Genomic DNA, 104,543 nt, shown 5'->3' with positions numbered 1-104,543 from the left:
CGGGTAAAATACAACATAAAAAAATAGAACAATAAAAGATTAGTGTCAATTTAAAGGATGTGCTGAATTAACACATGACGTTCATGTTTTGTTTTCTTTGTTTGTTATCTGTTTTTGTTTTGGTTTGTTTTGGTTTGGTTTGGTTTGTTTTATTCTACTTTGCTTTAAATGCTCTGCTTTGGTTTAGTATAGGTTTTGTTGTTGTTGTTTTTTCGGGGGTTGTATTTGTGCGTGTTTATGTGTGTGTTTTCCCTTCTATGATTTTCCTTTGATTTCCTGCTTATATGTTTTGTTTTGTTTTCTTCTTTTTGGGGTTTTGTTTGTTTGGGATTTTTCATTTTTTGGCTGTTGTTCTAGCCCCTTTTTTTATTTAGACCTATAAATATTCAAAAAATAGGTGGATATATGGATTCTGGCAGTTTTTGGTTGTGATGGACCGATATATCCCTGGGGGGGATACTCAGATTTGGTTTGGACAGGGGTGTGCCACTCAAAACTTCAAACCCCTACCCATAAATAGGGATCATTTTGGGGCATGTTTCTCGAAAAAAGACCCATTTTTCACAATTGTTGATGTTTTTCGGGTATTAGCATGTTCTTAATGGTACATGTATTTTTGTTAAAGACCATCAATACTACTGGGCCAGAAGGGATTAGACTACACAGCGAGGTCACTGACAGGTGGCTCAGCTCTCAACTAACATAAGAAAAAGAGGATCATCATGGGGACCAACAGGCACCGATTGGGGAAGTTTTCTATATAGAGGGAGCAAGTAGCTACAAGTAGGACAGTGGGGCTTTAAAAGTAGGACCATGTTAAGGGATTTTTTGCGAAAAAGGGATCCATTAAAGGGGCACACCGCCGTATATGCATTACATAATTCAAGTAAGCTGACCTTAATTTAATGTAGTATAGATCTGCCATTCGACACATATCCAGTAGTACGTAATAATGAAAAAACACTTATGTTATTGTGAATTGGAAAACATGTGTTTACCTTCTTCTTGATTGTTTATTTTTCAAGTTTGTACAGAATACTGATTTCACTTGAATATTCAAAACAAAACCAATAAAATAGGCCTATCGAGGACAGCAGAGATCTGTTGTATGCAAAGACTTTAAGCATAAACAGGTCCTGCCCCTGAATGTAATTTGAATATTTATATTATATCAAGTAACAGGTATGAGCCCTAGCCCTCCGGACAATAAATCCTGTAAATTCGGCTACTAGTACTTATATATTTTCGAAAGGGAGGTGTTTTAGGAATTTCCTCTTTTTCTTTTTCTCTGCGAGCCACCATAAGTTCGAGGCACCAAACATCTTCTGACAGCTCAAAAATAAACGTAAAATTACGTGTTAAAAGGGAGACGAACTTACGGCTGAACATGTACATTGGCAAGACACACTTTAGAAACATATAGACTACTGTAAATCGGGTAAGTTTGATATTCCAGCCTATTTAAAGAGAATGTTATTGCATTTTATTTGCCATGCAGACGGCGCAATTTTCATCAGACATCACGCATCATCGGCCCGGAAGCTACGGCCTCGCCCTTATCGCAATATCGGTGCCAATCAAATTGGCACCCATACCCCTGAGCTCAGCTGAGCTGAGCTGCGTGAGGAGTGATGTAAACAAAACCTAAATTGCGTTCCTAATCCCCAAACAGCCTTGGAAACTAGGCTTCAGACTCAGAGTTCGCAGAGGACTCTTCTTTGAATCTTTCTAGACATCTAGATCTAGACCCTATGGCTAGAATCTATGCATACAAATTAGATCTAGATCTAGGGTCTACAATAGACTTCTAGAAAATCTAGATCTAGACTCTACAAAGCATTTTGAAATCGGTCAATAAATCAAGCAAAAATGTCAGTGAAATTTGATTCTTGAGTGATAGCGCTTTGCCTTTGCTTGCCTTCAAAGGGTTCCTGATTAGAATGAGCTAACCTGCGATTTACATTACGAAAATGCTGACCTCTCACGAGACTGAATTGAAGAGAGTTCACGATGTACAGTTGGATCTGCCGGAAACGCAAATACACACGATGTACACAAAAAAGCTGTTGCCACTTTGCAAAAATGATAAGGTTGGCTGTGCCCCTTGTAAATGGCATACCATTTCTTAATATTTCACGTTCATTTTTCTGATGCATTTGTAAACGTCACTCTCCATGTGTTTTTTGTCCTTTACAGCCACTCTCCATTGGCCAAACCCAGTTCACACTTGGTTGGCCAAACTCAGCTGAATGGGTCAGACGGGAAGCCGTGCCAAGTCTCTTGCCAAGACGAAGAAACCAAAGGAAGACAAGAAAGCAGATGAAAATGATTCCTCAAGTTCTGCGAGACGTGTTGTGAAACTTATTGAGAGTGTAGAAGAAGAAGAAGGCCTTGGAGCCAAGGTGCAGAGGACCATTGGATGTGAAGAGGTATATTTGATAAGTGTGTACTTTTGGATTAAATATTTAATCTGCAATACCGTATTTGCCGGCGATAAGGCCGCAGCACCATATAGGCCACACCCCCGATTTTGACATTTAAAAAAAAAAAAAAAAAAAAACTTTTGTCGAAGACGGGATTTGATCTCTTGCGTTCAAATGTTGATGTGACTAAAATCACCGCCTTAGACCACTCGGCCATCTCGCACTGATACTAGCCCATGCAGTTTTCTGTGATCTATACATTGTGCCTCTCTCTTGTGTATTGAAATGGATTCAAAATAGCGACTTCGCGTGCTGGATGCTTCGCGGCAGCTCCGTTAAACGGGCCCTTCTTTTACTTTTGCAATGTATTGGCACAAAGTTAGATCAAGATCTATCGGCACATGTTGTTTTTGGAGGTTTATTTTCATCTTCATGTCAACAATGCAAGATAAAATTGTTGGTAAGATGTGTGGAAATGTCCTGTACCATAGTGGTATAGTTATTGTACTGTTAGTAGTCCCATTCGTGCAAATTCGTGCTGGTTTTGACTTACTTTTTTTTTTTTCTTTTACTCTTTCGCCGCATAGGCCGCACCCCAACTTTTTGATATTTTCTCTTCCAAAAATACTGCGGCCTTTACGCCGGCAAATACGGTAATCACAGAATATTGAAAAATATCACATTATTTCATCAAGGATTTGGGGCAAGCTAGATGTAATACCATGAAATTTAATATTATGTAGAAGCTTAGCATCCTACAATTTACGTGCCTCTTTAAGTTTAGCAAGCAAATTAATAAAGAACTTGATGTTTCTGTAGCTGAATTCTGCACACACACAACAACAAATTTAGCAAAATATAAACAATGACTCTATTTTAAAATCTATAAATGTTCGATTAGTAAATATCCTTTTGGTTTGTTTGAAGGAATTCAGGACAAAGTGGGGTTTTAGGGGTGTTTTTTTTTTAAGCCGTAAAATAGTAAAAGAACACTTAAAGGCTACAGCTCATAGGTCTGTTGTTGCCTAATTCAATGGTCTGCTATGTTTTGTTTTATTATTGTTGTTGCTGTTGTCATTGTTATCATTCTTCTTCTTCTTCTTCTTCTTCTTCTTCTTCCACAACATCACCATCCATAGTTTGATTACTTGGACCCATTCCTGCGTCTGGATGAGTTTGATGTCTTGAAACCAGCTGGCTTCCCAGACCACCCGCATAGAGGATATGAGACGGTAAGAATAATTTTAGAGGAATTTACGCTGCGTGCAAATCGTCTGGCTTTTTGTCACACTTTGATGTTTCATCAGAAGTTTTTAGGCAACTACCCATTATAAAGAGTAAATACCTGAATCAAAATCGCCTTGAGTTAAGATGAAATTAAATGCTAACCCAAACACTGCCAGTTTTTGCATTTTAATGCACACTCTCTTAACAATGGTGAAATCCTCTGGTTTTTGCTTACATGGCTATTGCAAGCACAGCAGCGATAAGATTTATATATGCACTACTCACCCAAATAAGAAAACACATACAGAATATTTTTTGGGGGTGAGGGGGGGGGGGGGGGGGGTTCCAGAAGTGTAAACGAATGTTTTTTAAATTTAATGTTTTTTCAAATGGGTCTCTTCTGCTGTGTAGATAGGCCTCAAGATACCGAGGAAATACACAAAGAAGGATGAAAGAGAGGGAGTAGAAGAGAAGAGGAGGAAGAGTAGAAAGGAGGATGAGAAGAGGAAAGTAAGAGGAAGGAAGGGGAAGGACAAGGAAGACACTTTCTGGAAATGGTACACATAATTGTGATAATTATGAATTCAGAACAGTATGCATACTAGTTTTAATATCCTTCTTTCTGTTTTCATCATATTTCAGGTGACATATATCCTAAAGGGCTGTCTAGATTATGAGGACTTTCAGGGTAACAAGGGATCTTTACAAGATGGTGATTTGCAGGTAATGTACGTTTTATATTAACAAATTATAGAATAATTTTTTGTTTATCAAACTGAAGCTTACAATGAATCATGAATGCTAAGACCAACCAGGGCAATAGTAGCTGTATAAGGCTCTTCAAAATACTTGACTGTATTTGCCTTTTAAAATGAAAATCTATGGTGACTTTATCAAGAGGCGATGGCTGTGATAGGCTTGACAACCCTAACCCTAACCCTACACAGAACCTGTGAATTAGCATGTCAAAATGTCAAAACTCCTTGCGAGATCACTCCTTCTAAAACTTATGTCAGAAATATTTCAGAATTGAGCGCCCCCCCCCCCCCCCATTTTATCTTTCAAAACAGAATGTTGAATTTGAAAGTAAAGTCCTTGGGCTTAGGGCATGTAATCTATCATGTTACAAAGGACGATTTGTGTGCTTAACATTCTATAATTTTGTTTATGGGTTTGCTCTGTTCACACCTTGGCATTAAGCAGGTAGTTGGCTTTAGTCATATACATAGCTGCCAACCATTCCTATTTTTGGTCTTCGAGCTACTGTTTTGAACCTTTAAAATCCTTTCTTTTTCTGAAGTATTCTGTGTGAAAAGTATACAAAATAGAGTGTATTCCTAATTTTGCCTTGAGAGTTTCCTAAGTTTGTCTGTGAAAATTTGGCAGGTGTGCGTATATCAAAATTGTGCTTCATTAATGTAAAGAAATAAAATATATAGAAAATCATATGCATCATGGTCGTGTCATACCAAAAGACATTAAAAGATGGGAGTTGTTGCTACCTTGTTTGGCGTTCAACAATAAGGGATAGAGCAACGTCGATCTGGCACTGCTCAGTGGCTGCCGGGCTCACGATCAATTGGGCAAAAAGAATTTCTGTTTCGGTTTAATAAAATTTGGAGTGGACTATTAGGCTATTATTATTATTATTATTATTATTATCATTATTTTTGGTTCATATCTGTGGTGTTGCAGTGGTTGACTGCAGGCAGGGGTTTTGTCCATACTGAAATGCCATCGGGTGAGGAGAGTTGCTACGGCCTTCAGCTCTGGATAAATCTTACCTCAGGAGATAAGATGGTAGAGCCCAGTTACCAGGACATAAAGAAAGAGGACATTCCATTTGAAAGTGAAGGGGGTGCCAGGGTCAGAGTGATTGCAGGGGAAGCCTTGGGTAAAAAGGTAAGGAAAATTATCTTATCTTTTTGTTGTAGAAATCTGTACTTGTATTTAGAAGGACAATGCAGAACAGGTTAACAGGAGACACATTAAATTGGGTGTAGCATGGCAAATACTGGTTAACGCCATCTACGACTTCTTTTGGACAACTGCACGTAAACGAATGGACTTGATTAACGGTCAGCGTGGGCTAGCCTTCGCGAAACAGACCAAAGTTCTCCTCACGAATCGGTTTTGCGTATGTTGCACGCACATGAATTCTGCGGTCACGTCTTCCGTAGTTGTATTATACCCGATTGGCACTGAGTCAGGCCATGGAAAGACACGTAGTCTCGTCATGCTACACCTCCTTTAAGGTGCCATAATAATCAACTCACTTGTTGATTAACAATTGGGCATCAACAGAAAGACAAGACAAAAACAAAAAGTTAAAGTTCATTGTAAGGGAAAAGGGAAAAGCTGCATGCAACAAAGGTCACTATAAGTAATAGGCCCATTTACACATCCCAAACTACATTTCGAAAAATCATAGAGTGTTTGGACTACCATTTACACTGCTGAAAAAAACCCATTATAACCGTCAATATTTGTTCGTACGGTGGGTATTGTGCATACGCAACTTGTCGCTACTCTGCACGAGATCGCACAGAGCCGAAGAGAGTCACATGATGAAAAACCTGCATCGTACCGAAGTGTTGATTTACACTGTAAAAATCGGTGACATTTTTGCTGAATTTATTTTAAAAAACACACTCCAAGAGGTGGATTTTTTGTTGTGTTTGTTGGTAGTGAAAGTGGTATATCTTTTCGCTGCAAAATTTTGTGCATAATGTACAGTGTACCTTGAGCATTTTTGTAAAGAATATAAATTCTTCATTAAATTGTGTGTTTTCATTTGATGCTTAAGTAGATGCAAATTCATTGCATATAGTTTCATTTCTGTTGTAGAAGTCTGAGATTTTCCAAGTGAACTTTTGTCCTTACTAATATGTATTTAAAAGAGGAGTGCTGAAAGGGATTTCATGTTTTCTTTGGAATTTTTGTAATTTATTGTTACAGATATCAGTATCTCATGTATTCTGTTGTTCTTCATCTTAATCTGTGAATTGTTTTCTGAGTTTTACGGTTTATTAGCATTTTATCAGAATGAATACAGAGAATTTTTTTAATGATTTACGGAGAAAACTCTAGCTTGTTATTGAAATTTAGGATCACAATAATTTCTTACTATGAATCAACTGAAAGCTCAATAAAGGTCAGGGATTTAAGTCCAGCAGGAAAAATTGTTGTTATCCTTTTAAATACAATGTTCATTGTTCATGTTCCCATTATTTATCATTTAGTGTACATATGATTATAAATCTTGAACCTTATCTGTGATAGTAATAGTTTCATCAGTGAAACGTTGTTCACTGTGTAATAATTTAATGTAATAATTCAATGTGTAATAATTCACTGTGGTTAACTGTGTAATAATTCAATGTGTCATATTCTTTATTTTTCTTATACAACCAGATTTCTTTGATTTATTTTAAATAATAATAATAATATTTAATTTTTATAATATTTAATTTTTATATAGCGCTTAATACAAATGTCTCTAAGCGCTTTACAAATATATACTATTACCCGGTCATTGGATTCAGTGCTTGCCCGCACACACTGTGTGCACAATCTCCACTCCCTGGGGAGCATTCCAGCCGGGCGTTACTTGACGCTCACAAGCTGTTTGACCAACAATGACGGTCGCATCCTACCGGGTACCCATTTAACACCTGGGTGGAGAGTAGCAAGTGCAGGTTAATATCTTGCCAAAGGATATTAGTGCCGTGTCGGGATTCGAACCCTCGACCTTCGCATCTCCAGTCAAGTGCCTTAAACCACTCGATCTGCCTTGGGCCCTATTTCACAATACTTGTCATCAGTGACAAATTACAGTTTTTGTTATAAGCTTGAGAAATCCTTACTTCTGATTGGTTATCAGCAGATTTATCACTGAATTTTGTCATTTGTCATTGAAAAAAGGCTTTGTGACAGTTTTTGTATGGATGCTAGTGAAATCTTTGCTTTTGATTGGTTGTCAGCAGATTTGTCACTGATTTTTGCCATTTGTCATTGAAAAAAGGCTTTGTGAAACGGGTCCCTGGTCTACATTATCACACATTCTATATTGCATAGCGCCATCTACTGACCTAAATTTTATCTTTGATTGAGAAAAGGGCAAGTGATTGAGCAGGGAGCCCTCACTGTCTCTCTCCCTCATTCTCTCCCTCCCTCTTTATCTCTCTCTCCCTCTCCCTCCCTCTCCCTCCCTCTCCCTCCCTCTTTATCTCTCTCTCCCTCTCCCCTTTTTTTTTTCTCTCTCTCTCTCTCCCTCTCCATCCTTCCCTCCTCATCTCTCCCTCATCTTCTCTGTATTCCTCTGGGCTTGCTTCTTCCCTTGTTTCCAGCCTTTCCTGCTAATTTCACCTATATATATGTAATCTGTCACTTTTCATCTTGTCTATATCCTGTCCCTTATATTCTATTTTCCTTCAATTCAATTCAATTCAAATAAACATATATTTTCTTCCAAACAATACAATTTATAAGTAGGAACATTGAAGTCTCATTGTCTTTATTTCTCTGACCCGCTTTAATATTGAAAAAATTTGATAGCCTGGCCCTGTAACATAAGAATCAACTTACAGGTGTACAGTCAATTGTAAGATTATATAGGATCCCCAATTTTACATTATAAATTATAATAAATAAATAAGTTGTAAAATCTCACCATGCATTATATGAACCCTCTGTAACATATAAATGATTAGTTAGGTTAATATTCATAGTAAAGTGAAAATTGATTGAAGGAAATAAAAATAATGTGGGGGAATCATCACTCTGTCATTTTTATATTCATTTTTTATCAATTGGTGATTTAAAAAAAATGTTGTTTTTATAACAGCTGTATATTAAGTTACCATGGGGATTTACAAATTGACGTTGTTTGAAGTCAGTTGACACATGTTTTTTTCCTCATATATCTTCATATTACATTCAAATGAAAGAATTGTAGAGTTCTAAGAGGCCTTGAATTACTTATTGGACATATTCAGGTCTTCCCCAATTTCTTGTTGTGAATCATACAAGTTCAGCATACACATTTTAGAGATGAAGTTATTCTAGAGGTAGAGGTGTCATGATCGATTGGATATGTCACCGGACTGTGGATCACAAGGTCCGCGGTTCAAGTCCTGCGGTTCAAGTCCCGCCACGGCACTAATGTCCTTTGGCAAGACATTGATCTACATTTGCCACTCTCCACCCAGGTGTTAAAATGCGTACTCGGTAGGATGCGAAAGTTAATGTGGTTGGATTAGCAAGTGGTGCTTGTAAAATGGCGACTAGCTGGAATGCTCCGCAGGGAGTGGAAAATGTGCATACATTGTGTTGCGGGTAAGCCTGAATCCGATGACTGGGGTAATAATATGTTCCGCGCCTAGAAACAAAGTATTAGGCGCATTATAAATGTGAGCTATTATTATTATTATTATTCTGTAAAGCTTAAAGGTCTTAAATTTGGAGGGAAAAATGAAAATTATCCACCTCTGCTTAATGCTGTCAATTTATGAATTTAAGCTCTGAATCTTGAATCCATTTATATATATAAAGTAGACCTCTGGAATACCTTAACAACCATCATCAGGTACACCTGAGCATCATTCCCAAGAGCCTCTTCCTTTTAACAAAGAGGACAGTTCCTCTTTCTAATCCCTCCTCCTAACATGTCTCGCAATCCAAGCCTATAATTGAGTCAGTACCACCCAAGGATTGGATACCTTGAAATCAACTCCACCACCGCCAAATAATAAAAGAGATATTGAGAGAAATAAATTTCATCTTGGGTAATCCACCAATTTAGCATCGCCCTCTCGGGACTTCTTAATTCCATGTCGCCAGCCCTCCAGGATCTATAGGGTACTTGTGTCAAAATATTGATGTCGGACGGACGGACGGGAGGGTTAGAGAACGATTGGGAGCTCAACAAGTAACACCTGGTCAGTCGCATCAGTTCAGTCTGTCAAAAGAGGGCGGTGTTGGGTGGATGGTGACCGCCTGTGACCCTTTTGTAGATCAGAAACTTATGCAGCACTGCCAGCTCTGTCTCTTGTCAACCTTGTAATCTCATTTCTATTTCCTTGACAATATGCATTACCTGTTTGTGGTTTATGTTCCTGTCATTTGATAGTTTAATGTAAAATAAAATGAAATTGTTATTCACATGCAAAATTGTGCTGGAAGATTCATCTTCTCAATTCTGGTAATTGTTGGCAATGTATGGTAAACACTTCAGTAACAATCAGTTTTACATTCTACATTGAGATTGGAATGGTAAACTTATAATTTTGCAAGACCATTAACACAGCTAATTTGCCAATTACAAATTTTATTAAAGTTTACAGTAAATTTGCAATTAAATTTTGATTACATAAAACATACTTTTGAATGAATATTTTGCTTTTTTCTGTTTTTATATTTTTTTGTTTCTTTTCTATTTTGAAACCTCAAGCATTAATTAAGAATTTCTTTCTGCCCTCAGTTAGTAGAGAATTAAACAGGTAACACATCAATATCATAAACAGGAATTGTAGTTCATTAATGTTGTTGAATATTATTCTAGAAGAAAAAAGTTGTGAATAGAAAAAAGGAAGTACCTCAAACAGGCTGAACATCTAAAAGAATCAAATACCCTTTCATTAATAGTCTTTAGAGATAACTCAATGCCCAGGGTATCAGATATCTTTTTTGTAACAGGATTTACGGTTAATTTGAATGGCCAGAACTCTCGGTTTATAGAGACCTTTTCTGGAATCGATCAAACTAAGCAATGGCACACACACACAGAACGGAAACAGGTTTAATAAGCTTTCTCACTTTCTGGGATAACAAATTAAAATAACTACAACCATCGTACACTCTGCTAATTTGTAGCATATGATGGCTTGCGGGTATAATTTGAAACAATGAATTACGGTAATCATCAATAGAGCGCCGAATCCATCTTTTATTTGTTTTAGTAGCGCCCTCGTCACCTCGTGGATGTGTTGATTACCGCAGAAAGTTGTTTTTAACATCTTGCATTTATTTTCCTCCCGAGGTCGTGGTGTAATCTAATAAATCATTTCCATATTTTCTATTAAATAAGAAGCTACCTGGAAAAGAAATGTGACTGATGTTCGAATCAAAGACTGAAATTTGAAGCTTGCAAGATTTTGAATATTTCGGTTATGTATGTGTTTGTTTCAGAAAGGGCATGTTTCTATTTAGTCAAATCGATAGTGATGCCAAGTTAATGTGAATGCTTTGCTTCAAAGGACATAATTCCCCCTCTCCATGACACAAACTGGAAGTGCCAGTGGGAAAGGTCGTGACACGGGGGTGAAGGGTCGGAGGGGTGGGGAGTGCGGTCAGGTTTCAAACACCCTTTCCGAAGCCAGTGCTGTCGGCCTGTACTTGTGTGTTCTAAGCCCATCCTGAGGACATGTCATGACAAAAACTCCAGGAAATCACTTATTTCCAGTGGATTATGAGTTGTTTGATAATGCTGACTTCTTTTTCATCATTTTGATTTAATATCAGTTTTGAAAGGGGACATTCCGAACTATTCACATAAAAAATGGTTATACAACTGTAGTCCCTTTCTCTGATTAACAAAAATATTGGCAATTTTGTCATTAAGTACAGTATCTTTATCACTATGTTGTTGAATAAACAGCTGAGGTAAAGATATTTCATTCAAGATATCAGTCAGTATGATTAACTGAAGAAGCTACATATGTAACCATGTGCAATTGTCTTAGCATTTGTCTTCTGCTTCTGTACTGCAACTCCTTTGAAAATGTTATTCATAAATAACACATTTTCAAAAGAAACTACTGAATGGTTTGATCCGACATATAAATTCTTGAGCTTCTTGTACAGTAATTGACAGTTGGGAAACCAGAAGGATGTCCCTAAACATTGGTGTAATGCCCTTCTGGCACTGAACAGCCGAAATGATTGATGGATTTCTAAATTAAGAAGTAGACAATCTGGATGGTAATATGTGAATTGAAATCCATATCACATCAGGGGGTGTTTCACAAAGACTAAGATCGACTTTAAGTTGGACTTAACTATGGCAGGCAGTTCATGCCACTGTTTGCTCTAACCGGGTACTGGCATTGGTCCCTCAAGGGAAAAACAAATCATGGTCACAAATCTACAGAATTTATATTTTTTGATAATTCATTATTGAAGGAAAAAATATTATCTAAAGATCATAATTGAGAGACCAATGAGTGGCATGAATGGCCTGCCATAGTCAAGTCCAACTTAAAGTCGATCTTAGTCTTTGTGAAACACCCCCCAGGTCATGAAGTGACATGTGATCCTATATAAAGCTTTAAACTGTTGATGTGTTTGTTTGATAAACTAGACGAAACAGTTGAAACGGTTAACAAAACGAGTAATGAAAATAAAAGAAAGCCGTTCTTTTGTAGAATTTGCCAGAGTAATCCCTTTCTCCTATGTTTCATCATATTCATCGGATCATCCCATTCCTTCTCTCTGTTTGAAGTACTGACTCCAAAGAACATGCAGATGAATAGTAATAGCTGCTATTAAATACCAATATTGCTACAAGCATTATTACAGTGAGTAGATTAAGACCTTGATAATGACACAGGTTCAAATATAGAATTAATTCAACTAATCCTGCCCCGAGGACTGGTGGGATTTGATTGTGTTCAGTCATACAAAATAAACATAAAAATTGTAGAAACCTGTTACGAAAGTAGAATTCTTGATAATCTGATTTTGAAGAAAAAAGTGGCAGCATAATGATTCAATTGTGCAGTTCATGAAATGTGTATCAAAAAGTTGCCTTATTATATGCAAACTTATATTCGTCTGCAAGAACATACTTTGATTTGACACTTTTAATAGATATATATGCTTTAAAGTGCATAGAGATTAGAGAATGAAGTCTACATAGGCTCAGTAGGGGGGCAGCTACAGTACAGGGTTGTCTTTGTTTTCCCTCCATGTGAGTGTTTTAATCCAACCAGTACTTAGCTTTCTTTTTAAAGTTAATCAAGTTCTTCCTTGTTTCATTGTTCATTTCTTTCAATAAGTTTCACTCTACATGATCACTAGAAGACACTACCTATTAAACCTTTCCATATAGAAATTTATGTTTTCCAGGTTTACTGGTGGCTCAAGTAAGAGAGTGTGACAAAAATATTCTCTTATGTCATCTATCGTTTGCCTCTTTTTGTTTCCTTTAGTTTTAGTTCATAGAGTTGTCTGTGGCCTTTACCATATATACATGTCATATAATTATTGATATCACTATCATCTGTATCATCTTTCATTTACCATCTCGTCTCCTTTCTCTTTTAATGATGCAGTCCAGTGTCACCACCCGTACTCCAACGCTCTTCCTGGATGTTGAGTTGGAAGAGAAGGCATCCATTAGTCAGGTGATACCCCAAGGCTGGAATGCATTCATCTATATACTCTCAGGGAAAGCTAACGTTGGTCAGTATTTGGGCTTCTAATCCCTGTAAAATTCATGACTATTAACTGTTATAGAGTGCTAATCATCCACAAATGTGTGTGACTTTCTTTCTTCTTAGGTGCAGGGTTTTTATTTAGTTTAATCACCTGTTGGTTTTGGGGCGCGTTCATGCTTGATTTTGACGGCCAGAATCAGGCATCTGTTACGCGTTTAGTTTAAAACACAATTGCGTTCATGCTCACTTTTGTAGAATCACCGAAAAACGGCGATCACGATCGCCGATCGTAAACACACAAAAAGATGCGTTTACAATTTGTAAACGCGTTTAAATGGGGTCAACGCACAGACCTCTAGTGGGTCTACGTAGCATGCGCACACAGGTTTGCGAATCCAGCTGAAGGCCACCCAAGGAGAATTGCCTGGAGAAGTGAGCATGAACAGTGCACCGTGGAACTGCGATTACGATGAGCGTTTACGATGAGCGTTACAAATCGCTCATTCTGCCTTCAAAATCAAGCATGAACGCGCCCTTAGTTGTACTTATAACATTTCGCGTCAGGTTCAGACCCATCCCCTTATATCCTCTTAAAGACCATTTTATGATCACATCATCTATTAAAGGGGGTGTAGCATGGCAAATACTGGTTAACGCCATCTACGACTTCTTTTGGACCACTGCACGTAAACGAATGGACTTGATTAATGGTCAGCGCCCACTAGTGTTCGCGAAACAGACCAAAGTTCTCCTCACACTTTGGTTATGCGTATGTTGCACGGATTAACCAAAAACCAAAACCAAATCCAAATCTTCATCCCCATCAATCCAAAAATAGAAATGATTGCTTGTCAGTCATTAGCCTGATTAAAACGAATTATTACCAGAACAGTACCATCACTTCTGTGAAAAACTGGGCAGTGCAGCAGACTGCAGACCCACTTAGGCCCGTCATCTTTAAAATGATCACATCGGTGCATCACATCATGGTTTAATGATCATTTTTCATCTTCCCAAAATATCAAATCATCTTTCATCCTCATCAACAATCCTAAAATAGACGTCTTTGCTTGGCTGTAGACCTGATCAGAACCACGTAAAGCTAGAACAGTGATATCCTTCTTTGAAAAAACGAGGCTATAGAGCTCAACGTCAAACCCACACTCAAACATCATCGTAAAGATGATCACATAAACATATCACAACATCCTTTCATGATCACTTCAACTTCTATGATTATGAAATAGACATTTTTGCTTGGCTGTAAACCTGATCAGGACCAGGTATAACTAGAACAGTGATATCCTCCTTTGAGAAAAACTAGGCAATACAGCAAAACTTCAAACCCACACTCAAACATCTTCATAAAGACATGGACACATCACAACATCCTTTCATCATCACGTCAACTTCTATGATTATTAAACCATCTGTCATCCTTATCAATCCCAAAGTAGAAGTGATTGCTTGTCTTCAATCTGATCAAAACCATTTATTACCAGAACAGCAGTTGACTTCCTTGAAAAACTAGCCAATGCAGCTGTACTCTACATCTGCACTCCTAGAGAGCAACACGTTCGTACACCACAGCAAATTAGGATTGTATCATCTTACAAAAATATCTAACCATCTTTGACCCTCATCATTCCTAAAATCCTCCTGAAAGTGAGTGTTTGATATAAGGCAATCAAAACCAGTTATTACTGGAACAGTTGCTTGCTTCTCTGAAAAACTAGGCAATACAGCAGAACTCTAGACCCATCATTATGAAGAGCATCACGTCAAAAACATCATGTAAGCACTTCACAACACCTTTTGAGGATCGCATCATCTTCCAAAAATACCACACCATCTTTGTTCCGCATCAGTTCTGAAGAGAAGTGAATCTTTGGTACTAACCCAATCAAAACCAGTTACAGTAGCTTGCTACTCTGAAAAACAAAGCCATAATAACAAAACCCAAGACCCACACCCATACCTCAATTTAAGGGGTATCAACATAATTTTATAACAGCATATCCTCCAAAAAGATATCAAACCATCTCTCATGCTCATCAACAATCCTGAAATAGAAATGTTTGCTTGGCTTTAAACCTGATCAGGACCAGTTATGTCTAAAACCAGAGGTTTACTTCTTTGCAAAAAAAAAGGGAATTACAGCAGAATTTCTTACCCACTCTCGTGCATGTATAAAATCTTAAAGTGACTCGGTAACATTGTTGAAGGTTGATGAAAAAAAATGCTTAATTTTTGTATAAAATGTTACTTACTATATTCCTTCTACTATACTAACCCTCTGACATGCAAAAAATCCTGAACAAATTCTCAAACCACAAAGATATCTATGGTTTTCTTTGAAGGCGTCGATGTGAGGCACCCTCTAACAGTGATTAACAGTAAATTCTCCCAACCATTTTTGAATTTTCCCAACCGTTTTTCCATGAGAAAAATACATAAAACAGGCTATAAAAATCTGTCAACACTCAACTGTCTGGAATGGAATGTAGAGCCATTTTATTGCTTTGTGACGATTTACATTCACCTAAAATGTAATTAAATTGTCCTTGTCTTGATGCTGAACAGGCTTTGACAAGTAGCAGAATAGAAGTAGAATAATATAGTTGGGAGAATTAAGAAATCGATCAGATCAGTTTTTACCAATTTGTACCATGAATAATGATCCGTTTTCACTCAAATTTTCAGATTATCTTTAATTGTACATCTAGCATTGAAGTCACTACCTTAGCACCACTATCTCTCATCTGAACAATGTTACAAAGTCCCTTTAAACAGAAATCTTACGTCATTGGGGCTTCACAACATCCTTTCATCATCACTTCAACTTCTAAGATTATTAAACCATCCTTTGATCCACGTCAATCCTCAAAAGGCCTGTCCTCATCAGACCGAAGTTGCAAAATAACCTGCTATTTTTATACTCAGGACATTATCCCGAAGCTTCAAATTGCATCTTCATCAGACCGATACGCTCATCACAAAGTAGATGAAAATGGGCGCGATTAGCCCACTATTTCCCAAATAGCGGGTTATTTTAGAAACAAGACCAACATTTCTCAGGATATTTTTCTTTACCAAATAGCCCGCTACTTGCAACTGCAGGCTGATGAAGACGCAAATTAGCTGGATAATTTAAGATTGGGCTAGTTAAAATAGCAGGTTATTTTACAACTTTTGTCTGATGAAAACAGGCCTAAATAGAAGTGACTGCTCGGTGTGATTCCGATCAAACCCAGTCCATATCAGAACAGTACGTCATCATTCTTGCACGTCATCTTAAAACTTTCCACAGTGTCACATCACTTCACTTAACAATCATTTTTTCTTCTTCCATAAATATCAAGCCGTCTTTCATCCTCATCAGTCTTTAAATAGAAGTGATTGACGTTAGATGATACCTTACAAAGACGAACACAACGTAACGGTATTCCAGGAAACGAGCATCATTGCACTTCATCAGCTATTTTCATCTTATAAATTAATCAGTTCATTTTGGGCCTGTACTGGTAAAACGAGATGTGGGCCATATTTATCCCTAATATCAATTCCATGTGGGGGATGTTTGCTTCACAATTAGTGGCCCTGTTCAGACTAGAGAAAATGTATATGAAACTTATATGGGGAACTTTGTTGAATATTGTATTGTGAAAGGGGTGTGCACACAGGATAATAACAGCATTTAAAGAAATGTATAAAGAATCATACAGCCAAAGGGGCGCACACACTTGTTAATAACATCGTATAAAGAAACATAGAAAGAATCATATATCCAAAGGAGTGTACACACTGGTTAATAACATTGTATAAAGAAACGTTCTATAAAGAATCATCATATAGCGAAAGGGGCGTACACACTGGATAATAACATCGTATAAAGAAACGTTGCATAAGTTAAGAAATTTGAAAAGATCAGTTGACATTACAGCTGGCCAATCATCGGTGCGCATATCAACGACAAGCTCTGCCCAGTAATATGGTTTTCGTACGATACAACTTTCAGTGAGAACAGAACCCTGATTATGATTTATCTAATATTTTGTGTGTGTGAGATGATGCTCAAAAATGCTTTTTGCTTTATAACATTCTTCATACAAAGTTTTTTATACAACATTCAGACGAGAAAATAAAACCTGATAATTACTTCTCGTGTAGCTACAGTATATGGTTTTCATTTAGCTATGCGATGAATTTCGCTCGACTGAACAGGGGGTAGGTGACGCTGATCTCTCAAGAATCATTAGACATGGTTTATGATTTCATAATTTGACGGATAATGTTGGGTGTTTTTGTTGACAGGCTAGGGTAAAACGAGCTGTTGATTTACGAAGTCTACCCAATGAAATATTTTATGTATCATAACCACAATTTAGCTAGTGATGTATTTTATATGTCAGATTTAATGTACCGGTAGTTGAAAGTGAAAAGTCATGCTGGTTAATGAATTTTTCAGAACTCATTATCCTTTTCAATGTACATGAATGTGGATAAGCACAGAAATGCTAAAATTTATTTGTACAACACATTGTTTAAAAAAAAAAGAGTAAATAATACATGTAATTCAAACAAAAATATATAAAACCGGAGAGAAAAGTGACATTCCTTTCATAAAGATTTTTTTAGTCTTAATTTTTATCAAAACTTGATATCAGGGTGGATTTTCTTATTAATTATATATGTTTAATATTCTGATTCTTTCTAATTGTTACATTTTATTTTTGTTCATTTCATTTCATTTATTCAACCAGTATAAAAACAGTATAAAAACAATTTACAATGAAAATACAATATACAATATACAATATAATGGTTAGGACCCCTAAGAAGAAGAAATCTGCATGTAGTCGGGGCCCTGCAAACAAACAATAACAAAATAATACACATAAATTAACAATAACAAGTAAAAGACTTGAATAATACAAGTACGCGCCCGTACATCAACACCCACACACATCCATAAAGAAGGTTACAGAGAAAGAGTAGAAAGGAGCGAAACATAGGACAGAAAGATATAAAAGTAGAAAGAAGATGGGAAAGAGAAGTACTTACTCAACCATGGATTGAAAAGTACTTTTTTATACATTGATTTAAATCTGGTAATTGTAGAACTGGATCTTAGGTCATGATTCAAGGAATTCCATTTCCATTTTCCATTTATTATCTAGTTTACTTTATTTATGTATTGGTTTTCACCTTAAATGTGTAGGAAAGGCTGTGCATCTAAGTATTAATATGTTTCATCTGAAAATCTTTCCAATTCCCACTTTAATTTGATGTCATTAATGTTCATTACAGGTCCAGAAAAGAATGTGAAGGAGGGTACCAAACATCAGATTCTTGTCTTGGGCGACGGAATATCAGTTGAAGCAAGCAACAAGGTATGTTGAATAAAGTTTTGTTTATTTTTTGAACTTTTTAATCTTTTTCTTTCTTGTTTACTCTTTTATTTATTTGTTTTTTATATATTTTATTGGTCTGTGTTCCTTTTTTTTTTTTCCCATTTTTTTTTCTTCTTTTTTTGAGAATCATAGACCGATTGCATCAATGATGTCATCTACAAAGGGCCGAATAATAAGAATAATAATGGTGGCTTCTTATAAAGCGCAATATTAGGCCCCCTAAAATAATGTTGTATTGCCCTTTCCGACCGACCCAAATCTTGAAATTACGGATGGCTTAAAAAAAAATTATTAAAGCATTCAAAATTGAGAAGAAAAAACGTTTTAAAAAAGAAAAAGAATTCTGACCAACCGACCCATGTTTTGGCACCTAAAGGGCAATACAACATTTTTCTTTTTTTAGGTCATAGCTGGCAGCCAATTGTGTAGCGCTTTGGCATATCAGGTACCCATATACACCTGGGTGGAGAGTGGCAAAAGTGGATTAATATCTTGCCATAGGACGTCAGTGTCAGGGTGGGATTTGAACCTTGACCCTTGAATTGAGAGTCAAGTGAATGAACCACTATACCACGACACCTCCACAGGATGTGAACCCCTTGACCACTGAATTGTCATATTCCCAATAGGTTTAATACAGAAACTACACGGTTCCAGTAGGTAAAGGGTTCATTAATTTACATACTTAAAAACAAAGCTAACACCCTTCACGCTCTCAGCTCATGATCCAAGGATACGTTTTTATACACAGTTATCATTACAGAATGGGTGGTAGTGGTATTACCATCTTCCTTACTTCAAAAACTGGCTGATTGTCTATGATATATGTAGTCATGCACTTACTCAGTTCCTTGACTAATTGAAAGAGTCCCTTATATATACAGGACCAAGCAATTTAACATGTTCATTGAGATACCACAGAGCCCTTACTAACAAACATAGTCAAACCTGTCTATAAAGGCCACCTGTCTATAGTGTTCACCGATATTGGATCCCTCTAGAAGGAACTTTGTGTTGAAGAACCCGTCTGTAATGGCCACCAGTCTACATTGACCACTTACTGTATTTCCCTTGGGCTTAATTTATATGGGTATTACTGTATTAGGCTCTTTGAGCACTACATGTAGGCTTGTCAATTTATATAATCAGAGTGGATAATGTATTCTTCAAGGATAAATGAAGCCACATCATGTACTAAAAAGGGAAAAAGAAGGCTTCAAAATGTTTACCATTAAATAATCATTCAGAAGTTGGATTGTGTATACTTCACAAGACTGACACCTAGCTCAATCCCTTCTTGATTTATTACTGTAATTGAGTAAATAATGACTTGTTTCCAAGATATTCACCCTTATTAAAAAAAAGTGAAGACTTATTCGGAGAACGCTTAATCCAGTGGATTTGGGAAAAGAATGAAAATCAGACTCATCTCGATCATTTAGATGAAATCAAATCGATCCAAGACCACTCTTGCCTGGGAGAGAGTTAGAAATCACCTTGGGGATTGTCGATTCAAAACATGATCACTAGACAAGAAGCCTTGCAAATCTTCTAAAGGCATCATTAAATGTACTATGTCCCTTTTGCAGCCTACCTCAAATGCTGTAGAACTTTGCATGAATTATGAATATGTCATGTATGTCCTATCTGTGAAATTTAAACGTTAGCAGTGTCCTCATATTCAAATTATGCAAGGAAACCCAGTTACTTGCTAGACTTCACTGTCAGACACTATTGAGTGACTGACTGGCTTTTTTTCTTCTTTGGTAATAACATACATGAAAAGAGTTGTAAAGGGTACATGAGCATTTGTCTATATCAATAACTCCCTTTTTGTGATGGCAAAGATTAAACTGATTGAATCTTTGCGCAGCATAAAACGTATGACCATTCGGTACAATTGTCTGAAAATCAAGACTATTACTTTTGGGCTCTATAGCCCTAAAGTCGATTTGACAACTAATAGTCGTTATTTTCCCACTTGAAGACATTTTCAAGCCCCACCTTTTTTAGGGAAGTTCTAAATTAGTATTATCTTTCAAATGCAGTTGGAATTTACCTTTTTCATTTTTTTGGCCTGCAAATGGGACATACTACCTTTAAGATAAGCTGCTATAATCCTCATAATCTCTCACATTTTATGAAAGCTATATCCATTTCATCTTGTGTCATTGATACCCTTAGCATTCCGGGAATTTGTGTTATCTTCATCTAATTGTTAGTTCTTTTCTGTATCTTGTAAATAGCCAATTTTTAGACAAAAGGTCAGTCTTGCAGGCCTTCGGAATAGTAACCCGGAGTTTTACGAGACCCACGGGCCGTGAAGCTGACAGCCCATAAGACAGACATGTCAGTCTTGTGTGCCTGATGAAAAGTAGCCCGACGTTTCACGAGACCCATCGCCTGTGAGGCTGACATCCCATAAGACAGACATGTCAGTGTTAGGGGCCTACTGAAAAGTACTGAAAAGTAAACCGACATTTCTCAAGACCCAACGGCCCGTGAGGCTGACAACCCACATGATGGACATGTCAGTCTTGTGGGCCTTCTGAAAAGTAACGCGACGTTTCGCAAGACGTACGGCCTGTGAGGCTGACATCCCATAAGACAGACATGTCAGTCTTGTGGGTCTACTGAAAAGTAACCCAACAATTCTAAAGACCTACGGCCTGTGAGGCTGACAGCCCACATGATGGACCTGTCGGTCTTGTGGGCCTACTGAAAGGTAACCTGACGTTTCACGAGGCTGACGGCAAAAGAAGACATGATATTTCAGCCTTGTGGGCCTTTTAACAACTTTCTGAAGATTCGCTATACAGCGTACATATTCAGTGTGTTATGTCAAGGCTGTTGGTCTCTTCCCCCATGAGTTTCATGAGCCAGTGGTCTCTTGGTCTGCCCTGGTCTGAATGTAACAGACCACTGAACTGACCATCTAACTTAGAAGACCGCTCAAACTTTATATCACATATCTTTCAATAGACTAGTTTAGTAACATATTCAAATTTGATGCAAACCTTTTAAACAAAGGTTGCTGTAGACTATCTGGAAGCTTGCCCAACATAGCAACAAGTTATGTATGCAGATTGGATTCCAAGTGTTGTAGTTCATTCATTATAAATAGGTTAATGGCATACCTTATCACTAGGTCCCCAGGAAAGAAATATCCATAAAGTCTTTTGAAAGAAATGTGATATGAAGTATGAGTGGTCTTCTAAGCTTGATAGTCAATTTAGTTTGACCTCCCATGGCACATGAGAGTATGGGATATTTATGAAAAAATTGTTTTTATACCGAGTTTGCTTGTGTAACTACTTGAACTGTTAGTTTAACTTAAACCAAATATGTGTGATGCATAACAAATTTAACAGTCTCCAAGTACAACCTCAGAGAGTTTTTACTATAGTAAACAGTGCAGTATACACTTTGATATATTTTAGGAAAATAAATCTATGCTCTATTTTTCTTGATTTATGAAGTTTATGGCCGAAAACAGTGCATCTAGTTTTAGATTGACAAAGGAAAAGGAACGATACTTGTCGAATAGAATTACTATTGGGACACCAAAATTTTAATCTTGTAAATTTGTAGAAGTGGCTACTAATATTTTCATAGACAGAAAAAACAGATTCTGTTTAAACGGTTGTCCACAATTTTTTTTGTTCTCTTTTTTTGTGGGGGGGGGCCAAGGAAATGTTTCACTCTGCTTTTTAGGGAATTTTGATGCTCGTCGTACCTTTCAAATATTTGCATTCTGTATCATCCTTCGCATAAAATTTTAAATGAGGGCACCTAATTGATATAGCCTTTGAAACATGGGAGGTAATCTATTTAAAGCTGGATTTCTTTTTTACACCCCCTCTCCCCATCTTCCAATCATTTTCTCCTTTTTTTTCAAATCTTTTCACCTTGTGTTGTCAAGCATCCTTTGGTCTGAAATCGCTTTTAGCCTTGGTCCCTCGATAAAAGCACATTTCAGAGAAATATACATGTAATTGAAGGAACACCATCTTTTCAAAGAGTGCTTTCCATGATTTTAAAAATCCCCCCCCCCCCTTGTCGTTATTATGAGATCAGGCGCGGATCTACGGGGGGGGGGGTTTAGGGGGTTTAAACCCCCCCCCCCCCCTTGGGCGGCCCAACAAAAAAAAACAAAAAAAAAAAAAAAAAAGAAAGAAAAAAAGAAAGAAAAAAGAACGCACGCTGGAGAGAAACCCTTTCAAGTGCAAATATTGTGAGAAGATATTCAACTCATCTGGTAACTTAACCAAACACATGATAACTCTGGATATAACTGTGTATTTACTGTTACTTGATTTAAAAAGACGTTATCATGCACTGCTTTTTATGGTCTCCATTGTGTTAATAGATGCCAGGAAAACATCACTTACGGAGTTCAAATAAACACCCAAAAAAAAATCGGTTCGCCGCTTCGCGGCTCGTGGACGATGCTCCGCATCGTCATTATTTTGGTCAAACCCCCCCCCTTAGCAAAAAGCTAGATCCGCCCCTGGAGATGCGTGCAGAGCCATTAATTTGTGGTTTATGAAGGTCAGATTTAATAAAGCAACGATATCTGAGAAAGATAAAATGAGAGACATAACATGATCGTAAATCATCAACCGTTTCAGAAAGATTGGATTCGTAGGGACTATTCGGTACTCATAATTAGCAAAGATGACAGCTGTGTAATGATAACCTTTAAAGCTTGTTTGTGACAGGATAATATAAAGCATCATTATTGTAATTTGTAAATATTTAAAAGATGCCCTTCCCTTTGTCCTGTTTCTTTAGGAAGTAGATACAATGTAGTGTGCCCCTTTCAAAACAAAAAGGTTGCCATCAAGCTTCCAACTATTTCCTTATTACTGGTAGTGGTACTAGAAATCCCACGCACCATACATTGGCAAGAATATGGACAGCACTGTTTGTATACCATATTTTTATTCTTCACAAGGTATTTCTGACCCTATACATCGAGTGCAACTAGGAATTGATTATCTCACACTGCAACATGTAAATATTTATTGAAATAAGAATTTGATTTATAGGGCCAGGTTCTTTTCTCCCGTACTTTAAACATTTTAATAATTTATAATGATGATAACAACAACCAATACCACCAATAATAATCTTCCAATAAGATAATGAAAAGTAGAGATTGAAGCAAAGAGAGGGAAAAGGAATAGTGAAAATGAATACCGTAAATCTCCGTGTATAAGGCGCACCTGTGTATAAGGCGCACCCCTATTTTTGTTGCCGAAAACCCACGCGGGGAAGGACCTTCATTTTACATCGAGGTGCAGTAGAAGTTGTGAACTTGTCACAAATAATAGTAACAACAGTCTAAGGCTTCATGATACCAAGTGTCCCACACCAGCCTCTTCACATCACCTAGCAGAAGCTCTGTGTTCTATGCCAAACATCAATAGTCATGCATGATATGAATAGCATCCTCTATCTTTCTAATAATGGAGTACCTAGGATAGAACCTTGTGGTACACCATTTGTTATAGAAAACATAGAAAACATATGCGAAATTGCCAGGCATAGCGCCATAAATCGAAACTAAAAAAAAAAAAAAAAAAACTTTTTTTTTTCTGTACCTGTGTATAAGACGCACCCCCGACTTTCAAATTTTTTCGGCGGCAAAAAAGTGCGCCTTATACACGGAGATTTACGGTAGTGAAAATAAGATATACATGACATGTCCATACCTTGCAGGTTGGTTTGTGACTCCCTCTGCCTACATTTTGTCTGGCTCATATGACCTTCCCACCTCCCCGCCTCCCCCCCCCCCTCTCCCCCCTCCCCTCCCCTCCCCTCCCCTCCCCTCCCCTCCCCTCCCCTCCCCTCCCCTATTAGTTGTGCTACTGTATACCGCTATTTTCTAAGTCAATAATTAAAGCTAGGAATCTTTACCTTCTACATAGCACTAACGTAAAAGTACCTCTCTTTTTTTTTAGGAGGGGGGGGGGTCATACAGGTACATGTATATTTGCTGTAACCTCAATTTGCATCTATTCTTCCGTTTGTTTCTCTTGAAGAGCTTTAAAGGCATCGTTTAACAATGTAAAATCTGAGATGCATGGTCCTACTTGTTATCAGTGTCTGTGATATGGTATAATATTGAAGCCCTAAAAAAGTTGCGCTTCATAATGATCATAAAGTGCCTCAAGAAGTAAAAATCTTTGAGTGAACCGTTTTTCCATACCGGTACTCATTTTCCCCAATAGACTGTAGTGTTATAAATAGTGTTACAATTTCCATTCATAAATATCTTGATAATCAGACAGACTATCATCTTGTAAAAGTCGCAGAATTCCTGATTGACCTAAAGGTTTATAATTATGATTGCAGCATGAGCTAAATCCAGGATTTTGTTTCAGAATCTGAGGCAAAGTTACCCAGTCACTTTAATGTAGCAACTTTCTTTAGATATTGAAGAAAAAAAGAAGTTCTTGCTTGCAGGGGAGAGTCAAGCCTCCATATATATTTACATGTGAAAGTGAAACTTGGCCTAGCAGTCGAAACTTGATTGAATGTTCCTTTCATGGAAATTGGTTTCTATATCTGTGCACCATGTATGGATCTATCTTTACACTACTGATGCTCCCGTTTGGGAGGAAAGAGGGGGGCGGGCAACCCACGTCAGGTTAAACTGGGTCGCAGAAGATGGTTGGTTGGTTGTTCAACACATGCTCCTGCTTGACAATTGCTCAGCCATCAATTTTATACAATAATTAAATCCCTGACTCCAACCCTAGACCCAACAAAATACCTGGTACTTACCCTAACCCTATTACTAACCTAAAACTCTATTTTAACCAGAATCCTATGTTTTGATGAAATTAAAGCCTGCAGCAATCGTTACCAGAGCATAGTGTCAGACCGCCACAGAAGATACACTATTTTTCTTCTTCCTTGTGATAGACCTTTGTCTTGTATTTGTAGGTGATCATGATTATGATAAGATTGAAACACAAAAATGTACAAATATCACCTGTTAAAAGCGGAAGGGATTAAACTCTCTGCAAAATGATATGAGTAAACGCCCTTCTGTCTCTCAGACAATACCACTTAAATTAAAGTCACATGAACATGATTTGTGCCTAATATTCTTTATCTCAGGGGTTTATCTCTACCCTTCCTGTCCAAAGAAGGAGACAAAAATCCACTGTTTCATACAAAGTTGAACTAATTTAATATTTAAAGGTCCAATACAGGATTACCGTTTTATTTTTTAGTGTTCTTTAAAGAAAAATCTGAGGTGATCTATTTAAAAATGAAAAATATCACCATGGTCATTTATCATCAATCACGTTATTATTCATTTGACTATTGTTTTCCCTTTTTATAAGTGAACTTGAAAACTTTGCTCCAAAAATATTCCAAAAGAATCTGCAAATTATTTGTTTTCATTTGGAGAGAAATATGTCATTAGTTGTTTACTGTTCATTGTTGCTGTTGTGTTTTTTTTTTATATGTGTGTGTGTGTGTGTGTGTGTGTTTTCTATAACAATTGTGGATGATTTTTATTCCATCCCTTTAAAGTGTTAGAGTGTACCTTTAACGCAGGTCAGTACTCTAACGTGTGGAGGAGGAAAGAGAGAAGTGTTGCTCCTGTCTATCTACTTAGCCAGGCCGGGTGGTTTGACGTCAGCAGATGTAGTATTTTTAGGGGATTGTTTTCCTCTTGCCCCCTTATTGCGTTGGATACCCCACATTTCCTGCCATCCTTATGTTGAGGGCAGATCAGTACATCAATCCATGATGTCTGGAATGTATTCAGATTCCCAACCCTCTCTTATTTTTCTTTTCTTTTTATTAAAAAGACTCTTTTTCTTTATTTTGTCCTTTTAACCCCTGCTCTTCACTATTGAAAAGTGAACCTGTAGTGAACAACTTCTGCTCAAATAATTATGTGGCATGGAAGGTCATCTTTAGAATTAAAAATGATGTGCAAAATCAGGCCACTGGTGGATTCAAAGGGGCATATTCAGTCAGACCGCAGCGCGCGCGTTAATGAGGCTGAAAGCTGATTTTTATTCAGCGATATCTGGCGATCACATAACATTTACGTCTGCTGAATTTCCATGCGCCTTTCAGTGAGATTTGTAGGGGTGTACATGTAGCTGCGTTTTTGGTCGTTAACTTCATTCAACATGGCAGCATGCAACGGAAAGTCACTCTCGAGATTTTCAGCATCAGTTTGATATGTAATTTGCCATATTTCGCAATTTGTAAACAATAATTTTCACAACTTTTATTGACGCTATTTTTGTAACATTTCAACTGCTGTTTTGACCCGGGAATTTCACTTTTGGTTCCTGACTTTGGGACAAAATAAATTTGTCCACTTTGAGATTCGTTCGAAAGATGAAAAGTCACTGATCAAAAATATGTCAAAACCTAATTGACGCAAAATCATGTTCTTTTTATAATCATAGTAATTAAGACCCTAAAAACCCGGAAATTACCAATTTGTTCTTTTTATGATAGCGCGAAATTGTGTGATTTCATACTCGTGCACGCTCGCCGTCTGAGCAATGGCAATGCATAACTGATTATTAAACTCCAGGGAGCTCCGCCGCGCCATCGACTAGCCGAAAAAAATTTAGAAAAATGATTAAAAAAGAAATAAAGTAGAAAAGAAACATCAACATGGCACATGAGGTATTTGATCTCGGGTCCTTAGATTGATGTCAAGACGGCTTGCGCGCACGTGCATTACAGGCGCACGCCACAACGCATGGTTACCAAGATGTGGTATTCAGAATGTTAATAAACCAAAGCGAAACATATGTGACGTAGTTGACGTAGTTGACCAATCAGAACTCTCTATTATCACATCGGCAAAATTTACTACTTTTTTTAATTATTCATGAACATGAGCGTGATCTTTTTTGGTTCCTGACTTTGGGACAGCGTAAAATATAATAATTTTGATATCATTGTAAAGAAAAATATTTATGCTTTATGCTGATTATAACATCTTCTTGACGCAAGAATGATTTCTATGTGAAAATTAGCCCTACTCTTTAGATAGATTTATCGTCGAAAAACCCCATTTTCAAGGCGAAATATCTGTTTCCAAAATATATCTAACATGATTGTCATATAAGTATATAGAGAGTGCAACTTCTTATCTTTAAAATAAGACCCATTTCATGAGAAATGAACAATTATAAAGGCAAAAACTGCCGATCGGGAAGACCGTCTGCACTACTCATTACGTATGCGAGACACGTAAATTCTTGCATACGTGCTGAATAAAATAGAGGGTTTTCGCACCGGCTGCGGTCTGACTGTATTCGCATGTACCGCCCCCCCCCCTTCCCCCTTGAAGTGATAAACTTTTTCTTTGTTCTTTTATGTTTTGTTTTACTTGTCACAAAGGTCTAAGAAAATTGTGCCCCTTCATATTTTTCATTCTGAATCTGCCCCTGATTCAGGTAACAAGATTATATATAATGTCTGTTTGTTTGTTTGTTAAAATTAATATGGACATTAATTTTATTAATATACCTTTGGCAAATGTGCATGTGCATATACACATACTTTTTCTATATCTATATGTAACCTGAATTAGTGTAGGCATATGATACCAATTTTTAAATGAACTTAGCCAATTTGCTAGATGAGCAATAATAAATAATTAATAACTTCAAAAACTGTCGAAACATGTCATTTATAGAAGGAATGCATGATAATGTTAACTAAATTGTCATCATGCTTAAAAGTTTTGCAGTTTCCACGTCATGCCATGAAGGAATGCAATCATAGCACACGTTTGAAAAGTATGAAGTTATGATATCTTTACCGACAGCAAATGTATGAATGTATCTTTAATAGCCTTTTGTCACTCTAGATTGTTCTGCATTCCATTCTGTTCTAAACTGTATCAACATAAACTCTTCAGAGCAAAAAGGGCATCAAGTCTGTGTCATCGTATATGAGTTAACCCCCTTCTGCCTCTTACCAGACAATATATTCTGACTTCTGACCGCTACAGGGGGTATATTTGAGAGATAGTTGTAGCCAGGTTTAACCAGAACCATATGTTACGGGACGGTGTAGCCTGGGTAAGTGTGACAACCTCATGCCCTTTGGCCACTGCTGCCTGTACCAGACACAAAAGAGAGACCAAGGTGTAGCCTTGGATCCTCTGCATGTACCACAACATCACCATAACCTAGACCTAATAACTCCTTGCCTAGACTTTGAAAAGTATGTCACAAACATGTCCAAAAAGGGAGAACGAATCCATTTGTTGGAGAGGGCGCGGTGCGAGGGGAAAGAAGAAAAATGTTCATGCTTCAATCATGTTTTCTTGATTGAATTTGATTCATGGCAATGTGCAAATAATGTACGGGGAAAGAAGGAAAATTGTGGACGCCTCAATCATGTTTTCTTGATTGAGTTTGAGTCGTGGCAATGTGCAAATAATGTACGGGGATAGGAGAAAAAAGCCTCAATCATGTTTTCTTGATTGAATTTGATACGAGGCAATGCGCGATGATTAGAAACGTGAACGGAACCTGAAAGTGTATCAATTTGGTTTCCATGTTGATGTTGATCCTCTCAATTCGGCTAGGGTCAAAGAGGCAGGGGAAGAAGTGCAGAAACATGGCGAGTTTATTTGAAAGTTTCTCTTCGATTGCTGCCATTTCCCTTGCGTTTCCAAGAGGTTCTCGATCCGACTGTCATTACGGAGTAAGCCGGCGTTCAATTTGAGGCAATTACAGGGCAATTCTGCCAAAGCCTCTCCCCCACTCTTGGCGGGCTGGAGGAAGGCGATTCGATTGCTGGAAGAGGTGTGTGGCCGCCGAGAGATGCTTGGATGCGGTAAAAAAAAAATGATGGGATTATGGGAGGTGGATTTGGATGGGGTTAATCCCTGCCAAATATGTACAATTTCCACATCGTTCTCTTGCTCTCTCGCGTAGGAAAGAGAACGCGAAAGAGGGTGGTAGCCTATTTAGACTAGAGGAAATTGGTACAAAATTTGTATTAAGAAATATCATAGATCAAAAGGGGAAAACACAAGAATAGAGCATCATGAAGAAACAAGATTTGGGGGAAGTCAGCTGACACCCTATGTTTAATGTCAGCTTTGGTCACACTTCTTTTGCTAGATGTTCACACTAACTGCGCTAGACATTCACACAACTGTCGTTAGAAGTGGACCGTGATTATCTGTGGAATTTTCATTCAAAATAATGCTTAAAACTCGTCATGACTCTTTCTTTATACAATTGTTCATAATACAATGTTCAAATAAGACATTAAAAACACAAGCTATGTGATAGATATGGCTTACTGGTAGAGCAGTGGTCTTGTAACCAGGAGGTCCTAGGTTCTAATCCAAGTCAGTTGCGCTCATGCCCTGCCCTTTGGTAAGGTTTTAATACTCATGATCAAGTGTCTCAGAGAGGACTTAAAGCTGCCAGTCCGCTGGTTGCTTACTTATATCCATGTTTTCTTGTCAGCCAGGTAAAGCAAACTCAAACTATAGTTATACCTTGAATTCTGTTAGTGTGAATGAGGGGGGTGGGGTGAGAGCGAGATGGTGAAGGAGTAGAAGTTGGTGATTTATGTGACACCAGGTACTCCTCATTACAAAGTCTCTCGGAGAGGACTTAAAGCTGTCAGTCCCCTTGGTTGTGCTTTATTATCTGTTAGGCACAGCAATCCTCAAACTATAGTTATACCTGTGATTCTGCCAGTGTGAATGAGGGGGGTGGGGTGAGAGTGAGACGGTGAAGGAGTATAGAAGTTGGTGAGCTTATGTGACACCAGGTACTCCGGAGGGAGCCGGAGAATCGCAGGAAATGACAGAAGAATTGATGGGGATTGGAGTGATTGAGCAAGAGAGGTAACCGTAGATGGAGCGAGGAATGCACAAGGACGTGAGGAATTTATCTAAAAAGGTGGATAAAAATCACAGTAGGCCCGTTCTCATCAGCTCGAGATTGCCAAATAACTATCCCGATCGCAAATTATCCAGCTAATTTGCGTCTTCATCAGCCCGGAGGTGCAATTAGCGGGATGTTTAGTCGAGATAATCATCCAAAGATATCTTGGGCTAGTTTGCAAAATATCCCGCTATTTGTCCGGTGCGTCTTCGTCAGCCCGAAGACTCGCACTATGCGCGAACGCTGAGCAAAACATCTCGAGCTAATTTCTCAAGCTTGAGTTTCGAGTTTCAAGGTCGAGTCTCGAGCTGATGAGTCAAGTCTAGAGCTGATGAAGACGCAATATGTAACTTCGGGCTTATTTCCCAAATCAGAAATAGCGAGCTATTTGGCAATCTCGAGCTGATGAAGACGCAATATGTAACTTCGGGCTTATTTCCCAAATCAGAAATAGCGGGCTATTTGGCAATCTCGAGCTGATGAGGACAGGCCTAGTGTATCTTCTCTTTAAAGAGCTCCGCCAGGCAAACTTGACCTAGGTATCTTGCGGTCTCCTTTCATGGTATCTGTCCTGTGGTCTATCGGCTTAGGTTGTTTAAGTGACGGGTTATTATTAGGGATTGTCATCTTTTATACAAGTCTTTTAGACGATACATCTGTAGACCGGTTTACACTTCTTAGATCCTGCTAATTTTAGATTTCTGACCTGAATTTTTCGATCAACTTCCATATTGTTTGAAATAACTGTGCACCACAAAAGATTCATTATTGTGCAGTTATAATAATGTTCATTGTAAAAGATGATGCATGTTAGAAACTCCTCTCAAGTTTCAAAGGATTAGGTTTATGAATCCATCTACACGGTATATATTTTTGGGGTGATTTTGTAAGAAATGTCCGTTTGTACATAAATGTTTGATGACTTTAAATTTTGGACAAATTTTTAAATATCAAATTCAAACATGATTTCTCTATCGGCAATGTACAATTTACAATTTACAAATGGGTTTGCAATTTACTTTAAGTTGATTTTTGAAAGTCGTTGTGATTGTGTTCTCTGCATGATACATGTAGTTGCGAGACAGTACATCGTACTTCCACTGAACTATCCTTATCAAACTCTGAGGAGGTAGTAGTTGCCTACTTCTTGAATTCTTCTATTTATCCATTTATATTATATTCACTTTATTGTAACCTTTCATTTCTGTCAATACAGGAAAGTTAAAAACAAATATAATCTACAAAAGTAAATTTGAAAAGAATTGCATCCGGTTCTTAGGGGGTTTGACTGGTTGGCTCTGGATGTGACCCCCATAACTATACAATTAGATGGAATAATATCAGCAAGAGAGGGAAGGGAAGGGAACGGAGGACTGGATGTGGTTGGTGCATTCTCTGCCAATGACCCAGAATGCCAAGGTGAGTGTATGGAGGATAGGAGGGATGGAGGGATGGAGGGATGTAGAGAAGAGAGGAGTGGAGAAGTGAAGGTGGGAAGGAGAGAGAGAAGATCAGATAGGAATGAAAAGAAGTGTTAAAAAAAGGTTGAAAGAGAGGAGGAGATAGAGCAGATATGAAAGAAAGGAAAATCATCAAAGGATATATAAGGGAATGACAGGAATAAAGAAAGAAGAGTAGAAGGAAGAGGAAAGCGAAGAAATTAGAAATGTTTTAAAGGTACTATGTCCCATTTGCTGGCCAAAAAAAATGAAAAAGTTAAATTCCAACTGCATTTGAAAGATAATACTAATTTAGAACTTCCCTAAAAAAAGGTGGGGCTTGAAAATGTCTTCAAGTGAGAAAATAACGACTATTAGTTGTCAAATCGACTTTAGGGCTATAGAGCCCAAAAGTAATAGTCTTGATTTTCAGACAATTGTACCGAATGGTCATACGTTTTATGCTGCGCAAAGATTCAATCAGTTTAAATCTTGGCCATCACAAGAAGTGGGTTATATTTGATGTAGACAAATGCTCACGTACCCTTTACAACTCTTTTCATGTATGTTATTACCAAAGAAAAAAAAAAGCCAGTCAGTCACTCAATAGTGTCTGACAGTGAAGTCTAGCAAGTAAACGGGTTTCCTTGCATAATTTGAATATGAGGACACTGCTAACGTCTAAATTTCACAGATAGGACATACATGACATATTCATAATTCCTGCAAAGTTCTACAGAATTTGAGGTTGGCTGCAAAAGGGACAGAGTATCTTTAAGAGAGAGAATATGAAAGGAAGGAAAATCATCAAAGGATGGAGGAATGAAAGAAATAAAGAAAGAAGAGGAGAAGGGATGAGGGAGCTGAGAATAAAAAGGAATGGAAGAATAGCAGAGTAGATCTAAGGAAAAGGAGTGAAGCGAAGAAATTAGAAATGTTTTAAGAGAGAGAATTAAGAGTTAGGAGAGAGAAGAGTCAGCAAATAATGAAAGGAATAACTGTATGTCATGTAATTTAGAAAAGAATATGAAAGAAAGAGTGAACAAACATGTGGTGGATAGAGTTGATAAGTTATAACATTTGTAGAAAAGACAAGATGTCAAGAAATAAGAATTAAGAGCATAAATGGACAGTTGCAGTAGAGAAAAACAGGGAGATATAGAGTGAGAGGAATGAAAATGATCAGATAGAAGATGAACTTAAATGTACATGTGTACATGTGTGTGTAAAGACACAGGCTAATATATTAGAGGAGATAAAATACAGTGTCTTGTTCAAAGAAATCGCTCAGAGAAAAAGCAGATATCAGAATAATCAAGTGGAATAAAGAAAAAGGAGAGAAATGAACAAAGATCGCAGGAGATGGAAAGGGTTGGACTCCTTTTCTCCTGAGAACAGCCAAGCAGGAAAGAAGCGATTCCCCCATAACCTATTGATAACCATCAGATCTCCATATTCGTCTAACTCAAACAGCAAAGTATAAGGAATAAAGTATGTGTCTACAAGTGAAAATATATTGGATTCTGTCCAAAAACAGAACTGTCCTACATTTTCGAAATTTTCATGATTTTAGGTAGATGCAAAGGCTTGTTGTACCTTCTCGGCTAGCAATATTTGCAGACTTCTTTTTGGTATCTCTTTGAAAGTTGGTTGGTGTAAATGTAAGGTTAATTGTTTTCTAATCAGGGGCTGTACTGTGAAATGATGATTTAAGGGAACATGATGTTAATTGTCACAACAAACTCAAATTGCGTAGAACAAACACTTACCATTCGTTGGTGCTTGCCCAGATTTTTTTTAAACTTTATGTGAGCACAGCCAGTTTTGCGCAATCATTAACCAATGACTTGACCTAATTATAATTTGTTATGACGATTAACATCGTTTTACCAACAATAAAAGATAACATCATTTTAAGAATACTACCCCTGGCTTTAATTTAAGAAGGTGAATTGCTGTTTGGTCTATACAACCAGTTCCTCTGCTATCCACATGGTCTAATAATCATTTTTTCTACTTATCATTTGGTCTAATGACCATTAAGTTTAGTCTCCAATTAGTCTACTACCTATTCGGTCTATTGTTCATTAAGTCTAATAACCAGTTAGTCTAATTCCCAGTTTGTCTAATGCCCATTTCATCTACCATTCTTAAGGTTTGATAATCATTTTATCATAATTATTTAGGATTAAATTATTATCAGACCGTATGGATAGTAGACAAAATTGATATTCAACAAAATGGAAATTAGACTGAATGAGCAACAGACCAATTGGGTAGTAGACAAACTGGTTGTAGGCCAAATGGCAATACACCTTTGAGAATGATTGCAAAACTATTGAGCTTGTCTGTCTGATACATGACAGCCAAATTCCTATTCAGCATTTTATAAGGAGTATAGAAAACAAACGCGTGTATGTGCTTTGCGCCAAAAACGTTTTAAGATGGTGTAGACACACAGTAGGACTACAGTTAAAGAAAAACATCTAACAAGCCGACAATATTTGGTTAACAAACATGATTCCTGCCTGACATAAAAGACCTTAATAGCCAGGTAATCAACTGTACCAGAAGTCATAATGCCGTCTCTATATACCTCATTGTGTGTGACTCCATGAAACACACAATAGCAAGCAATACCCCGGTCACACAAACCAGAACTACACCAGGGGGGTGTTTCACAAAGATTTTAAGTTGAACTTATTCTTAAGTTGGACTTAAAAATTATGGAAAGCCATTAGCATCATTGAAAACATTTTTTTGAAGGTATTTTAAAAGGCATAACATTTTTATTCAAATCATTCATATCTTCTATTATCATGGGAGATTTCATGTTCTTGATGTGGAATTTATGAAAAGTCAAAAATACTTGAATTTTTGCTTTCGAATATTTTTCATTTTAAGTCTACAAATGGCTCTCCATAATATTTAAGTCCAACTTAGAGTTAAGTTCAACTCAGAATCTTTGTGAAACACCCCCCAGGACCCGGTTTCATAAAACATGTTATCAATAACAAGTTATGATAATTGCTACAAGCTACTGAAATCCTTGCATTTTGATTGGCTGTGAGCAGATTTATCAGAGATCTGTGGTAATTGTTTTTGATAGCAAGTTTCATGAAACAGGACCAAGAACTACATGAGACCTAGACAAGACCAAACAAACAACTACATTACCCCCGCAATGGCCAGAAATAAGTCACATTAGGCCTGTCCTCATCAGCTCGAGTTTGCCAAATAACCTATTATTTTTAAACTCAGGATATTATCCTGGGGCTCGAAATTGGGGCTCGAAATTGCATGTTCACCCGACCGATAGGCTCATCACTAACTACTGGCGCAAATTAGGATATTTTGGACACAAGACCAAGATTTCTCAGGATATTTGCTCGACCAAATATCCCACTTAGTGCAACTGCAGGCTAATGAAGGAGCAAATTAACTGGCAGGATAGTTGAAATAGCGGATTATTTGGCAAACTCAAGCTGATGAAAACGAGCCATTTGAGCCAGTCTCAAGTCAGTCTGGCGGTGTGTGACTGAGGGTAAAAGTCATTCAAATTAGCATCTGATAGTGCCACTTCTCTTTCTTCGCTCTGTTTTTCTAAACTTCAATCCCGCCACCACCTTCTTGCCGACAACAATGGCGGTGGTGAGAAGGAATGAACTCTGCCGGCCAAGATCAAAGTTGGCGAACTCTAAGGAAAGGTGGGAAGTTTGTTTTCCTGCCCTTGGATCACAGCGAAACAGGACCATGGCCGAAGGACTCTCTTTGAGCCCTGTCTTTCTTTCAGAGAGCGATGGTGCGTTGGATGCAGAAAAACAAACTCTGACATTCATGGGAAAATTTCATATTTCTCATTTTGTTTACCGGTAACCTACCTGTAACTACAAGGATGCTCATTGCTCAACAAAACACTGTTCGATTGGATTTTGGTGCAGATATCACTGTAACTCCACAAAAAATAGTTTCAATCAAAAGATATACAGTTAATGACTGAATTATTCATACCCCTTGTAAATTGGATGTGTTTTGTGTTTTTCCTAACTCAAGAATGGAAGTTGAACTGGTTGAATTTTTAATAGGGCCTTTGTTGAATACATTTAGATATAAGCTTTAAAGGTACTATGTCCCATTTGCAGGCCAAAAAATGAAAAAGTTAAATTCCAACTGCATTTGAAAGATAATACTGCTTTAGAACTTCCCTAAAAAAGGTGGGGCTTGAAAATGTCTTCAAGTGGGAAAATAACGACTATTAGTTGTCAAATCGACTTTAGGGCTATAGAGCCCAAAAGTAATATTCTTGATTTTCAGACTATTGTACTGAAGGGTCATACGTTTTATGCTGCGCAAAGATTCAATCAGTTTAATCTTGGCCATCACAAGAAGTGGGTTATTGATGTAGACAAATGCTCATTTACCCTTGACAACTCTTTTCATGTATGTTATTACCAAAGAAGAAAAAAAAGCCAGTCAGTCACTCAATAGTGTCTGACAGTGAAGTCTAGCGAGTAAACGGGTTTCCTTGCATAATTTGAATATGAGGACACTGCTAACGTTTAAATTTCACAGATAGGACATACATGACATATTCATAATTCCTGCAAAGTTCTACAGAATTTGAGGTTGGCTGCAAAAGGGACATAGTATCTTTAATATGTCACATTCTCAAGAAACTTGAATTATGACAAATCAATTTTTCACATAGTTAAACAAATTAAAAAATGGTAAGGGTATGAATGATTTAGTTTTTAACTGTATATGAAAACATGAATAGATCACATGCAGATTTAAAGGCGCTGCTCTAACTATTTTAACAAGTCAACATTTTAGAAAGTCTGCCTTGCTGTGGAAGTTGCTTTCCAAATATTTATTGCATGCAAAATAAAAAGAACATAGTAAGGAATCTCACAAATTATGTTTCCACTTTACCAGAACTCAATCTTCTCTTTAAGCCTTCAAAGTAGAATACTGAAGATTGGAGAAATTATATTTATTTTCTTAGTTATACAGGAGCTTTGAATGCATTTCGTGATTGTACTTTTCATTGCTTTAAAGTTAAATTTGGCATGAGGATAAATTACATATTTTATGAGAATATGGGATTTATCCAATTGGCATACAAGTACCGGTATGCTAATGGAAAACAGACATCTGTTTGAAAACTGATAGGCTTTTCTTAGATAGTGGCATCTATAATTTCTCCTTTTTTTTTTCTTTTACAAAAAAAAAACTCTTTTGGGAGCTCAGTGAATGTTACTCTGTTGTCCTAATATGTTACTCTATTGATGCTCACAATTGAGGAGAAAACTTACAGACAAAATTCTTTGACAGTTTTATGAATTCTGGATGAATAAAATGTGACCTTACCAGGACAAATAAGCATATCCACCTTCAGTCTGAATCGGGGCGGGTTAAAGACTTCCCAAAAGGTCTGCCCCCTTTCATAATACGACCTGTCTCCCTGAGTCCCTGGATAGCTTTCGTCACTGCTATCTTTCATGCATTCATTTAATTCATCAGTGTAGGTCCCCTTTGTCGTGTGGGGGAACACACAATTTGATCGCATTGTTGTCGGATGTAGACATGTGGATCGCATCCAAGAGGAATTCATCTTAATTTGTGTGAAACAGAGGGAGGAGAAAGAGAGAGAGAGAGAGAGGGAGGAAGGGAGGGAGAAGGGGAGAGGGAGGAGAAAGAGAGGGAAGGAGAGAGAGATGGACAGACAGTCTGAAGGATTTAAGAGACGTGCAGAGAGTGGGAGAGTCATGAAATGAAATGGAGGAAAACAAATTGATGAATGAATGGAGAAAATATGAGATCAAGTGAAAAGTTGAAATGGGAAGCCTGTAGAAAGTTTTAAATACAAGGCTTGAACCAATAGTTTGCTGATCTAGATCCAATTATTCCAATGATTGATTTAAATGTATTACTAGTGGTAAAGGAGAAAAATTATAGAAGTCTGTGGACTAAGGCCTTGTATCAGAAATAGGGGTTTGTCATTTGTTTTGTGATTGATTGGAGGATCTGCGATCGATCGATCCTGATCAATCACAGCTCTCTGTTGCCCTGATCAGTTAGCCACTGCTCAAATGATCACATGGATCACATTGACTTCTGTTTTCCACTGTCTTTGCTTAGCAACTTTCGACGAAACACCAGGGCCCCCGTTGCATAAAACTTACCATTGATGGTAACTTTGCCATCAATGGCAACTACCATGGTAACAGGGCTCAACAGCCAATCAAAATCAAGGTTTCCATGGTACTTACCATTGATGGCAAAGTTACTATCAAAGGTAAATTTTGTGCAACGGGCCCCAGAATGTGAGTAAAATTGATGATTCCTGCTTGTAGTGTTAATGCAGCTAACATTTTTTCTGGTGTCTGAATAAGTGGTTACTCATGCACTGAGTCACATCATCTACCTAGAGCCAAAAGGGCATTATCCCTTTTGAAAAGTGTATTACCCAATTAATGCTCTTTTGGCTGTCAGTAGACATTGCATTAAGAGCCAAAAGGTTGTTAACCATGTGTAAAAGTATTACCTAATGTCCCTTCGGTTCTCCCTAGACAGTCTGATGATATGTATGATACTTACTATAAACTGTATGTTGGTCATGACATAAAGTGTTGTAAATGTATTTACCTTGACCTGTCTTATTTTTCATCTTCACTTTTTTTTTTAAATGCAGTAAAATACTGATCTAATTACTAATTATTATAAATCCTTTTCCAAAAAACGATTATCATAATTAATGCATGTAAACTTAATTATAGAGTCCGTTTCGGAGATCGTAGAATTTGATATGAGCTCATTGATGATTGCTATTCAACAGTTCTATATAATAATTGTACATCAATTCATCATTCACCTGTTTCAGTACAAAAGTAAGGGGAAGATAGGTCATTGATACAGCCAAATTATAATCCCATTAATTTCAACCCTTATTTCAGTAAGCAGAGCTTTATTTAGAACAAGATGAAGTGGGGGAGGGAGTGGGGAGGGGTCATGGTAATGAGGCACTTTTCACAGTGGTCAGTTTAGATGTGAAGAACTATTTTGGATAATGACCCTTCACTAATCACTTCTTGACCAGTAATAAAACCTTCAATCTTTTCTGAATAATTGCCTGAAAAATAGATGAAAATGATTCAACAAAAGTTATCAATTAACCTTATTAAACCTGATATAATTTATTTAAACAAGAATGTTGATATCACAACCCACAGAAAATGTAGAAAAGGGATGATGGTATCTATAAGTTCAGTAACTGGGAAGCAATAGTATGTTTTTATTATTTTTGTAACTTTCTAAAGATATTCTATTTTTGTCTCACATCACCAAATCTTATTAATTGAACATAATTGTTTGAGGGTTCTGAATTATTTTGCCTGAACCTCATCAAATTTGCACCAGGCAAAATTAAGGTCATTATTGAGCAAGCCACAGGTCTTAAAAGTCATCTAGGCTTACCGGTAGCTTATCAGTCTACCTTATAGCCATTGAAAGACTTCTAAAATATATGTATACATCTCTCTGGCAAGAGATTGATGTACTTCTAAAGAATTACCTGTTTATTTGTAGCATGAATTTGTATACCTTCACTCTCTGTGTGAAAAAATAATTCTTTACTATGTGCTCTATTAATCTGAACTTGATGTTTATGGCATTATAGCAAGATTTATCTATCGCAAGCAATGAGTAAACATCCTCACTGCCGTGGACACGCCCTGTTATCTTTGGTAGAGATAGATATCTATTTCCTGTTGCAAAACATCTCATCAGCCCACTTTAAATTTGTCCTAATTACACAAACATATATTCAGTCTGGCATCAATTTAGATTACCACTACAATAACCTGCTAACCACAATGAAGCTCTCGTCTCTTCCCTATCAATCTTGATGTTTTTTCTTCCAAACCCTTCCAAACCCCCATTTTCTTTCAAAAGATTGATTAATGCCGTATTTTCAGAGGTCTGCGCCTCCTCGCGTTGAGTTTGACTTTTGTGTGTAGCTCATCCCTCTCCCCTTTCTTCGCTTTTCAGCATCTATTTTTCTCCATAGGAGAAAGAAATGCACAAATTACTGGCATTGTCCGCGCGTATCTCTTTGACCGAGTCATGGCGTCTCTATTCATCGACCCCCTGGAAAAATGATGAATAGAGCCCCCAATGGTTAGGAGTCAGCTATCGACATGACGAAGAAGCCCCGGCTGATGAATTACCCATTCAGCTTAACCTCATTTCTCTTTCACTGACTGTTAGAGGGTCCCCTCCCGAAGCCCCCCATTGAAGTCACCCTTAAATATTTATCTAATATGACATTCATATTATAAGAGCAAGTATTGAGGGGCTTTCGGCCCATTCATCTCCGTGCATTTGACTATGTCTGTACCCTTCTCCTATACCTGTAGCCCCAAGAGGTGGGACAGGTAGTATATGTACACATATTGGTATAGGGCTTCTACCACCACCACCTGTATTCAAATGTCTGGTTTCCAGACATGTTTTGTTGTAGCCTGTCGGTTAGTGGTTAAAACCATTTGTTAACATTATCCCTGATCTCCAAAAATTCATGACTAATTTTATGATTGTAATATGCATAAATCATGCATTGAAGAGGTTTATCTGGTTGGTATTTGACTGGGAGTAAGAGCTCTTTTAACACAGTCATTACTTCATAATTACAAATTATATATTTGAACAGAAATGTGACCATAATTTGATAGCCAGTGGCTGGGGCTATAGAGAATGTGGTAGGTATTTTGTCATTATCGAAAAGTGACAATTGCTCTTCATTTTTGCACCATGAGCTGAATTCTTTTTATTTGAAACTTTTGAAGGAAAAAAAATTGCTTTACTCAAATTTTGTTTGCTCTGTTTCTCTGTTTTTTTGCATCTATTAAAAGCAAATTATTTTTGGAGTGGACTTAGCCTTTTAAGCAACAGATTGAATTACAATTTAAACAACAGGGAATATCTTTTATTGTTCAAAGATATGCAGAGCTCCAAATGAATTTTTTTTAAAATTAAATATGGGGCCCTGTTTCAAACTTTCAATTAAAAAGATTTAGAGGTCTGCAATAAGAATTTGGGGGTGTGCCAGTTTTTACTGGGCCCCTATAGCGTTGAGTCTTACATTAGGAATTAACAAATAGCTTGTATGAACATTGATAGTGTACACTCGTTACTACTCCTATACCTGCTTCACAAATTTATAGCTCCTTGGCATATTTATATATGAAATGACTTGCATAAATTTCTTGTTATACATTAAAACCTGTCTTAGCCTGCACCTCTATATAAAGGTCACTTGTCTATAATGTGTAACTATATTGCCTCCCTCTAGGAGGAAACATGTATAGAAAAACCTGTCTACAAAGGCCACCTGTGTAAAGTGACATACATGTTTTCCTTGGGTGACCTTAATAGACAGGTTGACTGTATATGAATATGGACAAGGGTATATCATTCATTTGTGAACACTATGTCTGATTTGTCATGTATTGTCCAATACTATTGATGTATTGATGCAGGTATAGTCATGTACAGAAGCTCAGGTAGTGTAGACGTCCCGTCCCTGGTAAACTCCGCTGTAATCCGTACCAGGACTGATGTATTAGCAATGGTCGCTGTCGGCTGATGACCCCGTACCAAAGGTCATTCAGCAGCACACCAGTGAGTTCATTGATCTTCAAACGTGTATAGCCCCATCATGGTTGAGTTTTGGTACAGTGCCTCTACTCCTCCTATGCATACACACAGTGCTAGCTAGTTCACAACAATACTTGCCTTCAAAATCCAATTTCTTCTACATTGTGTTGATTTGTGTATGATGTGAAGCTGTGAGTGGGCATGAACAATTGTGCAGATGTTTGTAATTCAAATCATTTCACGGTACTATACAAGTTACAATTGATTGAGCAGAAACAACTCCTTTGCAGCAAATATACCTCATCTTTTTAAAGGGAATGTTTAAACTCATCTTGGTTTTGATAAGAGCAGAAAAATGAGAAAAACAAAGTTAGTGAGCAAAAAACTGATTAAAAATAGAATTATTGTGAATTTGTTATGTTGTCACCAGTAAAACACAAATTGATAACAATGTAACTTATTTTGGGAGATCCTCTCCAATATGTAGATAATTTTATAAACTTTTACTTTCTTAGTAATTGATGACTGAATAGACTTTTTTCATACAGGGGGTATGTAAAAAGGTATTTGCAATAATTATATCTAGGGTAAATGTATAATTGAAAATGTTCTTATGAGAAAATAGAAATTTGCCAGAGGTGCCAATATTATTTTGATTGATTGCACCTTCCAGTATATTCATAACTTTCTTATCTTTAATCAGCTTTTGCTCCAACTTTCACTGATGTGTTTCTCTTATATGTCTGCTTCTATTAAAACAAACTTTCTACCATGGTGGGTTCCCCTTTAAGTTATCGAGAATATTGTCTGTTTGGAGTCAGAAGGGCTTTAACTCATAAACGTTTATACAGAATGAATGTCCTTCTGGCTCCAAACAGATGATATATATGTACCGGTAGATGTATGCCTACGTGTTTGATAACACTGTTGTGATCAACATGTACCGTACACTCATGTCAGTGAAACACTGATGTCGGTGACAAACCGGTTACGAGACTAGTACTTTACTACTGAGTCGCATCATGCCTCCTCAAAACAGAAATGCATGGAAAATTATTGCAATAGATCTGCACGTGATACAAAAATACGTAATCCACATAATCTGTCGAATATCAATAAAAGAATCTGCTTATTCCTACCAGATGAATAATCAAGTACAATTCTTGAATTATAGACAGGTATGTTGCATAGAAGTCTGTACAGGAAACCTAGCCGACTGTGAATTCCACAGAATTGGTGAAAAACACCTCCAAGAAAGGAAAGGTGTGAATATTATTTGAATACATTCCTCAATGGATCCATCTCTTTTGTTCATAGACAGATGCTCCAGTGCACCTGTCACATTCATACGTGTATTGGGGCATGTTTTTTAAACGTCATTCTAGTTCATTTCAGTGCTTTATGATTCATATTTCATGTTTGTATGATGCTGTAATCTGAAATTCAATTTATTACAAATATCTTCCTACTGTACTTTGTAATAATAGATATACCCCACCCCTCCCCTGTCTACAGGTGAGGTATATGTCTCTTGTACTTATTCTTCTGCCTCAAGAATGTTATTGTATTTTCAATAATTTCCTCTTTTTCCCTAAAATTCTTTAAATTCTTAAAATACATTATAAAATTATGCTGTATAATATTTAAAAGTAAGTATAGTGTGGTGTTTTTTTAATGCTCTTAAATATGTTGATTTCGTTCTCTATGTTGACCTGGGAATTTTAGTGCTGCTATGTATTCCATTCAAATTGTGCAAGAAGCCTTAAAATGTGTGTTATTTATAGTTCAAGAATGTTCGGCAAATTGCAAATACTTCAGACTTATCACTCGTTGTGTACTGCACAATGAGTTCGAAGGTGATGACATGGGGGTTGTAAACATCACTGCGTTGCCTAAATCTACAGATTATAACAACCATATTCAGTATTCAATCACTGCAAATTTTCAAGAAAGAAGACCTCTCGCCAATGAAGACTTCTCGCCGAAAAAGATTGTAGTTGAGAGTTAAGAGGGGATTAGGGCTCTCGCTCTCCTGCAAATTAGACCAAAGAGAGGACGATTTCGTCAAGCGGGGTATAAAGAGAGAAGAGAATTGTGGCTAATCAAGTCAAAGGAACCCAAAACACAGTTCTGTCTATTAACATTCTTCGATGGCCACCACTTTGTAGGTTTACCGCTTGAATATATGCACCCTTCTTTTCACCATCTAATTGATTCGCAGCCCTTGGAGTGCAGTAAGAAAGTGTTTAGGGAGCTATTGATAAAGGGGTCAACAGCCGTGGTATTAACCAAGATGAAAAGGGGGGTGTCAATTGATGGTTCTTGGTCCTAAAGTCCTTGACGCTTTAAACAAAAATTCTGTTACACAAGGATGAGTCTTTAATTTAAGAGGTGTCATCCAAAATAGTTTGTAAAAATCTACTTGGTGGTTGTAGCAAGTCCTATTGAAGAAATTACACTATTCTGTAGTTTGTCAATACTCTGGTGAACCGTGAAAAAAGTTCAACGATTTGCGAACAAAAGGAAGTGAAGTGTGTGGTCCAGCCAATCAATTTCTTCACTTGTGCCGAGCACTTCGTGTAGTACCACACTTTTTTTCTTTCTGTAATGGCCTAGAATATCTAAGCTCATTAGGGGATTGTGCTGGTGAAGTAATAAGGTCAAAAACATGTGTTTTCTTCCTGGTAAAAATAAGTTTAAAAACTTGGAAGATTAATCAATTAAGTATTGTGGTTGATTGACATCAATAAATCAAATGCCTAAATGAAATATGAACCGACTGATGAGAAATGATGTGGAATGAATATATTCAGTCATATTCCCCATTACGGTTGCTCAAATTTGTTTGTGTTTGTCTGAAAAATGCAATCATAAGAGTTTGTACATGTTTAAATGCCATTATATTAAGTTATTAATTTGTTTTAAAATGACTATTGACTAGTTTATGTGTTTTTCCCACTTCTTTTTCTCTGACTCTTCTCTATCCCCCTCTTTAACTCTTTTATTTCCTCTCATGCTTACTTCCTGTTTTCCCCCTTTTCTGCCTCCACCTCCCCCTTCCCCCTTCCCCCTTCTCTCTCTTTCTCTCCCTCTCATTCTCTCTCTCTCTCTCTCCCTCTCTCTCCCTCCCTCTCTCTCTCTCTCTCTCTCTCTATCCCTCTCTTTCTCTCTCTCTCTCTCTCTCTCTCTCTCTCTCTATACTTCAATATTTTACCCCATTTCCCCATCAGGAAGCTGAATTGTGTCATTTTCTTCTTATTGCTGGAAAGCCATTGAATGAACCTGTAGAGAGAGAAGGTAAGACAAATTTCCCCATTAAATTTTATACCTGACATACATAACAATAAATGTACAAAGGACATGCATATTAAGCTGTTAAGAAGTACGCTGACATGATTTTGAACCCATGATTTCCAATCCCAGCCCCTCAGCTGTATAACCACTGGTCCATGGTTAATTTGGATTTATGTATTTCATATAATATACAAGCTTTCTTCCCCAGAATTAGATTATTTGGCAGTTGATATTTAATTTTTGGTTTCATGCAGTTCAATCTTTGCTTATTGCAACCTCTAAATAGTTGTTTACCTTCCAGCAAACTATTTGATATTATGACACAGTCATTTTCCAGTTATTTATTTACTTGGTTGGGTTGTCAGTCACAAGACCACTTCTTCAGTCGTTGATCTTTGTTTTGCAACAAGCGAAAGGAGAGAGAACGGTCACCGATTTGACATTTTAACTGACACACTTGCAAGGTTCACGATGACATCATACGCAACCAGAAAATCAAACATCTCCTATTGTTGTTGGAATTCTTTGATCCTTATCTCCCCAGATCAAGACCAAGATTGTAAAGCGGTACACAGCTGGTATCTTGGTCAGTAGAGGCGTGGTCACTCACTGCCAATTTCAAATGTCTCTATTGTCCATTTGGAGCCAGAAGAACGTTAGCTCTGTGTTAAATGATATATGAGTTTATGCCGTTCTGGTTATGAGCTGATAATTTTCCTTGACTTGACATGTGATGTAAATAGTTCAAGCTTATTGTATTGCATTGTCATTCTTCCATAAATTAGAAAGCATGGTAAAGAAAAACGACAACAACAAACAAAAAGAAATCTTCTCACGTTTCATCAGTTGAGAGACAGCTCTGTGTTAAATGATATGTGAGTTAATGCCCTAATTATGGTTCTTAATAAATTAGATGATCTCTTCCCTTTCTTGACATGTTATGCTGCATTAGTGCAAGGATATTTTCAATTTGTTTCAGAATTCTTCCACAAGTAGATGAAAAGGAGGATTTTTGTTTGTTTGTACACATAACCTCTGCTAAGAGATGATGCATACGAGTAGGACGTAGGTTTCTTGCCTCTCCGTATTTTTTCGAACTTTCCTCGCTATATGCGCTGTACACGGACTATATAACTTGAAATCGACCGACGATGAACTCTCAAAGGACAAGACTCGCAAGGAGGGCTAAAGGACACCAGGAAATGCAGGAAGAAGATGTAAGTTTAGACGATTTTTACTCCTCTCCTGCCACGTCAACCGATGGGCTTGACGTGGGTCACGTGACATCACCACCGCGAAGCTTGCCCGCCGCAGCTGCTGGCGCTATGTCGGATTCTGCAAGCCGCTCGTTATCCTCTGACCCCAGCCCTGTACGCATTGCATACATAGATCGATACTTTATCAAAATGACTGAAAAATTTGAAACAATGATTACAAAAGCTGTTGACTCTCTAGTCGAAAACGTAAAGAGGGTCGAGCGAGACTTGGGGGCGGCTATCGAATTCGAGTCCCAAAGAGTGAACGAACTCCAGGAAAAGAACGCTGCACTTGAGAAGAAGATCTCCACACTCGACACGCAGATGACTTCGCTTCTCCGAGAATCGGCTGAGCAGAAAGCTGGGATTAACAAAGCCGAACGCTTCTCTCGCCGAAACAACGTGCGCCTTGTTGGAAAACCGGAAAATACAGTGGAAGATTGCATCCAGATTGTTCAGAATGTCTTGAGTGATAAATTTGGAATAACCCCCAGGATCGAGAGAGCCCACCGAGATGGTAAGCCCGATGCTGATCGTCCACGACACATCCTTTTTAAGTTCTTATCATTTCGCGACAAAGTAACCGTTATGAAGTCCACACGAGCATCTCTGGCCAACGAAAACTACTTCATGGTCGATGACCTCACTAAAGATGATCTCACAGAAAAACGAAGGCATGCTCAAGAAGTAAGTCGTCTGTATCAACAGGGGACGAAGCTAAAGTTCTCAGCGGGAAAATGGCGCCATATGAATGGAACCCCGTTCGACTTTACATCAGATGCCTAAAGGAGAAATCAAGAGAGTAAATATGCCTATTCCTCTTGAATTTTTTGCATACAATTTTCATGTACAACTGATGAACTCTATTTAATGAGTCAATCTTCTACATTTTGTTCTTTCTAGGAGACAGTGATCTCATGAACATTTTGTATATTTATGAGACAGAAGTTCTCATGATGACCCTTCCTGTACATTTTTTATATCTTCTACATTTTGTACTTTACATGAGGCAGTGATTTTCATGAACATTTTGAATATTCATGAGACAAAATCTTTCATGTAATTTTCATGTACAACAGCTGATGAACATTTTAATGAGACAATTTGCTACATTTTGTACTTTCTAGGAGACAGTGATCTCATGAACATTTTGTATATTCATGAAACAGAAGTCCTCATGATGAACCTTCCTGTACATTTTTCATATCTTCTACATTTTGTAATTTCTAGAAGACAGTGATCTCTGGAACATTTTGTATATTCATGAGACAGAATTTCTCATGTGATGATCTTTCTTGTACATTTTTCATATCTTCTACATTTTGTACTTTCTAGGAGACAGTGATCTCTGGAACATTTTGTATATTCATGAGACAGAATCTCTCATGATGATCCTTTCCTGTACATTTTTCATATCTTCTACATTTTGTACTTTACATGAGGCAGTGATTTTTATATGAACATTTTGAATATTCATGAGACAAAATTTTTCATGTAATTTTCATGTACAACTGATGAACTCCATTTAATGAGACAATTTGCTACATTTTGTACTTTCTAGGAGACAGTGATCTCATGAATATTTTGTATATTCATGAGACAGAAGTCCTCATGATGAACCTTCCTGTACATTTTTCATATCTTCCACATTTTGTACTTTCTAGAAGACATTGATCTCTGGAACATTTTGTATATTCATGAGACAGAATTTCTCATGTGATGATCTTTTTTGTACATTTTTCATATCTTCTACATTTTGTACTTTCTAGAAGACAGTGATCTCTGGAACATTTTGTATATTCATGAGACAGAATTTCTCATGATGATCCTTTCCTGTACATTTTTCATATCTTCTACATTTTGTACTTTACATGAGGCAGTGATTTTCATGAACATTTTGAATATTCATGAGACAAAATCTTTCATGTAATTTTCATGTACAACTGATGAACTCCATTTTATGAGACAATTTGCTACATTTTGTACTTTCTAGGAGACAGTGATCTCATGAACATGTTGTATACTCATGGGATAGAATTTCTCATGATGAACCTTCCTGTACATTTTTCTTATCTTTTACATTCTGTACTTCATTACAGTTCATGAGACTGTGATTTGTAGATATCATTGCATATTTTTCATGTCTTTGTGTACCAAATAGTACATCTCACATTATTTTCTACTTCAGCAATGACTTCATACTATATATGTACATTGTAATGATAATGAACGTCTAATAATGGATTCTTTCATTACAGATGATGAGACTGTGATTTGTAGATATCATTGCATATTGCATATTCTTCATTTATCCTTTCATTACAGTTCATGAGACTGTAATTTGTAGATATCATTGCATATTTTTCATGTCTCTGTGTACCAAATTGCACATCTCACATTATTTTCTACTCCAGCAATGACTACATACTATATCTGTAGATTAACTAGTCTTGAGAAGTATTGCAGTTCCTTCTTTATCTTGTTTCATTTAATGTACGCGTATACGGCGAGGATACTGTTGCTATTAATGTTTTATTGTACGGAGAGGTACCTACACCTACTCTAGCACTTTTGTGTGTTTTTCCCCTCCCTCTCTCACCTGTGTGCACACAGTACAGTCTGTGTCCACACCTGTTTATGTTTTATTTCTTTTTAGTTTTCCCCCCTTTTTCCTTCTTTGGCATGACTTTATTTCTTGAAAATTCTATCACAAACTCTTTAGCTGTCTTTCCTCAGAGTGCATGGAGTGTTTCAATATTTTGTGTCTATAATTGCCATAATTGTCATCCAACATTCTACATGTACTATAACGTATCTTTAGACAGCATGCATATCATTCAAGTAAAATCATGTACACGATATTTGTTGTCAATCCTGAATTTACATGGCGAGTAATTCAATGCCTAGCGACAACACTGTCCTATTACGTAATCAAACCTTTTATTGTCAATCATGCCACTGTAATGTTGTACATAACTCATGGAATGAGAACTTGCTCATGTGTGTAAAATGCTATTCTCACCTGTTCCCTTTTCATCACATAGACGATCTGGAATCAATTATATCAGATCGGCACGAAGATACCAATTTAAATCTCAGATTTAATCCAATTGTACTTGAAAGTGAGAGGCACAATAACAATGCAGATATCGACCCTGACAAAAATTATTTTGCAAACTACGTTACGTCCACTTCTAATTACTATGAGGTGATAGATTTTGTGAACAAATTTGCGATAACAAAAAATAATGCAACCTTTTCGAATATACATTTCAACGTTAGGAGTATTCTAAAAAAATTTGATTCCTTAAAAAATTTCTTGAGTATTTTAAATTTCCAGTTTGATGTAATTGGCATCTCGGAGACCTGGTTAAGAGACGATAGTCTCTCAATAAATATCGATGAACATACTTTTATATGTAAGAACAGAAACCATGGTCGTGGTGGGGGTGTTGGAATGTATATAGCGGACTCGCATAATTATTTCCTAAGAGATGACCTGACGCTTGATTCAGAAATATGTGACTCCATTTTTATAGAAATAATTCAAGAAAAGAGAAAGAATATTATAGTTGGTGTGGTATACAAACCCCCAAATATTCAGACCGATATTTTTTCTGAAGCACTGGACATTGTGTTCAACAAAATAACTAGCGACAAGAAAATGTGTTATGTAATGGGTGATTTTAATATCGATTTATTACAACATGATAAAAACAACTCAGTAAAAAACTTTATCGATATAGTATTCAGTAACTCATGCTACCCCTTAATCGACAAACCTACACGAATTACGAAGTCATCTGCCACTTTAATAGATAATATACTTACAAATAACTTATTTTCATTTCATGATACTGGTCTATTGTATTGTGATGTATCCGATCACTTGCCTGTTTTTACCATTTCAAAGTTAAATGTTGCTAATGTCAAATCATCTAAAGTAAACATAGGTCACAGAATTATAAATCAGAAAAATATTGAGGCCTTAATTAGGAATTTGCACGAAGTCAACTGGAGGGATGTATATGCTGCGGAAGATCCAAACGATAGTTATAATATTTTTCAAAATAAATTTCGTGCATTGTATGATAAGCATTTTCCAATTGTATTAGAAAAAAACAAAAACAAGAAATTAAAATGTTGGATGATGAATGGACTGTTACAATCGATCCGACATAAGAATAAATTATACAAAATGTATTTACGTAACCCATCAGACCAAAATGCTTATGTGTATAAAAACTATCGTAACCTACTCACAGGATTAATTCGTAAAGCAAAATCTCAGTATTTCCATGACAAATTTGTACTTAACAAATCTAATGTAAATCGTACGTGGCAAACGATCAATTCACTACTTAACAAAAGTAAGCCAGCTGAGAATTCTGTATTTAATTATAACGGGGACATCGCTACAGAACCGGACATTATTTCGAACTCCTTTAATGACTTCTTTACAAGCATTGGTCCATCTTTAGCAAATAAAATCCCAGGTACCCAAACGAATTATTTACAGTATATGAATGATCCACCTGTTGACTCTTTGTATTTATATCCTACTAGGGAAAACGAAATTTGTAACATTGTTAGTACTTTTGGAAACAATAAAGCTGCAGGTTTGGACGAATACAGTCCAAGAGTCATTAAACAGGTCATTATGTACATATGTAGACCACTATGCCATGTATTCAACCTTTCATTATTAAACGGAGTTTTTCCAGATGAGCTAAAGAAAGCTAAAGTAACACCAGTGTTTAAATCTGGTGACAAGCGTGAATTTACGAACTATAGGCCCATTTCTGTACTGTCAGTCTTCTCTAAATTATTCGAGCGCATTGTTTATAAAAGAACTATTGAATTCCTTGACAAACATTCTATTCTCAATAAACATCAATATGGTTTCCGTAGGGATTATTCAACATGTATGGCTCTTACCAATCTTTCTAGTAAAGTCATAGACGCCTTTGAGGCGAACGAATTTGCAATTGGAGTTTTTATAGATCTGTCTAAGGCATTTGACACAATTAATCACAATATTTTACTATCTAAACTATATCGTTATGGAATACGTGGTGTAGCTCTTAAATTTTTCACCAGTTATCTTAACAATCGATTACAATGTACCAAATATCAATCTTCTATTTCGGAGTTTAGGACAATAACATGCGGAATTCCACAGGGTAGCCTGCTTGGGCCATTGTTATTTATATTATATGTGAATGATATTTATAAATCTGCTGATGAATTGTCTTTTATACTGTATGCAGACGACACAAACATATTTCACAGAGATTCAAACTTGAAGTCTCTTATGGATGCAGTAAATGCAGGTCTTACATATATATGTGAATGGTTCAAATCTAATAAATTATCTATAAATGTAAAGAAGTGTAATTATATGATTTTTCACAATGGAAAGAATGTAGATTTAAATGATTTCAATATTGTTCTTGATAATGTCATATTGCCAAGGGTAGATAAAGTCAAATTTCTTGGCGTTTATTTAGATAGTTCCTTGTCTTGGAAATACCATATTCACGAAGTTGAAAGTAAGGTGTCCAAAAATATTGGCATTATATCCAGACTCAAACATCTCTTGCCTAATCACATTCTATGTATGTTATATTGTGCTCTTATACTTCCATATTTTTCTTACTGTAATCTTGTTTGGGCGAATTCCTGCAAGTACAAAATACAAAAGCTTATACTATTGCAGAAGAAGATTATTCGTATAATATCCGGAATGCACTATCGTTCCCATACTGGTCCCATCTTTAAACAAATTATTTTCTTGAGATTCAGTGATATTAACTTGCACCAACAGGGTATTTTCATGTATAAAAGCATGAATAACATCTTCCCATCACAATTTAGTGATTTTATCAATTTTAAATGCAACTCGGAAACCCATATATATAATACGAGAAGCGCTGCCAACATTCGTCTCCCTAAACATAGAACCCGAAGATTTCAATTTGACATTCGATACTCTGGACCAAAATTTTGGAACACCTTACCATCTATTCTACACAAATCGCTCTCCTTGCAGACTTTTTCCCGTAAGGCAAAAATGTATTTAATTGCTCGATATTGATACCCTCTCTTGTATTTATGTGTGAAATGATCTCTTGTGGAATTTAATGACATCTTTGTATGACCGATTATTTATTTACTTTGATAACTTGTTGCTAGTACCATATGTAAATTCCCAGGACAATGCTGTCGGATAAAGCTGTTGTCTGTCTGATGATTTTGCTTGTTTGTAATGATATGTACCCGCTGTCTATTTTACAATTGTACTTCGTTATCTTTATGATGTAATCGCAGACACATGTACAGCCCAATTGATGTAACTTTCTCTTTATAAGTGAACATGCCTTCCTATACTTAATTCTCTCCTCTCTTCCTTTCACTATTTTTTCTTTCCTATCAACGTTCTGTTATATACAATGTAATTTTCATAATAATGTCTATAATGTTCTTTCGGTAACTGTGTTAATTTATTATGGGCGTTCCCAACTCAAGCTACGCTTTCCGGGTTTTCGCCTCCTTCCGTATCTGAATTAATTACTGTATACTCTATGTTGAAATAATTGTTACATATATCATGTGTATATACATTGTGTTTTATATTGTGCTGTTGAGAAGGAAATAAATGTTAATAAATACAAAAGAGCCAGAAGGGCGTGAACTGTGTGTTAAGTGGTTTTGGTTTAAAGGTAAAGACCAGTTATGGTCATGCGATTGCATTGTGAAAGAAACGTTGTGGAATCGATCATAAAAGGTTGATCATCTAGCATCTAGCATCTGCGAGGTTCTGGAATCATTAAAATGATAAGAAATTTGGCCCATTCTTCGTAAAGTTACAAGCACTATACACAGAAAGATGTATATGGGACTACTCTATATCTCTCACAGACCATGAGAGAAACAAATTTACCAAATATATGAATTAGTAGGCGGTTTCCCGGCAAATTTTTTATCATCATGTATTAGTCAAAACATATTCTTTCACATGATTGGTAATGAGAGCTTCCATTTCATTTTTTGAAATTGGGGCGTTTCCAATACTGGTCTTTAGCTTTAAAGCTAATCTTGAGCTCTGGTTTACAGTGTAGGAATAGTATTTTGAGAGAAAACTGCCATGATTTATTCTCCTGCTGTACACTGGTTGTTTGACCCATTAAAATAAAAACGAACGTTTCTATGCTCATTACTCTTACCGGTATACATTTTCTAACAAAATCGTTCAGCACATGTCATTTATTTGTAATCCTGAACATTCAGTGTAAGTTTTGTTGGATTCTGTAAGAATTTATTTTCTATCATTACCAGAACTCAACCTTGCCCTTCTGGCGCTAAGCAGACATTTTCTCCCCTGAACTTGACCTAAATGCTGCAAGAGTTCAAGGATTTTTTTGTTTAATTGCATTATAGTTCTCCAAAAAATAGATACCAAGGTGAAAATTTTCCCACATTTCATCTTGTTTATTTGCCCTAATCAGTTGTGATCATCAATTTTTATTTGTTATTTTTTTATTTTGCAATCGGTTTGTAAACTTCATTTTATCACTAGATTTGTACCTTGTGGCGTATTTATTTCATGACCGAGGTTTGTACACAAAAGACTTTGAAATTCCTCTATATAGCTGTAGCTTATAACTATTGTTTAAACAATGCAGAGACGTATAGGGAATGATAAAGTAAGAAACTTCACGTAGACCAGTGATCAATTTTACAAGTCCGACATTGAAATGTAACAATATATATCACAAAACATGGGGTAGTATATTTGGGTCACTAACAAATACATTAGATAGTAGTCGATATAAATCCAGGGTGATTGATATGATGTGTTATTTAAGAGTCAAAACATAAATGCTTGGTAGTTTTGCCTCGAGCGAGTCATATCCAATCAGAAAGTTGCCATTTCCATCGCGATTCAGGGCTGTTACAAAGTTTGGGTATGGGGTCATGAATTTGGGTCAAATGAACATATCGGAATCATATTATGCGATCCTACAATATTCAGTGATCATTGTCGCGGTCAAGTCTAAAGTTATGAAATTGTAAATAATAAACTCTCTATGTTGTATAGCTCCCTCTCAAGGTCAAGATATTAATTAAGCTATAAAACAATGTTTCTTGACTAAAATTGACCGATTAGCTATTCCCGTTTGGAAATTATATATCACAACTACCTATTCTGAGATTTTCATGGTCGCAGCTACCATTGTACAACTGTAGGCGCGCGCTATTTGAAATCCATCAAAATTTACCGGGGGCACCGGTAAATTGTTATATTCAATTTTTCTCGAAAGCAGAAGTATTTTAGGGACTAAATTTTCTAGTGCTTATAATACATCCACAGGGGCATCCAAGTATATCAAAATTGTAAAGAATCACTATCCACCCAATTTTCAAAATTTCCAAAAACTTTGTATTGCCTTTAATGAACACATGCATTTTGCAGAAGAGGAAAGGAGAAGGGATTTGTAAATGCTTTTTATCATGTTTTAAATTAAGTTTTAATATTTGCTATGGATATGACAAAATTGAATTCCAATTTACATAGACGGTAAGATAAACAAGAAAAACAAATACAAAAATTGAAACACTGATTGAAAGAGTTCAAGTACCGTATTTGCCGGCGTAAAGGCCGCACCGCGCATAGGCCGCACCCCCAACTTTGACATTTCGTAGAGAGGAAAAAAAAAAAAAAAAAAAAAAAAAACGGACCAAAGAAAATAATCATAATTTTCTCGTAGAACTCTATTTTTCCTACAAACTTATACCAAAATTATCAATCATTTTATAAATTTACAGGAAGTTTACCTAAAAAATGATCATAATTTAGCAAATCTTCATCGATTTTTAGGCAGATTAGCACATTCATTGGACACTAGAGGGCGCTTCGCATGCATACAGAAACATGAATGGCCTGCCATAACCAAGCTGTGGCCATAATGTTATCCGGTCTTATATCGTACCGCCAAATGGAGAAAATAAACAAGCTTTTGTATTGTTATTAGAGATCAACCGAGGTTAGTTTGTCGCTTTAATTAATTAGATAGTCTCAATTATAATTCAGAATTATCTTACTGAAAAGTTAAGAACACCGACGATTGCGCGCTGCAGCGCTGTGAATCTCGGAAGCTGCGTTGGATTTGTTGCAACTCCCAGCCCGGTAGCTCCCCACCACAGAGTGTGTGAGCGAGGTATGATTTTGGTTACCGGGCCATGCGCTGTCTAAAGCCAAGGACATTTTTACAAGTACGATTTTTAGTACGAGTTTCTGGTCAGTTTTCTTCTTATTTCTTTGGTTGCACAATGATTAAAAAGATAACTTCTTCAAATTTGCTGCTGACGTGAGTTCAGACTAGATCTTGTCCGATGTGTTTTCAAGTCAATTTTATTAATATATTTTTTTGTATGAAGTTGCCTTACAAAAAATGGACTTGCTGTTTTGACTTGCAATTTTTACTGTTTCGGCGTATACGCCGCACCCCGACTTTTTGATATTTTCTCTTCCAAAAATACTGCGGCCTTTACGCCGGCAAATACGGTAAGTAATACTTTGTCAAGTGCATTTTTGTCCATGCCTAGCTCATTGCAGTGTGAAAATAATTATGTGAAGAGGAACTGTCTTCAAATTTGCAATTTAACAGCAACATTTCCTTGCAGTAATCTTCATTTCTATCATTCAGAGTTTAATTATACCTCTTTGTGAGCTTTCCATAGCCAAGCTGGCATATTCAACTTTGGTGTTTTACTTTAACTTAAAGAAATTATCCTTTTTTTTAAACTTGGCAATATTTTTTTTAATTTAAAAAATAGTAAACTCTACCTTTAAAGGTGAATGTCATTGAAGGGATTATGAAATGTCAGAAAAATGGAAGCAATAGATTTGACAAGTGTTAATGAGAGGCAAGCATATTCCTGCGGTAACTCATCATGGTATAAGGTGCTTCAGCAAAAAAATGAACGTACCAGCATCCTACATGTACGTTGCCACTCTTACAGTTACATGTATTATCAATCATAATAATATTCATTGTTTGTATAGTGCTTCATACATCAACAATATCTCTGAGCGCTTTATAGATATATATCATTGGATTCAAGCTTGACCACACAATGTATGCACATTCTCCACTCCGTGGGGAGCATTCCAGCCAGGTGCCATTTTAGAGACGCTCCCAAAGCTGAGCAAACCGCATCCACGTTCGCATCCTAACGGGTAAACACCTGGGTGGAGAGTGGCAAATGTAGATTAATGTCTTGCCAAATGACGTTAGCGCAGGCCAGGCTGAGATTTGAACCCATCACTGCATACACAGTCAGTGACATAGCAAGACCTGTCTCGATCATTAGGTTTATGATGTGTCTGTCTTGGTCATGACCCTGAGACCCAACTCTAGATGTTAGTAATCAAAAGTTTTCCTTCTGGTCTTGGTCTATAGTCCCATATCTAGTACTAGGACAGCACCCACAGTCCTTCACAATACAAGCTAACATTTACCAAGTAATTAGTACATATTCATCATTTTCCCCTCTTTTACGCCTATTTATCCTTTTTGTTTTCCTACTCTTTCTACCTGAACATATCCCTTTTTTTCCTTTCCATTTTTTTTGTAGACACCCTATAGATTATTTCAAGATGGTGCCACTTTGGCTGGGCCACTAGGCAAGGCAATATGTGAAATAGATTGATGCCCGATCGTCACCACGATGAAATAGGTTATTCCATTGTTAGGACTGCTCGTCTGCAACAAAGGGGTTTCCTAACATACCTATTTTTTTACCCCTCTCCTCGATGAATTGAATTTCCATATACCGGTAACAGATTTCTGTTCCATCGATCTCCACTGGTCGCAGTGATATCTATCATATCTTACGGATTATGATGAAGTGTATGCTTAGGTTCATCTTTCGCTCGCTCTCTCTCTCTCTCTCTCTCCCCCCCCCCCCCCCCCCCTCCAATTCCTTTTTCCTGTTATTTTAAAGTTACTATTTACTTTTGGGGCTATGATATATATATTTTTTGTAATCCAAATTGTATGAACATCAAGAAAATCAATAACAACAAATGAATATATTTAGTGAGATTTTCTCTCAACTTATACTAACTATTGTCATTTTCTTTATGTTGACAAGGTTCCTACTGATTCCCAGATCATATTTTTTTTAAAGGGTGAATTCTCATTAAGATGTAAGCTGTGTTAATTACAAATTAAATCAATTTTGCATTGAGAAAATCTTGCTTTAAGCATACAGTGCTAAAAAGTAAAAAGGGGCACCAGCCTTCTCTCGAAGACATGTACCAAACCAACTGCAAATTGAAATTGATCCTAGGACACTTCTTGAATATATATCCTTGCCGAAAGGATTGAGGCCTCGCAATTAGACTGAATGGTCATTAGCACTATCTTTGAGACAGCTCTTAATTACTTACCTCATATTGTTTCTGCATCACTGGTGACACATCCGATGGCATCTTTAGTGGATGACACATTAAACACTGCTGCCGCTGTGGGATGGGGCACCATTCTGGACATGGGATGAATCAGCGGTAGCCCTTTCAAATGAAAGGAGGAGGAGTCATATGAAGAAACGTATAAAGAAATACATACTAATTGCCATATAGCAAAAGGGGGGCATATTACACACTGGATATCATATATATTGTGTGTACACAAAAGAAAATTCCATATTTTAATATAAAATGGCTTTGGTCTATAGAGTGCTTATACACAACATCCTAACCCTAACCCTAACCCTAACCCTAACCCTAACCGTAATTTCTTCATCAGAATGGGGCATCTTTTTTGGTTTAGTGTTGACACAAGTTTTAAAAAGAAACAAACCCTATGTTTGCATTTTGGTTTCAATCAACAGATAATAACAAGGAAAATGACATGATCATGGTTGCATCATTGGGGAAACTTTTGTAACTGAATGATATAACGAACACCTCTGTTTGTAAGATACGGTCCGGGTTGAAAAGTTTATTGTAAGTTATTTTGTGTAAATCTAGAAAATCAAGGAATTATCAGGTCAGAAAATGAGATTATCTTTGGGGGAAAATATATGTTTATTTATTCCCTGGAGAGAAAAAGAAAGAAAAATTGAGAGAGAGAAAGAGAGATATTGGGGGGATAGGAGGGATTTTTTCTTCTATTTACATTATGCGGTAATATGCCAGAGATAGTTAATAGGTTTTATAGTGTCCGTGTCAAAGATGAGTAGAGAAGAGACGGATCAGATCATTTGGGAGTTAATGTGCCTTGAAATTATGAGAATATTCACTCATCGTTCTCATGAATAAAAGATCAAAGTGATTTTGATGAGGCTTGTTGGGTTCAAGGTAAGTTGGATTAACAGTTTGGTTTGCCCATGCAAACAGACGGTGAGTAAACAGTTTCACGTACCGGTATATGAAGTTCATTTGAAGAGATCTGCATTTATATTTAGATATTAACTTCTTTTTTGCCTCATAATGTTGAAATAACTTCACCATCATATTCAAGAGTTGTAACTCTTGTTTACTTTTTTTGTTATTGGACTTAAAATTTGTTATGATGATATTCCATTTGCTTTGCTTGGGCTTTTGTTTTTTGTTTGTTTTTCTTTCCAAAAGGCAAACTGAATGTTATTAATCAAAACGTGTAGTAAACAAGTTTATTTTTCCTGATGTAAATGCAGTTGCCACATACAGCAATGGGAGAGAATAGAGAAAGTAAAATGCTTTTTTGTCAAACTACACGAAAAATATCTTTCGAGATGAGTGGTAAAATTTCACTTCATACTTTGTGTCACAATTGTTAGTGTGCACATTGCAATAGAATGCTTGCACCATCAACGATCCAAATTTCAGAAAGGGATGGTGTGTAGAGCATCTAATGGATGTATATTTCTGTTACCTTTCACTCTGTCTGCTATAAAAAGTGGTAAGCGCTTACTGTGAGTCATGGAGGTTTTTTTTTCTTTTTTTTTCTTTCTTTCTTTTCTGCTTTCACAAGTTACAATCGTTTTTCAAAAGCTTCCGACAAAGAAAACTAGACAAAGCACTAAATAGGTCGGCATAACAGACCAAGTCAACTGCTTTCCCTCCTCTCTATTTGGGAGGTCTTGACAATGGGGTAAGCCAAAGTAGCAACTTATATTCATTTAGCCTTGATAATTATGGGGTCTTTTCTAGGACTTTTAAAAGAGCGTAAAGCAATCGTCTTGTATTATTTGGGTGGTTTTGAAACGGACCGTAGTGTTAGCATTTGATTTTATTTCGATCAAAGAAGTGATTAGAATCTTATCTGATATGACGGCTCTTATCGCAATCAATGCGCAGAAATTCTAGCAATGCTGTAATTAGTGATATCAAATTGTCAATGTGGTCCACCAATATGTAAGCTGTTAGGTGAATACATTGCAAATTGAACCTTATTATCTCCTTTGAAAGAGTCATCTTTGTTTGTGTTTATGGAATGAAAGAAGTAGAGATATGGTTTTCAAATTGATCCATAAAATATTTGAATGAAGGGGTGTTCATGTAATGATAGTGATCTGATGACTTTGACCTCCAAAAAATTATATAGGCCTGTGGTCCAGTGTACAAGTCAAGTCAAGTCAAGTATAATTCACTTCAGTACTCCAGGTTGGCAATTATTGGTTATTTTGACCAATATTTTGTTCACATATTGTGCCCTTATACAGCAAAACAAAAAATATGTATATATTTCAAAGAAGTTATCAACCTTATTTTTCCCAGGTGTATTTTGTAGCTATATAAGGCAGACACATATGTAGTAAAAATCTATTAATACAAGTACTTTGTCTTGATTTCTGTCTCTGAAGAGAACTCTTTGTTGCCTTTCTTTGTATAGGGTACATGTAGGCCCAACATGCCTGTACAGGGTTGTATTCTTATATCGTACACATTTTGATAAGATATCCAGTTATCCATTGTAACAATAGTACATTAATATGTTCTCTCTGGCATTGAATTCTTATTGGTTAACTTGTGCATTAGCAACAGATCTGCATTTATGCTTTGTTTTGGTCCGTTTCACTCTCATGTAACGGTCCTTAACATGTTTGCAACATCCCAATAGAACATCTGAATCAGTCAGAGTGCCAACATTACGAATCACTCTGGGAACCAAATTAAGCATTTCAAGCTTGCTTTTAACCACTTATCCGTCACAAGGCAGAAAAGTTAAAATCAATACTACATCACAGGTTCTCTATCTCTCTCTCACTCCCTCCCCCCCCCCCTTCCTCTACCCCTCTCTCCCTCCCCTCCTCTCTCTTTCATGTACCGGTAACAGTTCTTAACATTTTTTGCAACGTCCCAATAGAATATCTGAATCAGAACGCCAACATAATGAATCTCCCTGAGAACCAAATTAAGCATGTCAAGCTTTCTGTTAACCACTTATCCCTCACAAGGCAGAAAAGTTAAAATCAATACTACATCACAGGTCCTATATATATCTCTCTCTCTCACTCCCCCCTCCCTCTACCCCTCCCTCCTTTCCCTCTACCCTCCCTCCCTTCCCTCTACCCTCCCTCCCTTCCTCTACCCTCCCTCCCTCCCTTCTTCTACCCCTCTCTCCCTTCCTCTACCCCTCTCTCCATCCCCTCCTCTCTCTTTCATGTAACAGTTCTTAAACATATTTGCTATATCCCAATAGAATATCTGAATCAGTCAGAATGCCAAAATAATGAATCACCCTGAGAACCAAATTAAGCATGTCAAGCTTTCTGTTAACCACTTATCCCTCACAAGGCAGAAAAATTAAAATCAATACTACATCACAGGTTCTTTATATACTCCTTTACCTTCTTCTAAAAACACAAAATGGCTTTTTGTCATCTTCTGCAAAAACCAGGGCTTTCCAAGCTAAAAGAAATTACTTTTATGAACTTGGGTTTTAACCCTATTACCCTTCTTCATTATTCAGGTTTAATTGAGTTTGGATTACTTTAAATTCCTTTCTTTACTAATCCCTTTGTTGATGTATTGTTTGGGATTTAGAAGGTGATAGGATCTACTTCAAAGGGAATTGGTTGTCCATTGAAACACTATTAGTGGGACTATGGGGCTCAGGTGTTATTACTTTGTTCCAAATTGCCTTTTTTTTTTCTTCAAGGAGCTCACTTGCTATAATAGTATAATGATTCAAAGGAGGAATGACAATTTAATTAGGTGATGATACCACAATCTCTTAAAACGTTTAGAATAATAGTGCCATGTTTAAATCATGCTTGTGAGGTAATAGTATATTGCAGTGGAGATGGATTTTAATAGGATTTTTTTCTGAACTTTTAGGATATAAGGCTAACAACTTAAATTAATATGTTTCAGATTATAGCTTATTGTAAACACATTGTAGATGACAGATACTATCATGGCAATTACTTTTCCATAAAATCTTCAAAAAGAAGGGGAAAAAATAAAACCAAAATTCCCCCCCCCCCCCCCCCCCCACAAAAAAAAAAAAAAAAAAAAAATCATCATATTCAATTATATGCTTGTAGAAACAAACTGAGTTAATTTTCCCTAGTTATTGGTCCATCCTATTCCTTCTTTCATAGCATGCAAGCAAACATAAGTATTTAAATAATTTGATTGATAATTTATTTCAATAAATCTACATAAATATCCTCTGCAATGTTTAAGTAATATCATGAAGGTTTAAACCAGTAACGGTATTATCTACTGCAAAGAGTTTCAAAGGATTTCTGTGCATAAGTTTTGTTTGTTTTTGTAATTTAATTTTGTTTTGCAAATAGGTTGCCATGCATGTTTGATTTATTAATACTTAGTTTATTGTATGATATGCATCAATTACTTTACAGTTGCCAGACTCTTATAATACTTTTTTGTGCTTATAAGACATTATAACAGGTCAAGAATTTTGAAATTCTCATTCCTAATCTGACACAAAATTATCCTACATAAACATGATTTATTACAACTGAATTTTTATATGAATGAATAACTCATCAACTCCCATCACAAATTTATGGATGTTTTAACTCTTGTTAGAGATTTACAATAATCACCAGAACAAATTATTGGTGGTAGATTAGATACCAATCTGTCTGGTATATCATGGTTCCTGTTGGGTGGCCAATTTGAATTGTATTTTATGTTTGTATGACTCACAGAATACGTACCTGGCCTGTTTATATATCTCCCGGGAGTGCTACCGATAATGATATCTATGCATCCTTGTGTGCTTTAGAAAGAAGATTTTTATCTTTTAGAGTCAAAAACTTTTTAGGATTCTTTTAAATTCAGTGAATATTTTTGCCATTTTTTTTTCTGTCATTTCTTGAACAGAAGAAATTGCATTTATTCTCCTGTGAGCACATAAATGAGAAACTTGACGGACTGAATACAGTGGACAGGGTATACCCATTAATGTAGCAATAATCTTGACATTAAAAAAAAAAGATCAATACTTGATTAAAGGTCCACTAATGCATGATTGTTAACTTTTATTAAATATATTTTTATATCTATTGGCCTTGTCTTTGTATTCTTTGTTATACCTCATAAATGGTACTGGCAAATAAAACTGTGCAATACATTACCCCCCCCCCCCCCAAGTCTATATTCATTATTCAATGACCTACTTATCAAAAATAATAGTTGGTATTATCATCATAAAAAAGCTTGAAACCTTTTATCATCATTGTTACCCTTAAATTAGAATAGATTATTACAAAGGATCATCATTAATATAATTGTCTCCCAGATTTTGCTTCATTTTTTTCCAGTTTTTAGGGAGGTGCATTGATGCTAAAGAAAGTTTAAAACATTCTCTAAGTATTATTAGTGATCTACAAATTATGAATCATTTTGTTATTGATTGCATTACATTTGTCTTTGCAAATGTGGTTGAGTAAATTTTATTTCATTGTTTAACATGAAATTGCTTTTGCAGTTATAATAAATATTTTTCTTGATGTCAACATTATAATTGGTATCCTTGCATCCCAAATTAAATAAAGCATACCGTACATGCTTTTGGATCATATATCACCATATGATACTAAAGTTTCTGTATTAGAAAGGAATTAACCAGTAATGATCACCATGTAATACTGATAAAGAAATTACTTTCAACAATTTATCACAAGCGAATAATACAAATCTAATTTTGGTGGACCTTTCCAAGAAGATGACCTTCTGCGTCTACCTTATGTAGACTAGATATTGTAGTAAATAACTAAAGTATGTTAAGTTTGCAAACATTCAAACCCTATACAATGTGTCAGCTTTATGAGTTTGTTGCAGTTAGACCAACAGACCATTATATTGGAAAACAAAAGTACTCTGTCATAAGATCAGAACCTCAAAAAGGTAATAAACCCTGTAAATGTTTAGAGGATTATTGTTTGATAGTGAATTCAATTAACTTAATGTGATAATAGCAGAGCAAAGTAAGTTGATGAACTGTTTATCCTCAGTTATATCAGACAATTTTATTAGTAAACAAAAGATCTTTATCTCTGGCTCATGTTACGTTCCTTCTCTTTAATAAACCCTTGGTTGCTTTGTGGTCATGTTGTTCATTATCAAACTTGTTTAAAGATAAACTCCAGTACTGGTAAAACAAAAACAAAAAAAATTATCACAGAATCAAACGAAACTTACACTGAATGTTCAAGATTACAAATAAATGACATGTGCCAAACAATTTTGGAAGAAAATGTATACTGGCTGAGTAATGAGCATAGAAAGACAAGGAAATCAAGGTAGTACTAGCCCCGACACCATGTGTGTTGTCCCATATATAGCTTTCTACGTGAGTGCTTGTTACTTTACCAAGACTCGGTCAAATTTATTACGATTTTGATGACTCCAGAACCTTGCAGTGCACACCAATACTTACATGCTACATGATCAACTGTGTCTGATCCTTTCCACACCTTTTCTTTCACAATGCAATCGCATTACCAGTACTAAAGTTTATCTTTAATCATGAACTAAGGTATTGGTAATAAAGTGGAAGAAGTTTGAAAGCTTGTTGAAAGCTATCCCTTTTCAGTGACTTTTAAGTTTTGTTTTATTTACAGACTTCCTGATTGGTACAGAAAAGAACTGTATCAAACAGGTTGAACAAATTATGTAATAATCTGTCAATCCCTTGATTAACTTTGTTCATTAATGCAGCAATAATCCTGACATTAAAAAAATGATCAATATACTTGATTAAGGGTCTTGAAAGTTCACATGAACGGGGTTTATCAGGGGTAGTAGGTTACTTGCAATTGATAGATATTGCAAAATGCAGACACCGTGATTGAAAAACAATGGTGAGGAACCCTTTCTTAACTTAATTACTCAATCCTTAAAGACCGTCAACACTACTGGGCCAGAAGGGATTAGACCACACAGCGAGGTCACTGACAGGTGGCTATCTCATTAACTCAGCTCTCAACTAACATAAGAAAAAGAGGATCATGGGGGACCAACAGGCACCGATTGGGGAAGTTTTCTATATAGAGGGAGCAAGTAGCTACAAGTAGGACAGTGGGGCTTTAAGCTAAGACGGTATCAAACTGAATCTGAGCATGAAAGACTCATAGACTGAGCTTAATGAACTTTACACTGATGCTATAGTATTAACTTAATATGAACTTTACACTGATGTTATTAACTTAATATGAACCTAGATTATTTTATCATACGATTGAGAACCTTCAGATGTATGACTTTGATAATTAAACCTAATACTCCTTAGAACTATAAGATTGTATCAAACTGAATCCAAGCATGCATGAAACTGATGAAAGACTCATCAACTGAGTTTTATAAACCTATATTATATTATCATTCATTTGAGAACTTTCAGATGTATTAATTTGAATTTTGAGAATTAAACCTAATAATCCATGGAACATTTGAATTTAAAACTTTTATCAAAATAGCATGTGTTCCTGTCTTCATGTATCGACAGTTTTAAGACTGTGCCTGCTTCAAGTTGGTAGAGGTTGTGTTTTTAATCAATTGCCTTATGAAAGTTAAGTGTAACCAACAAGTTATCCATTAATTGCCATTGCATGCTTTTTATAATTAATATGTTCACGAGAATAAAAACTTAACTTGTGTCTCTGACAAGGCGATCTTTATTAAGTGATTTAAATAATTGCCAATATTGTGTAATTTTTCTCATATCTGTATTAAATTAGGATGAAGAGCTTCCTGAAATCTTAATTTCTGAATTTTCAAAAAATTATTTGTTTGTGTGTTTTTTTTAATAACTTTAAGGTAAAGGTCATTTCTCTCAACACTGATATCAATTTTGTGTTTTAGGATATCAGTTTCCGGTGTTGCATTAAATAGATCAGATTGATAATAAATCAGATATGGTAATCTATTGAAAAAAATTGTTTTCACCCATCCATGACCTCAATCAACACTGCAAAAAACTAATTAACTTTAAGCTTTCCAATCCCTCCAGTATCCACTACAGTTCCTCCATATGCCTTCATTTAGTTGACTCTTTTTCGTTCATTATATATTTGATTTAATCAAGTTGCTTGCAGGGCATTGCTACTTCATCAAAAGCCAATTAATTGAGGATTGATTGCAGAGTTTTGGTATTAGTTTGCCTGAGTGGAAAGGATCAGACGCAGAAATTAGATCAGAATCGGTTCCCTCCAACCATTCATCACCTAACTGCATCAACAACATGTTTGTAGTATTTGTAGTTTACTATGCATTAATAAAGCTAATCTTGAGCTCTGGAATATGTGCATCCGATGTCATGTCGAGAAAACATGGCTATAATTCATTCTGGATTGTTTATCCTGCAGTAGATTGACTGTTTGAACCAGTGAAATAAAAACAACCTCACAAGAACTTGCTGAAAATCATCTTCAATAAAACCACAACTCTCATTTGCACACATACATGAAGTGATGGCAAAATTTCACTTAAATTGTATCATAATGTGAAAGAGAATGTCATTTAAGACACACTCCTGCAAAGATTCCTCCCCCCCCCCCCATACATTTTTTTTTAATCGTTGCCGAAATATGTCTTAAATGACATCTAGCTCTTTCACATAATACAATTTGCCATCAAATTTGGGGGGCTTCCAACACTTTAGAGGAGCTATAGTGACTGTATCCACGTTAGAGCAAGTGTCTTGACTTCATTTGTACATCTTGACCCCTTCTGGGATTGCTACATCAAAACGTTGGGCAGGTATTCCTTTGATCTTGGATTAATAATGGGATTAGCAAGGCTTAATCCCTTGAGGAAGGTGATTTGATTGGTTTAATTGTTCAGGATTACAATGCCTTTTGTAAATGAGGAATGCATAAAAGAATAGATGTCATAGTACTAGGGAAATGATGTCACAAGAGCTGAAATATATATATGTGGGTTGGTTAGCACCAATTAGTAAGTCTAGTGACATCCCTCTTCTTGAGGGAAATTCCACCAGAGTTGATTTTGATAGAAGCAGAACAATGAGAGAAACAAATTAGTGAGAGTTTGAGCAATATCTGCTTAAACATAGAAAAGTTATGAATTTTGAAGTTGTCATCAGTGAAACACAAATTGAAAATATAATTTTATTTTTATTTCATTTTTTAGTACAGGGCAAATGGGAGGGGACCTTGCAAGATATGTCACAGAGTAGCCAATATGTGTTTCATTGATTGCACCTTTAAAAATTATTAATTTTTTAATTTGTAATCGGTTACTTTTACTCCCCTGTTTCTCTCACTTTTCTGCTTCTATCAAAACCAACTTAAAGATAAAGACCAGTTCTGGTCATGCCATTGTATTGTGAAAGAAACGTTGTGGAATCGATCAGAAAAGCTTGATCATCTAGCATATAAGTATTGGTGTGTACTGCAAGGTTCTGGAATCATCAAGATGATAAGAAATTTGGCCCAGTCTTTTCGTAAATTTACAAGCACTGTACACAGAAAGATGTATATGGGACTATGCACTCGTGCGCGACACGTGCGTTTATCTCTCACCGTCCAATAGATAAACCAATTTACCAAATATATCAATTAGTAGGCGGTTTCCCGGCAAAATTTTTATCATCATGTATTAGTCAAAACATATTCTTTCACATGATTGGTAATAAAGAGCTTCCATTTTATTTTTTGAAATTGGGGCGTTTCCAATACTGGTCTTTACCTTTAATATCAAAGTGGACTTCCCCTTTTATAAGGAGGAGGAAGGGAAGATAGGGATAGAAAGAGAAGAGAGAGGAATATAAGAGAAAAATGGAGGAAGGGATAGGGGAAATTGAGAAAGAGCAGTTAGACATGAAGGTTCAAAATCCCTTCTTTTTTCAATCAGTTTTAACTCTCATAACTGAGATACCAGTTGCTTTGTAATTTTCTAAAGAAAATTTTGATAAATCTTTTAAGTAATAAGTAATGCAGGGAGACTTCTTTGAATCGCAGAGGGGAGACACGCAAAACTAATATTAGTTTTTTACCTTAAATGCCTCCAATATGCCAAGCTTTTTCAGAATATCATTTAAGATTGATTTGATTATTGACCAAAGTTGATCACACAGACTTTCAAGGTTCTAGATCAAGGGCAATCTCAATACCCTATTGTATTTCCATTGGGAAACATCAAATTACATGATACGTCATTGTCGTGTCTGTACATTTCAAAAGATGACACACAAGGCTATCGATATTGCCCAATTTTGATTTCTTGAAATTCTTTGCAATTGTGCTCCAAGTAGATTCCAGTTTCTCTTTCACCGGAAGTCTCTTAGTCGAACGAAAGTATCTGTTTCCAATAAATGTTTCAATAACATAATATATCAAATTATATCCTTTAGAGAGGAACATGTCAGAGAAGAGACCATAATCCTTTTGTTAGATATGTGTTTTTTTTACCGGTAATCTAGTTGTATTGGCTGTAAAGATTCATCAATTTTGGTTATTAACAAGTCCAACTGCCACTTTTTGAGTGATAGATATTTTTACAATTTTTACTCAGGATCAATGATGAATATCAAATCCAATCTCACCAATTTATCAATTTCCTCTAATATCTGATTTATAGATTTCCTTATTGTAAGCCTTCCAATTTCATTTATTCAATTGATCAGTAAAAAAAAAATTGACTGATGATGTTATTATCCAGGGCTTTGCTTAATTTGATATAAATGTAATAAATCATTCCTTTTGTCAGTCTCCCTCAAACATCTTCAAATTTTCATTTTTTTCTCTTTTAGAGTTCTTCTACACATTTGTGAGCCATTATCAGTGTGAATATAAATGTCAGGACTATCTTTTCTTTGCTGTTTTTTTTTTATTTTTTAGATGAAGGTGATCGCTGCTTTAAATATTTAGGATCAAAAGCCTGTTCTCTAAGAATGCTGAATAAAGTTAGAATCTTAATATTATCATCCTGCTTTACTTTAAAGGATGTGTGTTGCAAGATACTTGTCCCAATTCCCTCAAAATTTATTTTATGAGGAATACTTCAGCCAGAAATTTCTTTGACCAGTACGTTAAATTCCTGCTTTTCGTGCCAATTTCTGAGACTCATTGGGTTCATTGCCCCTTTAGCTGTCTTCAAATGTCTGACATCATCTTTTTAATCAACAACTTTCTTTTTAATCTTCTATGTTGATTTTTTTTCTTTCATCTCCTGTTTTAGTCACATTTATTTTACTTCTCCTATGACTTGTAATGTTTCTTCTGCCCTTTTACGTTAAGATAAATGTCTGCACCAACAAAACAGTATTAGCATTGCCATTATCCATGTTCAGATCTTTTCAAATTCTTCAAATACTTTTAATCAGTTACATTTTCTCTCTGTCTCTTATCTCTATAGGCCCATTTACACAGCCAAAAAACATTGTTTTAAGGACTGTCATTTACACGACTTAAAAAAACAATTAAAAAAATGTTGGCATTTGCTCACTCTCTCTTTTTTTTTTTTTTTTGAATCATTCACTAATGTTTTTAGAGCGAGCACTTACTCTGGAAAAAGTGGTGAAACTGCTGCCAATGTTTCAAAACCATACTCCAGAGATGAGGGGGGAATATTTGTATTTTTTGTAATGTTTATTTTTCCATAGTTGCCTAAGAAACCTCCAAAAAAATACTGGAATGTTAAAAGAATTGATTGATTATATTTTGCTTGCAGTGCAAATGCAGCAAGTACCGGTATCTCTCCTATTACATCCTATATTTCTCTGTCTGAAATCTTGCCACTGTAGGATCCTGATTGACCTGAATACCCTAATTCACACTCAAAAAGTAAGAGCTCCCTTGGCTGGATAGCCTTCCATCCACAGAGAGCTAAGGACTGAGGTTGAAAGTATCCTACGCGAGCATTTTATTACACTGCAGTGTGAATGGGGTCACGTATTCTAAACCTCTTTTCTCCTGTAAAATTGAAACATTTAAGAAATCATTGACTGTTCCCGACCACATACCATCTTCAAATCTTTTCTTTTCATGTCAACAAACCCAAAGTAGTTTGTCTCGGAAGATGATTTATCATTCCCCTGAGAATATCATGAAAAGAGGATTGCTGACTAACTTTGCAAATCGACGATTAAAGAGGTTTCCCAGGCAATTCAAGCAACCAATAAGTCAGTTTCCATTTCTTTGATTCGATGAAGAGCCTCCGTGCACATACCTGCCAAAAGAAATCAGACAAGCAAAGTGCGGGAGCAATTGTAACAAAAACATCATACAAAATCCTCATCGTAATCCAATCAAGATCGGACAAAGGAAACAATGTTGCAATCCTGACCCGTCATGACAGGAGTTTTATCAGATTTTACTGACCAATTTGATCCACCAGCAAGAGAGTTTCAATTATGTTATTACTTGAGGTATTGTGAGGGCAATTAGAGGAGTCTGACCACTGGACTTTTTACGTCCCAGAATTAAAAAGGGATCACACACAGTTTGGGATGAAGCACGTCTTATTTTGTCGGGGACTCATTCCCTTTTTAACGATTACAACATTACAATTTCAGTTAAATCCTGATGTGCCCTTGTATCTATTATTACCTCATCCTTCTCTCTCTCTCTCTCCCTCTCACTCTTAAGTATTTCTATCTTCCTACCTCTTTGCAACATTCTTGCCATGTACATTATTTCCATTTCTTTCTTACTCTCTTTGCCTGACTGCCTTTATCTGTCATACTAACCATTTATAACAGTTAAATCCTAATTTAGGGTCTCCTTTATAACTGATACAAGTCAATATTTGGTGATATGGACAACAAGATTATCAAGGAACTCAAGCGCTTGGTGAAATACTTCTAAAAATGTTACAATAGTGTTGCTCTTGAGGCACAGTGGTCGAGCGGTGGTCTTGTAACCAGGAGGTCCTAGATTCAAAACCAAGTCCATGCGCTAGAGAGGACCTAAAACTGTTGGTCAACTGCTTAAAATAAAAACTAACACATTTACAAACAGACATAGCAACAACAAATGTATGTAAAGTAAATTGCATCTGTATTTTTCCTGAATCCAATCTGCATAATTATGTTACTTGATTGCTATGTGGGGCAAGCCTTGAACAAGCTTTCAGGCTGTCAAAAACAACCTTTGTTTGAAAAGTATTCATAAACTTTGAATACCTTAGTAGCTAGGAGTTCTGAAGAGAATCATGCATAAATTTAAATACATAATAATAATAATAATAATTCGTCCTTATATAGCGCATTTCAGGACCGCAGGCCCTGCACTTTACAGATATATATTACTACTTTTACATTAAGTAAGCAAGTCTATTAGATCCTATTGAGGCAAATACTGGATATGTGAAAAGTATGTCCTCATTATTTATTTAGGGCACCACCAGTTCATACCAAAACCGAGATACAGGTGAAGGAATTCTTTTCACAGAGGGAAACAAAAGCTATTGATGGAGCACCTCAATTTTTGGAGATGCTTTTCGAAAAATGTGTCGATCCTCTCTGCATGCTCATAAGATCTGTGACTATTTTAGTAATTTGTACCATGTACTTAACCCAAACTGGTCTGTAGTTAACGGTTCTTTTCCTTCCTTCTTTCTGCAGGTAACTTTGTGATGAATACAGTAGAAGAGGTGGAAGAAGGCATCAAAGACCATCGCTTCGGACGCAACGGCTTTGAGAACGCTCCTGATTGGAACTCACAATCGGCCCTGGCCTACCTAGATGCCCAGTTCTAGACCAGACCAAGACCATATCAAGACCATCTGGAACTGGACTTGGTCAACTATAAGTATTCTTAGAGTGAAGCGTAGACCTAAACGTTTTTCTGGGGTTTTTTAAGTTTCTGTAGAACAAAGAGTGATCCATCCTGAATTTAAACCCGGCCCTGGGTCTAAGATCACATTTAACAAAGGACAAAAATTAGACCTCGGGTGTAAAATCCTTTGTCAAACCCAATTTTAAACAAAAACCTTAGCCCAGCATCTTGGTTAGGTTTTAGTAGAGTACAATGCCCTTGTGTATTTAATAGAAGTTTTAAACATTCATTGGTCTCGTTAGTTAAGAGAATGAACCCAACATGTGTATTCACTGAGTTAGGCATAGGCGGCTAGACTAGACCTATCCCCTGGGATTGAAGAAATTGTCTGGAACAAAGAAAAAGAAGGGGAAAAAAGTATTCATCAAGTTAGTACTGGATGTAAAGGTCTTATATTCAAAAAAATTTAAACTACATTGATGTCTCTGAAAACAGGAAAGACCAAGTATTCACTGATTTTGGCTTAGTTCTAGACCTCATGTTTTTTTGTTTAAGTTAAATAACTATCACTGGTGTATGTTACAAAGAGAATGGCAGAGCTAGGCCTAAACCTGATTGATTACTGGTAGTATTCAACATGTGAAAGAATGTTATACTTCCTAAAAGTTCCTATTTTAAAAGATTTTGTACTTACTTCAATCTTGTAGATGTTTGATTACAGGCAAGTTCTGTGACTTTCCGAAAAGACTGCTCTTAAGATAGTTGATTGAAGAACATTATTCTGAAGAAAAGTTCTAACTACATAATTTTATTTTCTTCACCCATATAATTTTCTATTTTATTTTAGCCAATACATTTTCATCTTTTATGGACGCAACAACTTAATGGACAAAGGATAATTCATTATAAGTAGTCTAAAATAGATTTTTAAATACGATTGTTATCTAAATGTGGTCAGAAATTGGACATTCTCATTTAATTTTTCTGGTTCTTTCATGAATTTGCTCTTCGAAAAATACATACCGGTATCCAAGCATTTTATGCCCACCTCTTCAATTCAAAGACTTTCTTCAAGTAGCCATGTTAAATTCAGTGTGTGAGTCCAGCTTCAAGCTCGTCGTAAACAAAACATTAACAAAATAGATCATTAACAACATACACTTTGCTCTCTAATATGAACATCAACCTATCTACTGTGTTTATAGCATGTTCAATTTTTTTCATTTTTAAATACTATTATTGTATTCAGTGTAGACAATGGGATATGCAGAGATGCCAACCATTACGTTTTTCTTGGAATTATTCTGTTTTTTCCTCCAAATTACGGTAGTAATTTTTTTTTCTGTTGTTTTACATTCCGCACGTCAAACAACTGCCCTAAAATGTTGATTTGATCACAAATTCAATAGAAAACTGAGGTTAAAACATACTTGAAGAGAAATATATTCCCCAAAAGAATGAAACGCTGATAATACCAAAATAACAACAACAAATATCTACTTATAAATAAACTATAGGTCCTAATATGGAGGGAAAAAAAACAGCATGAGGAGTGGACATTTCTGCATTGGAAGTGTGTGTTGTAAGTTTTGTTTTAATGAATTCCTTTTTTTTTTCTTGAAATTCCTTCTTTTTTTTTGCCATCATGGTTCCTTTTTTGGGGGTCGCACAAGGTTGGCAGCTCTGGGTATTAGAAGGATGACAAATAATTTCATATGCTGCCGCCATCATGAAAATAACACTCAAGCTTATCTATTAATGCTCAATTGCTCTTGTCGTATATGAGAGCATTACATGTGTAGTTTAGCCCAGATTATTGCTTGATTTTATGCTCTTTTTGTTTTTTTTGCACTTTTGAAAAGCTTTTTTTTCTTTTTTTTTTTCTTTTTTCTTTTTTTTTGTGCACTTTTCTGCTGGGACAGTACTCTGACCTTGACTTGTATATTTCAGTGTTCATTAGCGCTTCAATCATTTTTCCTGTTTTGCTTTTGTACTCTTGCTTCTGAAACATAAAAGCGCAAAGGATACCGTGGTCTCATTAAGAGCATTGCAGTGGAACTCTCTTGCTCGCTTCTTGATCCCACTGTTTTTTTTATTAAAAAACCACTCTTCAAATGTGAATGCATCTAAATATAACTCACAACAAAGGGCAATGAATGCTCTCATACCACATGAACTGTTCCTCGGATCGTCCTACTTTAAAATACCATTCCTTTAAGGCCAGTCCTACTATTTAAGAAACGTTCTTACCTCAAGTGTAAATGCATCTGAATATAACTCAAAGCAAATGGCATTGAATGCTCTCATACCACATGAACTGTTCCTTGGATAGTCCTACATAAAAGAGCGTTCTTTTAAGGCCAGTCCTACTATTTAAGAAACGCTCAAGTGTGAAGAGTTTGAGAAGTGACCTAGCTTTTTCTCGCATATGGTGATCTGATTCTTATTCAGAATATGAGAAATATGTATATATTTGCTAATTCTAAAGATGATTTACATCAGCTCTTGGGTATTGTGCAATATGGTGTGGTTAGACTTAGGAAAGTACTATTTAGAAATGTTGACAAATTTGAAAGAATGGATGGGTGATAATTGAATTCAGCATAATGGATATCAATATCTTTATTCTATGATTTAGAATTTTGGAATTGGTAGAGAATGCAGTTAATCTCTTTAGTCTATTTAGTCTATGCATGACGAAAATTAGTTAAAGAATAGAAATTAGATCTCCTCCTTGCCCTCCTCTTCCTCCCCTCCTCTGTCTCTTCCTCTGTCTTCCCTCCCTCTCCTTCCCTCCCAACACCCCCACCCCCTTCCCTCCCAACACCCCACCCCCTTCCCCAAAGGAAAAAGCTAATAGTCCTGCTTGTGTGATCAAAGAACCCAATTTTCCAGCCAGGGATTCTGCCTCCTGGTGCGGAAAGTTGTGCCTTTCTTTCCAGATTAAAAATAGCCCTGGAATGACTGTATTTAGATCTACACCTTTCATTGGAATATGTCAAATACCATATGGGTGGCTAACTATTTAATTGAATTGTATAAAACAAACAGTTTTATCAAAGCACAAATGAAATGCTTTTGATAATCTACGCCTGCATTCAATATCTTTTTGTAAGCATTTCCCTGTCACTGGAAAGGTCAATGAATCTATTCTTAAAATTGTCAAGCAAAAAAAGATGAATTTTTTAGTACATTTGAATTCAGTCTTGCCTTTTTTTGTGTGTGTGATACCCTTTGTTTTTGTTTGTCTGATTGTCTGTTAGACAAACAAATTTAAAGACAACCTGAATTTTGTCATTCTCTACGCATCTCACTGTTTGGTGAAATATTTTCCTGCATAATTTTAGGTTATTTCGTAGACTGTCAAGCTTTGAGGTATTTTTTTTTAAACAAAATCATTTGAAACTTGTGATAGCTTAAGCTAGATGCCATTCTCTTACCCATTCATGTGAATGTCCCGAATAGTGTATTGATTCCTAAGATCAATATATAGACTGCTCCCATTACAAGAGAGTTGGCAATACAGGTGAGCTGTACCACCAGTTTTTAGACTCCTATTGAAGGGGGTATACAGGAGATACACTCCACCAGCTATAGGGGTGCGCTGTTGCCCCCCTCAGTGTCCCATGAGGAATCTCTCCTTTTCTTGTAAGGTAGACTAAAACATGAAACCACTGATCCTTTATAAAAACTCATTTGAAAGCGACATTTAACTGGCTAGGGCAAGACTTTGACAAATTTAAGAGAAAATTAATTAGTAAATAATTTAAGACATGGTTTTGCAACACTGTCAATTTAAACTGCAATTCTTGCACACATAACTTGGTTTGAGATTTGTTGATCACTTAACATACGTGTGAAGCATCCAGATTATCTTTTGACACCCAACTTCTTTGACTATTGCTTAAATTCAAAATTGATAATTTACATGATTTGAATCGGTATGAAAATAACATATTTTTTATGTTATTTGAAATACCACCTGCAAACTTGAAAAGAATTTCACTGTTATGTTAAAATTTACAAAAACAGACTTTTTACTGTGCATGTAATGTTCACATATTTTGCAAGGGGTTCAGATTGAAATTTTCATGCAATGGAATAATTCATGATTGAATCTCGATGGACAAAACACCTCATTTTTGCAACCTGCTGGAGTTTCTTGCCTTGTAAAATTGCAATCACTTACAATTCACGGTAGCTTCATCAAATTCATTTCACAAAAGTTTCTGTTTTTGCAGTAAATTCATGGTTGGTCATGTGGACCTAACACAGAAAGCAATCGTTTATGCTCATATGCCCCCAGACTAACAGACAGAATCAACTCATGATTAATTCAGGCCTCAGGGATTGATATTGTCGCACTGGAAAAAATAATACCTTCTTTAGCCCACACATATCAATACTTTATTGATGACAGGGGGGGGGGCTTATACTTGTTAATCCTTTTCTTTATCTCTTGTAATGAATATGATTGTTAGTGTCAAATGAAGGCTATAAATCGGTCAAAAAAGGGACAATCAATTTACAGATGCATCTCGGGGGCACCCCACTGAGCAGCTTTTGCAAGGGGATTATTTGTTTTAATTGAAAGGAAACAGTTTATGTAGGTACTTCTACGATTGCTTGCATGTAGTCTCCATCTCTCTGGCAACTGGCGGCTTTGTTCTTGATTATTTCTTGGGACGGTTTCCTCCTGATTTTGAGAGGGGTTGGAAATTGAAAACGAGGTCTTTTAATTCTTAAGTGTAAAACTATCAGTTTCTTGCCTTCGTTCTAAAACAAAAGAAATGTTTAAAGCATTGGTCATAGACCCTCAATATATTGTTCTAATGCTGTTGTCCATGTATAAGATTTGACTCTCCATGGTCATTTTTTTCTCAATGATTTATTTTAGGGATATTGCACCTTAAAGGTACTCTGTCCCATTTGCAGAGCAAAAAAATGAAAAGGTTAAAATCCAACGGCATTTGAAAGATAATAGTAATTTAGAACTTCCCTATAAAAGGTGGGGCTTGAAAATGTCTTCAAGTGAGAAAATAACGACTATTAGTCGTCAAATCGACTTAGGAGCTTTAGAGCCAATAAGTAATAGTATTGATTTTCAGACCATTGTATCGAATGGTCATACTTTTTATGCTGCGCAAAGATTCAATCAGTTTAATTTTGGCCATCACAAAAGTGGGTTATTGATGTAGACAAATGCTCATGTACCTTTTACAGCTCATTTTATGTATGTTATTACCAAAGAAGAAATAAGCCAGTCAGTCACTCAATAGTGTCTGACAGTGAAGTCTAGCAAGTAAACGGGTTTCCTTGCATAATTTGAATATTAAGACATTGCTAACGTTTAGATTTCACATATAGGACATACATGACATATTCATAATTCCTGCAAAGTTCTACAGAATTTGAGGTTGGCTGCAAAAGGGACATAGTACCTTTAATACCACCGGATGACATTTGAATTAAAATGAAATGCATGGAAGCAAAATATGCACTGTTGAATAATAATAATTAGTGTTTTGATTCCCCGTGTTCCTGAGACACAATTACAATTACAATTCTATTTTATACCCATGTTATGAACAATATTTCATTTCCTCCCCTTCTCTGTTATAAAAGCTATAATTCATTGAAGCATTCTGTAATATGAATGTTCATCATAACACTTTTGAAACACTGTTGAAACACTGTTGAAACAATGTCTTGCGAAAGGACGTTAGTGTCGGGCTGGGATTGAAACCCTTAACCACTACCTTCTCAGGGAGAAGAAAAGTCTCCCTTGTTCAATAATGTTCACCCGTGTACTTTTAGATGTCTCAAACACTGAATAGTCTTAACTGTAAGTTCAAGTCTCCTGCAAAGTCATTCATAATTCCATATTTTCTCAGCGAGTATCGCTTGACCGATAGCACCTGAGTAAACTCTACAGTGTAAATGTGCGCAGCGGGTACTCATACTTCTGGGGCCCCAGAGCCGCTGGGTCACTTGTCCGTTAACAAATATCTACCACCAGGACCAGAGGGGAGAAAGAAGTTGACAAAAGTCATGATATTCCCCATATAGCCCGAAAAGAATTGCTACAAGTTGCCTGGGAACAAAACCCTGCCCTCTAAACTTTGATCTTTGACATTGGATTGGAGTGTAACTAGTAGGTGCTAGAGGGTATTAGGGTGTGAAACCTGTGCTTTAGATCCTGGGAGAGTGCAACAGCTGTAATTAGAAGAAATCTCATTCACTTCTTCACAAATCAAACTTTCATTTTATTTTAACTTTCCACCATTTTGTAGTTTAATAAATGTTTGAAAAGAGCTTTGTGATTATATTTAATTCCTGATTTTCATTCTGCTCCAGTTGAAATGGATCAGCAAAATTAGCTGAATGGGTCAAAAAGAAAAGCCAAAAAGGAAAAAAGAAAGGTACCACAATATCACCAACAAGATACAGGATAAATACATGGTAAATCGTAGGCCTACATCTTTTTCTCTCTCTCTCTCCCTCTCTCTCTCTCTCTCTCTCCCTCTCTCTCTCCTACCCCGTCCCTCTTACCCCCTCCCTCTTACCCCCTCTCTCCCTCTGTCTCTCGTTCCTTGACACACTTGACACATTGATGTCAAATATGATCCTAATAAAAGAAGGAATTCTAGGAGGCTTAGGGTACATGCTGTGTAGCATACCACTAAAATATGTTACTCATAGACACCGTGATCTTGACATTCAATAAAAGAGCTCTTATAAATGACGGGTATTTATTACATCAGCCAGTTAAAAGGCTGGGATTTACTCCATCTCCAAAATGTTATCGACAATATAACAGACATCAAATGTTCTGAAACTTTCCTGGTCCATTTAGCATGATTGTTTTATTACAAATAACATAGATATCTGAATATTTGTTCAATGAATTAAAAGCATTTTTTGACGGCTCATTGCTTAAAATGGAAGAAACAGCACAGAAAAAGTGACAGGATTTGTTGAAAGTTGCAGAGTATTGTTTTCTTTCATTTCTAGGAAAAATAATGCCTACTTTATAGAAGAGTACACTTTAGAACATGTGTTATTGAGAATGTGCAGAAATTTGAGAGGGTATTTATTTGGGGAATATTGAAATTAATGACATTGAATATACGACATGAATCGAATGAGGTCCTTAGTGATTTTCACAATCACATGATTGAATTGCCTATTTAGAGATCAACATGAAAATGCCACATCTCATCTTCATGAATCCGAACTAATTCATAGCATCATTATTTATCCGTTTTCTCTCTAACTGATCAGCTCTTTGTGTTTGTCGTAATTCATTTGAGTAATTCATTTGAGTAATGGGCAATCAAGATTTGATTCCATTTTAAGTGAAATTAACCCAAATCCAGTAGGCCAAGTCCTCTAAGAGGCTGTTCACACCGGCAGAGATAGCGCGGTCTAGCGCGCGCTATCTCTGCGGTGTGGAAGGTACAACGTCGTTTCAGTCCGCCCAACAGCAAGCCACGGCGAGCCAAAACGGCGTGCCAGTACTGGAGCACCTCTTGGGGGTGGTCCACGAGAGGTAGCGCGGCCTAGCGCGCGATAGAGCGCGCGCTAGACCGCGCTATCTCTGCCGGTGTGAACAGCCTCTAAGACCATGTTCAAATGAAGTTTATAAACAGCCAAGATGAGAAAATGTTATATTGTGCCTCTTTTTAAATCAAACTTGACAACACAAAAGTGGCTAATGTTCCTTGAGAGTAGGTTCCTTGATAAAGTACCAAGGAATTAATATATAAAAGGTATGTTAATCTAAACCAGGAGTAAAAAAAATGTGCTCTCTGAAAAAAATAAACAACTTTAAAGTTGTAAATCAACATTTAAAGACGTCTAGTAACAAGTGCCAGTGTTTAAAATTGTTTAACTCTGTAGCTATATAGATCTAACACTCCAAAGTTTTCAGCCAGTACTTGTATGTTTAAAATATCAAATATGACATTTTCAAAGAACACTGTTTTTCTAGGCCCTTTTTAAATCCTTCTTTGATACTGTAGTGTGTCTATTTAACTTCTCATCTATCACTTAAAATTAGGGAGAATGCAATGGTCAGCAGAATGGAATTATAAATTTGTCAGTTACAATTAGAGAAGTTTCACAAATCCTTTGCCAAAATGTAACATATTTAAGAATTCCTTTAAAGTGTTTTTTTTTTATTACTCTAGAATTTATAGTTCCTTGGGGGCTTTAAATCCTAATCGAATGAAATATGCCATTATTCATTTGGCTTACCCAACTTAGGCTTGAATTGCAGACTGCGATGATTTTGTCGTGCAACTCGACAACAAAAAGATGGCTGAGCTTGTACATTTCATAAACTCTTACGAAATTGTTATCGTTTTTACTCATGCCTGGATGACAGCCTTTTGAAAGTGGTATGTTTTTTTACAAACGAAGGGGTGATGAGCCACTTGGATTTTCATTTAAAAGTGCCAAAAGCCCCACCACCTGAAACGCAACTTGTTCCTGTATTGTTTTCGCTGCCCTTCAAAGATGCATGAATTCATGAACACAATTTTGTGTTAATGTAATTTTAAGAGAACTAACTTGGATTGGAGAATGTCTACAGAGCCAAAAAGTATGCACCACTTGGGTTTCCCATGTATCCATCATTGTACTGCCTGATCTTATAGCGCCTTGCGCAGCATTTAGTGACGTGATGACAAAATTTATATCCTGAACCCTCCACTTTATGGCTTGCAAGTACATGTACTTGACCTCTTTGGAGCAGTAAATATATCAGCAGCCTCTCATGTAAATTGACCACACATTTTGCAATTATTACTCCCCCTCCATTAACCAGCTTTCCTTTGATCAGGGGTCAGAATTTGTTTTCATTTTATCGCCACTGACCCCTCCAATAAGGAGATGTTTTTCCCCCACTTTCGTGGATCATTTCCCTAAATCATCTCCCCAACAGTCAAGACCAATCCAAGTTCCTTTTCTGCGTCATTGTATCCAAACTCCCAACGCCTCCAGTCCTACGCTGACATGTGATAAATGACGGACAGTTGGCGTGGTGTCAGTTTTTGTCGGTCAAGCGAGTCAAGTTGATTTCGGCCACGCTTTTGTCCACCTATCGGGTGACCCGCTTGACCAGTACATGATACTGACCATTGGTCATTCTCTGGGTCTAAACACATGTCCAGTCCCCCAGGCCAGCAATCAGAGCCTCATTCCAATTTTCTGCCTCCCTTCCTTGTCCTTGTCCAGTCCCTACTTCCGAAATAAGTGAACTTTCATTTTCTTTCAGAGTGCGTGCCTTTTTACGGCTCCCCTCCTACCTGTAAACAGTGTGACGCCCGAATGAGAGAGGGGACATTGTTGCCATAATTCTTGGAATCGACTGCATTTTTCTTCCAGGTTGGTCTAAAAATTCTGGAAGAAATAGCATCGCAGATCAACTTTCATTGAAAGTCTGATTCTGCCGTAAATGTATTGACCTAAATACTATTAAGCCAAGATCAACCTCACCTGTTTAATTCACTCACTGACTGTGTTGAGCTTTCAATTACAGAACATTTCCATTACAATAAGTTTTTTTTTATGCAGGGAGGCAAAGGCCAATTGATTCCTCAATTAAGTTTTCTTAGATATCTTCAACTATCAAGAAGTCACTGTATATACTCTGATATATCTTAGGAGAGTCCTATCATGCAATAATGATAGCATCAAATACTCTAGTAAAATCTTAGATAATCCATCTGTGTGGAGCCAGGAGGGTGTTGAGCTCTTTTACTTGTATCATTTTACACAGAGTTAATGCCTTCTATCTCCAAACGGATGATATAATATTTACTCATCAAATTAAATTAAAACATAGGTTTGAAGTCAGTGTGCATGTAATATAATAGGAAATGCTGAATTCGATACTTGCTAATGTTTCATGCAAAGATTAAAACCTGTCATATTTGGTCAGTTTTTTTGCCAATGCATCTATTTTTGAATGATAAATTCAAGAGACCTTTAAATAAATGAAGTGAATCATTTATTGAAATAGCGTACGTTCCACCTGTCATCACCATGAATTGATGATTTGTGTCGCTATTTGTATTTCTGTATAGGAACGTTTTTTTAACCAATAGAATATGACTATACAGCCATGAACAATATCTTCTTTTCTCACCCTCTCGGTTTGAATTGGAGCATAGAAATTGCTTTTTGAAAAAGAGCTCAATTTAACTCATGGAATCCTTTTCAAGCTGAAAGCAAAGTTATTCTCTTGGAAAGGTTACCCTAAGTCCACTCTAGTTTCATTCACTATATTGGCAGATAATCCATCATTTTATTTGTCATCTCTTCTTGACTTCATTCCTATTTTGTTTTGTCAGAAGTCACTATAGGATAGTCACTCTTTTTTCCCTATTTTGTCCTGTTTTGTTAAATACCTTTTAATTGGTGTGTTGACCTGTGTAAGAGTTATGTATCAATTTAGTCATACAGTTACTGATGATATTTGAAAATTGAGAACGATAGTGTTCCTTTAGATTTTTCAACCAAAGCCCTAGTTTAAAGATAATTTATTAAGCTTGTTAGTGAATTTTTAGACAAAAGTATGGTCAGCAGCAATTTAGAATATTTTCAATCATCAGGGCCCCATATTACAAAGGGTTGCGATTGGTCCAAATCAATCGCAACTTTGCAAGTCCTCTAATCAATAGCAAGTCTGCAGTCTCCTATCTCCTATGTACATAGTCGAGAATGATATAAATCGCAAATAAGTTGCAATTGATATCAATTCTTTGTAAAAACGGGGCCCTGCTGGTAACTTATATTTGTGGTTAGTCATCTCCAACTTACTGATATTTGGATGGAGCAAAGATAAAGAGAAACAAAATGATGGAAGAGTTTCATCTTCTAGTTTAGCAAGACGGGCTGATGTATCCTTCGATGCCGCTTCGAGATCCGCTAACGTTGAGTAGAATATGATGTCGTTTGCTCTTTCAACTATTGAAATATACAATTTATGAGTTGTTACTATAAGACAGTGTCAGCTCTATCCACATTTCCATTCTCTTTCACTCTCTCCTCCCTTTCTCATCTTTTCACAAAATGTATTATTCTCAAACTTCTCTGCATTAAACTTGATGTTCAAACTCTGTTCTTCCTCTTCTTGATGACCCTGTTCTTCCAGTCCCCCTGTTTCATCTTGTCATCGTCATTGGTCCTTGTTTTTCTACCACCACCACCACCTTCCCTTTTCCTTCCTCTCACTTCATCTCTCATCCTCCCTACCCCACACACCAAACACCACCTTCCTGATGCGCTCCGCCCCATCCCTTACTCTGACCGGGGAGCTAGGTGAGACGAAGCTTTGACCCAATTTGGTCGGACTTGCTCCGGTATAGATCTTATCTCTTGTGCGTCTTTCCCCATGGCCTGCCGATGATCTGCAGGCCCACTGCGAGCCTAATAGACTCCGTATGAGCCCTGCTTGCTTCTCACCCCTACCCCAAATTTTTCAGCTTGTAAAATGAATGACAGAGTTGCATTCTTTGTATTCTAGAAGAAACCATGTTGGGTATTAAACCCTGTCGTCCATTCTGTCTCTCAATGGAAAATAGGTTATTTTTGTTCATTATCTCTGTCTAAATGCCATGAGTAGCAACGCTCAATGTAAAGCTGTGGGAACAAGTCGGTTAAGGGATTTGATTTGATTTGATATGATGTGATTTCATTTAATTTGATATGATTGATTGTGAGTCTATTTTCTATGATGTGATTTTTTTTTATTAGAGTTTGCTTTGGGAATGACCAGGTGAAAACTTTGTCTTGACAGTGCAGTGGCTTTGTTTGAAAGTTGATGCGGTACATATCAAAAAACTTTATCTAACATCAAAATATCAAGATGTACAAAAAGCGCTTGAAACCATGATAAATTAGTTTGGTAAGGTTATTTGTATAGCAGCAAGCCATCTCTGAATAAAGTAATTGTATGTTTTCCAACAAAATACATGAAATGGCATTTATAAGTGGTAACTTTAAAAGGCAAGAGAAGAAACTGATTTTGCAAGCAAGTAGATGGCTAGCTAGACTGTAGTTTATAAAATCTAGAATCTCCATGCAAATAGGAAGCCGTAGTAGTAGAATAGATAAGATAAATTGAAGTGAAAATGTATATCAGATGATGATTACCCGAGTTTATTCTATCCTTTGCCTACATCTTCAACAGGGTTTGTGCAATACACCTTGAATTTTCATTTTATATTGCTTTTTACTTTTATTTCCAAATACATGTACTCAGAAATTATGCCATGCTATTTTAGTGTAAATGATGTGCAGTTTTGTTATTTCTTTGCTTGCCATATTGCTATATGCAGCTCGCTTTTTCTCATGTGAAATTTTCTATGCGTCGTCCATTTTGTTGTGCAGTACTTTGCTTATTTTAACAAATGCTATATTGCTTGTACCGTATTCTATGCTTTTAAAAGTATTTTTGCCATGATTTTTACGCTTCTCTTTATAAAGTTTAGCAGTACTTTTATTCTTGACTATGCTTGGTGTTTGTGAAATGATAGTGACTGCTTGAGGTGCCATATTCTTTAAAGGCTTGCCATTCTTTGGTTGCAGTTAGGGCCAATAAACTTTACTGCTTGTGTGCAAAATCAATTCTCTTGTTTTCAACTCTTATAATGAGTATGTAATCCATTACCAAATTAACACTTGCGATGCTCATTTTAAAGGACATACAGTGTAATTTCACACTAATATCATGAAGTTAATTTGTTATCTTGAATTCTTAGTGATAAGTATCTTACTCTCTAAAACTATCAGACAAAATAGTAATGTAATATTTAATTGATTTTATGATGTTAATAAGTAGACTATTAAGGGTTTCTCGACACGTGCATTTATCTTCATCTCAAAGCAGGTGGGCTTTAAATTGACTCATTTATACAGAATGGATTCCCTACATGCTCTCAAAAGACATAATATAAATTATTATCTCTGTGTGTGTTAAATAACTTCATGGGATGTATTTATACAAAAAGTGCACTGTGATACTTCTTAATATGCAAAGTAGGTATAGTGTAAGTAAAACAAATGTTATTACTGGTCTATGAAGGACAATCGAATTAGGATACTGCAGATATGTGTGATATTTTTATGGCAATACAAATAGAGTGTTCTATCCTATTTAAAGTGCTTCTCTTCGACAATATTTTGTAGTTCTTTGATGCATACTTGAAACATTTCCTATCATTTAGATGTTATGTATTTACCAATTAGTAATGGATAATTAATATTAATGTATTACTGTCATGCTTTGTATATATAAGTGTTTGAATAAAGCATTATGTTGGCACTTTCTTTAAAACCATTTGTGTAATCCTCTTGTTACAGATGAATGTTTATTTTGTATCAAGATAAATATTATACACACTATTACTATAGAATATATGAATATATATGACACAATCACTTAATCTTTTCACACACCTCGTGACCAGTGTATTCTAGATAAACAACACAATTATGCTGCCATTGTTTTTGGAGCATGTATATTTGGGATTATTTCCGGCTGAATTCTTTATTTTAATCATAGCTTTTTTACTTGCTGTATGATGTTTTAAATGCTGTACAAATGCACTGTCGAATGATGTTCCTAAAGTCATCTATGCATGTTGACAGGGTTGCCAAAGTATGTCATTTATTTACGATAAGCAAATATATTGCTTTGCTTAATGGAGGCTGTGATGTGAGAAAACTTGCCTAACTATGTTCTGCCTTCCTGAATTATCACTATTGCCTATGTTAGCGGCACGATGTGGAAAGTGCCATTTTTAAACATTTAAGATTCATTTCAATCATCTCCATACTTTAAAAGAGATTGGAAACCAGTGTAATGGCCTTTCAAGATACCTGCTGATGTGCTAAGTTAGTGAGAAGATGTACTTTTGAACTGTAAATCTATCATTATACAAGTTTTTTTTAAATGTTTTATTTTAAAAGTATTTATTGAAACATTTCTCTTACGTAATAATAACATGTTCATATAGACAAAGATGATATGGTAAAATATAATGTACTAGTTAACTCATCAACAAAATTACTTAACAAAATATCTGCCATTTTTTATTATGAAGATCGAGACGATATTTCTTGAAAGGAATTATACGTTCCATATTTTCTAAATGTTAAAGAGCTTATAGAAACGAACGATATAGTGGAATAATGTTTTGTATTATTATACGGGTTAGTATTGTACTTAATGTGTAATATGATCCAATTTACCATAAGAAAACAGCTAACGGTTAGCTTAAAAAGAGATATTCATACCACTGCCAACAATACATGATGAGACATAATCAAGCCATTTTTTTCCCCCGTCAATTAAAAGAATCATGAAAGGAAGTTTCTAAAACTTGAATGATATGCTAGAAGTGACTTAAAACATGTATCAGTATTGTATGATTACTTGAAATTCATTGTGTAGTAAACTTTTGTGTAGGTAATTCTTTTAAATTTGTTTTAATTCTATGTATCTAAGTTAGTATGTGTTAAAAACGAACTAATTCGACTATTTGATTAAGTCACTAATATCTGCTACAACGCACTGAATCAAAACTAATTTGAGGATTAAACAGGCAGTCTCCTTTTTTCAGTATCTGTGCACCTCTCACCCTACGATAAATGTGTATTTAAAATTTGTATGCATTGTAAATTTTATCCTCTACATCAACATTTTAAATGTAAAACAGGATGAATTTCTATCCAAATTGTATTTCAAGAGACTTCATTCAATATCGGGTAAAGGGGGTCTCGCTTGTATTAATTGCCATGCATCAGGCATGACTAGTTATTTTTTGTTTATGCAACTGTTGTTTTGTCATGCTAGTAAGGTGAATTATTTCAGGGAATATACATCAAATGATGTTTTTATGCACCCATTTTTTATGTTTGTGTTTTTAGGAGATTGAAATTTAAGATATCTCTGTAAATTCAGGAATCAAATTCCATTCGGTTGGTTTTTCATACCACAAAACGCTAAATATTCCAAATTATAGTGAAATAGATAGATAGATATACTACATGTGTCTACTATTATATAGCGTATATCTGGACAAAATGATTATACCTTTGTCAAATGTTGTGAAGTATATCTGCATGAATTACAACTACCTACAGTGTATATGTAATCTTATTATAACTGTGTCTGCTGTAATGTGCATTGGTGCTTGTGTACTTGGTTTACAAATAAAACTTGAATGTTTTGGCTGAAATGACTACCATCGCGTGACATATGTGTATTATTTCTATCTTCTTTGGTTAGTTTTCATATTTTATAGTATTTTCATATAGTTATCAATATCTCTTTTTCTGCCATGGATCAATGAAAATACCAGTTAAGACCCCCCCCCCGCATAAATTGTTTTGAGGTATGATGTTGGAAATATCATCTAACTTTATTTTACGTTGATTAACACTGAAATGTTAGCAATCAAAAGGGCTGAAGGGTGTAAACACACTCTTAAAGTTACATATTAAAACTGTTTAAATACCTAGGCCTATATGAAATGAGATACTTTAACATTATTGGATGAGTGTTGTCTCTCTTCAGCTTCCCCGTACTTTATTATTTTAATTAAATGTTTATTTGTAGAGAGTATCGGTAGATGCAATGGAATATTCACGGTAGCTTTAGTTTCAATAAAACCCTTGAATCGAGATTTATTCTCCGTTATAATGTGAGAAAAACAGCAGGAAAGGCGGGAGTAGATATTATGGATGCAAGAGCTTGAGGAATTTTTAAAAATATAGTAAACGACTATATGATCAGGAAGAAGACAAAGGGTAGAGAAGATAAGCAAATATTTGTGAATAGAAAGAAGTAAAATTGCATAACGATCTGTAATATTTTTGAGGCAGTAACATATCTCACAATTTGTATCCATGTATAAAGGCGTTTGCAAGTCGCTCGAAATTTGTACGCTCTCTAAATTAAAGATTTATTATTGTTCCCAATCAAATTATGAAGGTTAATGGGAAAATCGCATAATATTTTGGGATGTGACACATATTTTATCATCATTAACTCTCACATAAACACCATTTCACTACAAACTTTTGATAAACACTGGACAGATCATGAGCTTCCCACACCCACGGTCACGCGTGGGTAGAAATATGCACAAAGTTTGGCCGAACTGGTTTCAATAGAACGGTTTACAAAACATATTCAAAGTAGGCGTTAAAAAAAAATGTTGTATTGCCCTTTGTGACCGACCCAAAAAAATCTTTAAATATACAGTCGGCTTTTTAATGATTTTTTTTTTTTTAACCGGCGTTTTTTAGAAACCAAATGTTTAATAAATTTTAAAAAATGTATTTTGTTTGTCTAAACGGGATATATCCTGCCAGCGAAATCAAGTAGACCCGGCCTCGTGCACTGCAACAAGCTAGAAACCAACGAGATTTGGGCGACGTTCCCGGTTTTAAATTTTTTTGGCGACGGTCGCTGTTTTGAGGGGGAAAAAGTTTGTTAAAAGACCGACCGATCCAGGTTCTGGCACCTAAAGGGCAATACAACATCTTTTTATTAAAGGCCTTATGGATGTTTCTTTCCCCGAGGACCCAGTACCGAGATAATCCATTGACCTGCTATTGATGAATGAAATACAATACTTGAAATCCAGTCTGCATACATTACATATTGCTATGTCGGACAAGCCTCGGACAAGCTTTCAGATTGTCAAGAACATCCTTTGTTAAAAAGGGGGGAATACATAAAATTTGAATATGTTAGTGAACTGGTCTATCGGTCACAACATATTCTTTCGTTTTGTGCTTGCCCATCAAAGCATTCGCATCCAGAGCCATACATGTAAAGAGTTTGGCCAACTTGGTTTCAGTTCATCACAACATGGCGTACATTCTTTTGTTTCGTGCTTGACCAACTACGCAGTATTCGCCATATTCAACAACTGAAACCGGGTTGGCCAAACTCTGTTTGTTGATGGCTCTGGTTGTATATCGGCGGGAGAAGTCACCCGGAAGTCACAGGAAGACAAATAAGACAATATTGTAAATCGATGACATCAACTTCCTGGTGTCTTGAAGCCGTAACAATTTATCGATCTGGTTCCACTTGGTGATTCTCTAATTAGGGTGATGATCGAGTTTTTTAACTGAGAGCGACTCCCAAATTGTCAAAGTGTGAATCATATCACTTAATGCATTCCAACACGACGTCATCAATTAGAATGGTAGGTTAATTATTTGATTGAATTTAAAGCATTCACACATCTCTATTAAAAAAAACAGACATGTACAGCAAACTTAGAACGTTTTGTATATACAACAACATGGTGAAAACATGAAAACAAAAAACAAGATAGATATATGTTGCGGGATCGAGGGTTTACATGGTTGTCTACTTTTTCAGCTCTGAATTGGTGAATGGGGATATAAGAGCAAACGAACGTCAGGGTGTGTCCTAAGAGGTGGGTGTAGTGGGTTTGAGCAGGGTACTTGGTTTGAGGGATGATCCAAATACCTGAACACATGAAGGATATTAACTTAAAAGCAAACTGCCCACAATCACGTTATCATTTTGATCATTGTGATATATACAACATAGTCTTAATCATATTAAACTTTTTATATTGATACTGAGACATTTCAAAGTGCAATATATTTACGCAAAACATTTTATACCCAATATTTACCCAATCAATAATGAAAATGTATTTTCAGCTATGAATTTTAATCCAACATGTAGCAAAGATAAACATTTTAGCGGGTCTATATTACGTTACACTTACAACTCTCAGGAGAAAATCAAACAAATCGAACCTGTGGTTATTTATTTAATTAGTTTTAAAGATGTGTTCGTAATTACCAATTTTAATGCAATTTCAGTCAAGGATGAGAAAAATGGGGATAAAGATGTGCATATTGCACTATAATTCTTTTTATAATTTTTATTTTTGAAGTAGGTGTGTAGATTTATTTCAAGATAATATGTATTCAAGGAGAATATTGACGTAAAATATATCAAGGTTTTCGTATATTACTGTTTACTTACATGGTTGAACAGTATTTGGTGATATGAGCTTGAAGTAGAGATGATTGTGCTATTGCAATATCATTGAAAAATAAATAAAAACAACTGCATGCCTGTTATCCTGTGTACCATCTACTGAAATAATATGGAGGTGAGAGATAAATCCCCCCATACACACACACACATACACATACACACACGCACACGTATGCATACGCACGCCCACACACTCATTTGTTTTTTCTTATTTAAAAAAAAACTCGATTTCTACGCAGAATTGACTGATAACAAGAGATTAAAAGGATCTAATTTCTATTACCCTCATCATTATTAGGAAATGTTATTGTTTTAACATTATTTAAAAACATTTTTGCTTTCGGTTTCTACGCAGAATTGACTGATAACAAGATATTAAAAGGATCTAATTTCTATTACCCTCATCATTATTAGGAAATGTTATTGTTTTAACATCATTTAAAAACATTTTTGCTTTCGGTTTCTACGCAGAATTGACTGATAACAAGAGATTAAAAGGATCTAATTTCTATATACCCTCATCATTATTAGGAAATGTTTTTGTTTTAACATTACTGTCGGCATTATGATTAGAAATTAAAGTAAACTGCATTTCTTCATTTCTTGTGACCTTTTTTTTTTTTACTCGAGGGGATACGGGGTAACTGTACGGCTTTGTGGTCGTCTAATTTAGTCATGTAGGTTCATTTACTGTTGAGAAACTGGGCGATGGCTACACAAAGCGACATCAATAACCTTTATTGTTATATTGAAACCTAGTCAAACGGAAGAAGAAAGAAGACGATTGACTTTTAAGCATTAAATACGATAGGCGGAGATAAATCATCAAGCCCAACTTAAACCAAAAAAAAAATTTAAGCAGCTGTAATATGGTTTCGGGATTAGAAAAAAAAAGTTCTGAGAGGAGAAAAGATTTCAGCGATGCATAGATGGAAAAGGTTGCATTGCAGGAGCTTAAGATGTCGGGTAGGTCTTCTTTTTGGTGTATCATGCCTGGATTAGACATGTCATGGTGGTGATCCGTTTTACATCGCTTGTCTCCGCTCGGACAAGTGACTATTTGGTAAGGATTGTGGAAATTAAAGTGATCTCCGATTTAGCAGGGAAAATAGAAAATAATCACAATCATTATAAATGATGTAAAGGTATACATGAGAACATACAAGTAACAGTTAAAGCGTTGTTAGTGATGTCTGGGGCGATCGAAAAAGAAAAAAGTACCAGTTTTGATCACTGTCGTGTCTACGCTTGGACAAGTGGATCTTTGGTAAGGATTGTGGAAATTAAAGTGATCTCTGATTTAGGCGGGGAAAATAGAAAATAATCACAATGATTATAGATGATGTAAAGATAGGCATCTACTTGATGACATATAAGAGTCAGCTTAGTCAGTGACGTCTAATTAGTGTCTTAAACGAAACGGTATGGGTTTGAATCACAATTATCGTTTTTCTACATATTTTTAGACAGATAGGGATTGTGGATTAAACTAGAGTGATCTGGGATTTAACAGTAACAGGGAGAGTGGTTTGATAAATAAGAAAAGGGCGGATGAAAATGTTTATAAATGATGTAATGGTATACATGAGAACATACAAGTAACAGAAAGCGTTGTCAGTGATGTCTGGGGTTATCGAAAAGAGAATAGTATCAGTTTTAATCAGTCTTGTCTACGCCTGGACAATTGTGTAATATAAAGTTATCTGCGATTTCACAGGGAAAATAGCTTCATAATTACGAAAAAGGGGGTCACAATTATAATAAATGAGGGAGTGGTATACATGGAATCGTTCAAGTGATATTCAGCATGGTCACTTGACGTCATGGTTGGCACTATCGAAAACGAAACCGTATTAATTCTACTTATACCAGGATCACTTGTCGACGATATGACAAGTACGTCTTTGACAGGGATTATTGAAATTAAAGTGACCCATTTAGCTTACAAGATGACTATAACAACGACTTTAAATTAAGTACATAAGGACTACAAGTAAGAATTAGTGATGTCTAGGCATCGTCTCTCTATCTTTAATGAGGGAATGGGCGAATGTTTCACAGTGTGGTTTAAGAATGTTTGAAGATGGTGGTGGTGGTGGTGGTGGTCGTGGTGGTGGTCGTGATGCTTGTGGCGGTGTCGGACACTTGCCAAGATGGTGGTGTTGGGACGCGGCCGGGGCGGCAGCGACGTTGGCGACAAAGATGAACACGTAGGTGAACACGACTATGATAATCCTTATCCGGAAAATTAGTTACAAAATGTTACCATTAGGATATGAAACACTCCTATACGGATCATGATGAAAGGAAAAACCCACTGTCTCCACATAATGTCCCCAAAAATATAAATATATGATCAATCTATTAGCAGATAAAGCGGTAATGGAACATTTATCTTATAAAGCGAAGAATTAATCTATTCGTAAGATAGTAATATATACTTGAGATATAATTGTCGTAGAGTGATCTGCCGAGATCCTAATACGGAATTGTTTACATCATTTTGTTATTGTTGACTGGTGATGCTTTTGCGAACGCTGATGTTGTTTATTTCAACTCATGATGACGTGTTCGTTCTAGGTTTATTTGTTCGTTTGGATTTTGTGTTTTACTTTTGTTTTAAAGTTGGATATTACCAAGAGCCAACAGGAAATGACAAAACTATCAGCCCAATTCGGTGCCGACGAAAATCACTTGAGTAGACTCCCCCTTTTGTCTGGAGTGATTTGTTAACCTGAAGATCCTCTTTGTGGGGTATGTTTGTGGTCAAATTAGAAAACCCGAAAATGAAATTTCGTACGTGGAATTTCGAAAAAAGTTTGTTAATGCCCACGCAATCAATACAAAAAAAAATGAGATACAGTTTTTTTTTTAGTTCATGAACTTCCTGAATGATTCAAGTTTGTTATTCTTTCTTGATTTACTTTTCAGCTCATGATCGTGGTTTACCGAAATAAGGTTGACTTGTCGGAACTGCGGTAGTTATTGTAAGAGTATCTATATTCAATAAATATTTCCTTTAGAATGAGAAAGGCGATAAGGAGTGGGGTATTTGCAAACAACAGTAAAACCACTTCTTGTTTTAAAGGTTGGGAAAATATACAGAAAGCAAAGATTTCCTCGATTTGACATTAGAAAGTCAGCCGTACCAAATTTAAAACGGATGTTTTAATGACTGCTAAAATAATCAAAGTCCCACGTAAACTTCTTATGACTATCTTTTTTTTTCTTCATATAATAATGTTATATTATTATTTTAATTATGTAGATAATTGTATTAGCACCAAAGTATGTGAATAATAACGTATACAGGCAAAAAAAATATACATTTTTAAGAATTTAAACTCACTTAGTAATGAGTTAAAATACAATCAAATCTTCTTTTCAAGATGTAATCGAAACAGAAACTAAACGATCTTCACAATGGTATGGTAAGGTATGGTATTTAGTGAATCATGCATCGCAATACTGAATTGCACATGGATATTCATTGCATTTTAAAAACAAGTGTTCAATTCAAACCAGTATATCATTTATATAATTATAAGTACACGTATATATCACATGTTACATGTAGAGTAATGTAGAGTCATAGAATAATTATTTGTACCATTTTATAATTAGTTTTTCGTCATGTTTCACAACTTTACAGACCTACCTTATTTTACCATTATGTCTACTTCTTTCATTCTTTCTGTTCCAAATCACGATTCGTATACAAGGTGCTGGGCATGAGTAGTTTTTGTAGAATTATTATTTACTGACTTGAATAAAGAGTTGTTCCCTTGCGTGAGCTCATCAGATTATGTGATTTTTTGTTTCTTCTACTAGTGCAATATTTATAAAACGAAAGAAAGGCATGTCAGGCGTATCTTATAATACCCCCACCCCCTCCCCCCCCCCCCCTCTCTCTCTCTCTCTCTCTCTCTCTCTCTCTCCCTCCCTCTCCCTCGCTCTCCATTATCAGATTTGAAGGGCCATACACTTCACACCTAATACAACTTGAAGGAACCTACTCTAGACTTTCTAGATGTGTCAACTGCATCGGAGGCATCTAGAAATCATATAAGACCCAGCGGACTTCTTCTTCAGATATCACTGATCACGCTAACGTTTTGTAATGGTACTTGAGAAAACAGCGTTCACGACCACCTGCGATACTTCAAATATAAAAGAACAAATACCGTCTATACAAGACTAGCCACTTCTGCTTTGAGATTAAAGATTTTATTTCTATTTTTGTATATAACAATAATATCTTAGAATAGCATCGAAATTCTTTTGTGACTTTCACGCAGGTGTGCCTGAACAACACACAGGTATACCTACAGGTGTAGTGTCAAATGAAATAGTTGGAATTCTTGAATGTTAGGCATAACAAAAGTGACGTTTTGTTTCTGCTGATATCGATCGCGTCGATATTGCGGCTCAGAATCGGCGCGCAGATCGTCTGCGTTGATTGCGCCTTTGTATGTCAAGTGGGTCATTATTTTGTGTGACCACTTAAATTTCTCTGTTCGATCCTCAAAACTTCAAGTTTAAGAGAAGAAAAGACAGTGTTGAGAATAAAAGTGACCGCCCGATATCCTCTTTTAGACGGTCAAAGACTACAGACGAAGGAGATCAGATGAAGAAAATCCAGACTATTGTCACAAAACTCGAGATGACCCATGATGGATGAAGTTTGAGAAGATTGTACAGCCCTATAAGGGAAAGTAGTATAATCGGCTTTGAGACCTACAGCGTTGCTTTCGGTCATAACAAAAATGACAGTTTGAATTTGCGGATCCTCCCCCACACGTGTCACACGGGTTTCTTGCTGCTATCGCAAGATTTCACTTTAGTTTTAATCCTTAAAAAATATATAGGAGATGACAATACTGACATAACGTGGTATAGCTTAAGAATATTTTCGACGTTATCACTTGATATTTTATATACCTTTTTATAAATTACTAATAACCAAACAAGGATGTTATCATTCGTAGCTGAGTAATATTACATGAGTCATAGTACATTAAGCGCATCATTTTATGCTGGTGATTACGAAATTAAAGCAAATGAATATACCGTTTAAATGAGAACTGTTAATCATCTGTTATCAAATTTCACACAAAATTATTGAAATTGTTTTTACAAATCAAGAAAGAACAAAGTCATGACAACTACACGTCCTTCAACTTTTAGGGGAAAATGAAAGGGGAAATAAAAGGCTGGAGGTTACAAAATAAATAAAGTAGGTCAGGAGGATGGGCAAAGCAATCCGTCTGAAACACTTTCTACTCTGATACATGCTATTGACATGTTTGACATTCAAATTGAGATAATTTTGACCAATTGGACGGTAATGATTTTCCTTGTCTGAATAATCCCGAGGCCCTAAGTTGTTACGAATAGTTGACCGTTAGTCCCTGTCCTTTTCACAGATCCTTTAATTTTCCACCAAATAAATCGATTTTGCTGTCCTCCTCCGATGATAACATTACCCTTTCTTCTTTTCGACCACAGTTAGACTTTATTGACAGATAAAGACAACAGTTCACTCAAGCAAAGTGTACCTCAAGTGCGTAGACGTGTATCAAGCTTTGTTACATTCGGTTGCTTTTTCTAAATGAGCAATTCTGTCTTCTTCGTCTGTTCTTCACCGCTCAATTAAGGGATCGAAGAGAGCTGTATTGTCGGGGCGTTGCAGGGGTCGAAGTGCCCAAGCACCCGTGGAGCGATCGAAGCCCGTCCGTTTTTGTCTAGAAGTCAACACCACCAACCATACAAATCTCTCAGCGGGTGGGACTGAACGCAATCCGTTTAACGTTTTGTACTGAAAGGCGCTTGAAGACTTGTAAGGAGGCTGTCACAGACACAGTAGTACCCTAATTAAGTTGTTTTAGCTTCATTACAAGCTGCAAGCTGCAAATCTATAATATCATCTCATCTGAGTGAACTTAAACCATTCGTCGTATTCAATTGTTCTGTATTTATACAGGTCAATAACACAAGGTTGAAAAACGAACAGGGGGGAACTAAGGCCGATTTCTTTGACTCATGACGTAACAATGCGGATCTCAGGAAAATAGCTGTTCATTGACATTTCAAATATCCAATGGGTACTAAAGACTTGTGTAGGTTTATGCATGCTATCTTAGAAAGATGTAAACGTAGTCCTCCCTAATCGTTTAAACTAGATTTTCATATCTCATAATATATATTTTAATTTGTTTGCTGATTCTATATGGTTTCCATTTGTTATTACAATATCCCTTATTCAAACTATATCATCCTTGGTAAATTTAAGTTAAGTGAGTTTTATTGCTCACTTTCCGACTTTTATCTCCTCATATATGTCCTCGAAGACGAGACGAACAGCGATCACTCCATAATTCGTGTTTACTTGGTCACCATCGAGGTAAATGCTGATAAGAACGTTTATTGAACATTATGTTGTCTGTTAAATCGTGTCCTATTAAAAATGTACATATTATATCATGGAAATGCCTTTGGCTTTGCCTTTGGGGTTTGGCAGACATATTGGCCCGAATTCACAAAGCAAGGTTTGAGCTCAAACCTCCTTTTGTTATTTACAAACCTGGTTTGGAAATAACAAAAGGAGGTTTGGCGAAACAAAAAGAGGTTTGACCTCAAACCTTGGTCTGAGCTCAAACCTTGCTTTGTGAATTCGGGCCGGTATGTTTGGGCCAAGTTCAGACCTCATCAGGTTGCGTTTTTAATGGCGGAACGCAAGTCAAGGTAAACACGACGATGATGCACATCGTTTCCATGGATACGCCTGTCTGGTATTGGAGGAATGAAGCCGGGGTATCATCAACATAATCCTCATCCTTGTCCTGATGCCGTTTAGAACCGGCAACATCATCTTCTTCATTATCTCCATCTTGGAAAAGCTTATGGAAAGGTGCTTCTTAAAGATGGTGCAATCTAGAACATGTGATCCAGCAACATCATCATTATCTCTATCTTTGACAAAGTTTTAATGTGGTGCTACGTAGGAATGGTGTCATTAACAACCACCATCGTCATCTTCTTCATCTTGGACAAGGTCAGGATGAGGTGCTTCTTAGGGAAGATTATATTTGGAACCAGCATTATCGCCATCTTCATCTTGGAGGTCGTGATGACATGCTACTTACAAGAGGGATGATGTCATTTAGACCCAGTCACTTGTGAAAGTTAACGCGAGGGTTACAGAAACATCCGAAAATTAGGTCCAGATAACTACGTGTGTCCCAAGATGGTTGAATCGTAGGGGGGAAGCCAGCGACCGCCCCTCCTGTTTGAAAGCCGATGGGGGGGGGGGGGGGGTCAACACAACTTGCAATGGATCTGCAGCGAGCGGACTGCCCAGATACACCCCCACCCCCCCCCCCCCACCATCACCAACATATATGGAGAGTCTGCCCCCTTTTTATCCAGGGTCGGCTCAACTATTATTCAACTAGGGATGTGTTAGATGAATGATGTACTCGAAGCTTTACTGTTCTAAACTTCGTTTTAAAGGGCCTATATATCTAAGATATCCTGCTCCACGTATTATGTTTTAACTTTGTGAGTTTATAATCGAATCTTACATTCAATAAAGTTGTGAATATGAATAACTTGTGTAAATTGGTCAGGCTCCAGTGAAAGAAAATCTCTTTATTTACATCAAATTGTTACAGGTTCGAAATTACTCCTGAAGGCGAGATATGATAGTGCAACCAATGCCTCCCCCCGCCCCTTGCAACTGCGTGCCTCGTATACACATTTGGCAATAACATAGGGTGTAAATTTGTTGTATCATTCATAATAATATTAGTAAAATGACATTAATATCGGGATCAGTGATACACAATACACTACCAGAAGGATTTTTTTTTTTTTTCATTTGTAGACTATCAAGCCATCTGAGTACCTCTTTTTAAGGAAATAAAACAACTGCGTGATACTTTTTCGTTCCAATGACTTCATTGAATTATAATATGATTGTGGGCGATGTCTTTGTTTCGTCTTTGTTACGATTATTATTCTTGCGTTGACTCATTGTTTAGTTCTAAATGGTCGTAAAAGTTAAATGGAGTAGCGTGTGTACAAGGCGTGTTGAGAACAAATATAGTGAAATCGGATACACGTATGATTCAGAGATTAAAAGGTTGAAGGTTGTGAGGAAAAAAAATAAAGAATTTGAATATAATATTTGTTCTCACCGATGGAATAAAACTTTTGCACAAATTTTTGTTTTTAAATCATACATTTTACGTCTATATACATCCCTTCACAAAATGTTAATCTTTGTAAATACATTTTGGATATTTCCCCTATTTAGTTCATATGATGGCATTATGCATGTTACTACTCAACAGTATTGCGTGTGATATCATAAAGAGTTGGGCCTAACATTGAAGTTATTTTCAAACTAAGTTAGCCAGAATTTAAAAAGTTTTCCCTAATTTGAAATTGGTGTCTACAGACATGACAGAAAACCTTTAAAGAGGGCTGTCACATAATAGTAATAAAGCAATACACCAGTTTACAGTTGTGTGCGCCATTTTAAACAAAGCCAGTGACCTAGAGGTCATGTATTTATGCGTAAATTAAGATTGCGCCCATGCAAATTTTGATGATATCACTGCCTACGCGCTGCGTTGTGCGCGCACATCATCATTTGCATGGGCGCAATCTTAATTTACGCATAAATACCAGAGGTCAGAGGTTATTGGCCCCAATTTTGGGGCCAATGACCCGAGGTCAACTGTCTGCGCATGCGCACTGATACAACTGTAAACTGGTGTATTGAACAGAAGACTGACCTGGGACATTTTGGTTTCTTTAACGAACCCAATTCGTGCAAGTTTGTACCTTTAAGCATGTGATTCATACCATGTGTTTACCGTACAGTCTACCGTTTGTATTGTACCAGGATTGTCATATTTGCCCAGCTAAATTTTTAGCAAATAGATACTTTCCTTTCCCCCTGCGAAGGAAAACATTCTCACAATGCGAAAACAAATAATTAGACAATTTAGTGGAAGTTGACATTTATTGTTGTGAATTGGGCGGGTAAATTGAACGGATATTTGTTTAAACTAGTTCTTTTATGTTTTGACCCAACTGAACTCCTTTTTTCCTTTTTTTTGATCGAGCTTAGTCACCTTCGACTTATGAAAGGGAGCAATGAGCTAGCGAGAGAGAAATCTGTTTAGATCACGAACGATTCCGAGAGTTTTTATACAAATGTTATACGGCGAGTCGCTGACTGCTTCTGTATTAAACTTCACACAATTACGAAGTCATTTGTTGTACGAGCAGATATACTTCCTTTTACAAAAATGTTTCCAATATAATGAATAATCTACATGAGCGACGCATGTGCAAATTGTTGGAACTTAAAGGTGTTGAAATATACAGGTGTCAGAACGTATGGGTTTGTCGGAACACAGAGGCGTCGAAACATAGGGTGACGATTGATAGTGATGTTAACACATAATTGGATGTCGGAACAAGGTGTTGGAAATAAAGGGTGTCGAAACATAGGAGTGTCGAAATATAGGGTGTCAGAACAGATGGGTGTCGATAGTCATGGGGTTCGTAACATAAAAGGGTGTCGGAACATAAGGGTGTTGGAATATAAGGGTGTCGAAACATAAGGGTGTCGAAACTTACACGTACCGAAACATAAGGGTGTCGAAACTTACGGGTGTCGAATTATAAGGGTGTCGAAACATAATGGTGTCGAAATATAATGATATCGGAACATAAATGGGACGGAACATGGGGTTGGATTTACCACTTAACATGGTATACCAGGACGAAGGTCTGTCGGAACATTAAGGAATTATATTATTAATCATTTCTGCAAGATGAGAACCAAAGGGACGTTAAGTCATCATATCACACGAGTAAACGTCCTTCGGGGTCTTACTCTGAGCAAAATATGTAATTGAGAAAGAAAATCAACAAACCATAATCATGTGAATACAAGGGACTGTCATCTGACTCAAAGTCCACTAACAACAAATTAATTACCATTTCTCTTGCTGGCAAACGTCGCCAATGCATCCCGATTAGTACTCGACAAATCTCTCCCACATGCACGGCTCTCTAATTTCCCTCGTAAAATATTTAAACTTCTTGGCTTCTGAACTTGACCTGCTTTCACAATGCCCTTCTCCCGTGCATATGAAAGAATGTATCTTATTGTGTCCCAGTAATAATTGTTCGAATGCTTCTGTTAGCTTAATAACCGCGGGACGTGATCTTTGGGGATTAAGAATAATTGAAGAGGTGCTAAGGATTAAATGCAGACAGCACGATACAAATTGGAAAGCAAACCTGCATACAAGTCACACGCTGGGTCAAATATCAGCTATTCTGATACCTGCATGGTGAATGGCGGAACAACAATGGCAGTTGCAAATTGCATTGCTCGAATATTACGATTAAAGTATGGGGATGAACTTTGTATTGATTTTTCGAAAAATGTCATTCCTTTTCAATTGATTCTCCTTTGGATCTCTTCAACTCTTTTATTTCTTTTAACCCCCTAGAGTTTCTCTATTATCTTCGCCTTGTTTTGTTGTTGTTCTTGTATTTTTCATTGGTAATTTCTAAATGTTGGTTAGTTTTCACAAATCTTCCTTGTTTCTTTTGGTAATTTCTAAATTTTAGATAGCGATTTTTTTTCTTCAGACGGCTCAGTGGTAACGCAACTGTCTTGGAACAGGGAGGTCCAGGGTTCGAAACTCCTCAATCACCGAATTCATGTAAATGGTCCATGTTAAAGCAATATTACCCCTGTCACCTACCTACAAGCATCTGCTTACTTCCTTAGCATTCAGATGGCGTAAACTATTACCCATATTTCCAACTAGCATGCACCGCGTTTCGTTTCCACCAACCTTAAACATCGTTTACGTCATAATGTATCGTTATGTTGTAAATTGTAAAAAAGAGGACAAAGGAAGCCTTGTGTGAACATCTTTGTTTGATTCATCGAATGATGCATATCGGATCAAGTCATTCGTGATGTATTGATATTTGATCAGTATAATGGATGTGTCTGTTGTTCCATCGATATTCATATTGGAAAGCTGGGTGTATGATACATTTTTCTGGATATAGGGTTCACAGTGTCATTTTGATGATGATAATATTACTACAAGCGCTGCGTACCCCTCCCCCTTTCTCTCTCTCACTCCCTCTCTCTCTCTCCCCCATCTCTCTCTGTCTCTCTTTCTCTCTCTCTCTCTCTCCCTTTCTTGCACTCTTTCTAACCCATTCTTTTGCGCTCCCGCTCTCTCTCTTTCTCTCTCTCTCTCTCTCCCTTTCTTGCACTCTTTCTCTCCCATTCTTTTGCGCTCTCTCTCTTTCTCTCTCTCTCTCTCTCTCTCTCTCGCTTTACCCCCATCCCTCCTTCCTGCCACCCCACCCCTCTCTCTATCTCTCTCTTTCTTCCTTGCTTCCTCTTTTACAATCCATACACGTAGAATCTCAGACTTGGACTGGAGCTGTCATGGCGGACACAACTGGAGCAATATGTAGCTTTAATCCCACCGCTATTGGGCTTGGAACCGGGCAAATTTTGGCGTATTACCCCCGAGGTCGTCCAGTCGAGGACCCCTGACTCAGCCCCTAATAAGTGTCATACACTGCGAGAAAAAACGAAAAGGGTTGTGAAAATATTAACCAATTTGTCCCGGAATTTTCAAATCGAAAGTTCAATGTCTTCGCTTCTACCTCCTTCGCCAAAACACCAGTGGATATATAGAGGCGAAGGTTGTAGTGGTGTTGGTGGTGGGGATGGTGATAGTGATCTTGGTGTGAGTAGGGTTGATGAAAATCCAGGTAATAGTGGTGTTGGTGGCTACGATTATTGTGCATGGATAGAAGTGATGATGCTGATGGGGGTGGTGACAGCGGTGGCGATGGTGGCAGTTATAGCCACTGCGGTGGTGTTGTTGCGGCGTTGAGGGTGAAGACTGTCTTCACTGAATACAGTGGTGATGAGGGCGATTAAGATGATGATGATGATGATGATGATGATGATAGTGACGATGGTGGTAGGAGTAATGATGTCGATTGTGATGTTGATAGTGGAAGTGGTGATAGTGACCATTAATTATGATGGTGATAAATGGTAGTAGCATAGCGAGGGTAAAATCCTCGTGGTGACGGCGATATCGCATAATCATTCTGCGGATAGATCGCCTACTTTAATATTGATGATGGTGTAAATGATTGTAAAATGTTTATCAGAATGACGATGGTGGTAGAAGTGGAAATTAATATGTTGGTAATGGCATTGTGGTGGTTATCATTAAATTGGAGGCATCGGGGTATAAAATATAGTTCATTCTATGTGTCCTGTGCTCATGAGTATTTTTAACGTTGATGTTACAGACCATCCTAACAACCCCTGTATTGTTGTTCAATATTTTGAGATGGAACTTTACTGTGAGAAAGAGGAGTGGCAGAGAGGAAAGAAACGGGAAAAATGATGACAAAGTAAAATGAAACCAGGATGGATAAATGCTTTGATCGTACAGATTACATCCTGATATAAATAAATTGATATCCGCGAAACTATTTCAATCCCACAATCCATGTTTCAATTGAAACCGAAAGTTTCATCCAGATAACTCTGTCCCACAATTGTCTATCCAATTTCGTTAGTTTATTCTATTACCAAGCTGCTCTCGATCACGTGTTACTCGCACCGTGTTACGCTCACACCTTTGTCTTTCCTTAGCCTCAAGTTCATCGTTCAGGCGCGCAACAAAAATGAACAAACTAAACTCGCAGACGACATCCGTCCGAGATGGGAAGCGTTGCTATGACAACAGGAGATTACCTCGTTTAGGATTGGCGCCATGTCTCCCAGCCTCCTCCTTATGCAGCTTCCCTTCAATCATATTCATACCTCGGCTCTAGATATATCTATATTTTTGTAAAGATCAGGGGCGGTATTCTGAGCGCGATTTTATCTCTAAAGTATTTTATTTTATCTTGTTCAAATAATTGCCATCCTGTTGTTTCTATATTTCCTGACCAAAATACGAAGGGAAATAACAGTGGGAAGGGTGGTTCTTTGTCCCCTTTGTAAGCAATATACAAAAGGATCGATAAACATAGATATAAATATATATATATATATATATATATATATGATTATATATATATATATATATATATATGATTATATATATATATATAATGTATATATTTATATATACTGAGATTTGCTCTATATATGAGAAACATGGAGAAACAAAGAAAGAGGGGTTGAGTGTGAGGGTGAGTTTGTTTGTTGGTTATTAAAGAGAGAGATGGAGAGAGAAAAGCGATGACTGTATGAATAGACTTGAAAATCTAAAGAAATATGATGGAAACATTATGTAAATGAATACGTACATAAATAGGAAAGGACATGGATAGGTAGAAAGAAAAAAATAGACAAATAGATAAAGACGGATATAGATCGTCAGAAGATTAAACAAATACATATTTAGATCTATGAATCAATTTATTGGGTAGATAAATATACTAATTGATAGATAAATAAATAGATACATAAATATATGGATGGATGGATGGATAGATAGATAGAAAGATAGATAGATGGATAAGTAAATGAATATATGATGTTATAGAGAATGGATAATTACATTGATAGATGGACACTGCCAAATGAATAGCTACCCGAATAGAAACTATATACACATATACGTATAACGTGTAAAGCGGGAGAGATATGAAAGAAGAGCAAACAGAGAAAAAAGAAACAAAGTAATAGACCAAAGATATTTGTTGCCATAGCGATTGGATGAATCAGTCGCTACCTTCAGTCATTGTCCGATATGAAATCTTACAGGGAGGTAGAAGGTAGATATCTTGTTTTTCAACACTTTGGAAAAGCAGACAAGCAAGATACAAAGGGAACAAATTGGATCGCTTGCCTCCCGCGGTTTCTCTTTAGCGCGGCACAAAGAGAGTGGTCGTTGGCAAAAGTTCGGATTATTTCGAAATCTGTATTTCATTTTGTTTGCAGACAGTCACTGTCCTTAATAGGGTCCTATTAAAGTTGAATGATTAAAATTCAAGGTCAACTAACAAAGTTATCATGGATTTAACACCCTTTTTGATAGACCCCCTAAATTACATGTATAATTACAAATATTTCTTAACAAAAGCAACATCATCATTTCTATTAATAAAAGCGCATGATCATCGATTGAAGATGTTTCTTTCAGCAATATCAATCGTTAATATAGACATGGAATTACTTTGGTAATTTATAGGGCCTTGTCACGCCAGCTTAGAATAATACGCCCCTCGGTGGAGAATCAAGGGGACATCCCCCCCTTCCCACACACACGCACACCCGGCCAAATGGCGATCATAAAATTCAAAGTTAACGCAATGTTCCTTTACAGAATACGGATCAATACTTTCAGCAATGTCGTCCAGTCAAGTCTTATGAGTACAATGATAAATCGAGATAACTGATTCATACTTTTTGCTCGCTTTTTGCTGCAAATTGCAACCCCCCCCCCCCCCCGCTCTCTCTCTCTCTCTCTCGCTCTTTCTCGCTCTCTCTCTCTCTCTCTCTCTCTCTCTTCTTTTCCTTATTCTTTTTGTGCCCATCTACCCTATCCAATACTATCTGCACTTTCTCCCTTCCTCTAGCCCTCCCCATCTTTGTACCCCCCTCCCTCTCCCCTCGCATAATATTCCTCTCGCCCTCCCACAATCTATCCATCATCTAGCTAATTCAGCTGACCTTGAACGTGAGTAGTTTTGTGTCGTTAACTTGGACTCCCCAGCAAACAAACGATTGGACATGGTAATAATACCCAATATATATGACGAGAAGTCATTGGCGTAGTTAAAGAGCAAGTTGAGCTCCGGGAGAGGTGAACAAAAAACAATTTTGCGCTTTTTCATTCTTTTTGTGTAAGTGTGAAAGAATATCATAGATAAACAATTTCCTTCGAAAAGAGAGGCTCTCGAAATTCCCTCATATTTTAAATATGACAAGAAAAAGCTGAAATGTTTGGACCAAGCTTTCATGCCACATGTTTGTGTAGTCCCATATACACATTTCTGCGTACAGTGCAAGTGACTTCCAGTGAGTCAATATGAAGACTCACAATTTGCATGCGCTAACACGATCAACCTTTTTCCAGTCGCTTTCAAACAGTTTTTT

General features: G+C 36.4%; 1 protein-coding gene across 1 annotated transcript; it reads left to right on the top strand.

The window, feature by feature from the left end:
• Nucleotides 1-1,817: 1,817 nt before the first annotated feature.
• LOC100890712 (pirin-like) lies at nucleotides 1,818-72,532 on the top strand. Its single transcript, XM_030980827.1, has 8 exons — nucleotides 1,818-2,429; nucleotides 3,563-3,655; nucleotides 4,293-4,373; nucleotides 5,346-5,552; nucleotides 12,983-13,112; nucleotides 18,398-18,480; nucleotides 44,746-44,812; nucleotides 71,124-72,532. The coding sequence occupies exons 1-8, from the start codon at nucleotides 2,250-2,252 to the stop codon at nucleotides 71,255-71,257; spliced, it is 975 nt and encodes a 324-aa protein (XP_030836687.1). The 5' UTR covers nucleotides 1,818-2,249; the 3' UTR covers nucleotides 71,258-72,532.
• Nucleotides 72,533-104,543: the final 32,011 nt, after the last annotated feature.

The sequence above is a fragment of the Strongylocentrotus purpuratus genome, unplaced genomic scaffold (genome assembly GCF_000002235.5).
Source record: "Strongylocentrotus purpuratus isolate Spur 01 unplaced genomic scaffold, Spur_5.0 spur5_scaffold_11, whole genome shotgun sequence".
In the NCBI taxonomy this organism is placed as follows: domain Eukaryota; kingdom Metazoa; phylum Echinodermata; class Echinoidea; order Camarodonta; family Strongylocentrotidae; genus Strongylocentrotus; species Strongylocentrotus purpuratus.
The sequence above is the reverse complement of the archived record's forward strand: the minus strand, read 5'-3'. Positions and strand labels throughout refer to the sequence as shown.

Bases quoted from the DNA above. Each gene is read 5' to 3' on its own strand.
- LOC100890712 (XM_030980827.1), top strand. From the start codon at position 2,250: ATGGGTCAGACGGGAAGCCGTGCCAAGTCTCTTGCCAAGACGAAGAAA. The intron at 2,430-3,562 runs GTATATTTGATA...CACCATCCATAG, and splicing joins GGACCATTGGATGTGAAGAG to TTTGATTACTTGGACCCATT. The intron at 13,113-18,397 runs GTCAGTATTTGG...TGTTCATTACAG, and splicing joins CTCAGGGAAAGCTAACGTTG to GTCCAGAAAAGAATGTGAAG.